Source organism: Takifugu flavidus, chromosome 12, assembly GCF_003711565.1.
Source record: "Takifugu flavidus isolate HTHZ2018 chromosome 12, ASM371156v2, whole genome shotgun sequence".
Taxonomy (NCBI): domain Eukaryota; kingdom Metazoa; phylum Chordata; class Actinopteri; order Tetraodontiformes; family Tetraodontidae; genus Takifugu; species Takifugu flavidus.
Window position 1 is genome coordinate 10,369,312 of NC_079531.1, and position 128,294 is coordinate 10,497,605.

A 128,294-nucleotide genomic window follows, 5' to 3' on the forward strand; every position below is an offset into this window, starting at 1 on the left:
GTATCCATCGGTCCACACTAATCAATCATGCACACACACACACACACACACACACACCACACACACACACACACACACACACACCAAGATTATCAGTCCAGAAAACATCATGCGATGTCCCTGTAGCTGATGCTCAGCAGGAATCCAGATGATTCCCTCTGAGCGAAGACAAAATGAGAGAAAGTAAAATGGAGAGAAGGAAAAAGAAGATGGTGACAGGGAATTGGAGAAAATCGAGGACAAGGGAATAACAAAAGGAAACACAATTAAAGAAGAGAATAGATGGAAAGACAAGGACACAAATCAAGTGCAGGGACATAAAAAAATGTTCTGTGAATGAGTGTACAAGATATGATGTAAATCATATGCAGTGTCATGTTTCAAGAAATGGAAAAGGAAAAAAAACAGTGAGACAAACAGGCACGTTGGCAGACAGACAAGTGGCAGATGGGCATGCAATTTCAGCATTTTTTGAATTTTTTACATTTGTAATTTAATAATAATAATTTAATCATTTAAGACAATTGTTAAAACTCTTCCTCCACTCAGCATCCATGTGAGACACTTCTTGGGAGTCGGATTGGGTGCTGCATCATATGATAACGGTCGGACAAGTGTGAAAAACAGTACATTCTTTCATTGGATTATAGTCATTTGACTGCTGAAGTCCAGCCATCTCATCACTGGAAGAGCCAGGTCAGTGCAGCTAGAGATGAATGAATAATTGTATCTCTTAGAAAACCAGTTAATAATGATGTTTCCTGTTTTATTTTCCATTTGCTTCCTGTGTTTTTTATTGATGTCAGATGCCCTCATGAGCTCCACCCTTCTTTACATGCCAGGTGTTATTCCCCTTTATTTTTTTGTGTGCTGTCTGGGACTGCAAGAAGCCATTCCTTAGGCTAATGTTTGCCACACAGAAACAACTTGTCTGATTGTTGAATTTATGAATGATACAAGTTCTCCAATTATTTTTGTGAAATTTTTATTTTTATACATTTCTCTGTGTGGTACTCTGGGCATTGTTCTCTTCACTCCTATACAGTAGAAACACCACCCAATCAAATGCCATCATTATAGGTTTTGTTTGACGCTGAACACAACGCAGAACATAAGTTCTGAAGATATTTTTGAAAACCAAAGATGTTTGTGGCTGTGTTCCTTTCTCACAGCGGAGTTTGATCAGTGTTCTTGGTAGAACAGTGGGGAAGTGTACAAACACTTTAACTGCTGTGATTATTCATGGATCTCCCACAGATTCCACATATTACTGAACATTAACACTCAACAGGACATGGCTACCAGTTTAGAGAAAATATTCCCTGTGGAACACAAACGCTGAGTGAACTTCTCTCACAGTTAACCTCCAATCGAGTCGACAAGAAACCTAAAGAATATCTGAGCTTGAATTTGTCTGTGATTGGTTCAGATCAACACTGGTCAACTGATGTCTGCTCTCTTGAAGCAATTTTCATTGTTTTAAATGCAAATCTAAAAACTAACCCTGAAGATGGGTGGGAAATACAGCAAGCAATACCCTAACCCAGATTGATGATTATATCAGAAATGAACTAGGACCAGGGTCCAGGTTCAGGACTACAAACATCATGTGGGTTAGGGTCAGAGGTTCGAAAAAGACAATGGATTGTTAGCCATTTAGACACATCAACTCCACATCTGTGTGTACGAGTGTGTGTGTGTGTGGTGTGTGTGTGTGTGTGCGAGAGGGAGTGAGAGAGAGAGCGAGTATGTTTGTGTCTTCATATTTACTACATATTAAGTACTCCCAAAGGATTGTTGGAGGGTTAGGACACGGTTGAGGTTGGAATTGAATTCAGGTCAGGGTTAGTGTCAGCGTCAGTGTCAGGGTCAGGATCAGTGTTTGAGTTATGTTTAAGCTGCTGGTTAGAACAGAAAGGAATAAGGGTAAGGAGCTGAGTAATGTATTATATCTATGTCCTCAAAAAGACAGAAATGTGAAAGTGTGTGTGTGTGTGTGCGTGTGTGTGTGTGTTTTTGTGTGTGTGCACGTGCCAACACCTTTGTCTTGCCTTGGTTACAGTTAGTGACATGGAGTGTGTGGTTACATGCTTAAGGGCTGGTCTTGAGTAGTTCTTGTGCTTCTTCTGTCTCAGGCATCATCAACCTGAAAGTTTTCATTGTTTTCTGAGATTTTGTTGTTGTTTACAGCTTTATAGCAGCAGTGTTTCATTCCCACAATGCATTGTTTTGCAGCTCAACTATGAATCAATTATTAGTCTTTTAAATTATATTATGTACTTGTGTTGTACTTAAAAGTTAACTGCAATGTTTCAATGTTTGGTTCAACTCTCATTTTATTTAATAAATAATGCAGAAAGTTACTGATAACTAATGTCATTATCAACTATTGATCATTCCTGGATCCTGTGAGCACAGTTTGAACACATGCAAGTGTGCGTCATCTTGCAGAGGAACTTTATGAAGCAGCGGGAAGTAAAGAGAACGGGTCATTAGACTGAAGCAGCAAACATCATCATCATCATCATCATCATCATCATCATCATCATCTCTTTCTTTTTTCCCCTCTCTAACAGACTCACTAACATTCACATGCACACACAGCATGACGTCAGCGGAATGGGGGCTATATATGAGATGAGCTCAGATGGAAAAGAGCCACAAGATCTGCAGAGCCAGTGACAGAAACACTTAGTTGATGAAGATGTTTTCCTCCAACTCCATGTGCCTCCTGATGCTCCTCCTCTCCCTCAGCGCCTCCTTCAGCTGCTCCTCTGCTGCACACAGAGACTTCAAACTCCCTCTGCTACTGCAGTCCAACGCACTAATGGGCAACAAACAGGTCTGTCTGTCCATCCATCCATCCATCCATCCATCCATCCATCCATCCATCCATCCATCCATCCATCCATCTATCCATCCATCCATCCATCCATCCATCCGTCCGTCTGCTCACCGATTGTCTCTGTCTGTCTGTCTGCCTGCCTGCCTGCCTGCCTGCCTGCCTGTCTGTCTGTCTGTCTGTCTGTCATTTTAAATTTATAGATATTTGTAGACATGAGATACCATGTTTTTAGTCTATTGACAATATGACATGGCTGTGGTAAAATGTCTGTTTTAATGTTTATTTTAATTAATGACCATGGTTGTTGTTGAAATGGTCAGGTTTATTGACTTTTGCTCATTGTAAATTCATAAAAATATGATTAGCTCTATTATTGTCACTAACTCTAATCAATCAAAAATTTGCTGTCATTGGGCAGTTCTGTCCTGCTGAAGATCTTCATCATGATGAAGATAAAGTGACCTTTCATTTAATGACTTTCTGTAGTGCAGACATAATAAATGCTGGTGGTTTGGCATGATGGTTCATGTCTTTTCCTTTTTCAGGAAATGACCCGGTCCTCCCTGGCAAACTTGCTCCTGTCAGACCTCCTGCAGGTGGGGAATGAGGCTCTGGAAGAGAACCTTGCTCTGGCTGAAGGAGAACCTGAAGAGGTCCACATTGACATGGAACGAGCTGCTGCTGCCGGGATCGGACCTTTCCTCACTCCCCGAGAGAGAAAGGCCGGTTGCAAGAACTTCTTCTGGAAGACCTTTACCTCTTGCTGAGGTCTTAATCAGAACCTGACAGAACTTTTTTCATCCGATTGCCATGTTTCTTTTCATATGCTTTATGAATGCAACAGTAATTAAAATATTTTTAACAATGAATAAATTTTGCTTTGAGAAAAAATGTATGGATGTCAATATCAATCAATCAATCAATCAATCAATCAATCAATCAATCAATCAATCAATCAATCAATCACATATATTAATGAATGTATGTGATGTCCATGGAACATGAAGATTGATTTTACACAGGAGGGCATGTGTGTGTGTGTGTGTGTGTGTGCGTGTGTGTGTGTGTGTGTGTGTGTGAGAGAGAGAGAGAGAGTGTGTTGATATGAAAGATGTGAAGACTGTGACATATGATCAAATTAAACAGAAAGTGAGGAATTTATTTGGATTATATCTTCTAATGAACGATGTCCATTTTAATAATTTGTTAATCAAAAAAATGATTGACTTTGTTCCTCAAGATATATTCTACCTTCTAGATAATATCTGAAGCTTCTCTGAAAGTTCTTCTCTTCAGTTTCATGAGTTCAGATTAGTTTGAAAGTTAAACTAATCTGAATTTATGAAACTGAATGGAAGAACTTTCAGAGAAGCTTACTTTTGACCTTCAGTATAGCAGGCATCCTTAAGATTCTAAAACTGCAGATGTCTCAGATAGAAAAGGGTGATGTCACACACCTCTTCAGTGCCATCATGAGAGTCGAACGATCATTTCTTAATTAAACAGGAAGTAGCAGCTGCAGAAACACACAGAGCCTCAATCACCAATTCACCTGCCGGCCAATCAGGAGTCCGCATTTCAAGCAGCCTCAATGAACCTTAATGAGCGTTAATTCCAGCTGAAAGCCTCCCTGGAACACAACACACAACATTGCAGATGTGTGATGTGTGTGTTTGACCTTTATCAGATGATTCATTTGAAACAATAAAAAAATTAAATAACACACTTGTTAGCTGTTCAGTGGTCAGAGGTCAAGCTTTCACCAGGTGGTCTGGACCAGTCACAGGGCAACTGATAAAGTTGAAATGACATGAGTTGCTATGGTAACCTTATCAGCAGTTTCCAGATTTGGAAGCATTTTGAATAGTGTGAGCTCATTGCTTGGTGAGTGAACATGTGTGTCAAGAGAGTCGTTTATCATAAATGTGATCAATCTTTGAATGCCATCTTCTGGTAGGAACTGACGCTCAGGTTATGCGTGAACTAAAATAAAATGAATTTTATATGATGCTAATCTGGTGTTTTCTTTTTTTTAAAAGAAAAGAACAGTCAACAGTTAACTGCTAGCTTTGTTATCTGAGATGACTTTTTAAAAATTAGACCTAGTCTTGTAAAATTTAGGGCAAACATCGTTTTTGGAGGTTTTAGTAGAGGTGTGTTGATAATGATGAATATACAGCCAACTGCAAAATTTAAGCTTTCAGTGACACAAATGGTGACAGACAGCATGGAGATCAAAAACATAGCAGAAATTGAGTGTGTGCTTATTAGGTACATGTTTGCCAATCTGTGGCATCACCATGTACACTTTCTCCATTCAAATGTATGTTATTCAAAGTAAGTTACTGCAAAACAAGAGTTTAGCATGCAAAGTTCCCAAACAGAAAAATAAGCAGTCTCTGAGGTGTTCATGTTCTTATACCGTTGTGCTCACAGAAGCTGTCATTCAGAGTAAATCAGAGTAATGACTCATATTGGCTTTCTACCAGTTCACGGCAGCACAAATTTTAGTGTGGAGATATGGGATGTCTGAATTAAGAGCAGACCACTGATCCTACTGTGACAGGTGGTGAGGACAGCAGGACTCAGGCCAGGGCCCTCATTTGTTCTGGCTGATTAGATTAGAATTAGAATTGATGGGCCAGAGGGAGCCACAGAGAATTTGTCTGTATCTTAACCTACAGACACTGACAGTGAATCACTGCGAAAAGACAGATAGAACATTTGGAGTAAAAAATTAGTGCAAAGAAGAGGAAATAGATTCTGGTTTTGAACATTTTTGCTCTTAAAAGAGTACTGTGATAACCTGTGTTAAGCATGTATTACTGTTGATGCAATGTTTTGTTTGTGTTTCATTGACCAATCATGTACCTTATGGGGAAACCAGATTGAATATAGGTGTGCTTGTTAGGCACTGCAGACACAAACCAAGACCCCAAATGCAGACACATACGACTGGGTGAGGTTGAAAATCTGATTTACTGAAAACCTGGTTCAGAGCAAAACCAAATGGTGCTGGAAGCAGACAAACACGGTCAAGCTGGAGCAGGCTGGGAAGCGCGAACAGGCATCCAAAAGGCAATCTGCAGGAGAGACGAATGATCAGTTTCAAAGTGGAAACAGGAACGAGGAGACAATCTTGCATATGGAGTTTTAGGAGCCAGGCTGTACTGCGGGGGGTTAACAACAAATTGCCGATGATTGGAAAGTGGACCAGGCTTTTCAAGTCAATGGCAGGTGTGGATGATTGGCTGGAGATCAGTCTCAGGTGTATGTCGATCGCCTGACGGGGAGTCTGGAAGCCACTCCGCCCAGCCTGAGAATAGACAAGGGAAACACAGACAAGACACAGATGGGGAGGGGGAAAACACTTGGGACTCCTAACAGTGCTGGTAATTGGGAGAGGACACATGTGCCAGAAGAGGACAGAGAGTTTGTGAGATGTCAGGCTGTGAGTTTCAGAGCAGTGAAAGTTGTGGCTGCGACAACAACTTGTGGTTCTGTCTGTTTGGTTGATTAAGCCTGAAAACTGTGAATCTGCACTCTATTTCAGGTGTTAATAACTGCTGGGCTATTACAGTACAGACCTTTATGCTTTAGAGAAAATGAGAGCAATTTTGTTTTTATTTCCTGTTTAATTTCTGTATGCTTTGCACCAAAATATATGGCTTAGGGAGAGAGATCTATGTGATATGTGGTTTAAAAGTCGTGGCTATTACGGTCACAAAGAAATTCATGAGAAACACCCAAAACATGGCTTTTTAAAAATTTGTGAGTGCGCACATGCAGATATGGGGGTTTTCACGGCCGAAAAAAAAAAAAAAAAATCCCTTAATAGGAGAGGCCTCACAGGTCACAAAAAAACAAAACAACCCCACGGCAAACAGCTCTGCCATACTTTGACGTAGAAACACCTTTCAAACAGAGCCAAAATGGTCTACACAGGGGACATTTGAGGTCTGGAATTTCCCTCCCAACTCTTAATTGGGATGTATGGGAGAGCCTAGAACAGGAGGCCATGTGACCTAGGGTGTAGCAGGCTTAAAGCATAGTTTAAAACTTTGCCGTTTTTAACTTTCACTATTCAAGATAATGACCAAGTTCCACACGAATATATTTGAAAGTCAGTTCTACTGAGCTGACATGCGCTGTGTAGTGTCATGTGACAGGTGCGATTAGGACCCAAAAGCAGCACCCTGGAAAACTGGACCGTGGTAACGACTTTTATTAGCACACAGGCAAACAGGAACTCAGGCAGACAAGGAAACAGTCCGTTCTTCAGGCTCAGGGCCCACACAAAGTCTATGGGTTGCAGGCTCGGGGAGTGGGTCGAACAGAGCCGGAATGCGGAACCAAGGGGGAAGGACGTAAATCCTCAGAACCGTGCAGTTCCACTGACAGTGAGCAGAAGTGACAGAAAGGGTCTTACAGGAGATGAGGCTGACGATGTAGCGGAGCAGACTGGGGACGAGCAGCAGCGAAGTCGGGGCCAGGTGGAGAAGTCAAAACCAGGTGAGCAGACAGAAATCAGAAACGCTGAGGCAGAAGTCGTAGTCAGGGGCAGAAAGCAGGTAGGTTGTCCAGGGAACAGGCAAGGCAGGCAGGGTCGATAACAGGGAATCTGGCAGGGAAACAACGCTGAAAAGTCTTGCATGAAAGCAGAAGAACAATCTGGCAAAGACTGAGAGTGCAGGGGAGGCTTATAAGCAGGGCTGATTGGGAATGAGCTGCAGCTGTGCTTGCAGGTGAGTGGAGTTGAGCTGACAGGGTGGGAGTGGCTGGCAGGTAGAGTGGAGCAGAGGCAGGGAGAGTGGAAAATTACTGGGGCAGAGGGACAGGAGGGAACTGGGGAAATGGGGCTGTGACAATTCATTTCTGTGTCTGCTACAATTTAAACTGATTTTTCTCCAACGTCGTTTAACTTACAGTAAGCTCACTAAAATTTAAATGCCCAGTCATTGCTAAGTGGTTCAAATCGGCCAATGAAATCATGTGTTTGATGATTATTAATTTGTGTGTGTGTGGTGTTACGTTGTCTCCCCCTAGGGGATGACCCAAGTAATAACTGTTTTCTTTTCTCCCTGTGACCAGGTGTTCCAGGTGAGGCTAATTGGCCATTGCCCTACGTAAGGCCACAGATGCGGCATGTTCATGCTCTCTCTCTCGCTTCCCTGCCACAGCTGCTCCTGTGATCACCCGCCTGATTGCTCATTCGTGGATCCCCACACGCCCGCTGGCAGAGCTTCCTCGGCCTTGTTTGGTGATAGGGTTTAGTGGTTTTGGGTTAGGGTTAGAAGGTCGGCTCCCTATCCGATGGTCCCTCTTTGGGCTGGTAGAGGTGGCCGCCCTTTCTGTTATCCCTGTTTTGTTCTCTGCCAGACGGGATTTTTTTGTTTGTTTGAGTACTATATTGTTGAGTGACTCTACTTCATAAAGTTCCCCGTGAAAGTCTACCCGCTCTGTGGTTTGGTTTATGTGCATCCCATTACCTTTCGGGTTACAAACAAGGTAGGGTCGTAACAGTGGGCAGTACTACTGAACATATAGGCATTCAGACAGGCTGATTGGGACATGATGAGGGTGTGTATTGAATTGGGTTGGGGGCATCAGGCATGAGGGCAGGGACAGACCAGAGCAGGAAGCACACAGTCACAATTTCTGTGGAATTGTCTAGTGAAATTAATGAATTTAATAACACATTATTAGGAATGAAGTTCTGCTTAATCTGCAGTGAACCTACACAATGGGACATTTCTGATCACATTGCAAAAATCTCCATCTTCAATTTGTATTCATGCATTTTTGCTGGTGTTCAAATCAAATCAATCTTTATTTATATAGCGTCTTTTACAATCAAAAATTGTTTCAAGGTGCTTTCCAGAATCCCAGGGCCTAACCCCAGACAAGCAACAGTGGCAAGGAAAAACTCCGCTTTAACAGGAAAAAACCTTGAGCAGGACCAGGCTCATGTAGGGGGACGCACTCTGATCCAACTACCTAAGGTGCAGGAAGAAGACTGACTGACTGAATTAATGAATGAGAGCACCCTTAATTTGTGTGTTCATACTGAACAGGAACCTGATTTCTTCCATCATTTCATTCCTCAACAACGGACTGTGAATATAAAAAGTGTAGTAATGAGAGGGCCACAAGGTGACGCCGTGGGTGCAAGTAAACTTGTAGAAGAGGAGACGTCGATGGGAGATTATATATTTCCATGAGGTGTGTCATTGTGCAATTTACCCGTATTCTCCAGTAAAGATGAGGTAAAACCATCTTTCAGAATACAAGTACTTTCTGTGTAAATTCTTACATAAATGGAAATGAGGATGATATCCAAGGTGGTTTTCTCTGTCAACTGGACTGGGTTTCTTCTCTTGAAGACGTTTCGCCTTCTATCCAGAAGGCTTCTTCAGTTCAGAACTGAAGAAGCCTTCTGGGTTTCAGAACTGAAGAAGCCTTCTGGGTTTCAGAACTGAAGAAGCCTTCTGGATAGAAGGCGAAACGTCTTCAAGAGAAGAAACCCAGTCCAGTTGACAGAGAAAACCACCTTGGATACAATGACCTGGATGACTGAGAATTTACACAAATGAGGATGATGTTTTCTTTTCAGCAGATTGCCACAGAAGAATATCCACAACTGCATAAAATGGACTGCTAAATGGCTTCAACAGAAATAAAGTTTATGCATAAAATGGCAGCGGCTATGGTTTTTCTTTTCTATTATTTGCTGTTTTGTAGTATTAAATTCATCTTCTGTATACATGCATATGTATGTAGGCAATGAATGTGTGCTAATTTGCTCCTCAAGTTATGGCCCAGCATTTGAAAAGACACTTTAAGGCTTAGTAGTGTTTGCCATTGTTCTTATTTATATTTTTATGAAGGTCTTTTTCGCTTGGCTTATGATGTTCATGTTTTCGCTTGGGATAGGGCTCTTGACGTTTAGACTCGCTGTTTCTTCATCTTTGCATCTGAAGTTGAATTGTAGCTGGTTTTTCATTGAGTGCATGCCAGTAGGTAAAACGAACATCTTAAGTATACCTCACCAGTCTGAAAAAAGAAACTCCAGTAATATTTGAAATAAAGAAGACAGAATTAAGGTATGGATGGATGGAGAATTAAGGTAATTGAAGAGTGTACCTGCTCCACACATGCTCCCTTAATCCACATTGGCTTTGAATTCTCTCTTCCTTGGGTCCAGGATTTCTTTGTTTTTCTGGTGTTTATTTCCAGGTTATTTATCTTGCACCACCTTGACAGTCTCCAGACCTTGTCTCTTGAATTGGACTAGTCTCACCTTTTTATGAGCCAAATCACAACCCTAACCCTGTAATACAGTCATGGGTCTATAGTAAGTAGAGATGTTGAGTATAGATGCAAGATCCATGTGAAGGGACTTGTCATTCAAAATGTCTGGGGGATGGTTTTGAAGGCAACTCTGTAGTCAGTGATCAGCATCTTCATGTATTTGTCCCATTGCTCAAGATGACTCAGCAATGCATGAGTTGCCATGGAAAATGCCTCCTCTGTAGACGTGTTTTTTTGATAAGCAAATTCATTGGGGTCGAAGGTGGTTGGAAGACAAGACTTGATACCATCAGAGACCATTCCCTCAAAGCATTTCATAATGATTGATGTTTAAAACATCTAAATGAGTTGTCTTCCTGATGCACAGAGACAATGATGAGGTGAAGGGAGGGGTTGGGCCGGGGGGTATGATACTTTATACCGTTTTTGTCACATTTCCACTATGAAGTAGTACCATAGTTAGCCCCACCTTATTGTATCTGATCCTCATAGTGGCTTTGCACAAACCAACATGTAATTGCCCTGACGTCATATTCAATGTGACACTCATTCTGTTACATACCTCTACTTACGAACTTAGTTGGTTCCTGAAGTTGTTTCGTAAAAAATTACGTAGGTAGAGACGCGTTTTCCATGTAAATGCCCTAATCCGCTCCAAGCCCCCAAAAATTCGGACATAATTTTTTTGTATAAATCATAAAAATGCATCAAAACATGTAACAAATACATGTTACAATTAGATTACTGCACAATAAATGTAGGAATTCAGTGCAAGGCTTCTCCAGGAACAAGGTAGGTAGCCAGAAAAACACTGCTGAAGAGTTTAGTCTCATGCTTCATGAATTGTTTCACAAAACAACCTGGCACCTGTAGGTCCCACAAACTAAGTATTTTCCATAGTGGCACCAATCTAGGGTGGAGAAGAGTAGGTACTGGCAGTGTAAATGTACAATAAGTGTCTCTAAAGAGTTGTCAGGACTGCAGAACACTGCACTAGACTGGTCCTGCCATCTCTGCAACACATCTACACCAGCACCACCACGAGCAGGCCCCTCTCACTCCAGCAACTGCCTGTTCCAGCTGCTGACATCAGAGAAGTGGATTGGGTTGCATGTTACTTGTATATTTCATTTTATTGGATTGTAAATCCATGCTTAAGTTTCTGTATTAGGCCAGAGCAACCAGGACACATCTCACGGTGTGTTACTCTGTGACAAATAAAGCAATCTTGAATTTTCCTGAGTTTTCAAAGGAAAGGAACTGGTCTGTTCTGGTATGGCGGTACAATCTGAAAATGGTCTGCTCTGATCTGGCTGTTCTAAAGTGTTCAAGAAGAACCTATTTGATGACGACAGGATGTTTGCCTGATGTCATCAGTGGAACGTGTTGGGCGTGTTTGTTTAAGAGGAAGAGTCTGCTTGATGTTGGGCGGAGTTAGAGAGAGAAAAGGCTTCATATTGTCCTGCTGCTCAGACAAAAGGGAGAGAAAACTGCCATCTGGGTGATACTTTGACGCGCACGCAGAAATAGACAGACGGACAGACAGACGACCGGTCGGTCGGTTCGCAGGACGATGGGTGACCACAGCGGCCGTCGGTAGCGCTTTGTTTTCGTAGACGGACCTCCAGGATGAGCGTAGCGCTGCAGGACCTCCGGAACACAGTGAGCAGCCATACACGCGCACGCACTCTCGTATCTCCGTATGATGCGTTTGTGACTGGAAATCTATCGTTTCTCATCGTGATGAATGCATCGCGAATGTTTTACGGTCAGGGACAAAAGGATTCTGGTAATAAGTTTAGAGTTCTGAAGTTTGCAGTCTTCTACAGATGTAACATCACATAACTCGAGTATGTCGTAATAATTTTATTTAATAATGCTTTCATTTATAGTTTCCGCTCAGTAGGTAAAAAGCAACGTGACTGTTTTTTTTTATTCTGTGTTTTGTGTAACATAAAATATTGACGTGTAAATTTTGGAATATTTAGATTACTATCCTCGTCAGCAATTACGTCATGACGTTAAGTCACACACTTAAAGGTGAAGTAGATAACGAATAAGTTGAAAGCCATCAAACTGGACCTTTCATGAACCAGGGAACATAACGTTAATGGTAATTATTATTATGTCAACAACAACAACAGCAATAATAATAATATCGGATGGAAGTAATTTTGAGCATCTCCTGAAGCTGTCTGTCAGAATGTGGATCAGCTACTCCACTTCAGAACTCACCAAACTAGATTGAACACTACTCTGATTGTTCATATATCTTTAACGGCAAAGCTAATGTGAACTATGCTAATTCTGCACAGTGGAACAAAAATGCAACTGTTATACAGTCACATGCTTACAGACAGTGACTGATTAAAGATTTACATCTCCAGGATTTATTCACAGCTTATTGTGCCCTGATATGTACTTAATCAGAAAGCACAAATACATGCAGCCAGTGCTCGATAGAGATTTTAGTCACAGAGAAAAAAAACCAAACCTAAGTTAGCTGTTAAGGTCTCGGCTGAAAAAAAGCACTACAATAAGGCAGTTGGTGTCATCAAGCAGTAGTTATTTACCTCTGAATGCAATTTTTTATGGTCGAGGCAGGTAGCAATGGTTCTGCAAAAATCAAAGGAATTTTTTCCTCAGAGCCCTCGTTTGGGAGATCTTGGAGCTTTTTTCTATTCGCATCATCCAAGCAGAACCTTTTTTGCTTGTGCAATGTCTGTATTGTCTTTTCTGTTGGTGTGAAGATTGTACAGCAGCAATGGTTTTGTTTCCTGTCTACATTTTTGTGACTTCCTGTCTTGAGAATCCAGTTTCCATCTCACCAACAAAACAAAGTCCTCAACACCAAAACTTAATTTCATTTCAATCAGTGTCACTAGTTCTTGTATCAAACTGGTCTAATTTGTTGTGTTGCGGTGGCGTGGTGGTGATGTTTGAGCTGAGAGGTCAAATGAAGATTGCAGTGGCTGTTATGGAGACGGCTAAATGATAAAGTAAATCCACAGTGGCACCTGTGTCAGTTCTGACTCTCCCAGTGTGATTTTTCTCATCATTCATATTTAAAAAAAATCATTTGATCTCTGTTGTTTTCTTTCATCTGATCAAATTAATACCAATAGTCCAATCTATGACTATTGGTATTGGGACCAATTTGGATATCATCTATATTGGACTGATAATGCAGCTGTGGGCTGCATGTTAAATGGGCAGTAAACATGTCAGGAAACACCCTGGAAGCATAATTCAAGTGAAATCAATTTCCGGAATAGTTAAACAATGTGTGAAACTGTGTTTATCCTTTTGATGTTACTTTGTCGGGCCACCTTCAATTGCTGCTTGTTTGTGAGTCTTTCTGACAACAGGCAGTTTAAAAACCTGAAAGAGCAGAATCATCTGAAAGCATCCTCTGAAAAAACTGAGCAGACCATAACACCACACATCTTTTCTATAGTAGTAACCACCTTCTCCTCTCTTGACTTTCTTCTCCTTAATCTACTCACCTCATCTCTCCTCTCTTGGTTATGTCCCCCTTCACTCCCTCTCTACTGCTGCAACTGTAGTTTTTAGTTATACTTGTACTTGGTAGTTTAGGACTATATGGTAGTATTTCGTTTCACATTGGGCTCAATTGCATAGTGGCTTGATTTTTCCACTCAAAAAGTTGCTTTAGACAAAACGTTCTTCTAAATGACTAAAATATACTGTGAATGTAACCTTCTCTCAGAAAGGATTCAAGGGACCTTTCAGGAACCCTAATAATAACCCTAACCCTGTGTAATTAAATGGAATTTAAAACGTAAATAAAACATGATCGATGCTGTGAGCCAGTTGTCGTCTGTGTTAATGTGTATACAATATATTTAAGCACGTGTATGTACATATTTGCAGGTGTATATAGTATAACAATAATAGGAATCATAATATAAGAATCAACTTTATTTAGGGGTGCCTTTCGAGGCTCGCTCTCTCTCTCTGTCTCACACACACACACACACACACATATATACATGTGTAGTACACATGCAGTACATGTATGCACACATAACTATATATCAACAATACTGATCTTTTAAAAAAGAAGGGTAAAGAAATGGAGAAAGAACCAGAGAAAGATGGGGAAAGAGAGAAACACATGGAGAAACAAACAGAGAGAAGGCAAGTAGAGAGGAATAATGACAAACATGGGGAAAGACAGACACAAAATGAGAAGGAGACAGACAGAAATGGGGGGAAGAACCAGAGAGAAACACAGGGAGAAAAACAGGATGGATGGGGGGGGGGGGGGCTTATGTAAGATGCTGTGAACTCCATTTGTTGAAAGGAGATGATTCACCCATATTATCTAATTACTCACTCACTCTCTCTCACTTACTCACTAACTGTTATCCCCTAGGAACCTTGCTTGTCCATTTTTTCCCTCTTCTGCATCATCAATTAATGAGAACAGAGATGGTGAGAGACACCGACATTTATTTAGACAGGTACGAGTGCATATGCAGGTTCATGTTCAGGACTGATCTTAAAAAATTTCAGCTTAATAAAGAATGAAAGAGTTTTAACAATAAAAGCTATATCTTAACAAAGAAAGAAAAATCATGAACACTGACAGTGTCTTCACTCGTCTGTCTCTAGCAAGGCTGTAATGCTAACCTTGAGCAGGCTAACACAGCACACTATCGACTGCATTACCGCAGTGGTTTCCATGGTGACTGAACACAGTGCACGGTTGTCATGGTGAAGTTGCAGCTGATCCTGATAAGGTTTGAGAAAGTCGGACAGACAGGGAGAGTCCGATTGTGTTCTGATATTTCGGTGTCAGATCGACCCTTTAAATTTGTTGGATTAGATGCTTGGATTTTGCCAGAACAAATGTTTCTCTAAATAATTTACAAGTAGGAATAAAGTGATCCAGCAGCATTCACAATAGCATTTGTCAGCAGCACCATCAGGTTTCAATTATATCACAATAATAACCATGGTGATGCTAAGATAGACAATAAATGTGAACTGCATTCTTCTAACATCTAACTAACATCACTAGGAATTGACTTCTTCTGTTGCAGATGTCTAACTATAAGCGAGCTACTCTGGAGGAGGAAGATGTTTCTGAAGTTCCAGGTGACACAGCATCATCCCCTGACAGAGTGGAGGTCTGTAAATGTGCACAGACTGTGACAGACTGCATGTTTTCAGCAGTTTGAATGTCTTTGTGTGTCTCAGGTAGGTTTCAGGAAAGGTGGTATAGATGTTCTGGGCAGGAGGACTCGGCTGGAGGTTTTACTATTAGTCCTTCTACTGGTTACCCTACTGGCTCTGTTGGCCTGTCTATTGGTTCTGGGACTGAGATTCCATTCAGGTAACAACAGGAAGTCTCTTGCCTGACATCAGTAGATGTTAGAATTGTCTTGTGTCTTCTGTAGAGAGTGGCCGTGGAATATGTCTTTCTGAGGCATGTATCACAGTGGCTAGTCAGATGGTGGAGGCAATGGACCGCAGTGCTGACCCATGTCACGACTTCTACCAATTTGCCTGTGGAGGCTGGATGAGGAAAAACCCTCTTCCTGATGGTCGGTCCCACTGGTCTACATTCAACAGCATCGGGGAGCAAAACCAGGCACTGCTCAAGCATCTGCTAGGTAAGACAATTGTTTGACAGATGAAGCTTTCTGTGACCATGGGCAACAAAGGTTGTGATGTTCCATCTATGCCCAGCTGACACAGCTATAAAAGGTTCTGCAGCAAAAGATGTCTTTGAAAATTCAGTTCTTCTGCATCTGTTTCCTTTTTTAGAGAATGGAACTTTTAACAGTAGCAGTGAAGCAGAAAAGAAGGCTCAGTTCTACTACTTGTCCTGTCTGAACACACAGAAAATTGAGGAGCTTGGAGCTAAACCTCTTACTGAACTAATCGCCAAGGTAATGTGTTAGTCAAAGCAACGTTACCAAAAAAAACTATAACTGTAGCTCTACTGTCAACAGACATGTCAAGTTACACATCAGTTAACAACAATATTGTGTTGTTTCTAAAAGAATCTGTTTTCGAAAAGATTTTAAATCCTTATCTGTTCTAAAATAATATTAAAGAAAAAAAAATCCTGAATGTCCAGCAGCTAATCACTTGAATTGTTTTTTTTTTTTACCATATGCTGATGTCAATATCAAATTATGAATCATTAATTATGAGGATTCCATTATCCTAAATGAAGGATTAATGTGATCAGGTTGAACGTATGTATGATGTAATCAGTTAATGTGATTAGGGCTGTGGTCATCATCTGAACTCTGGACCTGCAGATCGGGGGCTGGAGCATTACGGATCCGTGGGACAAGGACAACTTCATGGAGGTTCTGAAAGTGGTTTCTGGTCCGTACAGAGCTCAGCCTTTCTTTAGTGTCGGAGTCAGTGCTGATCCAAAAAACTCCAACAGCAACATCATCCAGGTAAATCAGAGCTTTGAAGAACCACAAATATGCAGAAGTCCAACACCCAAAGTAAACGTGACCAATAGGTATCTGAGCGATTTAAGACACCTTTGAGGATGCTCAAGGTCGCCAATCAAACAAAACCAAATTCGAAACTATAAAAAATGGTATACCGGTAATACAGTAAAGGAATAACAAAGAAGAAAATGCATATAATGAAATGGAAACATTTAAGAGAACAAGAAGACAAGGGCATATTGAGAAAGGAGGGAGAGAGGGAGCAGTGCAGCCGAATGCCCCCCACATCTTGTGCTCAGGTGTGAGGTGGGGACTGACTAGCTGGGGATGATCATAGTGAGCAGGAGGGGTTGTGCATCTATGGAGGGGTTGGGTGTTCTGTATGAGATTAAAGAGGTCGGAGATGGAGGGGGTGTACTGTGTTGGTGGAAGGGGTGTGTTTGTAATCCATGTGATCTGATGATTGATGGTTGACGCATCCTTTCTTCTGTGCTGTGGGCTCTAGAAGTTTCTGTTTTGAATTTTTAGTATTACAGCTTTGATTTACTACCTTCATTTTTCAACATGCATATCAATCCCTCAAATCTTTTTCAGTGCTGTAATGATTACATTTTGTTCCGCATCACAATTTTTTAACTCACAATATATTAAAAAGTATTTTTTTTATTTCAAAATACAACAAAGATCAAGAAGGAAGATGAAATGATTATGTCTTGTTTCCATTTGAACATAGTTTACCCTTTGAGTCTAATTGATCCAAAACCTGTTCCATTCATTGTCATTCTCCATTGACAGGTGGACCAATCAGGGCTTTTCCTTCCATCCAGAGATTATTACTTGAACAAGACAGCAGATGACAAGGTGAGACTGTGATCTACCATTTTGGCGATGACTAGGAAGTAAATTGATTGGCTGCTGACTAATGAAAACATTTCAGGTGCTGGTGGCATACCTGGACTACATGGTGGAGCTGGGAACACTGCTTGGGGGAGAGAAAGGCTCAACTCATCTTCAGATGCAGCAGATTTTGGATTTTGAGAAGGCTCTCGCTAACATAACTGTGCCACAAGACCAAAGGCGAGATGAGGAGAAGATCTATCACAAAGTCTCTGTTGCAGAATTGCAAGTGAGGCTCCACAGCTGCTTGTGCATAAAGACCTACCTTTAGATAAAAGATCTCATAATTTAGGACTATTAGCTGTTTGATTATTAAAAGTGATTATTTTAAAGCTCTTGTGGTAGAGAACTCAACAAAACGTGAAGTGCTTTTCATTCACATTTTCATGTATGAGGAAATTGGTGGGGGTGCAGGTATGTGCATATCCAGATAGAAATATAAATTTAATGACCATTGAAGTTAGCACAGCCATCTTAGCAATGATAGTGCAGCACAGATCTACTTTTGATTTTGATGTGCATTCATGACAGTAACAGAAATACTGAGGGAGAAGAGCGAGCTTGATATGTGTTGTATTTAATTTGAACGTCAGTGGAAGTGTTGTCATGCAAGATCGCATAGTGCATCTTTAACACCAAAAACCATTGTCAACCTAGTTGTATAGCTAATGTGTCTTCTCTGGTGCCACCTTCAGTGTATCTTGTAAAACTAAAAGAAATTTAGTAAAATGTACAAGGCTGAAAGCAGATTTCACTCTTCTGCGGTTTTTCAGCTGCTGGCTCCAGCAGTCGACTGGTTGGAGTACCTGTCGTCCTCTCTTTCACCTCTGGATCTGAATGACACAGAACCTGTTGTCCTGTATGCCCGAGAGTATCTGCAACAGGTGTCTGACCTTATCAATAAGACAGACCGCAGGTCAGAAACAACCATCCCACTCATATGGTCCATCTGTCTCGCTACAGAATTCAGTCCAGTAGTCACATGATGCCTAATCCCCCTCGGCCCACTTGTTTGTCTCTCCAGTCTTCTAAATAATTACATGATTTGGACTCTGGTTCAGAAGACTGTGGCCAGTTTGGATCAACGCTTCGAGAATGCTCAGGACAAACTCCTGGAAAGTCTCATTGGGACCAAAAAGGTATTTTCTCCCAGTTTTCACAGGATGTAGTGGGAGATTCAATGGGTGGTCCTTTAGAAGCATCATGTAACATTTTGAGAGCAGATCCAGTTCAAGTAGAATCAGTTCGAACAAACGTCACTATTGGATAAATACTTGGAAGATTTTTGCTACCAACTGGTTTTACATAGAGATGCCAGATTGGGAAGAACTGAGTTGTTTTTAATTCTTCTGGTGCCACTATAACTAATGAGTTTGGTGTGGTTGATCAAGCCAGTTGTCCCTGTTTTTGGTTTGTTGCAGTCTTGCACCCCACGCTGGCAGACTTGTATTGAAAACACTGATGACACCCTGGGCTTTGCTCTTGGTGCGCTCTTCGTCAAGGCAACATTTGACAAAAAAAGCAAAGATATTGTGAGCAATATTCTCACCTAAAGAAAATCATTAAAGTGGAGTCTTGGGCACGATCCCTGTCTATTGTGCCAATTTTTTCAACTGTCCTTGTGTTTTTGGTAGGCTGAGGAAATGATCGATGAGATCCGATCAGCGTTTAAAGAAGCTCTGGATCGACTTGGATGGATGGACGGGACCACAAGACAGGCAGCTAAAGAAAAGGTAGATAATAGAGTTGGACAGATGGCAAAACCAGTTGTACAAACAAATTTCTAGTGTGTGATAGGTATAAGTGTTGCTGTCTCTCCAAAGGCAGATGCAATCTATGACATGATTGGTTTCCCAGAATTCATTCTGGATCCTAAAGAGCTAGATGATGTTTATGATGGGGTAAGTGAGTGACACGGGTGGAGGATGGATTAATATTCTTGCTTTTGTTAAAATCATGTGCTGATGTTACGCATGTTTTCTGATTCGGTTTCAGTATGAAGTGTCGGATGAGAGCTTCTTCCAGAACATGTTAAACTTCTATAACTTCTCCTCCCGGGTGATGGCTGACCAGCTGAGGAAGCCTCCCAACAAAGATCAGTATGTATGACCAAAACATTACCAACCTGATCCAATTAATCTCTTAAAACCATTAAAAGACCATTATTGAGACTTGGGAAGCAGAGAGAGCAGCTCGCTATCAAATAATATATAACACATAATAAAATAGAATAATAATAAAACTAATCTATAAAGATTACCAAACAACAACTAAGATTTTTTATTGCAACAATTTGGGTTCCACAAGTTCTCACTATAAAACAGCCTCCATCTCCAGTGGAAAGTGATTTTGCATTATCCAAAACATTTTGAATATGTTTTGAGTGTGCAATAAGTCACGGGCATGTTTTACGTGATAGGCAATGATGAATATATAAAATCTAAACCATGTGAAAATGTAAGCCTTCCCATATAGGATATGAAAACAGCGTCTTTGAATAACGACATTTGCATGAGACTGCAGTTAATGTACCTTCCTCTAAAAATATCAATTACTTTGACCACCAAACTTGGGTAGTCTTCATTTAAAAATGATGTCAAAGTTTGCTTTCACAATCTCCTACTAAAATCACATAAAAACATTTGTTTTTCTCTGAGAGACTTGGACTCAGAATGTGTCCTCCTGCTACATCACCATAAATCGGTTCATTGACTATGGAGGGCTATAGAGGGTCTAGCATGTCTGCATCATATTAATGAAAGATTCTTACGGTTGGGATGAGCCTAGAATCGCAAAGTTAAGTCAGTTTTTTACCAGCCACCACTGGCTGAAGTTTATCCTGTATTCCTGGTTAACAGCTTTCACATTTCCATGTTATCGCTGCTACTGGTGCAGTGATTTCACTTTAGCACACCTATTTGACATGGGGGTTGCATGTTCACCCTGCGTCTATGTGGGTTCTGTAAGTACATAATATAGATACATAAAGTATCTCTAAAGCTAAGTCATAGGTAGGTAACTTTGTGATGGCCATTGTCTACCCTGTTTTACCTGGTAGGATAGAAAACCCTGCTGGAATAGCTTTGAACCCTGTGCTATAAGTTGATTTTAGGTTCGAATGGGAGTGTGGAGTATGTACTGTATATCAGCCCTGCAATGAGCTCGTGAATTGTCTCGTATGTTTGCCCCCAGCTTCTGATCCCCTGTGCAATAAAGCAGTAGGTGATAATTGCTGCTAAAATAAGCAGCAATTATGAGCTATTGTCTCATTTGGATCATCTGAGCCTTGGATGTTGGATTGATCACCCCCACAATCAATCAGTCTAGTCACTGATCAATCTGCATGTGATTTTTTTTATTTGACATTTTTTTAAAAGTTAAAACTAAATGAGCTAATCAGCTGTTTATTGGAGACTGAAATGACCTTCCTCTCTGCTTTTCCACCGACAGATGGAGTATGACTCCTCCCACTGTAAATGCCTACTATATGCCTACCAAGAACGGAATTGTTTTTCCAGCAGGAATCCTACAAGCTCCTTTCTATGCCCATGACCACCCAAAGTTTGTCTACTTTATCCTGTCTACCTGTCTATTTGGTTTTGTTTATTGCAGTTTAGCTTGGCTTCAATGACAGTAATTATTGAGCAACATAGGTTGGGACTTGGGATTAGGGTTAACCCTACCCTGCTTTCAATGAGAAATATTAACCTACACCTTTGTTGGCAGGGCACTGAATTTTGGTGGGATTGGAGTTGTGATGGGTCATGAGCTCACACATGCTTTTGATGATCAAGGTGAGCTGTCCACTAGACGTTCTGTCACATGTTTTAGGTCCTCTAACAGGTAGTGATCTGTTCACAGCCTTACAATGAGGAAATAAATATGTGAGACTATGAAAACATTTGGTGGATTAATTTCAAGTTGAATTCTAAGAATTCTAATTATTAAAAATGAATAGAGCAATTAGAATCCAAATGGAGCCACTTCAAACAATTTACCACAAAAAAAATATTCAAGCAGTACTTTGATAGATGATCATGTATCATTCAATTTAATTCATCTTTATTTATATAGCGTCTGTTACAGTCAAAATTGGCTCTTGGCGCTTTACAGAGACCCAGGGCCTGATCCCCGCCCCCCCCCTTCCAAACAAGCAACAGGGTAGGAAAAGCTCCCGTGTAACAGGAAGAAACCTGCAGCAGGACCAGGCTCATATGGAGGGACCCTCCTGCTGATGGCCGGCTGGGTAAAGAAGGAGCAGACCCGATAAGGATAGATAAAAGAGAGAATAGGCATAGATCATCCAAATACATTAATTTCACTAAGCTATCAATACTAGGCCTGAGGAGTTCAAAGGGGTCAGAGGTCAGCAGGTCAGTACATAGCTATGGTGTTGGTGATACCTGTAGACGGGGAGAGGAGAGGAGAGGAGAGGAGAGGAGAGGAGAGGAGAGGAGAGGAGAGGAGAGGAGGAAGGGTGACAGAGGCCTGTCAGGTGATCATGTTTCTGGACCTTGGCAGCCATATTTAATGATAATTTAATTATTTAATGGGCAGCCAATGAAGAGAAGCCAGCACAGGAGTTATGTGATCGCTTTGGTTAATACCTGTCAGGATTCTAGTTGCAGCATTTTGGATTAGCTGGAGGCTTCTCAGGTAGACGTTTTAGCATCAAGCTGGATCAATAATTTCTTAATCTTATCAATGTTTCTAAAATGAAAAAGGTGCTTCGAGAGACCATTTTTAAATGTGAATTAAAAGTTGTATCTTGGGCAAAACTTACTTCAGGAAGGCAATTTATTGTCATCCAAGATTTTATGTCTTTAAGACAGGTCTGAAGCTTCACTAACTGCTCTGTCTCCTCTGGTTTCATGGATAAGTGTCATCAGCATAGCAATGAAAAATTATTCCACGCTGCTGAATAATATTTCTGATGGGAAGAATTTGCAGAGTTTAAAGGATTGTTCCAACTACAGAGCCATGTGGAACTCCATTATCTATCTGATAAAGATGATCAAACCCTGTCTAGTGCTATCCCTCTGTGAATTTTAATCAGGGGCAGAAATTACCTCTATAGTGCTTAATGTTGGTGGATAACAGTTCTGCAACGTCAGAAAAATACAACTCTGACCTGGCCTGAACCCTGCTTTGCCAGATCACTTTTGGCAAAAATACTTGAAATAAGAAAAACACCGTTCAGGGTGGGATACCATCTCTCCTAATCCTATCAAGCTCCCTGATAAAACTGTTCCAACTGTCTTCAAATGACACCTGGTAAAAGGATTCAATTCCTGCAGCCTGATGTGAAAAAGAGTACAGGAATTGAATACTTTTACTCAACTTCCTCACTATTATGGCTGAAGTGGAATCTGAAAAGTTTCTAGTTCATTCAGTAACAAACTACAAATTGCTTTGAAAAGTTTGTTAATGTCTTGCCAAAATACAGAACCATCAAATACTAATTCAATGTTAAAAATGGGTTGTTATTCCTGTAGCCTAAAGGTTGACCTATGAGAAAATGTCTTTTCCTGTTGCCAGGTCGCGAGTACGATAAAGAAGGAAATTTGAGGCCATGGTGGCAGAACTCATCAGTGGAAGCATTTCGAGAGAGAACAGAGTGTATGGTGGATCAGTACAGTCAATATCTTGTTAATACAGAACACGTCAATGGAAAACAAACGCTAGGAGAAAACATTGCAGACAACGGAGGACTAAAAGCTGCCTATCATGTTAGTATGAAAATGTAGTGAAATGAATATAGAGATGCTGGAGCTGTCAGTGCGTGGCCATGTTTTATTTTATGTCTTCAATTTTTTTATTTTGTTACCGATGCTGTTTATACTGAAGTCATTTATAGGCCCTGTACTTAATGATGAACTATCATTTACAAAACATAAATCTATTTTCTACCTCTTTTCCATTTGTCCACAAATGGACAGTTCATGGCAAGGCCAACATACAGTCATCTGCCCCTTCACACTGACATTCACACCTAAGGTCTGGTCACCAGTTCACCCCAAATAAGTGTCTGTGGACTATGGGAAGAGCTGGATAACTAGGAAACAACATGCAAACTCCACCTAGAAAAGATCCATATCGAAGGTTTGAATGTGGTACCTTCTTGTGAGGCCACAGTGCTAACCTTGGCACCACCAAGTCACCCTGAATCATGTAAACAACACACAACTATGAGGTGCGGTAACCTGCTGCATATCCATGAGCTACCATCTTTAAATTGAATTCAAATTTGTTGACTATGCCTCCAAATTCCCTAAATTTCAATCCAGTTCAGCTTCTATGGGATGTGCTGGACAAATATCTGATCCAATGACAGCCCATCTCACTAACTTAAAGGATTTAAAGGATTGATTTAGCTGCAAAATGTGACCAAGATAATTTTAAGCATGTGTCATAACATTATCCCTTATTGGTTATTGTAACTGTTTTTTACATAGTTACTTTATCATTATGTGAAGGCTTGTAAATTACTTGTGAGTAAAGGGTATTCAACAGTGTTACCTGTTTTGGTTATTAGCGTCAGGTTTTCAGCAGAATGTTTAAAACAACAGAAGCATGCTCATCTGAAATACACACATCTGTGTTCAGGCCTACCAGTCATGGGTTTGGAAGAATGGTGAGGAAAAGAGGCTTCCAGCTATCAACCTAACCAATGATCAACTTTTTTTTGTTGGATTTGCTCAGGTGAGAATTCTTTTCTCAGATGACTTGTCTTTTTTGTCATATACATAAAGGACTGTCCAGCTAGATATATAGAGATATATTATTTAGACACCTCATCAGAACATTATTGATCACAGTCACATCCATGGACCAGAACTCATCCATCCATCCATCCATCCATCTGCTTTTCCCTTATGGGTCATGGGGTAAATACAAATTTGATATATCAGAATTACTTTCTTTGTTTCATTCTTTCTTTTGTAGGTGTGGTGCTCAGTTCGTACACCAGAGAGCGCTCATGAAGGACTGGTGACTGATGCCCACAGCCCTCCACGATACAGAGTTATTGGCACACTTGCCAACTTTCCAGAATTCAGCCAACATTTCCACTGCCCTGTTGGAACACCCATGAACACAGGGAAGCGCTGTGAGGTCTGGTAAATAGATAATTCGGAGGAGGACGACTTTATTAGGTCAGGATGTTTATTAGCAGGTGGTCCTATACATTGTTCAACAGACAATTTTAGAAATGTAATTGTTGTCTGAAGTAGACATGACGAACACAATGAAGGTTATCAAGTGGACTTCTTGTGAAGAATCAAAACCAAACTCAGCGAGACATGATAGATGATAAATAGTGATAAAAGGAAAAAAAACATGTCTGATTTCTACATTATTATTGTTATTATTTTAAGTGTGTGTTACTTCACTGTGATGATTATATTATTTAAGTCAGAGCCTGACAGGAAGCTGTTGTTGAATGTTTAGAACAAGGAAACCTGATTTTCAAAATTGAAGGTTAATTAATCAATAGTTATCAGTTGTGTTTGGGGATTTAATGACTTGTTTTTGTGCAATCATGCCTTAAGTCAATATGATGGACATTTGATATGGATAATTTGGATTGAATAAATTTTAATTAAAATCTGTTCAATATGTTCTCAAGATAGATAAATGATCTTTATTTTGTATCATATATCCAATCTGTTTAATGTATTCATGTGAGATTCTTGAGGTTATTAAAAGAGTCCCAATGCTATAGGACAGTATGTAAACTTAAAAGTAGCTTCCCAAAATGTTGTATTTTATTGACCATATTAAAATGCTTGGTTTAATTAATAAAACTGTAAAATTAATTAGGCTCCAGTTGGCTATATAGCAGATTTGATTAGAATGATTGGCTAATGTTTTTGATCAGAAATTTACATTAAAATGTTTTCAGCATTAAATGTAAAATGTTGTTTTGTACAAATTGAAAACATATTGAGTAAATTGAAAAGTATTTTAACTCGAGTTTTAACATCTATCATATGAGAGATGAACAAGCACTTTAAGATTTATGTCACATCACACCACATAGGCAAACTGTCTTAAAAGCTTACAATCTCATAAAGTTGTCTTTAAAAAAGCATTGGCTATGTGTTCAGTCACAGGATGATTTTTTTCTGATCACCTTTTCACAATATGACACTATCCAGGAATTAGAAAAAGGTTCTGACTGGATCCTAAATATCTCGAAATCCTTAAATTCTTCAAACTGTGATTACAATCAAGTCTGCTAAACAAAGTTAGTAGTGTAATACGGGAACTGACTGAAACCAAACTTGGGTTTTAGAAGAAAAATTATAGTACCACTATTGCCCAGAATCCATTAAGACAAGAATCTCTCTAGCGCAACCTTTTTGAAACCAAGATATACGTCATGGGTACCGAGTCGTGTGAAGGGCTACCGCTGGACACACTCCTCTAAAATAACAAATTGTGTGTGTGTGTGTGTGTGTGTGTGTGTGTGTGTATCAATAACTTAGTAACTTAGAGTGGGTAACAGAAAAGATCAATATTCAACACTTTATTATTATTAATCTCAGCAATTCAGATGATCACTTCTACATTTGATCAGAAAAAAAAGGTCGAGTTTTCACCAGACCCTTTCAACCGTGAGAAACTAAGTCATTTTAACAATTCATAAACTATGAACCATGTTTTAAAAGGTTATGCAACATTTAAAAAAACAAAAACTTTCATATTGAATAAATCTTAACTGAACAAATCTACTGCAATTCTGCTCAAAATCTGTTAGATTTTATGAACACACTTTTTAGCTCATGGGCCTTCTCTGACTGTAGAATGATTCCCGGTGGGTAGTTAGCATTGTAGCTTTCATGACGCGTAGTGAAGCGTCGCTCCACATTGTGCTGCTTCGCCGTCATCACAGTCGCCCCACAAATGCAACATACCTTTCTTTCACAGTAGTAAAAAATTACTCTTCCTCCCATTCACTTTGAAAATGATAAATTTACTGTCTTCTTTTTGCCATGTTTTTGGGGTAGAAAATTGCACTCCATCCACCATCTTCACTGCCCGCTAGTTTATTCTCCACAAGCGCAAAGGTTCTTTCATGCGCACAATACTGACATTTGAACTAGGTCAGAGTTCACCTTCACTTTATATATATATATATATTTATTTAATTTTTTTTACATTGTCATTTTAAAATCCATGTAAATGCAGGTGTGATTTAAAAAAGTAGAAAAAAATTCTTAGACGCACGTCACTTGCGAGTTTTGCTATTTTTAGAACAGGCTTTTTTAGAACAGGGCGACTCATGTGGTCATTGCGGGCGATTTGGTGCCCACGGGCACTGTGTTGGTGACCCCTGCTCTAGCAGCAGGTGGATGTGTTGGCTACAGTAGATGGTGTGTGTGTGTGTGTGTGTGTGTGTGCGTGCGATGCTTACAATATGAGTCCTCACAAATATAAGGTTGTTAATTTATCTAACAATATATTGTCAGTAAGGGCGCATTTTTAATTAAACAATAAAGTTTGTGTCCAGAAAGGGTTGGAGCCTCTGACTCATCCAATCTCAGGGGACATTTTTGAAGATGTCTGAGCAGATGGATAAGATTTACTACTAAGTCACATTCAATCAATCATATTGATTATGTTTATATATATAATATCAGAAACAGTTGTTTCATGTACTATTTAAGGTGAGGATATTGATTTGAGGATATTATCATTTAAATGAAACCAAATCTGTTGCTTGTGTCCTTTGACCGTGCGCACTCCTTCACAGTTAACTTCAAAAGCTGATAACTGTAACACATACAACTGTCAAAACTTGTCACCCTTTGCTACCTAGAGTGGAACTGACAAGTGAAATTTTGACTTGTGGCCAATGGTCTCAGATGGTGTCTTCCTGTTAAATGATGAAGACAATAATGTTCCACAGCAGCATTATCATTATTTTCAATCTAGTGATGCCAAATTGACACTTGTTTATACTGTCTTCACTAAAACCTGATGCTAATGGGGAGAACTACTTTGGCAAGTTCAGACAACACAAAGCTTTCATCTAGTCATTTCTGAGAGTAATTAAAAATGCTGTGTTTCAGTGCAGTTCAGATTTGATTTAGTCTAATCTTAATATAATTTTTAACAAGGTTAGTTGAATCAAATATTTACATTTGTGTATAGTATAGTGGGAAACTTTCTAAACACCTGCCTTGCTCTAATCAGGATCACTTCAAACATTGTGATGGAGAGGATAGGGGAGATGGAACATCCCACTGCGATTGCCACTTTCATCTGCTGCGTGGTGGTGAAGTCTGGCAGCATAAGGCACATATGCAGGTCATGGATGTAGCTTGCCATCGTCCTGAAGTTCTGGGTGATGTAGAAGTCGTCCAGTTGGTGTAGCTCTGACCAGTTGGCATTAGTTAATTCTCGCCACACCATGCATGTTTTTCTTGTCCCTTGTTGCCCCCTCGATCTGATCATGTTCCATACATTCTGGTAAAACTGGGATCCCAGCCCCCTGGCACCTGGTAACAATGTTCTTCATCAAATTGAAAGTCATACTACGTGCCATCACTGAGAAGGAAATTGTGCTCTTGACATTCAGCAGGACTATTCTCCTGAACTGGGTGATGGTCTGTTCTGCTCTTTGGGGATTAGACTACCATTGCCATCCAAGGAAAGTTTTCTGTGTCAACTGGACTTCTTGAAGCCTTCTGGATAGAAGATGAAATGTCTTCAAGAGAAGAAAAACAGTCTAGTTGACACAGAAAACCTTCATTGGATAACTATGACCTGAATGATTGAGAATCTACACAGATGACCATAGCCCTGTGCCACTATGATGGAATGCTCTGCTTGACCCAAGCCGTTTTCATCAGAGTCCATAAGAGGTTCAGCCTTCAGACAGTTCTTGTCGAGGTTGTATAGAATCTATTTGGCCCTGTGCTGTTGATGCCCTCGCCCATCGGACTACCAGGCTGACCTCACAGAGTCCAGGTGGAGCAGCATTGAAGAGCATTGAAGTTTCTGCTCGCTTTGGTAAATAGCCTGGTGATCCCAGACCCTTGAACCTTTTCTGTATCACTGTAACTTTCGTGGTCATACAAAGATGACCTTAGAGTACATATAAAGGGAGATGCACCTGAATAGTGACTTAGAACAAAACACACAATCAGATGAATGAGTGATCAATCCATTGCAGGACACACACCAGTGGCTCACTCTATCAGGACACATTTGCCTCTAATGAAACTGAAGTTCAAGTTTTTGGACAGTGGGAATAAACTAGGCAATAGCCTCACAGACACCAGCATGGCCTGGAAACCCCACATATTAAGACTATTTATATGAAATAAATGAATGTTGGTTATGCTAATTACATTAGAATACATATGGTTAAAGTGTATTTAGTAAAAGGTGAAATGACTTCTGACAGAAGGAAGAAAAGATAACACAAGTTCAGTTGCCCTGGATTGAAATCAAAGGTATTTGAGTGTAGCAATGAATCTCGTTATATTTTTGTTACCTCTGGCCAAAATTACATCACTAGACTGCGTAAAATTGTATCTACAGAATAATATATATATATGTACAAACTTTATCTTAAAAATGTCTGTTCAGAGAACTTTCAACCAAAAATGTAATATATTTCCAAGAAGAGTTTCCATTAATAAAGGTGGCTGGTCAAGCTATGTGCTAGTAATACTTCACAAGAATATAATATCTGTTTGTTTAAGAATTTGTAAGTCAGTACTTAATGTGCTTTATTGATTTATCTATAGATTTTTCTTTTATTTCATAAATTTTATATTTTATTATTTTAATGAAATGTAGATCGCTGGTAATCATATTTGTGTGTCTTTTTGATTAAATACTTGATTAAACAAACAAACAATCAAAAAAAAGTCGCATTTCTCGATCAGGCGATACGCGGCCGACTCATCTGGCTCGCTGAGTGACGTGTAGGACCACCTCCTTCGACACACACATCAGCAGTAATGGCGGACTTCGACTACTACGACGATCGAGATCGGGCCTATGGAAGCTTCGGCGGCAGCAGAGGGTGAGATGTCCATTGTAACTGACAACTGAGCCATATTTCCTCCAAAAAATGGATCCATTTGACTATAGCTAAATTGGGGTTATGTTCGATGTTAATATCCTCTGCACAAGGGCCAGGCCCCGTTGCTCGGTCTTCACTGTACCCCGAGCTGGCATTCGGGGTAACGGGAAACCGCGTAGAACCTAGCGACACTGGAGCTAACAGGCTAATCATTTGGGCCTTTCTAGTTAACGGAAATGAGCCCACGTTGCGTTAATCCCCCGACTCTCTGCAGAAAACACTTAATAGCTATATTCCACGGGGTTTTGGCTTGTAGAGACTTCCTTGTTCGTTTCGGAACAGGAGGCTCCAGTCTTACGAACTAGTGGCGGAGGTGCAGCTGCAGATTGCCCGCATGGCTGCATCGCATGGTCACACACCTTTCTAAACTGTTTTTCTAAAATTGTGCTAGTTACATGGATAATTGATCTACGTTGTAATGCAAAACATATTTGAAAAGTTGCAACATTTGGTAGGGGTCTTGATAACCAATAAATTCAGATGATTCATCGTTCATGTTAGAATGAATCCTTCATCACCATTAAAACAATCCCGTAATAAATGTCACATTCTCTGATCGCCGATGCTGCTGCAAATGAAGCGAGCCCTTTAGTTGCAATTAAATTTTGTACAGATTGTGTGTGACGCCATTTACTGAAACGACATCTTCGGTAGAAAAACCTCAGATATCTGTTCTAAACAAAGGCCGTTTAAGGGTTCTGCTAAACAGCTTCACATTTGTAGATTGTTAGGAAAAAAAAGTGTTGTTGCAATTTCTGCCCTCATTTTTTGGTCTCGTTTGTTCACATACTTGGACTATTGCCTCAACAGTTTCACGCACTTTTTCGTTCTTTCTCTCAGCTGCAACCTTGATCTGCAACAAATCTCAATTCATTCACCTTCATTCCATTAGTATCGACCCAGCAACCAAGCATACTGGTTTCACCTGAACACCTGCATTTATGTCTCACATGTGAGACCTCATCTCACTTTTAACTAATTTTACCCTTTTCTGATTACAAAGGGAATTTTGTTCATTAAAGCATATTTAGTTTGATTTTGTAAAGAATGATAGCATTGCTCTATAGAGGGAAAAGGCAGCAGGTGTCAATATTATCAGTTATTATCATTATGATGAACTGTGTATTGAAATATACAGTAGCTGCCCTGTTTTGGGGGTGTTTTTTTCATGAACAGTATTATTAATGTTGTTGTTTATATACGAAATCCTATGACAATTAAGCGATATATCACTAGGGCATTACATTACATCTGCATTTATATATACATGCAATGAAACACACTCAAATTTTATGATTTATAACTCTAACTCTATTGTTTGGAATTCTTAGCTGGACACAGATTCCTAATAAAAAGACACATTATTTTTGCTCTCTTTATGTTTTTCTTCCCCATAAGCCCCCGCCCTGGAGCTGCTACCTCTGGAGGTCCCAGGAAGCAGAAGGAGCTGCCGTCAGAGCCGCCATTCACTGCTTATGTAGGAAACCTGCCTTTTAAAACGGTGCAGGGGGACATTGACCAAATCTTCAAAGAACTCAACATCCGCAGCATCCGATTGGTCAGAGACAAAGAAACAGACAGGTTCAAAGGTGCGTTCATTAAGAACAAAGCATTCATAACCTAGAGCCACTCACCCATTTAAGGGCCAAGTCAAAATATTACACACTGTGGGCTGGATTTCCTGCCCAGCCAGATCTGTTCAGTAGACTGCAGACAGGAATAAAGTTCTGAAAGTTTTAAAGTGTGTGTGTGTATGTGTATATATATATATATATAAAATATATATACACACACACAAGCACACACACACATATATATGTATGTATATGTATATATATGTATATATATGTATATATGTATATATATATGTATATATATGTGTATATACATATGTATATATATATATATATATATGTATATATATATATATTATATATATATATATCAGGAAATTATAGTTTTTTTTATAATATTATTCTCATGCACATCTGATGGCTTATACATTAGTATTTTGTTTAAATTGTTGGTATTTCTAAATACAGTGGAATATTATTGTAATCTGGGCAGAATTCTGAGTCCATTAAATGTCATCACATTAACTTTCTTTCCCTGCCTGGGTCTTTTTCAGGTTTTTATGTATGTATGTATGTATGTATGTATGTATGAATGAATGAATGAATGAATGAAATAAAAAAAAATAAAGTTCTATTGGCTCTGGCCAAATGGAATGAAAATGTGAAACCAGTAAGGTCAGACTTCACGTTTAGTATTCTGCTTAGATTTCAACTTTTTTTATTTATTGGTGTACCGGCAATCATGGCACAACACATGTGGTGAGCTCCATATCTGATTATATCAACTGAGCCAGTGGAGCTCACCACATGTGTTGTGTCATGATTGCCGGTACACCAATAAATAAAAAAAGTTGAAATCTAAGCAGAATACTAAACGTGAAGTCTGACCTTACTGGTTTCACATTTTCATTCCATTTGTCCAGAGCCAATAGAACTTTATTTTTGTACTTGTAAAGGAAATTATAGTTTTTTTTATAATATTATTCTCATGCACATCTGATGGCTTATACATTAGTATTTTGTTTAAATTGTTGGTATTTCTAAATACAGTGGAATATTATTGTAATCTGGGCAGAATTCTGAGTCCATTAAATGTCATCACATTAACTTTCTTTCCCTGCCTGGGTCTTTTTCAGGTTTTTGTTATGTTGAATTCGAAGATCTGGAGTCTCTAAAAGAAGCATTGACATATGATGGTGCAGTAAGTGAAGCGTGGGGGGTGACTTCTTTGTGAACAACAGAACACCATGCAAATTCAATGTAGACATGTTTGAGACTCTAGTACAAAAAATGAATAAAATCCTGGATGATTTTAAAATTCCAGGCACATTTCTAAGTTTGAAAAAAAGAGTTGTTCAGGCCAAAAAGGAGAGCTGGTCACCCTAGACATTACCATAATTGTGATTAAACTTTAAATATTCAATCACTAGCTGGGAAAATCAGGTCAGATTACAAGTTGTTAGTGGATAATAACGTGCCATTTTTCACTGTTGGTAAAAACGTAACAAACACATTTCGCATGTAGATAATCCTGATGCATGTTAAGAAAAGTAAAAGTAATTATGTGACCCGTCACCTATTCAGTCGACTGTGTCAAAGTTGCCCCGCCCCTAAACCTGTTTATGTGCTTTCCTGTTGACAATGTATGGAATGAGCTGGAGTGAATTATCTGTATAATTTGATTAAAATATTGTAGTGATTCATTTGGCTCTTCCATCTGCCAACACTGGTAGAGGCAATGTTGTTTTCTATAGGGAATCTAATATATTCTGTTTCTCTTGAATGATTGAGTTGTCTTTCTGTTGTTTAAAATCACTAGCAAGGTCTTCCTTGAGTTGCTTCTATGTGTTTTCCAAATGGGTTATTAATTTCCTTCACACAAAAAACACTTCTGACTGTACTGAAGACATAATCTGGAAACACTTTGATGATATATTTAAATTAGTTTTGCTCATTAGTCATTGTATTTGTGTGCAGCTCCTAGAAGACAGGTCGCTGAGGGTTGACATTGCAGAGGGACGAAGACAGGAACGAGGAGGTGGTGGCAGTGGCGGATTTGGATATAGGAAAGATGATGCAAAAGGTACGAATATGGAATACACCACCTGGTATGTATAGATCTAAATTTTGTATTTCTATGGACCAAAAATGTAAGGCTTTTTTAAAACCTAGATAGGTGAACTCATTGTTTTTGGATAAGTATCCTTCAGGTCAGGATATCAGTGAAACATACATACATATAGGCATATATGCACGCATACACATACATACAAGTGTACATACAACATTCTACTCGTTTGGACAACTTTTCCACAATTTAAAACATGCTCTTACTAAAATCAACAAAACTAATCCAAAATAACAAATCAAAGCCAATAATAGAAAAAATTTCACATTGATCCTAAATATTATTTCAGTGTTTGGAAAAACACAACATCCCATTGATCGGTATAAAACCAAAACCATGATGACAATACTGCACTGCCCTCATGTGGCTATTTTTCAATTGTTCTAGACAGGGTTTCAAATTCTATATATGAAATTTTTGAATCATGGCACATGTGCATTTGATTTCTCCTACCTGAAGTTTTTATCATAACAGACAGGTATCTGTAGGTGTACTTGTGAAACTGAACAAATTATTCTGGGCAACATTGTGGTTCTGCTAAAGCCTGGGCACTAAACTGAGAAGTGGAGGATTTCCTATTCAAGTTCCTGTGCATCCAAATCATGGAAGGTGTTCTGGTAGTAAGGGGAGGTGCCAGAACAGAGCCCTCAGAGCAACACTGATGTACCCTTGAGCAGGCAACAAATCCCCAAATGTTCACATAGGGCCCTGAATTGAGCTTGCAACTCATCCAAGGCCTGTCATCACCCATATGCAGCTGAGAGGCTCCAGCACTGTCACCATGACCTGGAACGGGATTTAGCGGTCACCTTAAAGAAAGAGCACTCTTTGTCTGTCAGTCCTTGTCATCATCCTCATATGTCAGTTCTCACCTGAATGTTTAATCACAACTGTAAAATATTGTACAGTACAGGACACAATACAGGCCAAAAGTTTGGATACACCTTCTCATTCAATATGTTTTCTTCATTTTCATGACTATTTTCATTGTAGTTTCTCCAAAGTAGTTTTCTGTTTCAACTGGACTGTTTTTCACTGAAGGCATGAAAATGATGAACACATGTGGGATTATGTACTTAACAAAAAAGTGTTAGATAGCTGAAAACATGTCTTATATTCTAGTTTCTTCAAAGTAGCCAACCTTTGCTTTTCTCATAGTGCTGCAAACCCTTGGTCTCTCAATGAGCTGGTTTTCACATCACAGGTGTGCCTTGTCAGGTTTACTTAGTGGAATTTCTTGCCTTATTAATGGGGTTGGCCATATTGGACAACTGTTAGAATTCGTATTATGGCAAAAACCATTAGCTAAATAAAGAGAAATCAGTGGCCAACATTACTTTAAGTACTTAAGGTCAATCAGTCCGGATAAAGCATTGACTGAGAAGCTCAGTCAAAGAGAAGATTTCTGTCTGCAGGTGGGGCCCTGCCATGTTTCTGAAATTTTCTTCTTCACTGCCTCTAACATCCATCCTCTTGATTGGTTATTGGACACCTACACTCTGCTTCTTCCTGATCCTTAAAGGAGATCTGGGCTTCTTGCAGTTTCCTATCCTATCCTTGATAGTTTCCTATCCAGTCACCTGCCAGCACCTCCTCTCCGTGTTAAAGTCCCACTGTCCTCTGCAGGAAAAGGAGGTAGTCGAGGATCTGCCAAAGGAGCAGGAGGAGGAGGACGTGACAACCGTGAGGACTTCGACCAGCCAGGAGGAGGTGGGGTTAGAAAGATGAGAAGGAGATTGCGGCTGATCAATCATACTGGGCATTCATTTCTGTGCTAGTGTTAACCACACAGATGTGTTGATTTGAACTTTAATTCAGGTAACCTGAAGAATACTGTGTGTTCTGATATTTTAACTTCTTGCTTATATATGGCTGGCACATGTGTTGAAGCATTAGCTCAAGGCTCTCAGTATGAACTAATCACACTTTGCATCCTGTGGTGGAGATCTTGTAGTGTTCCTCCTTTAAGCAACATAATAGATTTCAATGCTGCAGTTATGGACTTGTCACTCTAATGTGCTGTGGTTGGGTTGTATTTTCAGACAGTTTTGAGTGACCAAAGACAGTTTAGGTTTACTGTTTTTGGATAAATTATTAAAAATATTAGTTGGGTTCATTGAAAGTTTTCCTGTCTGTCGTTTAGGTGGCCAAACAGCCACCGCCTGTTGTCGGGGACTCTCTGTCCAGAGGTGATGGATGTGGGCGGAGCCAAATTCAATGGTGATTCTGATGACTTAAGAATTCTGGCAATATTCTTGCTTTCAGAGAGGCTCAGTAATATATTTTCCAGAAACATGGCACATGAGAGCCACTGCCATATGCTCAAAGTACAATGGCAGATAGATTAGAGTGACTAGATATAATGGGCAACACTCTAATTCAAATGATGATGTAGCTGTCGTGTGATGAATTATTGATACATCAGTGCAGTAATTCAGAGATATAGAAAACAAATTACAATTAAATTTAGATATGTCAATTATCACTGACCATACTGACTGCTTAGTAAATATTCATAACTGAGCAGTCTCACCATGAAGTCACTGACCAAATCCATTCTTACAAACTGCTTTTTTACATTCCAGGATGTAATACGATAAGTTTCATTGCACATGTTGTTGTGGTTGGCATGTTTGCCTCTCGGCCAGAAGGTTGTAGGTTTGATTCTCATCTACATTTATCCTTTGACTTAGTATGCTGTCCCTCTGTCTGTGTGGGTTTTCTTCCGGGTTCTCTGGTTTTCAGCAGGTCAGGCCTAACCCTATAACAATAGATATCTTCCTTGTATGTAGTTAGGACCCTAACCCTTAAATATAAATTAATGAGTCTCCATTAACATATCATTAGCTGCTGTGGATAAAAGTCCACATAACAGGCAACTCCCAAGTTAATAGCTGAAAGATGATGTTGATTTTCAGTGTGCTTATATTTTTGGCCTTCTAGTAGAGATGCACAGTCCCATAGAAGCTGTCAGCAGCATTCTGATCTACTGTCTTATTTGTTTCAGGTCCTCATCTGACCTATCTAAAACCTTATCCCTTTTTCTCAGTTCTAATCTAAATTTCAAAGGTAAAAGGATACATTGTCTCAACACTAATGATTCTATCTCCTTTGTTCAGGTTATCATACCTGATGGACATCTGCAGAATATGAATGTCAATGAGCATTTATCTGAGTTTTCAAGGCACTTCACTATGTGGGTTGCGTGGTTTTTCTGTGGCTGAAGTCTTTGTGTCCTCTTTACCATCTCAATTTATGTTCAGCTTTGATGTATATGAAGGGAATATGTCAAATCTCCTGATAGTTACTGTTGTGGTCTTGCAAGAGGTTTCTGTTTGAAATGTTGAATTGGCAGGTGACATTATAAAGACATTGACAAAAGCATTCTTATATGCTTATAACGTTCTAATCTTATTTGTATTTATTTATTCTGTTTCTATACTTTGTATAGGTTGCTACTACAATTCAATTTCCCTACGGGGATGAATAAAGTACATCTTAATAGTTCTATTAGTAATTACAATAATAAGACTTTATTAATTCCATGGAGTGTGAGTGATTGTTTATACACTTTGGTTGTTACACACAAGTATACATGAACATATATGAACAAATGTTTTTTAGGAAGATGTGTCAGCTGGCATCGACGGGCACTCTGAGCATTTGGGGGTTTAAGACTTGCTCAAGGGTAACCTTGGCAGTGCTTAAAAAATATCCTGGCACTTCTGCAACTGGGCTTGAACTGAAAACCCTCCCACACCCAGACCAGTACCTTACAGGCTGATCTACCGCCTCATTATCCGTATAGTGTTAGCTGTTGCTAGCCTATTGTGGATACTGATAAACTCAATGGTAACAACAATAATTTAAAAAATAGCTGTTCAAGCTATGTGCAAGGAACTTGTGAAACTAACCTCAGTTCGTCTGTGAATGAAGTGGGGTTTGTAAAAATACCAAACTTTCCAGCAACCTCGAATTATTCGGCTCTTCAGAACTGCTTTCCACTGAATGCTAAGATAAACTGCTAAATAGCATGTCCTTTGGAAACTGCTAGGTTCTTCCTTGTCTTATTTCCATATTAGTCTTTTTAACCCATCAGTTCTTCAGTGCCAAGACTTTCATTACTCTCCTGTTCATTATTGACTTGTTTTAGGCTCGAAGTCTCTTGAAGGTGACAGTACTAACAGTCCATGTTTCTGCACCTATAGGTTATAGAGATGATGATTATATGGGAGGGCGAAGTCGAGGTGGCGGCACAGGTGCTGGTCGTCCCAGTGACAGGAGGGGTGCAGGTCCAGGTCGTTACAGAGAAGGACCCCCACGTGGGGGAACAGACTTCAGGGAACCCTCTGAAGGTGACATCACTTCTTCTTTTTTAAAGTGATATTGAAGCAAAAAGCTATTAAAATGTAAAGTTGATACTGCACACGTGTTTTCTGCAGGGTGTGTCAACTCAAACACAATAAAAAGGAATACAATGAAAATGTCGACCTATCCCACAGCAATGCTAAGCTTGACTATAACTCAGCCCACACGTGTCTTTTCACTTATCTGGAGCCGGATTGGGAAGGCAGTAACCTAAGCAGAGAGGTCCAGTCTTCCTCTCCCCGGCCGCTTTGTTCCGTTCTTCCAGTGGGGATCCCCAGGTCCCAAACCAGCTGAGAGGCTCTCTCTGGGGAGACAGAATTTCAGGATGTGTCCTGGGTGCAAAAGGGTCTGTGTTGGTGGTCAGGATTGAGCATTTTGTGGTTGTCTTGACTCATCAGGTCACACTCTTCAATCCCTACTGAATCGGGGCCATTATGTACAGTTGGAGTGCCCTCTCCAGTTCCTGGATCCTGCCCCAAGTGGAGAAAATCAAATATATCGGGATCAGAAAGCTCAACTTTTTCTTCAAGTGGCAGAGAATAATCCTCTTTAGGGTATTTGGGCTCTCCCTTAGAGTGAAGGTGAAAAGGTCAGTCATCTAGAAGGGTCTCTGAGCTAATGCACCTTCTTGATGAGGTTTTTAGGTCACATGTCAACAGGAGGTCACTTTAATACACACAACTCTTCCCACTACATGAAGATAAATGGTTGTATTCACACTCTCACTGTTATTGAAGAATGTAGGGATATTGGGCTGGTACCAAAATGTACTCTGATGCACCTTGGAGGCCTGTACTGGCACCCCATTAGCAGGTGGGGTAAGATATTTATTAAGTGGGTGTATGGAGTCATGTTCTGTAGCAATTAAAAGTGCTTAATGGCTTTGTCTTTGCATTCACTGAGAGTGGTTGTGGAAAGATGAGACCAGTGTTGGTCAATTTTTTTGAGAGAATGACTTACACCAGTAACAAATAGGAACATGATTTTTTTTCTGATGAAGGAGCTGGTAATCCATTTAAAACCTTAAAAACAAGCAATGGAAATCATAACATTAATTTTAATGACTTAAATATTTAAGTCATGTCTAAACTGAACTGGCAGTGAGTTTGAGGAATTAGTGTCTTGTCTAGAATAACAATAAGTCATTGAGAAATAGTGATTTGTTTTTTGAGCTTTTAAATTGAATTTGACTGACTGTACGACACATATAATGTAATGACTTTATTTCTTATAGAGGAGCGTGCGCAGCGACCTCGACTGCAGCTGAAGCCTCGAACTGTGGCTGAGCCGCTTAACCAGGTGGCCAACCCAAATTCGAAAATCTTTGGTGGAGCCAAGCCACGGGAGGAGATCATCAAGGATAAAGAATAAGACTGTGGGCCGTGAGGCTAGGGAGGAAGGGTTTGGGACGGTCAGCAGTGAACAGATGGAGAACTTTAACAAGGAAACAAAGAAATGCCACAGTTAGCATTCCTTCCTGACAGCCAACGATTGAGTGGACACCACCCTCTTCTTCGTCTTCTACTTCCTGTTTGAGTTCCTTTCAGCAGAATATTTATTCGTAGTCAAAATATACACAACACACTGGTGACTACCTTTAAACACAAATGAGCAGCTTGTTGATGCATGCCTGAGATTTTCCCCGCCCCATTTTACCATAGCTTATTGTGATGTCACCCCTGCATTGTCCCATGACCCTTTCTCTATATTCCTTTTTCACCCACCACATTGTCCCCTGGGAAGAAGCCAGAGGAAGTAATTCAGCCGCTGCTATACTCCACTTCCGGTTGGTTCATTGCAGGGTTTTTTTGTCATTGAATCTGACAGTGCCACACTTTCACCAGTCATGGTGCATCTTTGTTTTAATCATTTTCTTATCTGGTCGGTTTATGCTTGTCAAATTTGTGGCTCACAAGAAGCTCCACCCCTCAGTCACAGGTAGCCAGTAAAACACCCGTGTGCTGCCATGAGTGTTGGATCTGTCATGTTAATCCGCTGGGGATGTCATTGTATCTCTGTTGCTGGCTTGTGAACAGAAAAGGGGAGATTATTTTTAAAATTATTTCTCCATTTTGAAAGTAGAATAACCTGTGTACTCAGTAGACAAACCACATGCCCAAATGGTTGGTTGGGTAAAAGAAAATAGGGGTTTAGCTTTGTTTAATTTGTCCAGCAAATGTCAAATCAGATTTAAAAATTAATTCTGGCTGTATTCAGTTTCAAAACAAAAACATCAAAGGTTTACAAAGGTGATAAAGGTGGTAAATCTATTTTTAATTTTTCTACTCCATGTTTTCTGTCCTTTGGGAATAATGGCAGAGAAATGGACTGGTGATAAATCTTGTTTTATCCTTTAAATTGTACCCATTTTTACTTGGATCTCTGTCTTTTCACACCTTTGACTGCAACCTGAGCTAATTCCAAACCATGTGGTGGCGCTAACATCACAATAGAATTTGATGCTTTATTGTAGTTTTTTGTGCTCTTGGTGTTGAAGCCAACTGCCATGTTTATGAAATTGTTTAGAAAAGGAATTTCTGCATGAATCTGTTTCAGACTTGAATGTGTGGGCTAATCTGGTTTCAGGTGATAATGATCCATTGGTTTTTCAGAAAGTCTGCAGCTGACAAACTCTTTGATTTGATCTTTTTTGTACTCCAAAATAAATGTTTTAACATTTTTCCCTTTTCTTTGGTTTTTCACTGTTTATGGCAATAAAATGATCACCAGACATCATTAACATGTCTATTGAGCTTTTTTTAAACAAAAAAAAAAAGTAACATAAATGCTCTGGTAGATTTCATCTTGAATTTATAGTTTAGTACTTCATCTTTTTTTTTAGCTTCAGCACCAGCACACCTTTCCATTCTTGAAGAATCCTCTAACTCTGTAAGATCTTATTGATCAGCCTAGTCCAAAACTTCATAGCAACCTCCCCCAAGTGCTTCCATACCATACCAGGTATATCATGACTGCCTGACTTCCTACTCTTTGTCTTCTTCAATGTCCTCCTAACTTCACCCTTGAAAAGGTGACTTGATAATCCACAATTTTACTGGCTACAGCTGGAGAGATGGCCCTCTCTTTCCTGTCCACATTGTACCTGCAGTTTCTGGACAATTAGCTTGGGGGCTCCTTATAGAAGGGTCTGGTTCTTTTCCTCTTTTGCTCCGTGGCTTTGAGGCACATCCAATTTGTGGCAGTCTTACTCCTGTGTGTGTATTACCCACCTGTTGGAGGTTAGTGCAGTGGCTGAAGTGTTAGCGCTTCACTTTGTATTTGGTATGCTAGATGGTCTTATTGATGTTTATAGGCTCACAGCTGACTCTATAGGGTAACCATGTGATTAGAAGATGTGCTCTGTATGTTCCTCAGATGCAGCCAAAAAATCCTGATGGTACAGTATGTAAACTCTGTAAACTGACCTCCTTTTCTCCTCCCTCATGTCTTACGGAGGCTCTCTACTGCTTTGCCTGATAATATCAACTGTTTAAACCACTTGGCTGTCTGCCAAAGCTAGCTGAATCCCAGCATCCTAGGTTCACCATTAAGATGCTATCTTGGTTCACACCCTGGTCATTTCTTGCCTTGATTACTGTAAGTTTGTTGTTTTTGGTTTACTTGACAAATACTGTACACCCATTAACTTTACCTGGTTTAAAATTCTGCCGTTATTATCAAAACCCCTTCCACTTGCTACATCACACTCGTCCTTCTAGTGTGTGACATGAATTAAAGTTAAAACTTCAAACAACACAAAAATGAAGATATAGATAGAAAAAACAAATTGGATAATCACAATAGAATCCATTCAATAAGGGAACACAAGTAGAATGAGAAAGCCAAAATGAAAACACAAATTGGTTAAAGCAAAGGAAGACACCCACAAAGATGGGAAAGAACCAAAAAGAAAGTATAGGTAAATCAGTTCAATGCAAATACAAATTTTATAAAAGGGGAAATGAAAAAGCAAAAGGGACAAATAGTGTGTTATAGGTCCAAACAGGCACACATACTCGTTTTGACCAGCTTGCCCAAGGAAGGCCAGTGAAGGTTGAAACATAGCACTGTGCTGACGGTTAGAGTTAGGATTAAGAGCCTTTTTGAACCCCCACCTTTTTAGGGTGGTAGACAACTATTGTTATGACTATGGGATTAAGCCTCTCTAAGAGGACCGTGTATTGCTTTCCCCAGGGCTAACTGTGACCCAAAACCTCTAAACTCAACCTCAAAACCATCTAACCCTCAAACAGTCCTTTGATGTAAGAACCGGGCAATATGTCTTCACTTTGTTAGAAGTATTTTGTACTCATTATTAAGCAAGTACAAGAATGCACACTAGTTGCACTTAAAGGATAGGACAGTCATGAATAATAACAGAATAATTGTAGTACAAAATAACAGCCAGACCACATCTATAAATGCAAACATGACTTTTTTTTCATGCCACTTATCATGTCAGGCCCAGAAAAACACATTTTGTCCATCTTCCAAAGGAATCCAGCTTTTTTGCCACATTTTTATTCTTATTTGTAAATGCTGGACAACCTGACACTGACAGAAGATAAGAAAATATAAAATGCAATTCAATTGATCTGACAGTGAGGAAAATACACTGTTAAATCAGCTTCAAACCAACATTTTAAGAAAGATTATGCTGGTAAACATTTATATAAAACCCAAACATAAATCACAAAAAGAATCGTTGCAGAGTTGGTTCAACAGATGGTTCTACAGTGTAAAATGGAATTGAGAAGACTGGACGGTACATGGCTAGGACATCAGCAAACAATCCAACTGTGTGATATGAAAAGGTGGAGTGTTGGCTCAGTGACATAATTTTATAAGCCCTATCCTCTCTTCCACCTGTCCCACCTTCTCGTCCCTTCGTCGCCTCCCTCTCTGCCCAACTGGCCATCAGCAGGAGGGTCCTCCCATATCAGACTGGACCGGCTCAAGGTTTCTTCCTGTTATGGGGGTTTTTCCTTGCCACTGTTGCTTGTTGGGATTGAGGCCCTGTGATTCAAAATGTACAATCAATTTATAGTTTGATAAAAATATATGTATTGAGAACAAATTATTAATTTATTAATAACAAACAAAATAAGGTACAATTAGTAAAAAAGAAATTGCATAGATTTAACATTTAACTATGAGATTCAGACTGGCCAAACAAGCTGCATATCATTGTCACAGAAGGATATTTTCACAATTGATCTTTCACTGATCAAAGGTCAAAGAAACTTTGATTCAAACTTTGAAAATATACTAGTCTGTTGTATGATAGCTGTTGTCTATATTGGTGTTATCAACTAACTTCAGCCAGTCATACAAAAAAGAAATACAAGATGCAACAAGGTAAGGTTCAGGCCAGCATATGTAACGATATTTTTCTGGATACTGAACTTCACCCGGAGCATGAGCTTCAGTGAGAATGAAACACTATTGCAGATACCAAATGCGGAACAAACTCTGTTCCAGGCCACTAGAGTAAAAATACATTATTTTATATTTATCATAATATAGTATTAGTAAATAAGTATTGATCAGAATTCAAAAAGCAGCATTTGAGTCAGAACAGAGTACCTTTTTAAATTAATCTTTCTTTTTGGACTCTGTATTCAGGGCAAGATTGTACAATTTTCAGGACAGACTAGGCCATAATATGACTTTTACTCATTTCAATCAGTTGTCTTCAATAAAGGTCTTCTATAGTTATGCAGAATTTCTCACAAAGGACATAAACACTGCAACATTAATTTCAAGTGTTATTGTCATATAAAATATTGAAAATAACATTTCTTCTGAACACTTGAATTTATGCATACTATAAAGAGCTCATTTTATTAGTGCTGTCAGTTTAGCCTAAATTACAAATCTGTTATATTTGGCTTTTATGATTATAATGACAAACATTTCCTGATAATTTAATTGTGCCTTAATTGTACCTTTTACCTAATATCAAAAATGCACAATTTCAAGCCCAAACCATGTCATTTGGTATTTAAATCTATTTAAACAGTATATCGCAACTTTGATGTACATTAAAAAAAATTAAAGTACACATGACCCTGCATTGATCTGGACACTCATTCAGGGGTACCTTCACCCATAAAAAATGTGGACAGGTTCCAGCACCCTCCCCGTCACTCCAGAGGGCTATAGCGGTCAAGAAAAAACACAGAAACCTGATTTTTTTTGTCTTTAAATGAAGTGGAGAATTATATATATTTATTATTTTTTATTTTCTTTTGTATCAATTCTTGTCTCCCATTTATCAATTTTCTTCCATTAATTTTTGCACGTTTATTTCTTCATGTGCTAGGGTTAGGTTTATAAATGTATGTCTTTCAATATGTCTCCGAAACCACCCCCTATACCCTACATCAGGGGTGTCCAAACATTTTGCAAAGAGGGCCAGATTTGATAACGTAAAGATGCCCGGGGGCCAGTAGATCCTTCTGATGTTTTTTTAACCAGAAAAGTTACATGCAAATGTACACTATTATAAAACAATTTTCATTGTCACAATTCTCTTTATTTTTCAAATGGCAGTGTAACCAAATATAAGCCACTCAGGCAGAGGTGAACAACTCTAAAAACACATTTCTGCCTTTAATTCATATCTGGAGAGTCAGATAACATTGAACACTGAACTGTATGGAATACTTTAAATTTCCATGAGTTTGATAAATGTAATGCAAAGTTGTCTGTTATCATTCAAGTTTAAAACAAGTAAATTTTGCTCTTGTCTTTTACAAGATCTACAAGAAAGGAGGAATTACATTTTAGTGATTTATTTATTCTGTTAGTGCCAGCAGGCCATAAATAATACATTGTAAGACTGAAGTTGCGGGCCGTATGAAATCTTACCGCGGGCCGTGATTGGCCCCCGGGCCGGACTTTGGACATGCCTGCCCTACATAGTGCACTCAATAGTGTGGACGCCATTTTGAAATAGTGTCCGAATTCTTAGTGAGCATCGCTGGACCCTATGTAGTGCACTCAATGTATCCCACAATACACTGCGAAAAGTAGTGTACAGTACAACCGATGCACCCGAACTCGGTAATATATCCCATCAGCCTTTACGGTCTGTCAATGGCGGGTAAACGAGGAGAGATGACGTACAAATGTATGTATTATTATGTTATTATTATTATATGCTATTTGTTTAACATATCTTACTAGAGCATAAAATTCTTTCACTTTAGCGGAACATTGCTGCCTTCATTTTAAATATGTTTTTGCCTTTATTTATTTATGCATTCCTTTGACGTAAATGAACGCGGAGGGGGAAAAAAGACACGTCGTGAAAACAACCGCGCATGCGTAAATGTCTGCACGTGCGCAGAAGTGATAGCGACCAGCTCGGGTTCCGTACGCAGATCAGGCGCTGACATATCTGTTTTTTTGGCCAGGAAAACTTTATTTATTTTTTGACACTTCCATCTTCCTGGTTGTTTTTTGTGACGTCATTGCTGTTCTTTAAGTTCGATTCTTCAGTTGAGGAAAGAACGACTCATCATGTTGCTATTTAACAGTTTATTTTAAACAGAATTTTATAAATATTGATTATAAGCGTCTCGTCTGTTATTTAAGCTAACGGCTAACTTACAGTCGCTTGTCACTAAAAGGTAAGAAACTCGTGAAGTTAAGATCGGTTTAGTTTGTTAAATTTACTGGTTATACAAATGATAGCATCGTTTTTTTGTTTGTTTCTTGTTGGATTTTATTTTTTGATCTTCAAAATTGTACTAAGTTAACTCGTTATGTGCCAACTCAGATTTGCTTGCTAAGCAGGTCTCTTCGGACCACTTTCATATATTGTCAGTTACAATCGAGTTAACTCTGTTTTATTCGTCCTAACGCATAGTTTATTATTTTGTGCGTGATATCAGGCTATCAACTCTTGTTTTCTAAAATACAAAAAATAGTCTTCATTTTAATTCGGTTCAGTTAGAGTTACATTTGGTTGTGTCAAGTTTTGTCACCCTGTATTGACGTTAGAAAATTCCGTATTTTGGAAGTTTTCTTGGAATAAAAAAGGTTAATGGAGACACACTTTTAAGCTTACCTATGTACAAACTAAAGAAGACGATGTTAACAGTAATTGATTATAACATTTCAAGGCAACTTATATAGGTTGTTTCAGACCGAAGGAAATTAAATGAGCTTTACATAGAAACAGTAAAAGCAAAATTAAGAAAGACAGGCTGTATGTATGTGTGTGTGCGCGCGCGCACATATGTATATCTATATTTATACACGTGTGTGTGTGTGTATACATACAATAGATACGGTATGTATCTATATGTATACACATACACACATATATGTATACACACATATGTTATATGTATACACACATATATATGTTACATGTATACACAAACATATGTGTGTGTGTGTGTGTGTGTATATATCAGAAGACAGTGGTGGTGATAGATGTAGCAATCCCAAGTGATAGCAACATCAGAAAGAAGGAACACGAGAATCTGGAGAAGTACCAAGGGCTGAAGGAGGAGATAGAGAGAATGTGGGGCATGAAGGCAACAGTGGTCCCAGTAGTGATTGGGACACAAGGGGCAGTAACACCCAACCTGAGTAGATGGCTCCAACAGATACCAGGAACCACATCAGAGATCTCTGTCCAGAAGAGCGCAGTCCTAGGAACAGCTAAGATACTGCGCAGAACCCTCAGACTTCCAGGCCTCTGGTAGAGGACCCGAGTCTGAAGGCAGGCGGCACCGCCCAGGAGGGCGAGGAAGAGATTTTTTTTTTTTTTTTTTATACACACTGCTCAAAAACGTTAGAGGAACACTTTTTAATCAGAATATAGCAACCTATCAGTCAAATTTCTGGGATATTGATCTGGTTAGTTAAGTAGCAGAGGGGGTTGTTAATCAGTTTCTGCTGCTTTGTTGTTAATAAAATCAACAACAGGTGCATCGGGCAACAATGAGACGGCCCCCAAAACAGGAATGGCTTTCCAGGTCGAGGCCACTGATACTGTTTTTTCTTCCTCATCTCTTTTGGCTGATTTTTTTTTTTTTATACACACTGCTCAAAAACATTAGAGGAACACTTTTTAATCAGAATATAGCAACCTATCAGTCAAATTTCTGGGATATTGATCTGGTTAGTTAAGTAGCAGAGGGGGTTGTTAATCAGTTTCTGCTGCTTTGTTGTTAATAAAATCAACAACAGGTGCATCGGGCAACAATGAGACGGCCCCCAAAACAGGAATGGCTTTCCAGGTTGAGGCCACTGATACTGTTTTTTCTTCCTCATCTCTTTTGGCTGATTTTTTTTTTTTACTTACTGACTTTCTACTGCTGTAGTTATTTATTTGGCTTGGATCAACATCTCTGTTGATAGCATGGTGCGGTACCTGGATGCTACAGAGTTTGCACAAGTAGTCCAACTCCTCCAGGAGTAACTGTCTGTCTCCTGGAATCTCCTCCATGCTCTTGAGACTGTGCTGAGAGACACAGCAAACCTTGCAACGGCACGTATTGATGTGCCATCCTGGAGGAGTTGGACTACTTGTGCAACCTCTGTAGCGTCCAGGTACCGCACCATGCTATCAACAGAGATGTTGATCCAAGCCAAATGAACAACTACAGCAGTAGAAAGTCAGTAAGTAAAAAATCAGCCAAAAGAGATGAGAAGGAAAAAAAGTATTTGTGGCCTCAACCTGGAAAGCCATTCCTGTTTTGGGGGCCGTCTCATTGTTGCCCCTCTGATGCACCTGTTGTTGATTTCATCAACAACAAAGCAGCAGAAACTGATTAACAACCCCCTCTGCTACTTAACTGACCAGATCAATATCCTAGAAGTTTGACTGATAGTTTGCTATACTCTGATTAAAAAGTGTTCCTCTAATGTTTTTGAGCAGTGTATATACACACATAAACATACACACAAACATACACTCCAAGCCAAAAGAAACACTAATATTGGGATTTGTTCTCAAAATATTCTCTGCTTGTGTGTTTATCTTCAGCATGTTTGCATCTTGCTGTAACTGGATGTGTCCTGATTCATCTGATGATGGTTCTGGTGAAAGTGAAGGTCACCATAATTCCTACACTAACTCAGCCTTCAGCATTCCACCGTCCCCCCAACAAGAACTTGCATGTAAGGCCTGTGGGATCTGTTTCAGCGCACATACCAAAAAGGTAAATGCTGCAGTCTGATTCTATAGATAACTTTATTATGTCAGAGGGATTCCGTTAACAGTCCAGAGAATGTGATATTTAATTTCCTTAAGACTAAAAAAAATGCAATGGCTTTCATAAAATAGGTGATGTGATACCCCTAGAAAAAACACTAGTAAAACAATAGTACTAATGACACAAACCCATAAATAAACCCAAAAATACGGTACCTGTTTTATGATCAAAGGATCCACTTTTTTCACCTTCAGTCTGACCCCAATAACTGAGTTTGGATTGCTACTGATCGTGATAGTATTCCGATAAAAGAGCTCTTTGTGCTGTAATATTGTAAATTTTATGAGACTATTAACTATTTATCTCTACAGGCAAGTATGTGCGAGTATTTATGCCCACATGTCCCTAAAGGCAGTTTGAGGTAAATTGTGAGGTCACAAAAGGAAATAAGAAAACCAAGAAATCTTGTTAACAGGAAAAATCAAATCTTAAACACAAATCCAGAATTTTTTTTCCCCAGAAGCAGTTACTGATGGCTTTTTGGTCTTTCTGCGCTTGGCTAGATGCATTGTCATGTGGTCCTTTTTCAAATATTTGATTACATTAATGTATTGAATGCATTAGAATAATGCAAAAATTGCACGTTGGTGGCCCTGATGCGTGAAAAGCCCCAGTGCTGTTCAATGCTAGCCTGCTAGCTGCCAGGCTGCAAACTGTGGAATGGTTTCTTTCTCTTTTTCTAACGACACCCCTCCATTCAGAAAATCTGTTCTAAAGTTAGCGGCCAGCATCTAGTAGACTAGCTGTCAGGAATCACTTGTGGAGTAATTTCGGTAGAGAACATTAAACTATAGATTTAACTCATGGTTTGGACATTCCTGCAGGATGGATCAGAAATTTCTTATCCATGAATTATGTTGATGCTGGAACCTGATAACAATACCTGATTGGATTGGTCCCATCCCTAACAACATCACTTATGGCAGAGAGAATATGTTACACATCAGACACTCTGGAGGGTTTTCCAATCTTCTGCACAAACCCAGAAAGTTGTTTTGGGAACTTTTATTCTGAGATGTGGCAGCTGTTTTAGACTATTTTTTCTACTACGCAAACCCAATAGTGACAAAACCAGATGAAAGCAAATTACTTGTATCTGCAAAGGTACTTGTCCAATAAAGCATATTCTGAATGTGGTTTAGATTATTGTGTAGGCATGTATCTCTGTAGCCAAATCATGTCCAAATCAAATACAGCACAGATGAACTTGAATCCAGGTGTGGAAACAACACAAAACTGGCAACATCAGAAATTGATTGTCCCCCAAGAATTCAAGTATCAGAGTAAATACCTTTGTCACTGTACACTGTTTTTAATTAGAAAAAAAAAATCTAAATTCTGTTTTCCCTAAATGAAGCATAAAACCACAGCATAGTGAAGCGTGTCAATAATGAAAGAGCCTGGAAAAACCCAAGTCCAGCATGATGTATATTTGTGTTCACTGAGCATTATATAGACCAGGTGCTGTCTGTCTTGTCTGTCAGCATGTTTGTGTGGACTGTAAGAAGAACTATTGCAACCAATGCTCTGCTCAGCTGGAGTCCGGCCCTCTTCTCTGTCATACCTGTCAGCATTTCTATGGCAATCTGCTGGTTCGTTCAGAGCTCATGAAGTTAAAAGTGAGAGAACTGAGGGAGTATTTGCACCTGCATGGAATTTCTACTCACTTGTGCAGAGAAAAGGTATTTTTAACCAGTTGATGTATTATTTGTTTAGCCTTAAACCTGCTTTTCAACAATTGTTTTTGTTCTTTTAAGGAAGAACTGGTAGAGCTGGTTCTTTGTCAGCAGTATTCGCTGCCCAATTCTGCTGCTGATTCCCCAACTGCTGTCAACCTTGGTGAGACTACCATACATCATGACCTCAATTGTCAAATCACTAGTGATGTCCCAGACCTCTCCACCCCATCCCTGATCTCAGAGGATGGCTCCGCTCCACCTGACTCCCCCACCCCTCCCACTCATGTCACCAATTTAGAACCTGATTTTCAGGCGAGAGACCAGGTAAATTCATTCTTGAAAAGGGATATGGGTATCCTTGTGTAATAAATGGGTTGTGTTTGTGTACAATGTGCTTAGTTTTGATCTTAATGTTTCTTTTACTTCACGTTTGCATTCATCTGCTTACACTTTTACGTAGTGATAGCACTGATGACCTCACAGGGTGTCTCTGGGCTAGATGACTAATTTCACTCATTCATACAATGAACACTTAGCTTTGGGTGCAATTTGGGGTTCAATAACAACTGAAGAAATTATCTTCATATTGTGGTCACAATAATCCCAATTGTGGTCTGATTTATTCTCCTTTGTTTGCCTTTCTTTCAAAACTGGAAGTCAGATGAGGCTATAGTTACCATTCGCAGGGCCTCTCTGTCAGACCTCAGCTGTTTGGATGATGTTGATCTTCTCAGTGTCCGACAGTTGAAAGAAATCCTTGCAAGAAATTTTGTCAACTTCACTGGCTGCTGTGAAAAATGGGAGCTAATGGAAAGAGTCAGACGGCTATACCTGGAGCAGCAAAGACTTCAGGGTGAGAATAAGAATGTCATGAAGAGGTACACAACAAAGGAGGCATCAAGTCATTCTTACTTTCAAGAACTGTGTATTAAATAACTATGGAACATAATTCTTCTGATATTTGTTTAAATCTGCTTTGAATAACTATTAAAAAAAAGTCTGATTCTTGTTTTTCAGCTGAGAATGCTGCTGAAATTCCAGGTGAGTTCTTGTTTCATGACTCATATATTGACATGTAAGAGTGTAATGATCATTTTCTAAATTTCACACATTAGAATCTGGCACTGAAGGTGTTATTCCTAATTTGGAGGAGAATCTTTGTAAGATCTGCATGGACTGTCCCATTGACTGTGTTCTGCTGGAGTGTGGACACATGGTCACCTGCACTAAATGTGGCAAAAGGATGAATGAGTGCCCTGTCTGTCGCCAGTATGTTGTCAGAGCCGTTCATGTGTTCAGGTCATGAACTCCCAGGTAGATCTCATTTGTCAAACTTGTAGTTCTACAGCTAAATATGTTAGGATTACTCCCTATGATGAAAACTTATAGACATTATTTACCTCTGCAGGATCAATCATCTTTTAAGCAATAATCGGAAAATCCTTCAGAGGGCGGGACTTCGTTGTGATTCAGGACTTTTTTTATATATTGATTTCTATGTTATTGTAAATTAGGTCTGTCTCTTGTCTACATAAATAAATATCAAGTTGGCCTTAATGGCTTCTTTAATATGTGGCCCCCAAAACATGTGTTTTAAGTTTGTGCAAGAAAATGCCCCTCATCTTAGGCATATAGCCTAGCCCTGAAACCTTCTTCAGCCCTACTCAGGACAGTTTATTTAGTGTCCGTAGCATTTATGCAAATGAGCTGCTGCCCTCTGCAGCCCCTCCCAAATGAAACACCTCATTACACCATGCTAACCACTCAGAGAAAGTTCAATGTGGCTGACACATTAGCTTTGTGGCCAGACTTATCTTCACCAGTAATAGTCAGATGGCCTAGGCTATCAGGGGGGTTGTCCAGGTCCTCTCTGTTACTACAGGACCTAAATTTAAATGGCTTGTGTAGGGTCTCATTCACTGATATGCAGCTCAATAGAAATACTGAGAGTACTGGCATACAATTCAAGTTGTCACCACACACAGACTGGTGACTAATAATTATGTGTGACAATTCAGCAAAACATGCATTCAGCGTAATATGGGAACCTAACCCTGTTTTGAACAAATGTGTAATAGATCACATATGTGGAGCCTCAATCTTTGACTTTATGAATGAGCCTCTTTGTCTTCTGAAACTTGTCATCATGACTAAGTTTATATTTTTTGTGCAAAAAAGCTCGTTTCAAAATGAAACAATAAATTCAACAAAAATGTTTTTACATGTTGACTCTTTTCTGGCTGTCACTTCTTAATATGCTGAGAAGATTTGGGGTTGAGGGTTGCTGTCTCCCTGAAGTAAAAATGGCAGACCGGATGCAGGTAGAAATGGTCAAAATCTTCTACAGGTGTTTATACATTTCCTTCGCACCGTAAGAGCTATGCAGTAAACAGACATTCATTTCACACACATACATTTAAACAAACTTAACATTCAGAATGAATTATTTGGTGACAAATTACTTTTTTTCTCTCCAACCAAGGCACTATAAACACTGAAAAATCAATCACCTAGCATTCTCTGTTTCTTTGCACCATGCATACACATACGCATCAGCTATGACAACAAAAAAAGGGAAGGAAACTGCGATTCAGGATACCCGTTTGCAAATTCAAAATAAAAGTTAAATTTTCAAAATAAAGTTTCTATCATCCTTAAAGTCAAGGGATGAAAACTATAAATATTTGTACAAAGAAACAAGAAAATGACCAACCCTTGTTGCCTAAAGTATGATCACCCATGCGCAGTCGGACCCTTCTGACGAGTCCATCCCTCCCAACAGGTATTGCTAACTGCCACTCATTCCGAGGATGTTCATCGCCCTTTTCTAATACAATATCCCCAACCTTCAAATTTCTTTTTGGATCATGCCAGCGGGTCATTTAAATTCTCAACAATCAATAGATGGCCATTCACTATTACCATTGCTGCATAAAGGAATGTTCTCAACGAAGCGTCTAGTCTTCCTGATGAAAGGGAAAGAGTGGCTGGGAATGCTTCTGACTGTATGAATTTGTCTTTCCCATACTCCACCTGCATGACTTGCATGTGGGACATTCATAGTGATATCACATTGCTTTTCAGCAATTGTTTTGTGAAAAATGGCCCAAAGCAGTCCATACCGGTGTACATGGTGGCGGTGATGAAGGCTCTGTCTGCTCTGGTGGAAGAGCAGCCATTTTCTGTTTCTCCACCGGCCTTCTTAGCTTCCTGCATGTTACACATTACGAAATAAGAGATGTCACTGCTCTATACATCCCTGGAATCTAGTAACCATTTGATCATATTTCATTGATGGTAAGTCCCTTGCCTTGGTGCTTAACCTTCACATGACAATGTGCAATTATCAGCTTGGTAAGGTGATGGTCCTTTGGAATTATTGCTCTATGTTTACATGACTGGGGAAGAGATGAATGATCCAGCCTTCCTCCCACCCTGAGCACCCCTTCCTCTTCTATAAAGGCATTAAGTTTGCACAGTTGTTTGTGAGTTTGCAATTCAATTCCCTTGCTTAATAACTTCAGGTCATCCTTATAGGCATGGCTCTGTAGAGACTTGACTATAAAACATTCAGCCCCCTCTCAGTCCTGTACTGTGAAGTGCCCATTCACCTTGCCATTTTTAATCCATCTCATGCATGCAATGGCTCCAACTGCACTAGTCCAGGAAGAGAATTTCAATAGTTGGTCCGCGATACTTGTTTGCTCCTCAGTTTCTGTGTTAAGCGTTTGAATCTTTCTCACTTCCAGAGCTCCAACTGATAGCTCTGGAATAGTGTCTGATGGAGGAACAATTTCACCTTTCCACAATAACTGGGAGTGCAGAATTATTAGGCAAGTTGTATTTTTGAGGATTAATTTTATTATTGAACAACAACCATGTTCTTAATGAACCCAAAAGACTCAATATCAAAGCTGAATATTTTTGAGAGTTGGAGAGGGGCTTATTTAGTTTTAGCTATTTTAGTTTTAGCTATTTTGGTTTTCACCAGGAAAACCAATATAACAGCTCAACATTCACAAATATACATTTCTGACATTCAAAAACAAATCAGTGACCAATATAGCCACCTTTCTTTGCAAGGACACTCAAAAGCCTGCCATCCATGGATTCTGTCAGTGTTTTGATCTGTTCACTATCAACGTTGCATGCAGCAGCAACCACAGCCTCCCAGACACTGTTCAGAGAGGTGTACTGTTTTCCCTCCTTGTAAATCTCACATTTGATGAAGGACCACAGGTTCTCTATGGGGTTCAGATCAGGTGAACAAGGAGCCATGTCATTAGTTTTTCTTCTTTTAGGCCCTTTCTTGCCAGCCACGCTGTGGAGTACTTGGATGCGTGTGATGGAGCATTGTCCTGCATGAAAATCATGTTTTTCTTAAAGGATGCGGACTTCTTCCTGTACCACTGCTTGAAGAAGGTGTCTTCCAGAAACTGGCAGTAGGACTGGGAGTTGAGCTTGACTCCATCCTCAACCCGAAAAGGCCTCACAAGCTCATCTTTAAAGATACCAGCCCATACCAGTACCCCACCTCCACCTTGCTGGAATCTGAATCAGACTGGAGCTCTCTGCCCTTTACCGATCCAGCCACGGGCCCATCCATCTGACCCATCAAGACTCACTCTCATTTCATCAGTCCATAAAACCTTAGAAAAATCAGTCTTGAGATATTTCTTGGCCCAGTCTTGACATTTCAGCTTGTGTGTCTTGTTCAGTGGTGGTCGTTTTTCAGCCTTTCTTACCTTGGCCATGTCTCTGAGTATTGCACACCTTGTGCTTTTGGGCACTCCAGTGATGTTGCAGCTCTAAAATATGGCAAAACTGGTGGCAAGTGGCATCTTGGCAGCTGCACGCTTGACTTTTTTCAGTTCATGGGCAGTTGTTTTGCGCCTTGGTTTTTCCACACGCTTCTTGCGACTATGTTGACTATTTTGAATGAAACGCTTGATTGTTCGATGATCACGCTTCAGAAGCTTAGCAATTTTAAGAGTGCTGCATCCCTTATGCACATCTGATATAGGGTGTTGATGTCATTAGACTACACCCTGAAGAGAATTATTTTATCTTGTTAGCATTTTTTAACCTTTTAGCATGTGTTATATGTTTTTGTTTTCTGTTACAGTTAGTTTAGAAGTTAGGGATAGTATATAATCTTTAGTAGGAATACACATAAGCAAGTCAGTTGACCCTTCCTTGACCTGAATACTGTTCAGACAGTTGGAGCCAGGCAGACAGGAAATAGTAGACCCCTATCGTAAAACATGACAGCATAGTTTACTGGTGTTGATAAGTTCCTTGGCAGGAATATGACCTCGGACCTGGCCATCTGGGGAAGATAATGGAGAAGAAGGACCGCACCAACACCAAAGGAGGCTGGAAGAAGAAGATGGGGTCATCCAAGAAGAAGGATTGGACTGAATTAGCATCAATAATTTACATATATCTTTCTATAAAAGACTGGGTCAAGGGATAGTTAGGTCGTCAGACTTCATGCCCTGACAATTGATTCTGTTGTTGCTAGGGTTATGAACTGGCCCAGAGCTCTGTAATATTTGTATCTTGAATTGATTCTATGTGCTAAATACATTTTGAAATTGGCATTTGTTTACTTGAAGTCTTCATTTAAAGAACACGTGGATTGGCAGTGACACACGAGAGGTATTGCAATCCAACAATTTGGTGACTCCGACGTGATGAAGACAGAGAAGTCATCTGAGGCAAAGAATTCAACAACGGTCACTTTGGAGGACAACTGACGACAAAGGGATCCCTAATAAAAGGTAAGCAGACACCTGTTTAATCAAAAGCTCTGCACATTGGCAATTTCCAAATTTGGAAGTACTGTTGAAAAAACAGGGAAATATGGTTAGAGTCCGGAAGTACTGTTGAAGAAACAGGGAATTACGGTTAGAGTCCGGAAGTACTGTTGAAAAAACAGGGAAATACGGTTAGAGTCCGGAAGTACTGTTGAAAAAACAGGGAATAGACGGTTAGAGTAAACCGGAACTAGTACAGTGCTGTATTGCTGTATACACAGCACTGTATATGAAAAAGATTTGGGTTGGGACTCGGAGCGCAGTTGACGGGACGGACACTCCCGACGCCTGAGATTTGTGTTTTTGTGTGGGTTGGAAAAGTGCCAGAGTGAACGTGAATTAAAAGGCTCTTTGTCCTTGGGAATTAACCCCCAGAGTGGAACCGGATCAAAGATGTTTGGTCTAGAAGCTTGTTTCACTGAGGCATTGAGTTGACCGTTGGAGTCATTCACATTCAATCTCACTTGGGAGCATAGTTAAAGATGGAACTAGAATGTGGCAAATCGTGTTGGGATCAGGGAGAATGTTCTCCCTATCCTCGGTCTGTGGAAGAACAGTGGAAGTGGACTCTTGATCAGGTGGTGAGTGGCATGAAAGAACAGAACAGGGAAAGAGAATTGGATGCAATAAAAAAGTTGTGGAAGGAAGCTCAGAAGCAGAAGATACTTCCCCCTCCAGAGGTGAAGGTTAATTTAGCTGAAGCATTGTGTAAGTGGGAGTCAGAAACTCACACCATATTACAGGATCATCTTGATAATCCAAAATTAGGTTTTATAGCAGGAGAATCGTGGCAAAAACAGGGTAAGGAGTTAGAAGATAAGCGTCGAAGGATACATGTTGTGGCTGTGGCATGTGCAGCGGTGCACTATTTCAGATCTGGGGGGTTACACAAGTGCCCAATGAAGAGAAGCCTCCATTAGAAGATCCAAACCAGACACTGACACTTAACACCACTCTTTACCCATCATTACCTACTACTACTTCCCCACCCCCGTATCAATTGCCAGTTTTGACTATTAACAGTGGTCACTTAGATGTGGATAGAGATGAAGAAATAGAGGATTTATGTGAGACAGTGGGTGAACTTCGGAGACAGGTTAGAAGAATCAAACAGGGACAGGAAGAGGTTGCAGATAAGTTAGGAAAAAATGAATTTAGAGAGGAAGCTCAGGTGGTTCGCCCTAAAATCTCCCAACAAACTACATTTAAAAAACAGGACAGTCAGAAATCTGCATTAAATGTCTTTAAAACACTTAGCAATCAAACAAAATAAGTGAAAAGAGCTGATCCCTCAGGAGGATTTGCTAGGGCTGAGCAGAGGGAGGAGCAGGCAAGATTGATTTATGGCAGTGATAAAGAGGAGAGCGAGAATAAGACAGATACCTTCAAAGTTCCGGCTACATTTATTGGAGAATTGGAGCTTCAGGAGCCTGTTGAATCTCAGGCAGAATTACATGAAAAGGATCCGGGTTCAAGTATGGGAAATTATGAATTAGAACCATGGGAAGAGAGTGAGTGTGAGTATAGAGCTTTACCGCTGACAAGGGCCATAAATAATGAGGAGGTGGGTCAAACAGGAATACACACAAGGAGTAAGGGGCCCGTTTCAGAAAGACCGCAGCTACAGGCCCCTCTGATACAGAAAAGAGGAGGACAGAAACCAGTATATGTTCCATTTGCTATCACAGATATTAATTGTTTAGTGGATAAGATGCCCCCACCCGCAGAGGGAGGCGGCAAGTGGATGTCCACCCTTTTTAGTTCAACACAGAGCATGCAGTTGGCGATGGGAGACTTTAGAGGAATGGATGTGTGCCACAGGGTGCCATCCTGGCTCAGATAATTTACACACCACTTTGTTCCGTCAGGCAATAATTTTAGGACTTCCACAATTAGTGAAAGAAGCCATGGAAGGAAATCCTGACCTTCTAGGCAGTACGGCAGATGTCTGGGAGAGACATCTTTCACACCACATCAACACATTTAAAGTTAAACAACAGGGAAAGAAAGAGGAGGTGATGACACCTCAGGAACAGCTCCTAAAAATGCAGTTAGATGAGGCATGGAAAAAGCTTAATGATAAACGAAAGGAAGAGAAACAGATGGTTCAGCAGTTTTCTCGGCAGGTGCAGCCAGATCCGTTAGGTCCGCAGCAAGATTTTGCTCCGATAAACCCGTATTGGGTCAGTCCAAGGGGAGGCATGTGTGGGAGACACGGCGGGCAGGGATACGGCTTGATAGGCGGGTACTTAGGCCGAGATCAGTGCCACGCCTGCAAAGGGTATGGTCATTGGCAAAGGGACTGTCCATATCACAACTAGCCGGAAGCCCGGAGAGACTGCCGTTTTCTGGGCCATTATTGACTCATTTTGCCGGACAGACTGTGTTGCACCCTTTTTTGATTTCACCACATTGCCCTATCAACCTGTTGGGAAGAGATCTCCTTGTGAGGACAGGAGCAGCAATTCTGTGTGGAGACAAAGGTCTGGTGGTGCAATTTCCTAATGGACTGAAACTGAACTGCTGTATTCCACACCAAGGTGTGAAGGGACAAATGCTGATGAGTCCGACACCCTCTCCAGAACAGGGGGTGTGGGCAGATATTTATTGGGGAGAACTTGAGCCTGAGACCTCACCTGGTGTCGGTGTTGTGGCATTGTTTCAGAGCTGGGGGCCCTGGTTGTCGATGCTAAGTCCTTTTGCCCCGCCAGTTGATCCCTATCATGTCACCCTATTTTACGACCATGGGAATAATGAGGTGTATCAGGATGTGTTTAGAGAAAAGTTATAGGGAAGTGTCTGGATGATTACATCACCGTGTTTGTGTGTTGGGCCTGAAGGTGTGGCTGCACAGGTCGACTTTGCTGAACAAAATGAGTGGTATGAGAGACTGTAAAGGAAATGTTTTCATTTCTGGGTCTCACGAGCTATAGTAGACATTTTATTCCTACATATTCGGAAAAGACTAAGCCCCTACGTGTAATGGTGGATGAACAGGGAATGCGTGATTTGGCAGCCCGGCTAACATGGATAACTGAGAGAGAGAAAGCGTTCATTGCTCTTAAACAGGTACTCAATACAGCTGCAAATTTGGCAGTTCCGGAATATAAAGATACTTTCTTTTTGGATGTTTCTGAAGGAGAACATACAGTAAATGGTGTTCTCTTTCAGAAAAAATGGGGTGAAAGGAAAGTATTAATGTATGCAAGTATAATGCTGGACCTCATTGAAAACAGGCAGCCACCGTGTGTAAGGCATGTAGCAGGGGTAGCAAAACTTTTACAAAAAACAGCACATTTAGTGATGGGTTACGCTCTGACAGTTCTTACAACACATAGTGTGGTATCACTGGTCAGCTCAGCAGCATTCACCATGACCTCACTTAGGCAGACCAGGATGGACAAGATTTTAACGGCACCACACATAACATACACACATGAAGGAATCAATATGGCAGATGGTATGGGAGAGGGTGAACCACATAGATGTGAGGAGAAAGTGAAGAAAGATGAAAAAATTAGAGTAGATCTTAAGACGGAGCCGTTAAAGGATCCAGATGAAATACTATTCACAGACGGCTGTTGTTTCAGACACACATAGGAGAGGCTGAAAGCTGCCTAAGCAATAGTTAGAAAATCGAAGTGGAAACAGGAAAGATAACAGGTAAAGAACCAGCACGACTTGCAGAATTGAGGGCAGTTATTAGAGCATTAGAAATATCAAAGGGAAAGAAATTGACCATCTATACAGATTCAGCGTATGTAGTGAACTTTGTCAACTTGAACTTTGGTTGCGGGCAGGTTTTAACACAGCATCAGGCTCTCCTATAAAACATGAGGCAGAGATGAGGCAACGGACACAGGCGCTCATGGAACCAGCGGAGGTCGCAGTCATAAAATGCAAAGGTCATAGTAAAGAGAACTTTCTGGAGGGAAGAGGTAATGCTGCTGCAGATCAGGCAGCAAAGAAGGCTGCAGGTTATAAACCAAGTTACAATTTGTTGATGGTAGAGAAAACAGTTCATGAAATGCTTCCAAGATACGACAGGGAAAGACTTAGTTGTGATCAAGAAGAAGCATCTCCGCATGAAAAAACAGTTTGGAAGGAAAAGGGGGGCTGTGAAAGTTGAAGGAATTTGGCGGGTCCCAGACGGCAGACCTGTTCTCCCGCCCGGTCTGGTAGATGCCGTTCTGGAAGAGGGCCATGGCCTGACACACTGCGGGAAACCATGAATAATGCAGAGAATGTTCAATATGCACACGATTTAATGTAAAATCAACAATTCGACCACATGAGGGAAAGTTTCCAGTTGCCCCTGTTGTGAATCTTCTCCTGGTGGTAGCCGAGATGTGTTGATGAGGAAGGAATCTTCGCAGACACCGACTTGGTTATCAAAGATGTTTATTGGAGAGAACAGTCAGGTATCAATCGAACACTGCAGATTGTCCGAGGGAGGTTTCGCGGTTCCGATGGTGAAGAACTCCAAGGTGTCTTCATCGTCACCTCCTTCTTATACAGTCAAGTAAACACATTCTTTACTGATGACCTCACGCTGTACAATATGGCCAACCCAATGGTATAGCGTTCAGTTATTACCAAAAAAGGGAATACTTGAAGATGCTTCATGCTACACATCCTCATATGGAGAACAACCAGGGGCCCACAGGCTCCAGTGTCATCTTTTAGGAGCTCCTTTTACATAAAGGAGGAAGACACCGGACACACATGTGGAGCATGTCCTAATATGGTGCTTAGGCTGAGTGCTAAACACATTACGGCCTTACAGATGTAAAGCCTGCATAGAACGGGTCAGATACTACATATTTCCCCCCTTCGAGACTACATAGAGTCTCGAAAAATAAAGAATAACCAAGTTTTAATAAAAGTGACGGTGACTAATTAAGTGGTATAATTTGAAAAAGATTGATTAATTAGACATGAACAATATGTGAAATTTAGTGGAGTGCGAGAGTGAAAAACCCATCCGACAGACCTCTTTCAGTCTACAACCATCAAAACACTTTAGACGGGAAAATTCTCTCACGGTCCCTCTGTCGACGGCGACCACCTATGGTACTCCAATCCAATTTGCAAAAAGGTTATATTAGGGAAGAGTTTGGCAAACACATACAAATACTCAGAAAAAAAATCAAAAAATGTCCACGATCAGGCTGGTCGTCCCATCGGACCTTACCTTGGACCTTTCCCTGCCTAAGGACCCCTTTCCATCCATCCATCCATTCTCTGCCGCTTATCCGGGGTCAGGTCGCGGGGGCAGCAGCCTAAGGAGAGAAGCCCAGACTTCCCTCTCCCCAGCTACCTCCTCCAGCTCATCCGGAGGGATCCCCAGGCGTTCCCAGGCCAGTCGAGAGACATAGTCTCTCCAACGTGTCCTGGGTCTCCCCGGGGGTCTCCTACCGGAGGGACATGCCCTGAACACCTCACCAGGGAGGCGTCCAGGGGGCATCCTGACTAGATGCCCAAGCCACCCCATCTGGCTCCTCTCAACGCGGAGGAGCAGCGACTCTACTCCGAGCTCCTCCCGGATGGCAGAGCTTCTCACCCTATCTCTAAGGGAGAGCCCAGCCACCCTACGGAGGAAGCTCATTTCAGCCGCTTGTACCCGTGATCTTGTTCTTTCGGTCATTACCCAAAGCTCATGACCATAGGTGAGGGTAGGAACGAAGATCGACCGGTAAATCGAGAGCTTCGCCTTTCGGCTCAGCTCTCTCTTCACCACAACGGACCGGTGCAGAGTCCGCATTACTGTGGACGCCGCACCGATCCGCCTGTCGATCTCCCGCTCCATTCTTCCCTCACTCGTGAACAAGACCCCGAGGTACTTAAACTCCTCCACTTGGGGCAGGATCTCCTCCTTTACCCGGAGAAGGCACTCCACCTTTTTCCGGTTGAGAACCATGGCCTCGGATTTGGAGGTGCTGATTCTCATCCCAGCCGCTTCACAGGCGGCGGCGAACCGATCCAGTGATCGTTGGAGGTCACGGGCCGATGACGCCAACAGGACCACATCATCTGCAAATAGCAGAGACCCGATCCTGAGGTCACCACACCGGATCCCCTCAACACCATGACTGCACCTAGAAATTCTGTCCATAAAAATTATGAACAGAATCGGTGACAAAGGGCAGCCCTGGCGGAGGCCAACCCTCACCGGAAACGAGTTCGACTTACTGCCAGCAATTCGGACCAAACTCTGGCACCGATCGTACAGGGAGCGGACAGCCCGTATCAGCGGGCCCGACACCCCATACTCTCGGAGGACCCCCCACAGGACCCCCCGAGGGACACGGTCGAATGCCTTCTCCAAGTCCACAAAACACATGTGGACTGGTTGGGCAAACTCCCATGCACCCTCGAAGACCCTGCTGAGGGTGTAGAGCTGGTCCACTGTTCCACGCCCAGGACGAAAACCACATTGCTCCTCCTGAATCCGAGGTCGACTATCCGGCGGACCCTCCTCTCCAGTACCCCTGAATAGACCTTACCAGGGAGGCTGAGGAGTGTGATCCCCCTATAGTTGGAACACACCCTCCGGTCCCCCTTCTTAAAAAGAGGGACTACCACCCCGGTCTGCCAATCCAGCGGCACTGCCCCCGATGTCCACGCGATGTTGCAGAGTCGAGTCAACCACGACAGCCCTACAACATCCAGAGCCTTAAGGGACTCTGGGCGGATCTCATCCACCCCCGGGGCCTTGCCACCGAGGAGTTTTTTAACTACCTCGGCAACTTCAGCCCCGGAGATACGAGAGCCCATCTCCAGGTCCCCGGGCTCTACTTCCTCACTGGAAGGCGTGTTGGTGGGATTGAGGAGGTCCTCGAAGTATTCCTTCCACCGATCCACAACATCCCGAGTTGAGGTCAGCAGCACACCATCACCACTATACACAGTGTTGACAGTGCACTGCTTCCCCCCCCTCAGACGCCGGATGGTGGTCCAGAACCTTTTTGAGGCCGTCCGAAAGTCGTTCTCCATGGCCTCACCGAACTCTTCCCATGCCCGAGTCTTTGCCTCGGCAGCCGCCGTAGCTGCACTCCGCTTGGCACGCCGGTACCCATCTGCTGCCTCAGGAGTCCCACAGGCCAGTAAGGCCCGATACGACTCCTTCTTCAGCTTGACGGCATCCCTCACCGCTGGTGTCCACCAGCGGGTTCGGGCATTGCCGCCACGACAGGCACCAACCACCTTGCGGCCACAGCACCGGTCAGCTGCCTCAACAATGGAGGCACGGAACATGGTCCACTCGGACTCAATGTCCCCCGCCTCCCCCGGGACATGGTCAAAGCTCTCCCGGAGGCGTGAGTTGAAGCTCCTTCTGACAGGGGACTCTGCCAGGCGTTCCCAGCAGACCCTCACAACACGTTTGGGCCTGCCAGGTCTGTCCGGCATCCTTCCCCACCATCGGAGCCAACTCACCACCAGGTGGTGATCAGTTGACAGCTCCGCCCCTCTCTTCACCCGAGTGTCCAGAACATGCGGCCGCAAATCCGATGACACAACCACAAAGTCGATCATCGATCTGCGGCCTAAGGCGTCCTGGTGCCAAGTGCACATGTGGACGCCTTTATGTCTGAACAAGGTGTTCGTTATGGACAATCTGAGACGAGCACAGAAGTCCAATAACAAAACACCACTCGGGTTCAGATCAGGGGGGCCGTTCTTCCCAATCACACCTCTCCAGGTCACACTGTCATTGCCAACGTGAGCATTGAAGTCACCCAGGAGGACGAGGGAGCCCCCAGAAGGGGCACTCTCCAGCACTCCCTCTAAGGACTCCAAAAAGGGTGGATACGCTGAACTGCTGTTTGGACCATAGGCACAAACAACAGTCAGGATCCGTCCCCCCACCCGAAGGCGAAGGGAGGCTACCCTCTCATCCACCGGGGTAAACTCCAATACACAGGCACTGAGCCGGGGAGCAACCAGAATTGCCACCCCTGCTCGTCGCCTCTCACCATCGGCAACTCCAGAGTGGTAGAGAGTCCAACCCCTCTCAAGAAGACTGGTTCCAGAGCCCTTGCCGTGCGTCGAGGTGAGGCCAACTATATCTAGTCGGAACTTCTCAACCTCGCGCACCAACTCAGGCTCCTTTCCCACCAGAGAGGTGACATTCCATGTCCCTAGAGCCAGTTTGTGCAGCCGGGAATCAGACCGCCAAGGTCCCTGCCTCCGGCTGCTACCCAAAACACAATGCACCCGACCCCGTTGGCCCCTCCTGCAGGTGGTGAGCCCACGGGAAGGGGGTCCCATGTTGCCTCTTCGGGCTGCGCCCGGCCGGACTCCATGGGCAGAGGTCCGGCCACCAGGCGCTCGCCAACGTGCCCCACCCCCAGGCCTGGCTCCAGGAGGGGGCCCCGGTGACCCGCATCCGGGCAAGGGAAACTTGGCACCAATGTTGTTCAGCATCATTAGGGGGTCCTGGGCTACGCTTTGTCTGGTCCCTCACCTAGGACCTGTTTGCCATGGGTGGCCCTACCAGGGGCATATAGCCCCAGACAACGGAGCTCCTGGGATCATTGGGACACGCAAACCCCTCCACCACGATAAGGTGGCAGCCCAGGGAGGGGACCCCTTTCCCTATACCAAAACAAGGAAAAAACTGAGTTCTCATAGCATCTGCCTACTGATGAAATTTCCCTAGTAAATTTATTAACACAAACTTCAGATATATGCATTAAACACGTCAACAGTAATTTTCGAATTTGTAGTTCACAGTCCCCTGATGAAGGATCTTCAGTTGTTCCCCATCTTCATTCAGGGTCCTCCAGCATCTTTCACAGTTCATTTTGAATTTCTGAGTCCATTCCAACATAGTTGTCACCCCAACGTAGCTCCCCAACTACTGTCCTGGAAACAGAAAACAGAGGTGCCAGTATCTTTGCAAAAAAAACATTGGTTTCATTAGAGAGAATACAATACAAACATATCAAAACATGATTATCACGATTAAGTAAATTATGTAACCATTTCCCCCCTTTGTCACCGGAACTACAACGGAGGAAAGGAAAACATAAACACCGTTAAATGCAAAGAGTAACATAAGGATATGACTCGAAGGTCACACTAGATACTGAATTATTGATTATACTGGATATTTATCAACCATCTCATCAGAAATGTCCTCCTCATCTGAATCAGCCAAAGCTTTGTCACTTAAGAGTGGCATCTGGACCTGGTCGCTAGGCATCACCACACCAATCCAACGCAATATCATCGCCTTGGCACAAGTTAATGACAAAGTACAAAAACAAAACATCACACTTAGTGACACTACGACGGCACTGAGAACCTGTACCAACATAGCTCCCATTGGACCAAATTTATCCTGAAGCCAAGCCGTCGCTGATGTTCCTGCGCTTTCAGAAGGTCCAAACGCATCTCTTATCTTCTTCAAAGCGTCAATCACACTTGTTATATTATCACCATTGTCTGGAATCAAAGTGTAACAAGCATCTCCTGTCAAGTTCAAAGATACACACAAACCTCCTTTGGCCAAGATGTAATCTAGCGCCATGTCATGTTTCAACAACGGAAGTCTGTGACTCCTCTGAGTGTTGGAAAGATGTTCAAAGCCTTTTATGGTTTCATTAGCAAAACCCTGCAGAGTGTAAGTAATATTGCTGAGGTACTGGTGGAACAGATGTCACCTATGGAAATTGATACGATTGGCATGATGTTTGGTTTGATTGCATTTGTGATGTCTGATCAGGTTGGCTTTCCAGCACTACTGCTTGCTTTTTCTCTTTGCGTTTATTATCCACCAGCTGCAGTTGAGTAAGTTTTCTGAGAGTTTCATGATCTTGTTTTTCAGCTCTTGCTCTTTTCTACGATATAGTTCAACTTGGTGAGCAATGTGATCAATGTAAACACTCTTAATCATGTTCCCAAGACCAACCACCTCTGCTATTTTACTACGCACCGGCAGTGGCAATCCCTTCTGAATTTTAGCTCGAATGATAGACTGCTCCATTTGATTAGCGTCGGGATCATTGCCTGTGACATTACGCCAAGTTTGTAGAGCTCTTGAAACGTAGGCTCTCGGATTTTCTTGTTCACCCAATGGTTCAATGAGGATATTATCAGGATGTATGTTGGTTGGAAACGCGTCTTTCAGCGCCCCCCAAAACTGACCTCTGTGAGCAGAAAACAGTTCAGCATCATTTACTGCAGTTGCCATGAACCGAGGCATGCCAGCCTTCTGCAAAAGGTCTTCCATGGCAGACACGCCAATGAGATTAGCTAGGAGCCTTTTAATGTCTCCAACAGCAGGTTGTGTTCCAATCAAAAGTTCCTCCAGTTTTGAAATCCAGGGGTGTGCCCCTTCCTGAAGGATAGGTAGCTTCTCTAATATATCTGACATGTCGGAATTCTGCCAACGTATACTCAAGATTTTGACCACGAACAACAACAGGGAACATTTTGTTAGCAGAGCTGTCTTTCTTTGAACGCAAGGCGTAGTCAGAAGTGATCAGCCTTGAAAGCCTTCCCTTCTTTAACGACTTACGCCGTTTTTCCATATCTTCCAATTTTCTTTCTAGCATTTTGAGCTTCTGGAGTTCCCGTCAAGCTAATGTCTAAACGACACTGTTCGATACCCCTTTCGAGATTTCTCAAAGAACGTTGTCTTTCCTCAGAGGAAGAACAATTGCCGTCTGAGTCTTCATCAGTGTCTGACCCTGAGCTGTCATCGGTCAGATCTTGACCAGACTTAACTTTCTTTTTAGATTTGTTACCCCTCTTTTCAGCTTTAGCCAACACACGCTTAATGGCGGGATCATAACCACCTATGGCTTCATCCGTACCGCTCTCATCATCATCCTCCAGAAGCAGTGTGTTGTAAACATCATCTCGTGTTTTTCTTGATTTAGATTTTGGAGTTGTCGGATAAATGTGTATGACTGTTTTTGCCTTTCCCTTTTCAACAGTTTGGTTGTGATCATCTTTAATGTTGTACTTGCCTTTCTGGCTGAGTACGGGAAGTTGTGGATAGATGTCAGTGTATTCAGTTTCTGTCTCATACGGTGGAGAGGTTGTTACAGGAGCCGTATGAGAGAAAGGAGTGTTAATCTTTTCCACAAGCGCCGCTGTTTGTTTTGCGGTTCTTTCAATAATTTCTTTAGCTGTTCTGTTTTTCTTTTTTGCAGCCAATCTCAACTTCTGTCCCTCCTGTTCAAAAAGTTGCAACATTGCGAGTTCAGTCTGTCTTTTTTCTGCACGAGACTTCCCCCTTTTTCCTTTTTTCTCATTTGCCTTGTAGGCGGTAACAAGTGTACAGATTGTTTGAATCACATCAGGGTTGAGGGTACCTTCAACCGGCCAAGGTTGTTCAATATCTGGCCAACGCTTGTTCCATTTCTTTGAGGCCTCTGGTAGGCCTTTAATAAGGGGATTGTTTTTCTGCACCACCTCAATTGGGGTCATGTGTTTAACCGCTTTACTCTCCACTTTTGACATTTTGCTGTAGCAGTTGTCTTAGGAAAGTACGGTATATAAATTTCAAACCTTAATATGTAAATGCTTTGTTTATTTCACTTTAATGTTTAATTTAAATGCAAAACTATTAATTGTTTAACTGATAAATACAAAAAGAAAATAAATTCAATTAATATAGAAATCTAGAAATATAAAAATATGAAAGGAAGCAGCAAAGCAGAATTATAGTAAAGAATTAATAAAGTGTGTAGAGTGTGTAAATAAAATTAAAAAGGTTGAGAAGAATTTATAAATTCCTTATAACTTTCAAACAAATCTGATCTGACTCTAAACCTGTCCAAATGATCTGCAAAACAATCGCTGTAGATGGTTGTCCAAACAATTATGGTGTGTTTATATATAAAATTTCACTGGCCTTAGTGCAAGACCGTTATGTCGCCACCAGCAGATCAATTCCTCCTCTCGTCTGTCCCTACTGGAGTCAAGTTCAGGTGCATCAAAAGTGTAAAAAGGAAACAGAAAAAATTCAATAATTCATGAACTGTCAAACTCCTTCAACAAAATAAAAAGTGCACAATTCTTGAACACTATCATAAATTATCAACAAACTTCTAATTAGTATGTTATTATCATTGTTTTTATCAAATTATTGTTATTTTAATGTTATTGTTATGATAAACAATCATCAACAGTAAACAATCATTTAACAATCATTCATAAACAATAATCAGCCAAGTAGATAAACCTGTTGCATTTATGCCCCAGCATATCTCTTCTTAAATTCCAACACACATCAAACGATTGAACGCTGATCAATAAAGGAGAGAGAAAATGTGCGCTCCATTTCTTCTCCTGATGAAAGCTGTCACTTCAGAAAGTGAGAGAGGGTTGAGTGGGGAGGGACTCTCCGCATCACCCCTAGGGGGAGCCAACTAGCTCCACCCCTTGAAGTCGAGAACCACTTCCTGTTCACTTCCGATAGTCGGAGAGTGAACATCCGTTCTCGCCAGCTCCAAGCTAGCCACTGGTTGCAGGCCCAACACACAGCTGCAGACTGTGAGCCACACCCTGAGATCCAAAGGATCCAAATCAACCAACAATGAATATGAATAATTTTTCAAAATCAATATAATAAATTCTTCAAAGATATTACATAAACATAGAAATCCGCAAGAACAAACTTCTATATTTCTCAACTTTTCTTTGTTCACCACTACTTCAGCATATATGTATATGTGAGTGTGTGTGTGTGTATGTGTGTGTGTATGTATATGTGGACCTTGCGGTCCTGCTGGATCACACCCAGTTTCCTTGTCTCAGCACAGAATTAAATGATATTCTTCACTACCAGGACCACCCTTAGGTCCTCATCAAGCTTCAGATAAAATCTCAATCAATCTATCTGAGGTACAAAAAGATTTTTCCTTCATTTCTTAGAGTTTCAATCAATTATCCAATTTTTGATATCAACTTATGGTAACATCCCCCAAAAGTCACTTTAAACAAAGAGGGAGAGAAAGAGAGAGAGACGAACAGAACACAGAATCAAATCACGCACACACAGGCCCCACACACACATACAATCTGTCCATGCAGATTTATCCTATTTAGACGTCCCGGCGCCGCTGCCGTAAACCACAGTTTGTTTCTCGCGACTGTCCGCACTAAATTTACCACCCTGAAAAGTGGGCCCCTGACCGTAAAAGAGTGTCTTCAAACGCACTCGTCAGCCACGTCAGAGAGGACACCCCCGACCCGGAGATAACCCCAGTTTTCCAATCACTCAAGAGAGAGAGACCGGCCTGTGTGCTCCCAAAGGAAACACAGGACTTAGGGCAAATTGTCCTGAACCCGCGGCTTTTTAACACTTTAACATCATTTCCTGGCCGTAACCCGACACATTCCTAGTGTCCACACGCTCAGTCGCCAATCCTGTACATAACACAGTGTACAGACCGAATAAAATAAATTCAGAATCAGCTGAAATGAGCCGTGTAATAAACCTCATGGCCTGTCTCTCCTCCAGAGCCACTACTTCAGTCTTTCACAAAACATAAAACAAAAGGTCAAATTGAAAAATTTAGAAGAAGTATTCCCCAACATCAACACAAAAATGTACATCCACACTAATTATCTTTACGGTGTGTCTAAATTACTCCCCAAAAGCTTAATTGAACTAACTAGCACCCCAATATGTGAAAAATGTTCACTTTACTTGCCGGCTTGGAGCGGGAGTTGGTCCGAGGAAGCAGATGGAGAAGACCACAACCGATCCTGTTCGTGACGCCAATTTTGTTGTGAATCTTCTCCTGGTGGTAGCCGAGATGTGTTGATGAGGAAGGAATCTTCGCAGACACCGACTTGGTTATCAAAGATGTTTATTGGAGAGAACAGTCAGGTATCAATCGAACACTGCAGATTGTCCGAGGGAGGTTTCGCGGTTCCGATGGTGAAGAACTCCGAGGTGTCTTCATCGTCACCTCCTTATACAGTCAAGTAAACACATTCTTTACTGATGACCTCACGCTGTACAATATGGCCAACCCAATGGTATAGCGTTCAGTTATTACCAAAAAAGGGAATACTTGAAGATGCTTCATGCTACACATCCTCATATGGAGAACAACCAGGGGCCCACAGGCTCCAGTGTCATCTTTTAGGAGCTCCTTTTACATAAAGGAGGAAGACACCGGACACACGTGTGGAGCATGTCCTAATATGGTGCTTAGGCTGGGTGCTAAACACATTACGGCCTTACAGATGTAAAGCCTGCATAGAACGGGTCAGATACTACACCCCCATGACAGGGCCAGAAAATTATAGATTTCACTGACATGATAGACTGAGTCAATGGGTTCCGATACCTCTTGGTGGCAGTGGATGCATACACTGGCTGCCCAGAGGCGGTTCCCGTAAAAGAAGATGCAAAAAGAAGCAGAAGATGCAAAAAGTGTTATTACATTTTTGATTAATCAATATATTCCAACACATGGTTTCCCCAAACGAATTAGGTTTGATAATGGGACTCATTTTAAAAATAAAGATTTACAAGAAGTAGAAAAACCATTAGGCCTTAAACATGCATTTGGCACCGTCTATCACCCATATTCACAAGGGAAGGTAGAAAGAATGAATCAAACACTGAAGAGCAAAATTGGCAAGATATGTGCTCACAGTGAAATGAAATGGACACAGGCGCTTCCAATAGCCTTGATGTCAGTAAGAAGCTCTGTTAGCTCCCGAACAGGATTCACCCCCTTTGAGCTCGAGCGGGGTGTTCCCTTTCTGGGACCAGGAGCAGAAAATCCATAGGCCAGCCCAGCACTTGTATGAAATATAAATTGTTCAACTAAAAACAACTCTCTCAGTTTTCTCCCAACAGGCAACTTCAGCAACCACATCCAGTAAGGATCCAGGAACTCAACACACAGCTGAGTGGGTTCTTCTGAGAGTCATCAAGTGAAAGTGGTCAGAGCACAGGTGGACTGGTCCCTTTGAAGTTGTAGAGTGAACATCACATGTTAACCCTAACATCCTAACATACTAACACCCTAACAAATTAACCCTAACTCTGGTATCACTGGAATCAATGTACCCCAGCAGGTAATTCACAGAGAACGCTTGGACAGATTCGGAAACACCTACAGGAGACGGCACAATGATTACAGTTCTACTTTTGTGTGCGTTGTGGGGAGGATCTCAAGGCAACGTGGGAGAGATCTGCCTGGGTTACACAGGGGTGATTCTTGATTACATCAAAGGGAGTGATACAACATTTCAGTTTGATTTATGTGAGGTTATAGGTGGCTGTAGAGACCCTGGAAATTGGAGGAACATGGATGTTTACTTATGTATGTACAGAAATGTCCATCAGATTTGCCAAAATGGTTATGGGCCACGTTTTGGGGCAATGTGTCCAGGTTGGGATTATGTTAACTGGTGGACAGGGCAGGCTTGGAGTGCCTCTCCTCCACATGGCTGGTCAAAAGAAAACTGGGAAAAAATTACATTCACTAGAGGACTTTTAGCAGGGCGGAATCATAAGGGGTTGAATCCTTTATTATTCTCTATTAAAAGTATGCATTATTTTCCGGAGATAATAAATAATAAAGGTGATGATAGGTTATTCATAGTGTTAGGTGTACATGTTGGAGGTCAAGATCCTAAAGGTATAATTCAAATTAATTTTAGGAATAATTCAATCCCTGTACTAACTTTGGCAACTCCAGTGGCCGATCCTAAGGTAGTAGCAGTAGATTTTAGTAAATTTACTGCGGAAGATGTGGTGAAGATTGCTACAGGTTATGGGGACGCAAATATTTGGTTGGAATGGATCCAGGCTACAGCAAAGGATCAAAAAATGACAAACTGTGTTGCCTGCTCCGCTGCTAGACCTAAGTTATATACAGCTCCGGCCCCGTTGCTTGTAGAAGCAGACCCTCAGGGATTTCATTGTATGTTAAGTTTACACATGTATGATAATCCTGTGAATTGTTCCACTTTGTCAGATCTTTTTCCAGTGGTCTCGAATAAGACAGCTCCTCCTACATTTGTTTCAGTCAGATCCAATTTTACCTGCTTGTCACGAACGGGAAGAAGGTTGGTAGGTGACTTGCCTCCAACATGGTGTAAGTACATGGTAAATGTCACTACATGGAGTAACGCTTCACACTTTCCAGTTCATCGAGCTGATTTGTTTTGGCACTGTGATCCACACACTCTGATGCCAGTAATCCCACCCGATTGGTCAGGAACATGTACTCTGGTTCGTCTCCTACTCCCTATCACTTTATTAAGTCCAAAGGGGGAGCAGGTGCTACCTTCAATTAGACATAGGAGGGGAACATCATTTGATCTCACACAGGGATCCCCAACATATATTGATTCAATTGGAATTCCAAGGGGAGTCCCTGATGAATATAAATTAGTGGACCAGGTATCAGCTGGATTTGAAAATTTACCTTTAATCTCTGTACTGTTTCCTATAACCCCAAATAAGAATGTGGATAGAATCAATTATGTTCATTATTATGTGCAGCGATTGGCGAATCTCACCAGAGATGCAGTGGCTGGGTTGTCAGAACAGGTTGCAGCCACTTCTTTGATGACTGTGCAAAATAGAATGGCACTTGATATGCTTTTAGCAGAAAAAGGAGGGGTTTGCGCTATGTTTGGAGATCAATGTTGTACATTCATTCCTAATAATACAGCTCCAGATGGTTCTGTGACCCGGGCACTGGAAGGTTTGCGGACACTGTCAGACGAAATGAAGGAGCATTCTGGTGTAACTAATCCACTAGAGAAATGGATGGATAGAATGTTTGGTAAATGGAAAGTGATCATTGTATCTGTTTTGATGTCATTAATTTCTGCAACCGCCGGCTTAATTTTGTGTGGTTGTTGTTGTATTCTTGTATTTGTTCTCTATGTAATCGTATAATCGTAACTGCAATTGAAGGAAAGCAACCTCCTCCTTACCAGATGGCTCAAATTCGAAGGGAAACCATTCCCTTGATGGGAGTAAGTGATGGAGAGATGTAAAGGAATTGACAATAATTTGGTAGTATTGGCCTAATTTAGGCTAGGCCAAAAGGAGGATTGAAGAGAATTATTTTATCTTGTTAGCATCTTTTATCTTATTAGCATGTGTTATACTATATGTTTTTGTTTTCTGTTACAGTTAGTTTAGAAGTTAGGGATAGTATATAATCTTTAGTAGGAATACACATAAGCAAGTCAGTTGACCCTTCCTTGACCTGAATACTGTTCAGACAGTTGGAGCCAGGCAGGCAGGAAATAGTAGACCCCTATCGTAAAACATGACAGCATAGTTTACTGGTGTTGATAAGTTCCTTGGCAGGAATATGACCTCGGACCTGGCCATCTGGGGAAGATAATGGAGAAGAAGGACCGCACCAACACCAAAGGAGGCTGGAAGAAGAAGATGGGGTCATCCAAGAAGAAGGACTGGATTGGACTGAATTAGCATCAATAATTTACATATATCTTTCTATAAAAGACTGGGTCAAGGGATAGTTAGGTCATCAGACTTCATGCCCTGACAATTGATTCTGTTGTTTGTAGGGTTATGAACTGGCCCAGAGCTCTGTAATATTTGTATCTTGAATTGATTCTATGTGCTAAATACATTTTGAAATTGGCATTTGTTTACTTGAAGTCTTCATTTAAAGAACACGTGGATTGGCAGTGACACACGAGAGGTATTGCAATCCAACAACCCCTTCTCATTACAGAGATGCACATCACTTGATATGCTTAATTGGTAGTGGGCCTATACAGCTTGGAGTAACACAACGTGCATAAAGAGGATGATGTGGTCAAAATACTCATTTGCCTAATAATTCTGCACTCCCTGTAATGTGGGTCCAGTGAGCCAATTAGATGACAGCAATTCACTTGCTGTTACACTTCTTGATGTGAGGTCTGCAGTGTTTTCATCAGTTGGGAGATATCTCCATTGATTGGGAGATGTGTGAAGATGGATTCTCTGAACCCTGTTAGCAACAAATGTGTCAAATCGCCTTTCTTGGTTGTTGATGTATCCTAAAACAACCATGGAGTCGGTCCAAAAGAGCTCCTCAATTTCTGAACTTCCAAGCTCCTCCTTTAGCATCTTGCTTACTGCCACTGAGACAACAGCTGTGGTCAGTTACAATCTAGGGATGGATGTGACCTTAGCAGGTAACACATGAGACTTTCCCATCATTGAATACCAAGATACTTTCTGATGGTGAATCAAGAAAGGCAAGGTTGAGGTCTTTGAACTTAGATGCATGTTCTAAAGGAAGGATACTCTCCAAGCTCATCATCTCCATAACAGCCTTGCTGTTGGACATAAACTTGTGCAGACGAAGACCATTCTTGGCACAGGGCTCACATGCTTCCTGAGCAAGTTGAATGGCGTTTGTTATATTGTCAATGCTTTTGAATCCATCATCTACATAGAAGTTTCGCAATATGAATTGCGACCCCAATGGGTAAATGTGCTGATACTCCTTAGCCAGATGCTGCAATGCGTAATTTGCACATCCTGGTGAGGATGTAGCACCAAAGAGATGCACATTCATGTGGTACTCCTATAAATGTGCACTAATGTCTCCATTCTTCCACCACAGAAAAAGAAGGTAGTCTCAGCCTTTTTCATGCACCTGGAGAGGAGAGCGATGCACTGTCTCTCGTTCCAATGGGTCTTTAACCCTTGTGTGGTGTTTGGGTCTTTTTATTAAAAGAAAAATGATAAAATTAATTAATTTTATCATTTTTCTTTTAATAAAAAGTGAAAACGGGTCCCACAGACCCGAACACCACACAAAGGGTTAAGGCTGGAGATGAGGTTCAGGAGACCCCTGCTCAACACGGTCACGCTGATTGTATATGCTTGTTATGATTCTGTCCTGGAGATTGACTCAAGTGTGTTGGTGGATTATTATTGAAGAAATGAACAACCACCAGCAGGAGAGGCTAAGAGTTCTAGGCGATGTGTTCTGCGAGGTGTGGTCCTGTGACCAGCTTTCGATATTGTCACAATCACTTCCTCGGCCTTCCCTTTTGATCGACACATATGCGTCACACCAGCAGGGAAAACACTGGTTAGCCATAACTCTTGAAAGAGATGGTAGTGGAACTTTTTTCGAATCTTACGGTCTACCGCCCAATTTCAACTACTATCCACGGAGAATCATGCAGTTCTTGGAGCAGCATGCGATAAAAATATTCGACCACAATAGATAGCTTCAATACCCCTTTTTCGCCACATGTGGGCATCACTGTGTTTAATTTCTGTATCACCGTGCCTGCAGTTTGTCGTTTCAAGAAGTGCTTTCATTGTACGGTAAAGTTACGGTAAAAAATGAGTGGGAAGCAATAGCTTTGGTCAACAGATTTCCACGATGCCCCAAATGAGAAAATGAAACATTTTGCTATCACGGTGTCTGTTTCTTGGAATTCTTTATGAATCAGGGATGAAATTAAAAAATAAAAATGCTGTGTACACACTCTCTCTCTGGTATGAATAAAAAATTTTATTAAGAATTTGTGTTTTATGTTTTTCCTTCATGGAAGAGGTAACCATTTCAGGGATAATTTAATTTTTTATTTTCGATTTCCTCTTCTTCTTTTCCTCTCCTGATGTCTCTCTTTTTTCTTCATCTTCTTCCCACAGATGTCACCACCTTGCGGGGGTGGTCTGGTGAGGGTGTTTTTATGACCCCTTTCATGTCTGTATTGCTCTTTAGCTTAAGGGTTGTGAATAGCGGAAACAAGAATATTTAACTCCGTCAAAGTATGTAAAAAAATGTTCCATCCAGTTGGCGGCTGTGATTTTCTAGACCACTGCGTCAGGTGTCTCAATAAGTCAATCATATGCGATCCCTTCACCAGCACTCCGCGGTGGATAAATTCCCCTCTGGAGGACAATTTCTCCTCGTTCTCTGATATCTTTTTCATGATTTACTCTGCATTTTCACAATCTCGCACCGGGAGGCTTTTCAGCGTCTTGAGCATTGTAGCGTCTTCGCTCTTGCTACTTGACCTCTCCCCATCATTCTCCATAGCAGAATCAATCAATCAATCTTTATTTATATAGCGTCTTATACAATCAAAATTGTTTCAAGGCGCTTTCCAGAATCCCAGGGCCTGACCCCAGACAAGCAACAGTGGCAAGGAAAAACTCCCCTTTAACAGGAAGAAACCTTGAGCAGGACCAGGCTCATGTAGGGGGACCCTCCTGCTGATGGCCGGCTGGGTAAAGAGAGAGGAGAAGGGGGAGGACAGGTAGAGGATAGGATAGGTAGGAGAGGAGAGGGGTAGAGGAGAGGAGAAGTAGAGTGAAGGGGAGGTAGAGGAGAGGAGAAGGAGGAGGAGGGGAAAGAGGAGAGGAAAGAAGAGGAGAGGAGAGGAAAGGAGAAGGAGAAGGAGGGGGAGAGGAGAGGAGAGGAGAGGAGGAGAGGAGAGGAGAGGAGAGGAGAGGAGAGGAGAGGGAGAGGAGAGGCACAGAGCACAGAAACACACACAAAAAATATGATGCACAATCACTTCAGCGGGGCCGGAGGTCATTATGCAGCTCCGAGGGCGGCGATACCTGTAAATAAATAGGGGGTGGGGGGGGAGAAGCAGAAAAACTACACAAGAATTAGCATAACTAGTCTGCTTGATGAGGAGAGGAAAGGAGAGGAAAGGAGAGGAGAGGAGAGGAAACCATGACCCAGTGGAGTGACAGAGGCCTGTCAGGTGATCATGTTTCCGGACCCCGGCAGCCTTGGCCTATAACAGCATAACTAAGATGTGACCTAACGATTAGACGACCCCCTAAGTATGATAATTTGTCTGTCTATGATAGTAACTGGAACTACTGAATTAGTAACAATAAGCTTTTTCAAAGAGGTAGGTTTTGAGTCTGATCTTAAAAGTAGTGATGGAGTCAGCCTCCCGTACCTGGACAGGGAGCTGGTTCCATAGCAGGGGGGCCTGGTAGCTAAATGCTCGGCCCCCCATTCTACTCCTGGAAACTCTGGGAACCACAAGTAGACCAGCATTCTGAGAGCGGAGCGGTCTATTGGGCTGGTAAGGTATCACTAGCTCCTCCAGGTAGGATGGAGCTAGACCTCTGAGGACCTTGTAGGTCAAAAGAAGGGTTTTAAAAATTATTCTAAATTTAACGGGCAGCCAATGAAGCGACGCCAGTACAGGAGTAATGTGATCTCTTTTGTCAATACCTGTCAGAACTCTGGCTGCAGCATTTTGGATCAACTGGAGGCTTCTTAAAGAGTTGTTTGGACACCCTGATAATAAAGAGTTACAGTAGTCCAGCCTGGAAGTAACAAATGCATGGACTAACTTTTCAGCATCATGCCGCGTCAGCAGTTTCCTGATCTTTGTGATGTTCCTCAAGTGAAAAAAGGCACTTCTAGAGACTAATTTAATGTGTGAGTTGAAGGAGAGATTTTGATCAAAAGTTACTCCGAGATTCCTCACAGAGAGACTAGATGTTAATGAGATACCATCTACAGTGATCATGTGATTTAATCTATCCCTGAGAGGTTCAGGACCAAACACCATGACCTCAGTTTTTCCTGGGTTAAGGAGGAGGAAATTTGAAGACATCCAGGACTTTATGTCTTTAAGACAGGTCTGGAGCTTCACTAACTTCTCTGTCTCCTCGGGTTTCATGGATAAATAGAGCTGAGTGTCATCAGCATAACAATGAAAATTTATCCCATGCTGCCGAATAACGTTCCCTAAGGGAAGCATGTACAATGTGAAGAGGATTTGTCCGAGTACAGAACCTTGAGGAACTCCATGGCTAACCCTACTGTATGAGGAGGGAACACCATGGACATGGGCAAACTGGTATCTATCAGATAAGTATGATCTAAACCAGTCTAGTGCTGTCCCTTTAATCCCAATCACATGTTCCAGTCTCTGTAACAGGATGCTGTGATCAACTGTATCAAAAGCAGCACTGAGGTCCAGCAGAACCAGCATAGAGACCAGTCCATGATCGGAAGCTATAAGAAGTGCTGTTTCTGTGCTGTGGTGAGCTCTAAAGCCTGACTGAAACATCTCAAACAGGCTGTTCTTCTGCAGGTGCTCCAGTAACTGAGTCACCACAACCTTCTCTAGAACTTTAGAGATAAAAGGAAGGTTGGATATTGGCCTATAATTTGCTAAGACATCAGGATCCAGTGATGGTTTTTTAAGCAACGGCTTAATCACTGCCACCTTGTAGGACCGGGGTACATAACCTGACACTAAAGAACCATTGATCTGGTCCAGGATAGAACTGCCTATCAATGGTAAAACATCCTTCAACAGGTGTGTTGGGATGGGATCTAAAAGACACGTGGTGGTCTTGGATTTCTGAATTAGCGATGACGCCTCAGAAAAATATATAGGGCTGAAGGAGCTTAAGGGCTCGTTGGAGACCCTGTATGTTCCCACAGTCGGCACATCTGGTGATGGTCCAGTTGTTGGGATGGCCTGGTTAGCTTTCTCTCTGATAGCTAGAACTTTATCAGTGAAGAAGCTCATGAAGTCTTCACCACTCAGGGAAGAAGGGATACGTGGATCTAAAACACTGTGACTCTTAGTTAATTTGGCCACAGTGCTGAAAAGAAACCTGGGGTTGCTCTTATTTTCCTCAATCAAAGAAGAAAAATAAGCTGTTCTAGCCTTGCGAAGGGCCTTTTTGTAAACTAATAGACAGTCTTTCCAGGCTACATGGTAGCTGTCTATTTTACAAGAATGCCACTTCCTTTCCAGTCTTCGCACTTTCTGCTTGAGGGTCCTGATATGTGAATTATACCAGGGGGCACACCTCCTCTGATTTACTATTTTCTTTTTCAGGGGGGCAACAGAATCAAGCGTGATTCTCAGTGAGGTTGCTGCACCTTCAGCAATAGAGTCAACCTCAGCAGGGCTAAGATTATAATGACTGATCCCTGGGGAAACACACGGTGGTCCGGGGATCAGCACAGGGATTACTTCCTTAAACTTAGCTACAGCATTATCTGAAAGACATCTGCTATAGTAAGACTTTGTTCTGAGCATAGAAGAATCCTTAATCATAAATGTAAAAGTGATCAAAGAATGGTCTGACAGGACTGGGTTCTGAGGGAACACTGACACATGTTCTACCTCAACACCATAAGTCAGGACTAGATCTAAGGTGTGGTTAAAGCTGTGAGTTGGTTGGTTTATCTGCTGGAGGAAACCAACTGACTCAAGTAATGAAATGAAGCCATTTCTAAAGCTGTCATTTATAACGTCCATATGGATATTAAAGTCTCCAATGATAATGACTTTGTCCATTCTAAGGACTAAGTCAGATAAGAAATCAGAGAACTCAGAAAGCAACTCTGAATGTGGCCCAGCAGGGGGCCCATATACAACTACAAACAGAAGTGGCTTTTCTGTCCTCCAGTTCAGATGGGTGATGTCAAGAGTCAGGCTTTCAAATGAACTGAAGCTATGTTTTGGTCTGGGATTAATTAATAACTTGGAGTGATAGATTGCTGCCACTCCCCCTCCTCGACCAGTAGCACGTGAAATATGATAATTAAGATGGGTAGGAGGAGTAGATTCATTTAAGCTCACATACTCCTCCTCCTGAAGCCAGGTCTCAGTAAGACAAAATAAATCAATGTGATGATCCGCTATCAGGTCGTGCACCAACAGGGATTTACACAAAAGAGATCTAATATTTAACAGTCCACACTTACCGTAATTGTGATATTAGTTTCTCCAACTTGTGCTTTGGTATTAATTTTAATAAGATTATGGTGATTGACCGCTCCCCTGCTCTGTGCTTGGTGAACTTTTAACCGTGGAACTCAGACTACCTCTATAGTTTTAAATATGTTATTGTTGGTGGATGAGGGTTCTATGGAAGCAGCAGAGAGGTGTGTAAGACTACAACTCTGCATCCTGGTCTGGACCCTGGCTTGTCAGGTCACTTTGGGTCTAATAAAATTAGCCAAGTTACTAGAAATGAGAGAGGCACCATCCCGTGTGGGATGGACACCGTCTCTCCTGATCAGACCAGGTTTTCCCCAAAAAGTGCTCCAATTGTCTACAAAGGCCACCAGGTTTACGGGGCACCAGAGAATGCTATGGAGTCCAACATCATTTTTGCGTAGTTGCACACCAACTCTATGTTAATTTTGGTGACCTCCGACTGACGAAGCCGGGTGTCATTTGCTGTGACGTGAATAATAACTTAGTCGTAAATACAACTAAGCCGTAATTAAGTTAAGAAAATAGGAAATTGTGTTTGTGAATGGAGGACAAAGCCATTGAAAGAGTTGATAGAAGAACTCTGCTAGTCCTGTGTTTTATTGTTTTGCTCGAAGAAAACGAAGTACTGGTGATTAGAGGACAAAAGGACGGGTTCCGTCCCTGAAAACTGGCACCGCTGTGTGAGTAGCGCACATTAGAAGGGCGTGTCAGTGTCCTTCCTCTGATTTGTGTACCAGAGAAGTTTTCTGAGAGACCCAGTCGTGAAAAGTTAAAATGCCACTGTTTAAGAAAAAGGATTTTGAGCTTGAAGGAGATGAAAAGTTTATGGAGGGGTGTGTGACAGGGTCAGGAACAGTAAGTTGAGGAAGGTGGAGAAGGAAGTTTAATTTTTCAGGAAAATTTTGCACTGTAGACATACTGGAGTTACAGGCACACCTGAAACTCGAGTTGTTAAGTGTAGACAAAAAGAAGAAGGAGAAGCATGACAAGCGCAAGTCAGAGTATAAATTGTCACCCGTCAAACCCATTCCCAGATGTTTATCCCATGGTAGAAGCAGCACACCCAAATACAGGAGCTAATGCGCAAACTCCTCGTACTATGTTAGTGTACAGACCATGGACGAAAGAAGAGAGACAGAAAGCTCTGCAAGACATTCCTTCCATAGAGGAGGGACCTGAGGAGTTCATAAGAGCCTTAGAAGGGACCAGATTAAGCCAACACCCGAAATTAGGTTTTGGAAGCTGACACCCAACCCCTGGAACAAGCCTTACGACCACTGTATGAGAGAATCAGAGAGAATTTTGCCCAACGAGCAGACTATGGCAAAATTTCCCAAACGTGTCAGAAAGATGATGAAAGCCCATCAGAATACCTTGACTGCCTGAAACCCATTTTTAGACAGAATTCAGTAATCCCTTGTAATAATGTTGAAGCTGGACCCTACCAGCAACAGCTGAAGCGGGCCTTTGTAAACTTCCCCAATCAAAAAATATGTAGACAAACATATCCTTCAGGATATCACCATCACTCTCCCCCTGACTGTCTTTTTTCTAGTGGGAAAACACCAGAATTGCAGTGAAAATATAACATTAACAAGGTTTATTCATTTAATTTTTCAAGTTTGGCGGGCCGGATTAAAACGTTTAACGGGCCGCGTGTGGCCCCTGGACCGTAGTTTGCCCATGCCTGGTTTAGGGCAATACACCACTTTGCAAAAATATGGCATAACGGAGGGTTCCAGACATCACAAGGTCAAACCCTTACACACGCAGCACTTCTGCAGCGACTGCTTAATACAGTCCAGCTTCCTTCTGCAATAGCAGTTTGCAAATGCCATGCACACCAGAAAGATGACTCAGACACCACAAAAGGAAACAACTTTGCAGACCAAACCGCAAAGAAGGCTGCAAAAGGACCTAAACAAGTGTGGGGCGCAGAAGTGTTTCTAGTAGACTTAGACATTTTGAATGACTCACAAGGTTCAGTGTCACATGCAGAACTGAAACAGTGGATGAATAGAGGTGCTCAGAAAAGTGATGGCCTCTATAAAATTAACGGCAAACCGATCCTTCCAAAAAGCATGCACAAAACAGCAGCATTAGTAAGCCATGGACTGACTCAAGTGTGATTTTTCATCTTCTGTACATATAGTCAACCAACACTTCTACACCATAAATTTTTCAGATTTTGCATAAAACTATTGCAGATCATGCATAATCTGTTGCAAACACAATGCACAAGGAAACATAAGACCAAAGAAAGGCCAGTTTCTTGCACCACAATATCCATTCAAGGAAATATACATGAATTTTATTGAACTATCATTATCGCAAGGATGCAAGTATTGCCTAGTGATGATAGATACACTTTCCAAATGGGTAGAAATCTATCCTGCAAAACGCAATGATGCAATCACAGTAGCGAAAAGCCTTTGCAAACATTACATTCCTATCTTTGGCATACCACAGACTGTAAGATCAGACAACGGAAGCCATTTTGTGAATGAAGTGAACAGACTGAAGAAAACCATGGAAGAAACAGGAAGAGCATGGTCAGACTGTCTGTCTCTACACAATCAGGACTAACACCGTTCGAGAGTGCATGGCAGACCTTTCCCTCTTCCTGCAGAGAGACAAAATATCAAAAGCAAACCATGAGACCACCCTAGCAGAATGGATGAGAAAACTGCTAAATAGCAAAGAAGCTCAAATTTCTAGTGGTCTGCTGATAACCTCTGCTTCTGTCCCACAGACAAACCTCAAGCCTGGTGACTGGGTCCTGATCAAGGTCTTGCTAAGGAAGAACTGGAGCTTTCCGCGCTGAGAGGGGCCCTACCAGGTTCTCCTGACCACTCCGACTGCAGTAAAGATAGCTGAGAGACCATTTTGGATCCACAAAAGTCATTGCAAGGCCATCGAACCCCTACCAGACCTCAACCGACGGAGTAGCAGTGGAAGTCCGATACAAAGGGGCTGGTAATCAATAGGGTGCCAGCCCGGTGAAGAAATCAGCAGAACCGCTCTCGATCTTTAGTATGGGTCTGGTTCAGGTGGTCCTGGGAGCAATCCTGCTGCTTTTGGGAGTAGCCCCATTCACAGAGCTCTCACCAATGTTGGATTGCAATACCTCTCGTGTGTCACTGCCAATCCGCGTGTTCTTTAAATGAAGACTTCAAGTAAACAAATGCCAATTTCAAAATGTATTTAGCAAATAGAATCAATTCAAGATACAAATATTACAGAGCCCTGGGCCAGTTCATAACCCTACAAACAACAGAGTCAATTGCCAGGGCATGAAGTCTGACAACCTAACTATCCCTTGACCCAGTCTTTTATAGAAAGACATATGTAAATTATTGATGCTAATTCAGTCCAATCCAGTCCTTCTTCTTGGATGACCTCATCTTCTTCTCCCAGCCTCATTTGGTGTTGGTGCAGTCCTTCTTCTCCATTATCTTCCCAGATGGCCAGGTCAGAGGTCATATTCCTGCCGAGGAATGTATCAATCACCAGTAAACTCTGCTGTCATGTTTTACGATGGGGGTCTACCACTTCCTGTCTGAGTATCTCATCTTGGCTCCAACTGTCTAAACAGCATTCATGTCAAGGAAGGGTCAACTAACTTGCTTATGTTTATTCCTACTTACTAAACATTCTACCATTCCTAACTTCTAAAGTGCTTCTAACAGAAAACAGAAACATATGGTACAACACATGATAATAAAATAAAGACAATTCTCTTCAATCCCCCTTTTGGCCTAGCCTAAGCTAGGCCAATACTAACAATTCATTGACCGCTCCCTTTGATGTAATCAAGAATAATAGAAGTTTAATCATGGTGCCATCTTCTTTAGATGTTCCTGGATCTGTCCAAGCGTTTTCTGTGAATTACCTGCTGGGGTACATTGATTCCAGTGATACCAGAGTTAGGGTTAATGTGTTAGGGTGTTAGTATGTTAGGATGTTAGGATTAGGGTTAACATGTGATGTTCACTCTGCAACTTCAAAGGGACCAGTCCACCTGTGCTCTGACCACTTTCACTTGATGACTCTCAGAAGAACCCACTCAGCTGTGTGTTGAATTCCTGGATCCTCACTGACTGTTGTTACAGAGGTTGCCTGTTGGGAGAAAACAGAGAGTCGTTTTTAGTTGAACAAAATAAGATTTATATTTCATAAAAGTGCTGGGCTGGCCTATGGATTTTCTGCTCCTGGTCCCGGAAAGAGAACACCCCACTCGAGCTCAAAGGGGGTGAATCCTGTTCGGGAGCTAACAGAGCTTCTTACTGACATCAAGGCTATTGGAAGCGCCTGTGTCCATTTCATTCCACTGTGAGCATCTATGTTGCCAATTTTGCTCTTCAGTGTTTGATTCATTCTTTCTACCTTCGCCTAACGCCTTCTCTACTTCTTGTAAATCTTTATTCTTAAAATGAGTTCCATTATCAGACCTAATTTGTTTGGGGAAACCATGTGTCGGATTAATCAAAAATTTAATAACACTTTTTGCATGTTCTGCTTTTACGGGAACCGCCTCTGGCCAGCCAGTGTATGCATCCACTGCCACCAAGAGGTATCGGAACCCATTAATTAACCCATAATAAAATAAAGACAATTCTCTTCACCAACCAGCGAGGGACGAGGAGAGGAGGGGACCCCACCGACAGCCCAACGAGAAAGATGCAACACCAGAGGAGTAACAGATCGTACTCAGTGCAGCAATGGCACAGCTCACTCCTCCGTGCTACGGATACGTGTACCTTCAAACAGCAAGACCACAGTTGTTTTCTCATGGACAGCACTGCGGGGGGGGACGGAGTACCATACGGGAACGATTATCTTTGGTACCCGACCAATGATCAGCTGGACACCAGCTGGGGAACACTGAGAGCGGACCCATCAGGACAAGACTGGTCCTCCTACTCAACGACCAAGGCTGCCAGACACCAATGACCACTATTCTACGCAAGGGAGACATCTGCGGGCCTTATGGCTGAGGTTGACTTAAGCCAGAATAAAACCCTAAATCCCAGCGGTCTAGTAGGAGGGTGCTGGGGTTTCTTGGCCTGGGCATGGTCCGCTGAGAAAGATCCTCACTTCGAATTCCAGTTATGTCAACTGCCAAGCGTTAACGACAAAGTAAGCAAAGCTCAGATGTCCACCATAACAAAGTTAAAGGGAGCTATAATTTTGGAAAAAGACACAACAACTGTAAAGCCAAACCCCTTGTTGCTTGCTCGATACTTTAGTGGTTCCTGGTGGTGGGTAAGTGCAATTGCAAGTAGGATAGGGTAAAGATTTTGTAACGTCACCATGCAGAGGCGTGCTTTCCACACCTGCAAGGTATTTCCAATTATCCTCACTCCCAAGCCAGAAAGCAACGAAACCATACTCGAGGTGTTTGCTCGCAAGATCTGGAGGGACAGTTGGTTTTTCACCTAGTGGCCACTGGGCTGCCTGCTACTGTGATCTTGGGCTGTCTATCTGTAAACTAAGAAGTTACCCTGATGGAAAAATTATAATAAAAAAGGAAAAAAAAGAGAAAAGAGAAACCCAAACTGCTGCCTCTGAGTGAAATCCTATCCAACCTTCAATCTTGCAATTCCTTTTCAAGTTGGGAAAAGAAGGCTAAAGAAGTATTTCCAGTCCCACAGTCCAATTCAAGTTGACAGGTGGTTCCACTTCGTGGATAGTCAAACCGTCCTTGGGGCCATTCAGCGAGAATGCTATGGGTTTCAAACATTCTTGTCCAACCGGATTGGTGATATCCAAACCGACTCCAGAGCTGAGGACTGGTGGTGGGTCCCCGGCCCACAAAATGTCGCTGACATGATCACTAGGGGTGCGAGTCCTGAGAGTCTGACAGAACATTCCATCTGGCAGAGAGGGCCCGATTTCCTGAAAGATCCAATAGACACTTGGCCAGTCAAGTCTGCCAAAGACATAGCAACCACCGCCAGAGAAAACATAAGTAAACTACAAAGAAAAGCTTTTGTAGTTGCCATCACCAAGTCCATGGCAAATGACCCAAAGCAAAAGATGGTGACGTCTCCAGCGGAACCAAGAAGACCATCGGCAGGGTCTGAAATCAAACACTTTGTTGATGCCAAGCGATTCAGCACTCTCACAAAACTCATCAAGCGCTAGTCTGGAGGGCTGCTAAGAACTTCTTGAGGTTTTTAAACGACTTTGAAAACAAATACCCCAGTATGTCAAAGTGGGAGGCAGTTTCTTCCAATGGACCCATTTCTGTTAAAGAGAGAGAGGACGCCCTGAGGGACATCTTTCTTGCCACGCAGCAAGGTGTAAAATTTCAGGACTCCACTCGAAATCGTCTGGTGGTCTATAAAGATCCAAGCACTGGACTGCTAGTCGCTGGTGGGCGTGTTCAGAGCTTTAGAAATGAAAACAGGGGAGTTCCTCTGTTACCTTAGGATGCCTGGGTGTCCACGTTGCTGGCTCGTGAGGCTCACGGTTGGAGTCATGATGGAGTGGGTGGCAGGAACATTGCTTAAGATGAGGTGCAAAGCGTGAGTCATCAAAGGCAGAAGGGTTGCTCAAAGGGTCGTTGACGGCTGTGTGTTGTGTACGAAGATACGGGCAAGACGTTGCCAGCAGGTGATGGCTGACCTACCCCCTGAAAGGACACAGCCTGCAGCACCATTTCAGTTTACCACTGTGGATCTCTTTGAAGAAGAAGAAGAAGAAGATTTTTGATTTTTACAAAACCATTTTTATTTACAAATCACACAGGGACGCAGAAAGCCCTGTCTAGAGACACATAGAATAACAATAAATAAATAAATAAATAAATATTAAAGGAGCAGCAAGTACAATTTATCCCACAAGGGGTTGTGCAAAAACCAAGCGGTTGTCAATGACAGTGCATAAAACATTCTCGTGGCACCATATTTCCTGGAATTTGTCGAGGTCATTTATCATTCTGTAGAAGTCAAACTCCCACCTCAGCCTAGACCGTACGTTACAGCGCCACACAGAGGCGGCCTCCCAGTCTCCAGATTTGGCCATTTTGTTCTTCCTTGATATGTAAATGGCCATCTTGGCCTCACCACAAATAAAATTTAAGAGCTGCCACTTGTTCCGAGCAGCCTTTTTGTACCCCGCACCGAAAATAAAAAGTCTAGATGAAAAAGTTTCATTAAAACCATTAAAAACACCTTTCATCACCTTAAAAAGCACAGTGAGTCTCTCACACTCACTGTAAGTATGGAAAACGGTTTCCCGCCCGGGACAAAACGGGCACCGGTCCGACACAGCATTGTTCATTTTTGAGAGGAGAGCGTTCAGGGCGACGGCTCCATGCAGGATTCTCCACTGGAGGTCCCCGGTCCTCTTCTTCAGGGGGGGTTTGTAGAGCACCCTCCAGCAGGGGCGGGCACCATCCCCTCCCAGTCGATCAGCCCACACGCTGGTGTTCCTGTTCGACAGTCCTCTCCTGTTTAGTACCCTCACGCAGTTGTTGTATATGGTCTTCTTATCGATTGCTGCCAGGGAGAAGGCCTTTGCTGGTCTGAGGAGAGGACCGTCTAGATTCCCGAGGTGGGCCACCAGCCTGATCTCCGGGAAGGGGTCCTCGCTGTTGGGTTCGGCCCCCTGGCCGTAGTCCTCCAGAATACGCCTCTCTCTCGTGCTGAGTCTGTTCCTCCATAACCGGAGCACCCCCTCAGCTGCCTGGGTAGAGCGGATGCCTAGCAGGGAACCCACTGCCTCCGCACCCGTTAGGTCTGGCCCTGCCACGGCCACAACGTGCTGGAGGAGTAGGGTCCGGGTCCGCCACAGTGCAGCCGTCAGCCTCGGCGGGGCTTCGGCCGAGACGTCCAGCCTGGCTCCGTGCACCGTGGGTTCCCTTAGCAGCCAATACAGAGATTCAGAGCTGGTTCTTTTCTCAACTTTAAAAAGGGCCCATGCCTTAACAACACTTTGATAAAATGGAGGCAGCCCATTTAACTTTGCAAATTTAAAGTCAGTTAAAAACAGAGCATCATCCAGCCCCAAGTTACTCACCCGTCTGAAGACACATCTGGCCACATCTCTCCACATTAGGTCCGCCGGCCCTGTTAAAAACCTCTGTACAAACTGTATTCTAAAAGCGGCGGTCCTGCTGGCCAGGTGGATGAGGCCCTGTCCTCCCTCCTCTCTGGGCAAGTACAACACCCCCTGCTGGACCCAATGCATGCCGTCCCAAAAGAAGGCCAGAACTCTTGTCTGCAGTTGTGCTAGTAGCCCCGAGGGTGGCTCCATGCAGCTGAGCCGGTGCCAGAGCACAGAGGCCACCAGGTTATTGAGGACAAGAGTTCTGCCTCTGTACGACATGCGGGGGAGGAGCCATTTCCATTTTTGAATTTTTCCGTCTACCTTTTCTAACGTGTCGAGCCAATTTTTCTTTTCAGTTTCTTCATCCCCAATAAAAATACCGAGGTACTTTAGGCCGTCCCTCCGCCAGGCAAGGTCCTGGGGAAGGACCGGCAGGCCATTTGTCCACCTGCCAACGGCCAGGGCCTCACTCTTCTGCCAGTTGACCCTGGCCGCGGACAGGCGGTTGAATAAAACTGTTAAATTAGATAAAACATCTACGTCCCTCTGGCTGCGCACCACTACTATTAGATCGTCTGCGTAGGCAGATAAAACAATTTTTCTGTAAAAGGACGGTAAAAACAGGCCATCCACGTTTGCACGGACCCTAGAGAGAAGGGGTTCGAGGGAGAGAGCGTAGAGCATTCCAGAGAGGGCACAGCCCTGCCGGACGCCTCTACGCACTCTGAAGGGAGCACAGAGACTGCCATTAAACTTCAGCATACTCGCAATGTCACAGTACAGGACGCGGATCATCGCTATAAAGCCAGGGCTGAACCCGAACCTCTCCATCACCTTCCAGAGGAACTGGTGTTCAACCCGGTCAAAAGCCTTTTCTTGGTCTAACGAAATGAGACCAGTATCAACGTCCAGTGATCTGGAGACTTCCAAAACATCTCGAATTAGGTGGACATTATCTCCTATGGACCTGCCGGGCACACAGTAAGTCTGGTCCCGGTGGATGACCTGCTCCATAGCCTCTCTGAGCCTGGAGGCTAAGGCCTTGGACAGAATCCTATAATCCAGACACAGCAGAGACACAGGGCGCCAGTTCTTAATCTCCTGCAGGTTGCCCTTTTTTGGCAGGAGGGTGACCACCGCTCTCCTGCAGGACAACGGCAGGGAACCCGCGGCCAGGCTTTCGTTAAAGACCTCCAGCATGTCGCGGGCCACAATGTCCCAGAAGGTTCTAAAGAACTCTACCGTGAGCCCGTCGACACCTGGAGCTTTCTTTCCCTTCATCCCGAGCAGTGCGGCGTGGAGCTCGTCGAGCTGCAGCGGCCTGTCCAGCAGCGAGTTTGTCTCCTCAGAGACCCGAGGGAGGCCCCCGCAGAACTCGTCGAACAGGCCATCGTCGCCGCAGTACTCGGTCTCGTAGAGCGAGGAAAAGAATTCCACTGCTCGCCGTCTTATCTGGCCCGGCTCCACGAGTTCCTGCCCTGTGCTCGAAAACAGTGAATGGATCATTTGGTTCTGCCCGCGCCTCCTCTCCAGGCCAAAAAAGAAGCTAGAGGGAGCATCCATCTCCGTGATGTCCTGTATCCGGGACCTGACCAGTGCACCCTGTACCTGATTGTCCAGCAGGCTGGCCAAGGCCATTTTTTTTGATTGGAGGGTTTCAATACACCCTCGATCTCCCGTGGAGCTGCCAATCGCCTCTAGCTCCACTATCTCCATCTCCAGATCTTTGATCGACCTGCGTGTGTCCTGCGTGGCATTGAGAGTATACTGCTGGCACAGGAGCTGTATCTCTACTTTTCCCCGGTCCCACCACTGTCTTAAGCACGTAAAATCGGATTTTCTCTCTCGAAACCTCAACCAGAAATGCCGTAAAACATCTCTAAAACCATTATCTTGGGCTAAACTGGAATTAAAATGCCAGTATGCACTCTTGGGTAAAATGTTCTTCATGGCGACTTCGCCTAAAACCAACGAGTGATCTGTAAAACCGACTGGCGTGATGCTACAGCCCCTATAAATACTAAAATGATGTCTAAAACAATAAAATCGGTCAAGTCTGGCCGAGGAGATTCTACCTTCACTCGAGCGGGACCATGTGTATTGCCTGCTGTCCGTGTGCATCCTCCTCCACACATCCACCAGGCCATGAGAATAGGCCAGCTGTTTCAGACACTGTTGTGAGGCTGGATGGGGCTCTGCATGGTCCCGGTCTAAAAACGACTCGGTGCAATTAAAATCCCCACCAAAGAATAATAGATCGTCCCCACAACCATTTAAAACAGTGCCGACTTTTTCTAAAAAGCTCTTCCTCTCTGTACCGTTGGTGGGAGCATAAATATTAATAAAAACAAAGGAGTGGTTTTGGAGGCGTGCTTTTACCATCAAACACCGTCCCCTCACCACATGCTCCACCTCCAGGGACGATGGAGCGAAGCTCTTCGAGAAAAGGAGGCCCACTCCACCGCTGAGGGAGGTGTTGTGGCTCAGCAACGCCTGCCCTTCCCACTCCTTCTCCCAGTCTGCTTCATTGTTCCGGTCGCTGTGGGTCTCCTGGAGGAACATGACATCAACTCGTTTTCTTTTTGCTGTGTCGAACACTAGCGCCCGTTTCTTTGCGTCCCTGGCGCCGTTTACATTCAACGTTCCCACTCTGAAAGTGTGCATATTGAGGTGAGGTTTAAAATCAAAGACAGTAAAAAAAAACAGCCAAGGAAACATCGCAAGTCTTTTCCTTATATGTTGAGCTGTTTCCTCGCTTTGCCCATATGCTTCTTAAGCCTGAAGATTTCAGGGTTGGTGAGGTCTGACGTGGCCCTATGTTTGATCAAGTGACTTGCCGACTGGACGAAGAGGAGCATGTCGGGAAAATGTTTTTCCAGAATAAGGCCCTTCATGCCCTTGGTCTGTCTCAGGAAGTTACTTAGCATGCTGGGAGGGTACAAATTGCTTTCATGCCCGTCTGGCATTGTATCGGATAGCGAACTGCAGTCCGACATAGACTCGCAGTCGCTGGTGTCCGTGCCAGCGATTGCATCCTCCAGCCGCCCGGTTTTACTATCTCCCTTATCTTTCATCGCGCATTTTCGCTTGTTGCGCCGCTTCGCGGGAACAAGCCACCACTCAGACACACCACTAGCGCTCTCACCTGCGCTCACTACTCCCTCACCTGCGCTCACTGCTCCCTCCCCTGTGCTCACTGCTCCCTCCCCTGTGCTCACTGCTCCCTCCCCTGTGCTCACTGCTCCCTCCCCTGTGCTCACTGCTCCCTCCCCTGTGCTCCCTGCTCCCTCCCCTGTGCTCCTGTCCCTCCCCTGTGCTCCCTGCTCCCTCACCTGTGCTCACTGCTCCCTCACCTGTGCTCACTGTTCTCTCACCTCGCTCCCCTGTGCTCACTGCTTCCTCTCCCACCTCACCTGTGCTCACTGCTTCCTCTCCCAACTCACCAGCCGCTATCCCTGGCACCCCAAGTTCACCCATCACTTGACTCACTCCACCTAGCTTACCTGTTTGGATCGTGTCCCCAGTCTCTCCTGCTTCACCCATTTTTCCTGTTTCACTCATCACCTCACCATTTTTTTCCAGTTCATTCAAATCACACACACCATCAGTCATCACGCCACTCAAATCACTCACCACCCCAGTTAAGTCCACCTTCCCCCTTGATTCACCACTCTCACCACTCATTTCCACCACCATTTCAACACTCTCGCTCCCTCCACTCACCTCACTCTCACACGCACACTCGTCCCGCTTCTCCGCTACCGCCCCGTCCGGGGCAGCGGAGCTCTCCTCCGCACTGAGCCACCGACGCCTTGCCGCCGGAACGGGCCGCGGGGCCGGCGGTGCCGCGGGCGCGGGGGCGGCGGGCCCCGCCGCCGGCGCGTCCGGGGCCACACGGTTCGGACAAGCCCTCGCCAGATGACCCTCCTCTCTGCAATTGAAACATTTGAGGGCGGAGGAGGTTGCAAAAAGGGTGTAATCGAAGTCATCTACCCTGACGATGAACCGATAGTTGAACTCCTCCGCCTTATTATTGAGGATCATATGGACTTGCCTGCGGTGAGACACTACGTGTCTCAGCAGTGGTGACTTACACCCTGATAACATTTTGCGGATGGGAGAGACCACCTTCCCATGCCGCGACAGCTCCCGTATCAGGAACTCGTCACTAATAAACGGCGGCACGTTGGATAGGGTGATCCGTGCCGCCGGCAGTGTTAGCGGAGTAACCTGTACGAACTGTCCGCCCACCGTGATCCCCGTCTCCACTAACATATTAACCTGTTCCACTTTGCTTAGGAACAGCACTACTGCCCTATTCATACGGGCGGCAGATTTAATTGAATTGTGGCCAATTTTCTGGCCCACAGCCAGAGCCACCTCCTCCACACTAAGCACGGAGCCTGCACCCACCTTGACTCCGTGCTTCCTGCTCAAGCCGGTCAACCCGGTGTTGGCCGCCATGACGGCCGCACGCGGTCGGCCGCCACACAAAACTCTCACACACCCTCCTTAAAACAATATAAACTCGAAACTCACCACAATAAATCAAACTATATATCCAGCATTCACACACATACAAGAAAAGAATAGGAAAAACAGCGCTTTCGCTTCGTTTTTTTTTTTCTCTCTCTCTCTTCCGCTCACACTCCTCTCACACGAAGAAGAAGAAGAAGAAGAAGAAGCAGATTTATTGCCATTGTTCATGTAATACACAGTATTACAACAAACTAGGAATTGTCATGGTGTGACGCTGCGACATTCAACATAAAGAAGACCACACTAGAATAAGATAAATAAAATAAAATAAGACATATATACAGTATATACATAAATAGTAAGTGGTAAGAGGTAAGTGGTAAGAAATAGTGCAGGTCAATGCAGGAGTAATGTGATGTATTGTTCGTGAGTCTGACTGGCTGCTGTTCATGGTGCTTAAGTGATAAGTCACTTGGTGTTCAGCAGCCTGATGGCAGAGGGGAAGAAGCTGTTCGTGTAGCGGGAGGTTTTGGTCCGAATGGACCGTAGTCTCCTGCCTGAGGGGAGGGGGGAAAACAGTCCGTGACCAGGTGGGAAGGGTCGGCCGTGATCCGACCTGCACACCTCTGGGTCCTGGAGATATACAGGTCCTGGATTGATGGAAGCCTGCAGCCGATCACCTTCTCGGCAGCGCGCACGACTCGCTGCAGCCTTAGTCTGTCCCTGACAGTGGCGCCAGCATACCACACGGTGATGGAGGAGGTGAGGATGGACTCGATGATGGCCGTATAAAACTGCGCCAACATCCTGGGAGGCAGTTTGAGCTTCCTTAGCTTCCGTAAGAAGAACATCCTTTGCTGGGCCTTCTTGATGAGGGAGCTGATGGTTGGCTCCCACTTAAGGTCCCGGGTGATGGTGGTGCCCAGGAAGCGGAAGGAGTCCGCGATGGTGATGGGGGAGTCCATGAGGGCAAGGGGGGGCAAAGGGGCTGTGACTTTCCTGAAGTCCACAATCATCTCCACTGTCTTCTGAGCATTCAGCTGCAGGTTGTTGTGTCCGCACCAGGACACCAGTCGAGCCACCTCCCTCCTGTAGGCAGTCTCATCGCCATTGGAGATGAGCCCGATGAGGGTGGTGTCATCCGCAAACTTGATCAGCTTGACAGACTGGTGGCTTGAGGTGCAGCAGTTTGTATACAGGGAGAAGAGGAGGGGGGAAAGTACACAGCCCTGGGGTGATCCAGTGCTGATGGTGACGGAGTCCGAGACAGTCTTCCCCAGCCGCACATACTGCCTCCGATCCGTCAGGAAGTGAGTGATCCACCTGCAGAGGGAGTCAGGCACACTAAGCTGGGACAGCTTGTCCTGTAGCAGAGCGGGGCGGATGGTGTTGAATGCAAAGCTGAAGTCCACGAACAGGATCCTTACATAGGTTCCCGGGGAGTCCAGATGCTGCAGGATGGAGTGAAGGGCCAGGTTGACCGCGTCGTCCACAGATCTGTTAGCTCTGTTGGCGAACTGCAGTGGATCCAGGAGGGGGCTGGTGATGGACTTGAGGTGTGGCAGGATCAGGCGCTCTAAGGACTTCATGACTACAGAGGTGAGCGCCACAGGTCTGTAGTCGTTAAGCCCAGTGATCCATGGCTTCTTGGGGACAGGGACGATGATTGAGGTTTTGAGGCAGGCTGGCACCTGGCACGACTCCAGGGAGGAGTTGAAGATGTCTGTGAAGACAGGAGTCAGCTCCTCTGCGCAGTGCCTCAGGGTGGAAGGAGAACATGTCTGGTGAGATGTAAACAGAGGCCAGAATGAATGAAGCGAACTCACACGGAGAATAGAAGGGTCTGCAGTTGATGAAGAGGTATTCCAAAGCAGGAGAACAGTGCTGAGAGATCACAGTCACATCAGTGCACCAGTCGCTGTTGATGTAGAAGCAGACTCCACCGCCTGCTCTCTTGCCAGAGAGCGCCAGGTCGCGGTCGGCACGGAACAGCTGGAATCCCTCGAGGAGGAGCGCGCTGTCCGGTGTCTCTTTCCTGAACCAGGTTTCAGTGAAGCAGAGAACACACGAGGTGGAGAAATCTTTGATCCGCATCAGCAACTTCAGCTCGTCCAATTTGTTACAAAGTGAGTTGGCGTTGGACAGAAAGATCCCAGGCAGCGCCGTGCGCGAGCCTCTCCTGCGTAGTCTCGTCAGGGCACCGGCCCGTCTTCCTCTCTTCCGCCGTCTCACCTTTTGGGCCAAAAAGTGAACCAGGTCGGCTGCAGGAGCCAAAAAAACTGGAAGTAAGAGTCCTGATGTTTAATAGCTCTTCACGGGTGTAAGAGCAGGCAGACACACAATTAACAAACAAAAATAGACAAACAAGAACGCAGCGAGACGCCAAGGCGACCGCTCTGGGCACCATTTTAGATGGCCTAAATGGTCCTTACCTTGTGAAGGACGACGTCAAGAGAAAGGTGACACTGAAAACCTGGGGTGTCGTGTTTTCCTGCATGGCTTGTAGAGCAATCCATCTAGACCTAGTGAACTCTGTGTCAAGTGAAAGCTTCTTGATGGCATATCAACGATTCACAGCCATAAGAGGGCACCCCAGTAAGCTTTGGTCAGATCCTGGTACTAATTTCATTGGAGCAAAGCCGGTACTACAAGACCTATACCAGTTTCTGGAATCCCAGAATAAAGAAGCCTTGGTGGAGTATGCAGTGAGTAGAGGCACTGAGTGGAGGTGGCAGATCCATCCAGCTGACTCGCCACACCGGAATGGCGCTGCGGAGGCTGCTGTCCGTGTTGCTGAAAGAGCTCTCCAAGCCGTTGACAAGAACACCATATTGAGCTACAGTGAGTTCCAGACGGTCCTTTTCACAGCCGCAAACTTGGCTAATGAAAGACCAATTGAAGCCAGAGTGCAGAGCAAGGAGGACTGCATCCGGTATGTCTCACCAAATTCTCTCCTGCTTGGCCGCGCTTCTAACAGCGCAGACTTTAACACCTTCGACTTCAAGAGTTACTCTTACAAAAGACTCCAGGTGATCCAATGTGAGGTAAACAACTTCTGGAAAAGCTGGAGTCAACTAGTCGGCCCAAACCTATTCATTCGAAACAAGTGGCACACCCTGCATCGAAATGTCTCAGAAGGGGACATTGTTTGGGTGTGTGACCAGAATTCTTTGCGGGGACAGTACAAACTGGGCAAAGTGGTCAAGGCCAATCCTGATGCAAGAGGCATTGTCAGAGATGTTGATGTAAAAGTGTTCCAAAGTCATTGCATTCCAATGTTTAAAAATGTAAATGATTCTGTTAAATGTAAAACAGCTAAAGATGACAAGTCACATTCCACAGTTCTCCATAGAGCTGTGAGGCGTTTGGTAGTTCTATTGCCTGTTGAGGAGCAATGGTAAGGGTAAGATCTCTATAACAGTAAATATTTAGTTTGTCTTTTGTACATGGGGATCATCACAACAGTAGTTTGTGTGATTGAGTGGGAGGTGTAAAGCCAAACCCCTTCTTACTTGCTCGGCACTTTAGTGGTTCCTGGTGGTGGGTAAGCGTAATTGCAAGTAGGATAGGGTAAAGGTTTTGTAACGTCACCATGCAGAGGCGTGCTTTCCACACCTGCAAGGTATTTCCAATTATCCTCACTCCCAAGCCAGAAAGCAACGAAACCATACTCGAGGTGTTTGCTCGCAAGATCTGGAGGGACAGTTACCTAGTGGCGACTGGGCTGCCTGCTATTGTGATCTTGGGCTGTCTATCTGTAAACTAAGAAGTTACCCTGATGGAAAAATTATAATACAAAAGGGGAAAAAAAGAGAAAACAGAAACCCAAACTGCTGCCTCTGAGTGAAATCCTATTCAACCTTCAATCTTGCAATTCCTTTTCAAGTTGGGAAAATAAGGGCAAATAAACCTGAGAGAAAAAGAAAACCCTCACCTCAAAAAAAAGATTTGACAACAACAGATGATTTGTTCCAAGTTCTTACTGGAATTTCTGCAGATATGAACAATTGGCTTTTAATGGCAGAACAAGCAGCAAAATTGACTGTGTAGTGTGTTTAGCCCCCAGACCAATTCTCAGAATTACACCAAGCACGGTGCCTCCAGATTGTATTATTGCGCTAATGACAAAAATTAATCCTAATGATGCCTGTAGCAACTGGGATCAGGTTTTTCCACTAACTACTGCAGTGAAAAGAAAAACAATCTTTTCTAACAAGGTTGCAATTGGTAACTTCTCCTGCATAAAACTTACAGGTAAAGGGGACAGAATAGGCCAGTTAGAGGACTCCTAGTGTGCGACCACAATGGATTTGGACGGCACAAAACATCGTGTAGTGGTGCGCAGCGACATCTGGTGGTGGTGCACGGATGAAAGGCTGTTTGACACCCTACGTAAAGGACGCATGGGCTTATGCGCCTTAGTCACTTCACTAATGCCTGTTTCTGTATTTCCCATGTCTACCTCCGAGCTGGCAATCCAGTTCAGTCCAACTGCAGCTAGCCATTTGCACAGAGGCAAGAGATTCACATGGAAATCTGAGAACGATCCCACCTACATAGATGCTATTGGTATTCCAAGAGGTGTCCCTGATGAGTATAAATTAGCTAATCAGGTAGCAGCAGGGTTCGAAAATTTCCCATTGATTTCAGCACTATTTCCAGTAACCCCAATTAAGAATGTGGATAGGATCAACTATATCCACTACAGTGTGCAACGATTAGGTAACTGGACACAAAGTGGGTTTGAAGCTGTTCATAGCCAGCTCTCTGCTACTTCCCTGTTAGCATTTCAGAATAGGATTGTGGTCGACATGCTGTTGGCTGAAAAGGGAGGAGTGTGCGCAATGTTTGGAGAACATTGCTGCACCTTCATTCCTAACAACACCGCCTCAGATGGAAGCCTCACCCAAGCCATAGAGGGCCTCCGGATCCTGAACGGAAAGATGAAAGATCACTCTGGAATTGACACCTCCATATGGGATAATTAAATGAATGTTTTTGGACAATACAAGATGTTGGTAACATCAGTGTTAACCTCCTTAGCATTTTTTTCTGCAATATTGACACTGTGTGGTTGCTGTTGTATCCCCTGCCTACGTTCTCTTGTTAATCGTTTAATCACCACAGCTATCTCACCAGTAACCACACAAATGGCCCAACTCTATCCTCTGCTCGACAAGGATGGTGATGAGAAAGAAGAGGAAGATGCTGAATACCACTGGCCAGATCTTTTCCCATACCCAATTGAATGTGATTTTGATTGCTGAAGACTAAATTGAATGTGATTTTGATTGCTGAAGACTAAATTGAATGTGATTTTAATTGCTAAAGTCTGACGATTTATTCCAATCTGCAAATGTTTTCAAACAGTAAAAAACCGGTTCTCGACAGGAGTAGCGCAATTCTGATGCTTGATGAAGTACTGTGCAGAAAATGCTTGTCAAAATGTATACTATGGATGCTCAGTTCGTGATAAAGAGGAGGGAATGTTAGGTTCAAACTGCTCATATAACAATGCTGTAACTACTTATTATCACTCCTGACCAGAACCCTGTGACCTACTTTAGCTGATGTTCTATCACCTCAGGATAGCAGGAGACAACCTGACCATCCATCCCCCATTTTCTCATATGTTCCTTTTGTATACAGTGATCCCTCGCTATATCGCGTTTCATCTTTCACGGCTTCGCTGCTTCACGGATTTTTTTTGCGAGTCGTTCATTGCAGTTCTCAAATATAATCGAAAGTTGGCATATCCGTTTATAAAAATCTTCTTGCTCAGAAATAGAAAGAGCGCCAACAACTACCCATAACAATGTTCTTCTCTCGGAGAAAGACTCCTGCGCCTTCAGTAGAAACAGACGCTACAGCGGAGCGGAGTCAGGACGAAGAGGCACAGCTGGGACTGTGAAATACGCGAGTGACAATGTTTCCAACCTTGTATTACTATATTAAAATTATTGTTTTAAACAAATTTTGGGCTTTAAAACAGGTTTTGATTTTTGGTTTCATTCTATAGTACAGTATTGCATTGTAAAATAATAAAAAAAATAAAGCTGACTACTTCACGGATTTCACTTTTCGCGTGTTATTTTTGGAACGCAACTCCCGCGATAAACGAGGGATCACTGTATATCATGCTTGTTTTATCCTGTGACGCTTATGCTTTATCATATGACGCTTACACTTACACTTATTGTAATCTTACATGTTCGTGTGCTAGTATAAAAATAAACTTCACCAGGGCCCACACTTGTAGACCACACTGCAGACGTGTGGTTGCCCTTGCAGCAAGTAAACTGAAGCTTCGGTCTCATTCCTGTACTGGCGTCTCTTCATTGGCTGCCCGTTAAATTTAGAATAATTTTTAAAACCTTTCTTCTGACCTACAAGGTCCTCAGAGGCCTAGCTCCATCCTAACTGGAGGAGCTAGTGACACCTTACCAGCCCAATAGACCGCTCCGCTCTCAGAATGCTGATCAACACGTGGTTACCAGAGTCTCTAGGAGTAGAATGAGGGGCTGAGCATTTAGCTACCAGGCCCCCCTGCTATGGAACCAGCTCCCTGTCCAGGTACAGGAGGCTGACTCCATCTCTACTTTTAAGATCAGACTTAAAACCTACCTCTTTGAAAAAGCTTATTGTTACTAATGTTACGCTCGAGAGGACTGGCGGTCAAGTGTGGCGGAACCCCAAAGAAGGCAGACAGACACGGGAATTAAAAGTAAACTCAAAAGGTTTAATGAAGCCAAAAAAAACAGGAGGGAAGAAACTAAATGAGAGAGGCCGAGACAAACTATAGGTGCGTGATGCGGCAGACGAACCAAGTTCGAGATCCAGGGGCGAGAGTCTGTGGGGGGTCCAAGTGTCCAGAGGATAGGAGAAATCCGTCCGAGGAAGGGAAGAGGAGAGGTCAGAGGAAGGGGGGCTAGGAAGGTTGTAGAGGAGTCGCTGGAAGACGCAGGGAGACGCAGGGAGTCGCTGGGGAGCCTGGAGAGATGCTGGGTCCACGGGACGTGTTGCCAAAAACATCAGTAAGATCAAGCACTGGCCTGAGTGCATAGGGGCCTTTTATGGGTGCAGAGTCGTTTGGGTGGATTGGGTGCAGCTGCAGGAGAGGGCCCAGGTGGTGGTGGTTGAGCTGATTGCCCAGGAGGAGGTGGGGCCAGAGTAGGAGTCACAACAGTACCCCCCCCCTTACGGGAGGCACCGGACGACCGCCCAGGAGCATCCGGGTGCTCTCGGTAGAAGTCTTCGAGGAGGGAGGGGTCAGCGAGATAGGATGGGGGCACCCAGCTCCGGTCTTCGGGGCCGTAACCCACCCAATCCACCAGGTACTGGAAGCCCCTTCCCCGTCGGCGGACCGCCAGCAGCTTGTTAACGCTCCACACCGGCTCTCCGTCCGACAGGACCTGTGGGGGAGGTGGAGTCGGAGCAGGAGGGGACAGGGGGCTGGTGGAGAAGGGTTTAATGAGCGAGACGTGGAAGACCGGGTGAACCTTGAGGGCGGCAGGGAGATCCAAACGGACTGCAGAGGGGTTGACGATGCTGCAGATGGTGTGGAGACCGATGTAGCGGGGGTTCAGCTTTCTGGAGGAAGTCTGCGAGGTCTGGAGGGGCAGGTCCCGGGCCAACAGCCAGACCTTCTGGCCAGGCCGGTAAGCAGGGGCCGGCCTCCTTCGCCGGTTGGCCGAACGCCGGGACTGCTCAGTGGCCCGCAAGATGGCTTTGCGGGCAGTCTTCCAGATGCGCCTACATCGGCGGAGATGGGCCCTGGTAGACGGCACTGCGATCTCCAGCTCCTGCTGGGGGAACAGAGGGGGTTGGTAGCCCAGGAAACATTGAAAGGGGGACATACCAGTAGCAGAGCTCTCCATGGCGTTGAGGGAGTATTCCACCCACGGCAGGAACTTGGACCAGGGGGCAGGATTGCTGGTGGTCACGCAGCGCAGGGCCGCCTCCAAAGCCTGGTTGGCCCGTTCGGCTTGTCCGTTGGACTGGGGGTGGTACCCAGAGGACAGGCTGACCGTGGCCCCAATCCCCTTGCAGAAGGCCTGCCACACCCTAGAAGTGAATTGGGGGCCACGGTCAGAGACCACGTCAAGGGGGATCCCATGGAGACGTACAACGTGGGAGACCAGGAGTTCAGCTGTTTCTGCAGCAGAAGGGAGTTTGGGGAGGGCGACAAAGTGGACCCCCTTGGAGAAGCGGTCCACAATGGTCAGGATGGTGTCGTTCCCCTGCGAGACGGGGAGGCCCGTCACAAAATCCAGGGCTACGTGAGACCAGGGTCGACTGGGGACGGGAAGGGGGTGCAGAAGGCCTGCTGGCGAGCGATGGGAGGCCTTGCTGCGGGCACAGACCGTGCAGGCGCCCACAAACTCCCGAACATCCTCTTGGAGGTTGGGCCACCAGAAGCGCCGCTGCACAAACTCCGCCGTCCGACGCACGCCAGGCTGGAGTCAACTAGTCGGCCCAAACCTATTCATTCGAAACAAGTGGCACACCCTGCATCGAAATGTCTCAGAAGGGGACATTGTTTGGGTGTGTGACCAGAATTCTTTGCGGGGACAGTACAAACTGGGCAAAGTGGTCAAGGCCAATCCTGATGCAAGAGGCATTGTCAGAGATGTTGATGTAAAAGTGTTCCAAAGTCATTGCATTCCAATGTTTAAAAATGTAAATGATTCTGTTAAATGTAAAACAGCTAAAGATGACAAGTCACATTCCACAGTTCTCCATAGAGCTGTGAGGCGTTTGGTAGTTCTATTGCCTGTTGAGGAGCAATGGTAAGGGTAAGATCTCTATAACAGTAAATATTTAGTTTGTCTTTTGTACATGGGGATCATCACAACAGTAGTTTGTGTGATCGAGTGGGAGGTGTAAAGCCAAACCCCTTGTTACTTGCTCGGCACTTTAGTGGTTCCTGGTGGTGGGTAAGCGTAATTGCAAGTAGGATAGGGTAAAGGTTTTGTAACGTCACCATGCAGAGGCGTGCTTTCCACACCTGCAAGGTATTTCCAATTATCCTCACTCCCAAGCCAGAAAGCAACGAAACCATACTCGAGGTGTTTGCTCGCAAGATCTGGAGGGACAGTTGGTTTTTCACCTAGTGGCGACTGGGCTGCCTGCTATTGTGATCTTGGGCTGTCTATCTGTAAACTAAGAAGTTACCCTGATGGAAAAATTATAATAAAAAAGGGGAAAAAAAGAGAAAACAGAAACCCAAACTGCTGCCTCTGAGTGAAATCCTATTCAACCTTCAATCTTGCAATTCCTTTTCAAGTTGGGAAAATAAGGGCAAATAAACCTGAGAGAAAAAGAAAAACCCTCACCTCAAAAAAAAGATTTGACAACAACAGATGATTTGTTCCAAGTTCTTACTGGAATTTCTGCAGATATGAACAATTGGCTTTTAATGGCAGAACAAGCAGCAAAATTGACTGTGTAGTGTGTTTAGCCCCCAGACCAATTCTCAGAATTACACCAAGCACGGTGCCTCCAGATTGTATTATTGCGCTAATGACAAAAATTAATCCTAATGATGCCTGTAGCAACTGGGATCAGGTTTTTCCACTAACTACTGCAGTGAAAAGAAAAACAATCTTTTCTAACAAGGTTGCAATTGGTAACTTCTCCTGCATAAAACCTACAGGTAAAGGGGACAGAATAGGCCAGTTAGAGGACTCCTAGTGTGCGACCACAATGGATTTGGACGGCACAAAACATCGTGTAGTGGTGCGCAGCGACATCTGGTGGTGGTGCACGGATGAAAGGCTGTTTGACACCCTACGTAAAGGACGCATGGGCTTATGCGCCTTAGTCACTTCACTAATGCCTGTTTCTGTATTTCCCATGTCTACCTCCGAGCTGGCAATCCAGTTCAGTCCAACTGCAGCAAGCCATTTGCACAGAGGCAAGAGATTCACATGGAAATCTGAGAACGATCCCACCTACATAGATGCTATTGGTATTCCAAGAGGTGTCCCTGATGAGTATAAATTAGCTAATCAGGTAGCAGCAGGGTTCGAAAATTTCCCATTGATTTCAGCACTATTTCCAGTAACCCCAATTAAGAATGTGGATAGGATCAACTATATCCACTACAAGTGCAACGATTAGGTAACTGGACACAAAGTGGGTTTGAAGCTGTTCATAGCCAGCTCTCTGCTACTTCCCTGTTAGCATTTCAGAATAGGATTGTGGTCGACATGCTGTTGGCTGAAAAGGGAGGAGTGTGCGCAATGTTTGGAGAACATTGCTGCACCTTCATTCCTAACAACACCGCCTCAGATGGAAGCCTCACCCAAGCCATAGAGGGCCTCCGGATCCTGAACGGAAAGATGAAAGATCACTCTGGAATTGACACCTCCATATGGGATAATTAAATGAATGTTTTTGGACAATACAAGATGTTGGTAACATCAGTGTTAACCTCCTTAGCATTTTTTTCTGCAATATTGACACTGTGTGGTTGCTGTTGTATCCCCTGCCTACGTTCTCTTGTTAATCGTTTAATCACCACAGCTATCTCACCAGTAACCACACAAATGGCCCAACTCTATCCTCTGCTCGACAAGGATGGTGATGAGAAAGAAGAGGAAGATGCTGAATACCACTGGCCAGATCTTTTCCCATACCCAATTGAATGTGATTTTGATTGCTGAAGACTAAATTGAATGTGATTTTGATTGCTGAAGACTAAATTGAATGTGATTTTAATTGCTAAAGTCTGACGATTTATTCCAATCTGCAAATGTTTTCAAACAGTAAAAAACCGGTTCTCGACAGGAGTAGCGAATTCTGATGCTTGATGAAGTACTGTGCAGAAAATGCTTGTCAAAATGTATACTATGGATGCTCAGTTCGTGATAAAGAGGAGGGAATGTTAGGTTCAAACTGCTCATATAACAATGCTGTAACTACTTATTATCACTCCTGACCAGAACCCTGTGACCTACTTTAGCTGATGTTCTATCACCTCAGGATAGCAGGAGACAACCTGACCATCCATCCCCCATTTTCTCATATGTTCCTTTTGTATACAGTGATCCCTCGCTATATCGCGTTTCATCTTTCACGGCTTCGCTGCTTCACGGATTTTTTTTGCGAGTCGTTCATTGCAGTTCTCAAATATAATCGAAAGTTGGCATATCCGTTTATAAAATCTTCTTGCTCAGAAAAAGAAAGAGCGCCAACAACTACCCATAACAATGTTCTTCTCTCGGAGAAAGACTCCTGCGCCTTCAGTAGAAACAGACGCTACAGCGGAGCGGAGTCAGGACGAAGAGGCACAGCTGGGACTGTGAAATACGCGAGTGACAATGTTTCCAACCTTGTATTACTATATTAAAATTATTGTTTTAAACAAATTTTGGGCTTTAAAACAGGTTTTGATTTTTGGTTTCATTCTATAGTACAGTATTGCATTGTAAAATAATAAAAAAAATAAAGCTGACTACTTCACGGATTTCACTTTTCGCGTGTTATTTTTGGAACGCAACTCCCGCGATAAACGAGGGATCACTGTATATCATGCTTGTTTTATCCTGTGACACTTATGCTTTATCATATGACGCTTACACTTACACTTATTGTAATCTTACATGTTCGTGTGCTAGTATAAAAATAAACTTCACCAGGGCCCACACTTGTAGACCACACTGCAGATGTGTGGTTGCCCTTGCAGCAAGTAAACTGAAGCTTCGGTCTCATTCCTGTACTGGCGTCTCTTCATTGGCTGCCCGTTAAATTTAGAATAATTTTTAAAACCTTTCTTCTGACCTACAAGGTCCTCAGAGGCCTAGCTCCATCCTAACTGGAGGAGCTAGTGACACCTTACCAGCCCAATAGACCGCTCCACTCTCAGAATGCTGATCAACACGTGGTTACCAGAGTCTCTAGGAGTAGAATGAGGGGCTGAGCATTTAGCTACCAGGCCCCCCTGCTATGGAACCAGCTCCCTGTCCAGGTACAGGAGGCTGACTCCATCTCTACTTTTAAGATCAGACTTAAAACCTACCTCTTTGAAAAAGCTTATTGTTACTAATCCTGCAGTTCCAGTTACTATCATAGACAGACAAACTATTATACTTAGGGGGCCATCTAATCATTAGGTTAACATCTTAGCTATGCTGTTATAGGCAAAGGCTGCCGGGGTACAGAAACATGATCACCTGACAGGCCTCTGTCACCCCACTGGGTCATGGTTTCCTCTCCTCTCCTCTCCTCTCCTCTCCTCTCCTCTCCTCTCCTCTCCTCCTCTCCTCTCCTCATCAAGTAGACTAGTTATGCTGATTCTTGTGTAGTTTTTCTGCCCCCCCCTTCTGTATTCATTTACAGGCATCGCCGCCTTCGGAGCTGTGTGATGACCTCCGGCCCCGCTGACCCACTCGGCCGGCGGCTTGCATAAATAGTGTATTTTTGTATATGTTTCTGTGCTTTGTGCCTCTCCTCTCCTCTCCTCTCCTCTCCTCTCCTCTCCTCTCTCTCCTCTCCTCTCCTCTCATCTCCTCTCCTCTCCTCTCTCTACCCAGCCGGCCATCAGCAGGAGGGTCTCCCTACATGAGCCTGGTCCTGCTCAAGGTTCTTCCTGTTAAAGGGGAGTTTTTCCTTGCCACTGTTGCTTGTCTGGGGTTAGGCCCTGGGATTCTGGAAAGCGCCTTGAAACAATTTTGATTGTAAAAGATGCTATATAAATAAAGATTGATTGATTGATTCCTCTGATTGCAACAGCATGGAAGAAAACTGATCACTTTCTCCCCAACACTCAGAGCAAAACCCCAAGAGACTTCAAACAGAACTATTTCCTGCTGATGTGTTTTCTGTCTGTACCTTCTGTTCTCAGTTAGTGCTGAGACGGAACCATATTTACTCAATAGATTTAAAAGGGTGTTTTTTAATTCCAATTTCAAAATGTATTTAGCAAATAGAACCAATTCAAGATACAAATATTACAGAGCTCTGAGCCAGTTCAAAACCCTAGAATAACAAAGTCAATTGTCAGGGTATGAAGTCTGACAACTTAACTATCCCTTGACCCAGTCTTTTATAGAAACACATAAGCAAAATATTGATGCTAATGTGGCAGCATGGAGTTCATGCACTGCCGATCACCTTAATTGTTCGGGCAGTTGCAGCTGTGGCGTTCCCCTTAAAAGGAGACTGTGCTGCACTGGCTGCTCTTGTTGTCGAGCTTTTGGGTGCCACGCCACAGTTTACTTGGTCCTCCTCATCTGATTGCTGTGCGGTCAGGCTGTGCTATCCCATGCGCACCTGGGTCTGCTGTCATCAGAGCTGGGGAGCCGTGGGTGTCTTTGGTTCGTCGGCTGTTTGGCCCTGCTAGCGGGAACGCTGTGGTGGCTCGGTGTGCGTCTCCATTTTAGAGATTTCTTTCCCTTACCTGACGGTACATAGCGGCTGCTTTTAGCCTCACCATATGGGGAATTGTCAGCAACCTAAAATTGCTTTCTCTCTTAACAGAAATTGTTACAGGTGCCGGCTCTAGTGCGCTTTCCTCCCGTTGCTGTTGGCCGGCTGCTGTTTTGCCCTCCGCATCGCGTTTATCGCGTATGCTCCCAGTTTTAAAGATAATTGATAAATCTTGAATATCAATTAATATCTGCACGTTGAGTGTGTGTGAATGGGTGTGTGAGAGTATTTTAGCAATTGTTGTTAGCGGATATCCGGAAATAAAGGTATTAATTTTGCACATTGGACCAGTCTCTTATCCTCATTAGAAAACACTTGTGCGGCCTTGATGATAATTCTCCAGGTGGAATTCCTGGGGTGGCGTTGTCGACTTAGAAAGGAGATATACCGAGCCCCATCTGGGCCCCGCCACACTAATCCAGTCTGATGTTGTCTTCTGATTGGATGACCTTGTCTTCTTCCAGTTCCAATGGATGCTGGCACAGTCCTTGTTCTCTGTTGTTTCCCAGATAGCCAGGTCAAAGTTCACATTCTTCTTGCAAAGGAACTTATCAACACCACTAAACTATGCTGTCCAGTTTTACGATGAGTGTTTAACACTTCCAGTCTGACTGTCTCCCCTGATTACAATTATCTAAACAACAGTCATGTCAAGGGAGGGTCAACTGACTACTTATCTTTACTTGCTAGAAGGGGTCAACTGATTGCTCATCGTTTTTACTCTTGCTAATGATTATATTATCCCTAACTTCTTAAAAGATACATCTCCTGGATGCACTGGGACACATCATCAGTGATGTATCCTGGGTTCATAGGGTGTTTTGGGTCTCACAACATCATACACCCTCGCCCAGGCGACCCAGCCGGGGTGATCAAGACCCGGCTTGTGTCCCAGTAGCAACCCACGGATCTGCCCTTTTCAGCCACAGCCACCTCGTGGCTTTCTCTGCAGCTTCACTTGCAGATTTAATGGCCCTCTTTTTGGCTGTCCCTGTAACTCCCAATCGGTCAGGGAGCGTCCTGCAAAGCCTAATCAGCCAACTTTTATGGGCTCTGCCCCTGCACTCCTCCACCAGCTCCTGATACTTGGCACGTTTCCTTTTGTTGGCTTCCTCAATCTGCTCTTCCCAGGGCACTGTAAGATCCAGCATGATCAGGTATTTCGAAGCCTCTGAGATGATGATCATGTCTGGCCGTAGAGATGTTGTTACGATGTGCTGGGGGAATATCAGTTGTTTTCCCAGGTCAACGTGCAGTTGCCAGTCAGGAGCTGTGTGGAGGAGTCCCGTTGTTATCTGTGGACCTGCACGAGGTCTCTCTCCAGCTTTTATGAAGGAGATTGCCTTCTTCAGAGCATGATGGTGTTTGGTGGTGCTAATGGCCAAGGCTATGCTCTCAGCCACTGCTTTGAGTACATGGTCGTGGCGCCAGCGATAGCGACCATCGGCCAGGGACTTTGGGCATCTGCTAAGGAGATGTTCCAGGGAGCCTCTTCCGGAGCAAAGGGAACAGGTGGGTGTCTCACACTTTCCCCACGCATGGAGGTTTGCTGGGCTGGGGAGGGCATTGTAGACTGCCGCCACAAGGAACCGGACGTGGTGGAAGTCTGCCTGCATGATGTTTGACCAGGTAACTTTGCGCTGTAACGCGCTCTCCCACCTTGTCCATGCCCCTTGCTGCGGGAGTCCCACTGCCCTACCCACTCGCTCTTCCTCCACGCCTGCTCGGACCTCCTCCTGAAGTAGGTGGTGTCTCTCTTTGCCCCGGGCAAGGCTGACTTGGGTCTTTGGGAAGTAACCCAAGCCTGTTCTTCCTGTTGCCACAGCCCCAACTAGTGCCTTTTGCCTTAGGCGTGCCACATCCACTGTCTTTTCTGCCTTCCACTTCCTTCCTAAACTAACTGTAACAGAAAACAGAAACATATACAAACAAGCAAACACAATTCTCTTCAATTCCCCCTTTTGGCCCAGCCTAAGCTAGGCCAATACTACAATTCACTGTCAGCTCCCTTTGATGTAATCAAGAATCCCCCCTGTGTAACCTAGGCAGATCTCTCCCACGTTGCCTTGAGATCCTTTTCCTTTCAGGTGGACAGCATGTGAGGTCCGCTCTGCAACTTTAAAGGGACCAGTCCACCTGGGCTCTGACCACTTTTGCTTGATGACTCTCAGGAGGACCCACTCAGCTGTGTGTGGAATTCCTGGATCCTCCCTGGATGTGGTTGCAGAATTGGCCTCTTGGGAGAAAACTGAGAGAGTTGCTTTTAGTTGATCAAAATAAGGTTTATATTTCAGAAAAGGTGCTGGGCTAGCCAATGGATTTTCTGCTCTTGGTCCCGGAAAGGGCACACCCCGCTCGAGCTCAAAGGGAGTGAATCCAGTTCAGTAACTAACAGGAGTTTACTGACATCAAGACTATTGGAAGCGCCTGTGTCCATTTCATTCCACTGTGAGCACAAATCTTGCCAATTTTGCTCAGTGTTTGATTCATTCTTTCTACCTTCCCTTGTGACTGTGGATGATAGACAGTACCAAATATATGTTTAAGGCCCAATGCCTTTTTTACTTCTTGTAAATCTTTAATTTTAAAATGAGTTCCATTATCAGACCTAATTCGTTTGGGGAAACCATGTGTCAATATAAGTAGATTGAACCAAAATTTAATAACACTTTTTGCATCTTCTGCTTTTACCGGAACTGCCTCTGGCCAGCCAGTGTATGCATCCACTGCCACCAAGAGGCATCAGAACCCAATGACTCTGTCTATCATGTCAGTAAAATCTATAATTATTTCTTGCCCTGCCATGGAAACTTGCCCTCATGTGGTCGAATTGTTGATTTTACATTAAAGTGTGTGCATATTGAACATTCTCTGATATAATTCTCTACAATGGCTGGCGAAAATGGATGCCACCAATGTGTTAAATACAGTGCCTTGCAAAAGTATTCGGCCCCCTTGAACCTTGCAACCTTTCGCCACATTTCAGGCTTCAAACATAAAGATATAAAATTTTAATTTTTTGTCAAGAAACAAAAACAAGTGGGACACAATCGTGAAGTGGAACGAAATTTATTGAATAATTTAAACTTTTTTAACAAATAAAAAACTGAAAAGTGGGGCGTGCAATATTATTCGGCCCCCTTGCGTTAATACTTTGTAGCGCCACCTTTGCTCCAATTACAGCTGCAAGTCGCTTGGGGTATGTTTCTATCAGTTTTGCACATCGAGAGACTGAAATTCTTGCCCATTCTTCCTTGCAAAACAGCTCGAGCTCAGTGAGGTTGGATGGAGAGCGTTTGTGAACAGCAGTCTTCAGCTCTTTCCACAGATTCTCGATTGGATTCAGGTCTGGACTTTGACTTGGCCATTCTAACACCTGGATACGTTTATTTGTGAACCACTCCATTGTAGATTTGGCTTTATGTTTTGGATCATTGTCCTGTTGGAAGATAAATCTCCGTCCCAGTCTCAGGTCTTGTGCAGACTCCAACAGGTTTTCTTCCAGAATGGTCCTGTTTTTGGCTCCATCCATCTTCCCATCAATTTTAACCATCTTCCCTGTCCCTGCTGAAGAAAAGCAGGCCCAAACCATGATGCTGCCACCACCATGTTTGACAGTGGGGATGGTGTGTTCAGGGTGATGAGCTGTGTTGCTTTTACGCCAAACATATCGTTTTGCATTGTGGCCAAAAAGCTCGATTTTGGTTTCATCTGACCAGAGCACCTTCTTCCACATGTTTGGTGTGTCTCCCAGATGGCTTGTGGCAAACTTTAAACGAGACTTTTTATGGATATCTTTGAGAAATGGCTTTCTTGCCACTCTTCCATAAAGGCCAGATTTGTGCAGTGTACGACTGATTGTTGTCCTATGGACAGACTCTCCCACCTCAGCTGTAGATCTCTGCATTTCATCCAGAGTGATCATGGGCCTCTTGGCTGCATCTCTGATCAGTTTTCTCCTTGTTCGAGATGAAAGTTTGGAGGGACGGCCGGGTCTTGGTAGATTTGCATTCCATTCCATTTCAATATGATTGCTTGCTAAGTGCTCCTTGAGATGTTTAAAGCTTGGGAAATCTTTTTGTATCCAAATCTGGCTTTAAATTTCTCCACAACAGTATCTCGGACCTGCCTGGTGTGTTCCTTGGTCTTCATGATGCTCTCTGCGCTTTAAACAGAACCCTGAGACTATCACAGAGCAGGTGGATTCTTTTTATCATCATCAGTCATTTAGGACAACATTGGATCATTCAGAGATCCTCACTGAACTTCTGGAGTGAGTTTGCTGCACTGAAAGTAAAGGGGCCGAATAATATTGCACGCCCCACTTTTCAGTTTTTTATTTGTTAAAAAAGTTTAAATTATTCAATAAATTTCGTTCCACTTCACGATTGTGTCCCACTTGTTGATGTTTCTTGACAAAAAATTTAAATTTTATATCTTTATGTTTGAAGCCTGAAATGTGGCGAAAGGTTGCAAGGTTCAAGGGGGCCGAATACTTTCGCAAGGCACTGTACCGTATCATTTGTGGTTTCCCGCAGTGTGCCAGGCCATGGGCCTCTTCCAGAACGGCATCTACCAGACCGGGAGGGAGAACAGATCTTCTGTCTGGGCCCTGCCATATTCCTTCAACTTTCACTGCTCCCCTTTCCTTCCAAACAGTTTTTTCATGTGGAGAAGCTTCTTCTTGATCACAACTAAGTCTTTCCCTGTCGTATCCTGGAAGAATTTCATGAACTGTTTTCTCTGCCAACAACAAATTGTAAATTGGTTTATTTCCTGCAGCCTTCTTTACTGCCTGACCTGCAGCCTCATTACCTTTTCCCTCTAAAGAGTTTTTTTTGCTATGACTTTTACACTTTATGACTGCGACCTCTGCTGGTTCAATGAGTGCCTCTGCCAAATGCCTAATCTCTGCCTCATGTTTTATAGGAGAGCCTGATGCTGTGTTAAAACCTGCCCGCAACCATTGACAAAGTTCTAACTGGATAGCTCCCACTACATATGTTGAATCTGTATAGATGGTCACTTTCTTTCCCTTTAATATTTCTAATGCTCTAATAACTGCCTTCAATTCTGCAAGTTGTGCTGACTCTTTACCTATAATCTTTCCTAGTTCCACTTCCTCAAAACCTTCTTCTGAATTTCTAACTAATGCATAGGCAGCTTTCAGCCCCTCTTGTGGGTGTCTGAAACAACAGCCGTCTGTAAATAGTATTTCATCCAGGTCCTTTAACGGCTCCACCTTAAGATCTACTCTGATTTTTTCATCTTTCTTCACTTTCTCCTCACATCTATGTGTGTTCTGTCCCTCAGTTTTGTGTTGTTTGTTCCTTTTCCGGAGGTTTGTTTGTTAGATGTAAGTTGTCAATTTACAGTTGATCCTGTCGCGCTGCCATTTAGTGGAGTAGGGTGGAGACAGGAAGTACGTCGAGCGCCAGATAAAAGTGCTGCGGAACACGGAAAACGGGTTGCTCTTGGATCCAATCCGGTTACTTCTTTTACTTTTGCACTTCTCAAAGGCATAATCTGTAAGTAATATCTTTTACGATTGTAGCCACTACTCAAAATGTACGTTTTTACATTGAAACTGAAAGTTAAGTATTGTGATCTTTTTCTTGCAGTTTTACAAAAATAAAGTGGATCGGTAAAAACCACAGAACGCTTCACGAGTGGTTACTGAAGCCATATGTTTAGCTCGCTGCCGATGCTAAAGCTCTTAGCCGAGGGCAGAAGAGTAAAAAGATTGTCTACACGTCGAGTGCATCGTCGAAGTGCGGAGACTCTTCACGCGAGTGAAAGCGGACATGTCTAAACACGGAGACACTCCACCGCTCTCCCAGCTAGAAGTCAGATCAAAGTGCAGCTCGGCTTCATCACGCCGATCATCAGTCAGCATGGCGGCAGCAAAAGCCCGAGCCGACGCCGAAGCCGCCAGCACCAGAGCGGGGTACGCAAATAGACATGGAAGTCGAAAGGGCTCGCATCGAGATGGAAAAAACTCGGCTAGCAGCCATGATCAACGCCCTGATGCAAGAGGGAGAGGCTAAAGCAGCGCTCGCAGCAGCAGGGTCCTCGAGGCTGCAGTTTTGGACCAAACAGAGTCGGACGAGTCACCTGAGGTTCCCGCTACAATCGCCACGGCTGCCAGCTGCACTCAAGAATATGTAAACACTCACTTTCATAACGAGACCAACATGGAAGATGAGACAAAGCCTGATAAAGAGCAAAAGTGGGACATAAACGATACCATCAAGGTCGACCCAAGCGGGCCAACAGCTATGTCAAATGCATGTGAGTACACCCCCAGCTATCAACCTATCAGGCACCCCAAGCCATCGCCATTTCATTTTCCCAGCTACAACGGAGCATGTAATGTCTCATCTCCGTCTTTGCGACAATAAACTGATGTATCAGACCTCGCTGTGCTCCTCTCACGTCGTGACCTCCTGACAGCAGGACTCACAGTGTTTGACAACAGGCCAGAGACTTATGTAGCGTGGAAATCCATGTTTCACAACGCCACTGCAGATTTGAACCTAAAATGCTGCGAGGAGCTTGATCTACTTACCAAATGGCTGAGCGGTGAGTCCCTCCAACACGCTCTGAGAGCCGTCCATGTTAGCAACCCGCAGCAGGTCTGGAACGTCTGTGGCAAAGGCTCGACAGAAATTATGGCTCACCAGAAGCCATCGAGGCTTCACTGTTTGGTCGTTTGGAAAGATTTCCCAGAGTTGGCCATAAAGACAGTCACCTCCTGCAAGAGCTTGCAGACCTCCTCCGAGAGCTCGAGGCGGCGAAAGATGAAGGGTATCTACCAGGCCTCAGCTTTCTCGACACTTCAAGAGGAATAAACCCGATTGTGGAAAAGCTCCCTGGCGGCCTGCAAGAAGCATGGGTCAAAGAAGGATCAAGATATAAAAGAGATCACAAAGCTCACTACCCACCTTTCTCCTATTTCGTCCAGTTTGTCAACAACTACGCTGAAATGAGAACAGACCCCAGTTTCATCCTGCAAAACTGCGGCTCTACACACATGAGAGCAGAAAGGACACTAGTGAGACAAACGCGGTTCAAAGTTCCCGTCACAACAAATAAAACACAAGTTGGTCCAGCTAACAATGAACCAAAAACTTCTTCTCTCGACCCTAATAAGCAGTGTCCAATACACAAGAAACCACATTCTTGTGTAGAGGATTCAGAATGAAGACATTGGACGAGAGGAGAAGTCTGCTTAAGGAGCTGTTTATCTGCTACAAGTGTCTCTCATCGACAGAACACGGGGCTAAAAACTGTAAGGCTGTTATTCACTGTGTGGAGTGCAACAGTGATTCACACCCTTCCGCCATGCACCCTGGGCCACCCCCATGGACAGATGCAGGCCCTAACGCCCCACCATTGGCCCATGGCGGGGAGTCAGATACCCCAAGCCCCACAGTGACCACATCCAGCTGCACCGAGGTATGTGGACAAGGACTACAGGGAAAGTCATGTTCCAAAATTTGCCTGGTGAACGTATATCCCCGCTCAGCCCCAAATGAGAGAAGGAAAATGTATGCAATCTTAGATGATCAAAGTAACGTATCATTAGCTCGGTCCTCCTTTTTTGACATGTTCAACCTGCATGGCGAGGTCCTCCCATACACAATGAAAACGTGCTCAGGAACCGTGCACACTCGAGGGCACAGGGCTCATGGCTTTGCCATAGAAGGCATAAACAGAAACGTGTCAATAGAACTACCCGTACTCACTGAATGCAACCAGATCCCAAACAACAGAGGTGAGATACCCACCCTTGAAGCGGCAGCCGCACATCCTCACCTCTCTCACATAGCCACACAAATACCACCACTTGATCCATCAGCTGACATTCTTCTCCTGCTGGGCAGAGATGTGATTCAGGCTCACAAGGTCCGCCGACAGATCAATGGCTCAAACAAGGCTCCTTACGCCCAACAGCTTGATCTCGGGTGGGTAATTGTTGGAGATGTCTGCCTTTCAGGAGCCCACAGACCCACAGTGAACTCCTACAAGACTAACATACTTGAAAATGGCCGCCCCAGTTTTCTCTCCCTGTGAAAACAGAATCCTCATAAAGAGAAAGTTCGCAGAAGACAATTCCCATTTTGAGAGCATGCAACCCAAAGATAAGCTGAGCAAACACATCTTTAAACGAACAGCAGATGACGACAAACTAGCACTCTCTGCAGAAGAAGTTTCGTTCTTGAATGTTATGCACCATGGGTTTATTAAAGATGAGGCAAATAACTGGGTGGCTCCCCTCCCCTTTCGTCATCCCCGACTGCGCTTGCCGAACAATCGAGAGCAGGCACTTACCCGCCTCATGTCTCTACGCAAGACACTAAAGAGAAAGCCGGAAATGAAAGAGCATTTTGTGGAGTTTATGAAAAAGACATTTGGCAAAGGACACGCAGAAAAGGCCCCTTCTCTCAAACCCCACCAAGATGTTGGTATCTCCCAAGCTTTGGCATTTACCACCCACAGAAGCCAGGTAAAATCAGAATTGTCTTTGATTCAAGTGCTCAGTGCGGAAATGTGTCTCTGAATCAAGTGCTGCTTAAAGGCCCAGATCTTAACAACAGTCTTGTAGGTGTTCTTCTCCGGTTCAGAGGCGAACCATATGCTGTGATGGCCGATGTGGAGCAGATGTTTCACAACTTTATGGTCAGTGAGGACCATCGCGATTACTTGCGCTTTCTCTGGTTCCGAGATCATGACCTGGATGGAGAAGTGGAAGAGTTTCGAATGACAGTGCACGTGTTTGGAAACTGTCCATCTCCCTCAGTTGCCATTTATGGACTCAAGAGAACCGCTGTGGAGGGAGAGAGTGAGTATGGCAGCGATGTGAGGAAATTCATTGAGCAACATTTTTATGTAGATGACGGGCTGAAGTCATTCGCCTCTGAGGACGAGGCAATCAATGTCCTCATCAGAGCACAAAGAATGCTGGCTCAGTCTAACATCCGTCTCCACAAGATATCGTCCAACAGCTCCGCAGTCACTAGTGCCTTCCCGGGTGAAGATCTCGCCACAGGTTTGCAGGGACTTGAGCTCGGACAGCATGTGCCGCCCTTGCAGCACAGCCTCGGCCTGGGCTGGGACTTGTCCACAGATCAGTTCTCATTTCGAGTGGAGATCAATGACCAGCCCTTCACCAAGCGTGGCGTGTTATCAGTCATCAACAGTTTGTACGACCCGCTGGGGTTCGCCACACCAGTCAGCATCGAAGGGCGGTCCATTTTGAGAGAAATTTCTAAAGACATCAATGAATGGGATTCTCCACTGCCTAAGGAGCAGCAGGACAAGTGGCAGAAATGGAGAGACTCTCTAAAGCACCTGGGACAGCTCAAGAACCCTCGTATGTACGCATCCATCTCACTGTCCGAAGCAAAGAGAAAGGAAATGCATGTGTTTTGTGACGCATCCACAAAAGCAGTCGGGGCTGTCGCCTACCTGAAACTCACTGCTGCTGATGGACACAGCGATGGGGGTTTTCTCCTCGGCAAAGCCAGGCTAGCTCCAAAACCAGACATCACCATTCCCAGGTTAGAGCTGTGTGCCGCAGTACTGGCTGTCGAAGTAGCAGACATGGTCCAAGAAGAGCTTGACTTTACACTTGATGAAGTAAGCTTCTACATGGATTCCAAAGTAGTACTGGGCTACATTTTCAATGACAAGAGACGCTTTTATGTGTATGTTCAAAACCGTGTAGAACGTATCAGGCGCTCCACTCAGGCTCATCAATGGCATTATGTGCCTACACATTTAAATCCAGCTGACCACACCACACGTGGACTACCTGCTGAGCATCTTTCCCACTCTACATGGCTCAGTGGACCTTCCTTCCTAACTGATCCAAGCCAAGGTCCAACACAGGGAGTGCCCTTTGACCTCATTTACCCTGAACACGACACTGAACTGCGTCCAGAGGTAGTATCCTGTGCTACCTCTCTGTCAAAAGGCATGCTTGGAGCAGCAAGGTTTGAAAGATTCTCCAGCTGGAGTCGTCTGTTAAAGACCATCGCCAGGCTGCTCCACATCGTCACATGTTTCAAGGCTGCTACGGAGAGCAGATGTCATGGATGGCATACGTGTGATAAGAACGTCACTGAGGAACAGCTCCAGCAGGCCAAAGCCATCATTGTTCGTGCAGTGCAAAATGAGGTGTATGCAGATGACATCAGACACGTGGAAAGTCGTGAGCCTGTTCCCAAGCAAAGCCCACTTAGCAAACTGAATCCAGTCATGGACACAAGCAGGGTCCTCCGAGTTGGAGGTCGGTTGACAAAGGGTCCACTCACAGCAAGACGAAACACACCCCATACTCCTCCCCAGTAAACACCATGTCACTCAGCTCATAATCAGACACTTTCATTCACAAGTACGCCACCAGGGCAGACACTTCACTGAAGGTGCCATCAGAGCTGCAGGTTTCTGGTTAGTGGGCGGGAAAAGGGCTGTCAGTAGTGTCATCTTTAGCTGTGTTACATGTCGCAGATTGAGAGGCAAACAACAAGAACAGATAATGTCGGACCTGCCAAAAGACAGAATGTGCATGGACCCTCCTTTTACATGTGTTGGCCTAGATGTTTTTGGCCCTTGGCTGTCTGTCAGGAAACACGTGCAGGTCAGGCGGAAGCTAAGAGATGGGCAGTAATCTTCACCTGCATGAGCACTCGGGCCATCCACATTAAAGTAATAGAGTCAATGGATACTTACTTCATTCTTTTTTAATGCACTGCGTCGTTTTTTCGCAATCAGAGGCCCTGCCAAGCTGCTCAGATCAGACTGTGGCACAAACTTTGTAAGTGCTTGCAGAGAACTTCACATTGACAAGAAGGGCTGTCACGACAAAATCAACACCTACCTTGGAAACGGTGGCTGTGAGTGGCATTTTAATCCCCCACACGCCTCTCACATGGCTGGATCATGGGAACGCATGATCGGTGTCAGTCGGCGAATTCTAGATGCGATGCTGTTGGGGCACGGAAAGGCCACGCTCACACATGAAGTGTTGTTGACGTTCATGTCGGAAGTGACCGCTATCGTTAATGCAAGGCCACTTACAACAGTTTCCACTGACCCAGAGCATCCTGAGATTCTCACTCCTGCCATGCTGCTCACACAGAAGGCAGCCCCAGTCATCCCAGGCCACTTCGACGACCGCGACCTGTTCAGAGCACAATGGAGACGGGTACAGACGATGGAAGAAGGAATTCCTAAGTGGACTACAACCTCGTCGCAAATGGAGAACACCTAAACCCAACCTACAAGTGGGGGATGTCGTCCTGCTAAAAGATGGGCAAGAGCATAGGAACGACTGGCCTCTTGCTATTGTTATGAAGACATTTCCTAGCCAGGATGAAAGGGTGCGGAAGATCCAGGTACAGATAACTCGCAAGGGTGAACGGAGGGTAGGTTGTACTTAAGACCTATTAGTGAAGTCATCCTGCTGGTTCCGAGCATCCACACCCGATAGCCTCCTTAAATCCTTTGGAAACAGTGGGTGTGGGTTAGTATGACATTCTGATAATGTCAGACGGGGAGTGTTCTGTCCCTCAGTTTTGTGTTGTTTGTTCCTTTTCCGGAGGTTGTTTGTTAGATGTAAGTTGTCAATTTACAGTCGATCCTGTCGCACTGCCATTTAGTGGAGTAGGGTGGAGACAGGAAGTACGTCGAGCGCCAGATAAAAGTGCTGCGGAACACGGAAAACGGGTTGCTCTTGGATCCAATCCGGTTACTTCTTTTACTTTTGCACTTCTCAAAGGCATAATCTGTAAGTAATATCTTTTACGATTGTAGCCGCTACTCAAAATGTACGTTTTTACATTGAAACCGAAAGTTAAGTATTGTGATTTTTCTTGCAGTTTTACAAAAATAAAGTGGATCGGTAAAAACCACAGAACGCTTCACGAGTGGTTACTGAAGCCATATGTTTAGCTCGCTGCCGATGCTAAAGCGCTTAGCCGAGGGCAGAAGAATGTGGTTCACCCTCTCCCATATTGATCCCTTCATACGTGTATGTTATGTGTGGTGCAGATAAAATCTCTCCTGGTCTGTCTAAGTGAGGTCATAGTGAATGCTGCAGTGATACCTCACTATATGTTGTAAGAACTATCAGAGCGTGACCCATCACTAAATGTGCTGTGTTTTTGGAAAAGTTTTGCTACCCCTGCTATATATATCTTACACATGGTGGCTGCCTGTTTTCAATGGGTTCCAGTGTTATTGTTACGCTCGAGAGGACTGGCGGTCAAGTGTGGCGGAACCCCAAGAAGGCAGACAGACACGGGAATTATTAAAGTAAACTCAGAAGGTTTAATGAAGCAAAAAAAAACCAAGTGGGAAGAAACTAAATGAGAGAGGCCGAGACAAACTATAGGTGCGTGATGCGGCAGACGAACCAAGTTCGAGATCCAGGGGCGAGAGTCCGTGGGGGGGTCCAAGTGTCCAGAGGACAGGAGAAATCCGTCCGAGGAAGGGGAAGAGGAAGAGGTCAGAGGAAGAGGGGCTAGGAAGGTTGCAGAGGAGCCGGGGGAGACGCTGGAAGTTGCAGGGAGTCGCTGGAAGACGCAGGGAGACGCAGGGAGACGCAGGGAGACGCTGGGGAGCCTGGAGAGATGCTGGGTCAACGGGAAGTGTTGCCAAAAACATCAGTAAGATCAAGCAATGGCCTGAGTGCTTAGGGGCCTTTTATGGGTGCAGAGTCGTTTGGGCGGATTGGGTGCAGCTGAAGGAGAGGGCCCAGGTGGTGGTGGTTGAGCTGATTGCCCAGGAGGAGGTGGGGCCAGAGTAGGAGTCACAACAGTTATACTTGCATACATTAATATTTTCCTTTCACCCTTTTTTCTGAAAGAGAACACCATTTACTGTATGTTCTCCTTCAGAAACATCCAAAAAGAAAGGATCTTTAGAGTGCCTGTTTAAGGGCAATGAATGCTTCTCTCCCTCAATTGTCCATGTCAACTGAGCTGTCAAATTACGCATTCCCTGTTCATTCACCATTGCACGTAGGGGTGTAGTCTTTTCTGAATATGCAGGAATAAAATGTGTACTATAGCCCGAGAGACCCAGAAATTACAACATTTCAGGTGATCATGTTGAATTTACCTCTGTTTTGAGAAACTTGTATATCCTGACCAAAAGTGATGGTTTCCCCACGAGAAAACGTCAAAAACGTCATAATGTGACCGCAGCATTAGTTTTCAGATGATCATGTTGCATTCACCTCTGTTTTGAGAAACTTGTGTCTCCTGACCAAAAGTGATGGTTTCACCACGAGATGTCAAAAACGTCATAATGTGACCGCAGCATGAGTTTTCAGATGATCATGTTGCATTCACCTCTGTTTTGAGAAAAATATTTCTCCTGACCAAACGTGATGGTTTCCCCACGAGCAGACGTCAAAAACGTCATAATGTGACCGCAGCATGAGTTTTCAGATGATCATGTTGCATTCACCTCTGTTTTGAGAAACTTGTGTCTCCTGACCAAAAGTGATGGTTTCCCCACGAGCAGACGTCAAAAACGTCATAATGTGACCGCAGCATGAGTTTTCAGATGATCATGTTGCATTCACCTCTGTTTTGAGAAACTTGTGTCTCCTGACCAAAAGTGATGGTTTCCCCACGAGAAGACGTCAAAATCGTCATAATGTGACCGCAGCATGAGTTCTCAGATGATCATGTTGCATTCACCTCTGTTTTGAGAAACTTGTGTCTCCTGACCAAAAGTGATGGTTTCCCCACGAGAAGACGTCAAAATCGTCATAATGTGACCGCAGCATGGGTTTTCAGATGATCATGTTGCATTCACCTCTGTTTTGAGAAACTTGTGTCTCCTGACCAAAAGTGATGGTTTCACACGAGATGTCAAAAACGTCATAATGTGACCGCAGCATGAGTTTTCAGATGATCATGTTGCATTCACCTCTGTTTTGAGAAAAATATTTTCCTGACCAAACGTGATGGTTTTCCCACGAGAAGACGTCAAAAACGTCATAATGTGACCGCAGCATGAGTTTTCAGATAAACATGTTGCATTCACCTCTGTTTTGAGAAACTTGTGTCTCCTGACCAAAAGTGATGGTTTCCCCACGAGAAGACGTCAAAAACGTCATAATGTGACCGCAGCATGAGTTTTCAGATGATCATGTTGCATTCACCTCTGTTTTGAGAAAAATATTTCTCCTGACCAAAAGTGATGGTTTCACCACGAGATGTCAAAAACGTCATAATGTGACCGCAGCATGAGTTTTCAGATGATCATGTTGCATTCATCTCTGTTTTGAGAAAAATATTTCTCCTGACCAAACGTGATGGTTTCCCCACGAGAAAACGTCAAAAACGTCATAATGTGACCGCAGCATGAGTTCTCAGATGATCATGTTGCATTCACCTCTGTTTTGAGAAACTTGTGTCTCCTGACCAAAAGTGATGGTTTCCCCACGAGAAGACGTCAAAATCGTCATAATGTGACCGCAGCATGGGTTTTCAGATGATCATGTTGCATTCACCTCTGTTTTGAGAAACTTGTGTCTCCTGACCAAAAGTGATGGTTTCACCACGAGATGTCAAAAACGTCATAATGTGACCGCAGCATGAGTTTTCAGATGATCATGTTGCATTCACCTCTGTTTTGAGAAAAATATTTCTCCTGACCAAACGTGATGGTTTCCCACGAGAAGACGTCAAAAACGTCATAATGTGACCGCAGCATGAGTTTTCAGATAAACATGTTGCATTCACCTCTGTTTTGAGAAACTTGTGTCTCCTGACCAAAAGTGATGGTTTCCCCACGAGAAGACGTCAAAAACGTCATAATGTGACCGCAGCATGAGTTTTCAGATGATCATGTTGCATTCACCTCTGTTTTGAGAAAAATATTTCTCCTGACCAAAAGTGATGGTTTCACCACGAGATGTCAAAAACGTCATAATGTGACCGCAGCATGAGTTTTCAGATGATCATGTTGCATTCATCTCTGTTTTGAGAAAAATATTTCTCCTGACCAAACGTGATGGTTTCCCGAGAAAACGTCAAAAACGTCATAATGTGACCGCAGCATGAGTTTTCAGATGATCATGTTGCATTCACCTCTGTTTTGAGAAAAATATTTCTCCTGACCAAACGTGATGGTTTCCCACGAGCAGACGTCAAAAACGTCATAATGTGACCGCAGCATGAGTTTTCAGATGATCATGTTGCATTCACCTCTGTTTTGAGAAAAATATTTCTCCTGACCAAAAGTGATGGTTTCACCACGAGAAGACGTCAAAAACGTCATAATGTGAGCGCAGCATGAGTTTTCAGATGATCATGTTGCATTCACCTCTGTTTTGAGAAAAATATTTCTCCTGACCAAAAGTGATGGTTTCACCACGAGAAGACGTCAAAAACGTCATAATGTGAGCGCAGCATGAGTTTTCAGGTGATCATGTTGAATTACCTCTGTTTTGAGAAACTTGTATCTCCTGACCAAAAGTGATGGTTTCCCCACGAGAAAACGTCAGAAACGTCAAAATGTGACCGCAGCATGAGTTTTCAGGTGATCATGTTGCATTCACCTCTGTTTTCAAATAATTGTATCTCCTGACCAAAGTGATGGTTTCCCCACGAGCAGACGTCAAAAACGTCATAATGTGACCGCAGCATGAGTTTTCAGATGATCATGTTGCATTCACCTCTGTTTTGAGAAAATATTTCTCCTGACCAAAAGTGATGGTTTCACCACGAGAAGACGTCAAAAACGTCATAATGTGAGCGCAGCATGAGTTTTCAGATGATCATGTTGCATTCACCTCTGTTTTGAGAAAATATTTCTCCTGACCAAAAGTGATGGTTTCACCACGAGAAAACGTCAAAAATGTCATAATGTGACCGCAGCATGAGTTTTCAGATGATCATGTTGCATTCACCTCTGTTTTGAGAAAAATATTTCTCCTGACCAAACGTGATGGTTTCCCCACGAGAAAACGTCAAAAACGTCATAATGTGACCGCAGCATGAGTTTTCAGATGATCATGTGCATTCACCTCTGTTTTGAGAAACTTGTGTCTCCTGACCAAAAGTGATGGTTTCCCCACGAGAAAATGTCAAAAACGTCATAATGTGACCGCAGCATGAGTTTTCAGATGATCATGTTGCATTCACCTCTGTTTTGAGAAAAAGATTTCTCCTGACCAAACGTGATGGTTTCCCCACGAGCAGACGTCAAAAACGTCATAATGTGACCGCAGCATGAGTTTTCAGATGATCATGTTGCATTCACCTCTGTTTTGAGAAAAATATTTCTCCTGACCAAAAGTGATGGTTTCACCACGAGAAGACGTCAAAAACGTCATAATGTGAGCGCAGCATGAGTTTTCAGATGATCATGTTGCATTCACCTCTGTTTTGAGAAACTTGTATCTCCTGACCAAAAGTGATGGTTTCCCCACGAGAAAATGTCAAAAACGTCATAATGTGACCGCAGCATGAGTTTTCAGATGATCATGTTGCATTCACCTCTGTTTTGAGAAAAAGATTTCTCCTGACCAAACGTGATGGTTTCCCCACGAGCAGACGTCAAAAACGTCATAATGTGACCGCAGCATGAGTTTTCAGATGATCATGTTGCATTCACCTCTGTTTTGAGAAAAATATTTCTCCTGACCAAAAGTGATGGTTTCACCACGAGAAGACGTCAAAAACGTCATAATGTGAGCGCAGCATGAGTTTTCAGGTGATCATGTTGAATTTACCTCTGTTTTGAGAAACTTGTATCTCCTGACCAAAAGTGATGGTTTCCCCACGAGAAAACGTCAGAAACGTCATAATGTGACCGCAGCATGAGTTTTCAGGTGATCATGTTGCATTCACCTCTGTTTTCAAATAATTGTATCTCCTGACCAAACGTGATGGTTTCCCCACGAGCAGACGTCAAAAACGTCATAATGTGACCGCAGCATGAGTTTTCAGATGATCATGTTGCATTCACCTCTGTTTTGAGAAAAATATTTCTCTGACCAAAAGTGATGGTTTCACCACGAGAAGACGTCAAAAACGTCATAATGTGAGCGCAGCATGAGTTTTCAGATGATCATGTTGCATTCACCTCTGTTTTGAGAAAAATATTTCTCCTGACCAAAAGTGATGGTTTCACCACGAGAAGACGTCAAAAACGTCATAATGTGACCGCAGCATGAGTTTTCAGATGATCATGTTGCATTCACCTCTGTTTTGAGAAAAATATTTCTCCTGACCAAAAGTGATGGTTTCACCACGAGAAGACGTCAAAAACGTCATAATGTGACCGCAGCATGAGTTTTCAGATGATCATGTTGCATTCACCTCTGTTTTGAGAAATTGTGTCTCCTGACCAAAAGTGATGGTTTCCCCACGAGAAAATGTCAAAAACGTCATAATGTGACCGCAGCATGAGTTTTCAGATGATCATGTTGCATTCACCTCTGTTTTGAGAAAAAGATTTCTCCTGACCAAACGTGATGGTTTCCCCACGAGCAGACGTCAAAAACGTCATAATGTGACCGCAGCATGAGTTTTCAGATGATCATGTTGCATTCACCTCTGTTTTGAGAAAAATATTTCTCCTGACCAAAAGTGATGGTTTCACCACGAGAAGACGTCAAAAACGTCATAATGTGAGCGCAGCATGAGTTTTCAGATGATCATGTTGCATTCACCTCTGTTTTGAGAAAAATTTCTCCTGACCAAAAGTGATGGTTTCACCACGAGAAGACGTCAAAAACGTCATAATGTGAGCGCAGCATGAGTTTTCAGGTGATCATGTTGAATTTACCTCTGTTTTGAGAAACTTGTATCTCCTGACCAAAAGTGATGGTTTCCCCACGAGAAAACGTCAGAAACGTCAAAATGTGACCGCAGCATGAGTTTTCAGGTGATCATGTTGCATTCACCTCTGTTTTCAAATAATTGTATCTCCTGACCAAACGTGATGGTTTCCCCACGAGCAGAAGTCAAAAACGTCATAATGTGACCGCAGCATGAGTTTTCAGATGATCATGTTGCATTCACCTCTGTTTTGAGAAAAATATTTCTCCTGACCAAAAGTGATGGTTTCACCACGAGAAGACGTCAAAAACGTCATAATGTGAGCGCAGCATGAGTTTTCAGATGATCATGTTGCATTCACCTCTGTTTTGAGAAAAATATTTCTCCTGACCAAAAGTGATGGTTTCACCACGAGAAGACGTCAAAAACGTCATAATGTGACCGCAGCATGAGTTTTCAGATGATCATGTTGCATTCACCTCTGTTTTGAGAAAAATATTTCTCCTGACCAAACGTGATGGTTTCCCCACGAGAAAACGTCAAAAACGTCATATGTGACCGCAGCATGAGTTTTCAGATGATCATGTTGCATTCACCTCTGTTTGAGAAACTTGTGTCTCCTGACCAAAAGTGATGGTTTCCCCACGAGAAAATGTCAAAAACGTCATAATGTGACCGCAGCATGAGTTTTCAGATGATCATGTTGCATTCACCTCTGTTTTGAGAAAAAATATTTCCTGACCAAACGTGATGGTTTCCCCACGAGCAGACGTCAAAAACGTCATAATGTGACCGCAGCATGAGTTTTCAGATGATCATGTTGCATTCACCTCTGTTTTGAGAAAAATATTTCTCCTGACCAAAAGTGATGGTTTCACCACGAGAAGACGTCAAAAACGTCATAATGTGAGCGCAGCATGAGTTTTCAGGTGATCATGTTGAATTTACCTCTGTTTTGAGAAACTTGTATATCCTGACCAAAAGTGATGGTTTCCCCACGAGAAAACGTCAGAAACGTCAAAATGTGACCGCAGCATGAGTTTTCAGGTGATCATGTTGCATTCACCTCTGTTTTCAAATAATTGTATCTCCTGACCAAACGTGATGGTTTCCCACGAGCAGACGTCAAAAACGTCATAATGTGACCGCAGCATGAGTTTTCAGATGATCATGTTGCATTCACCTCTGTTTTGAGAAAAATATTTCTCCTGACCAAAGTGATGGTTTCACCACGAGAAGACGTCAAAAACGTCATAATGTGACCGCAGCATGAGTTTTCAGATGATCATGTTGCATTCACCTCTGTTTTGAGAAAATATTTCTCCTGACCAAACGTGATGGTTTCCCACGAGAAAACGTCAAAAACGTCATAATGTGACCGCAGCATGAGTTTTCAGATGATCATGTTGCATTCACCTCTGTTTTGAGAAACTTGTGTCTCCTGACCAAAAGTGATGGTTTCCCCACGAGAAAATGTCAAAAACGTCATAATGTGACCGCAGCATGAGTTTTCAGATGATCATGTTGCATTCACCTCTGTTTGAGAAAAAGATTTCTCCTGACCAAACGTGATGGTTTCCCCACGAGCAGACGTCAAAAACGTCATAATGTGACCGCAGCATGAGTTTTCAGATGATCATGTTGCATTCACCTCTGTTTTGAGAAAAATATTTCTCCTGACCAAAAGTGATGGTTTCACCACGAGAAGACGTCAAAAACGTCATAATGTGAGCGCAGCATCATGAGTTTTCAGGTGATCATGTTGAATTTACCTCTGTTTTGAGAAACTTGTATCTCCTGACCAAAGTGATGGTTTCCCACGAGAAAACGTCAGAAACGTCATAATGTGAGCGCAGCATGAGTTTTCAGGTGATCATGTTGCATTCACCTCTGTTTTCAAATAATTGTATCTCCTGACCAAACGTGATGGTTTCCCCACGAGCAGACGTCAAAAACGTCATAATGTGACCGCAGCATGAGTTTTCAGATGATCATGTTGCATTCACTCTGTTTTGAGAAAAATATTTCTCCTGACCAAAAGTGATGGTTTCACCACGAGAAGACGTCAAAAACGTCATAATGTGAGCGCAGCATGAGTTTTCAGATGATCATGTTGCATTCACCTCTGTTTTGAGAAAAATATTTCTCCTGACCAAAAGTGATGGTTTCACCACGAGAAGACGTCAAAAACGTCATAATGTGACCGCAGCATGAGTTTTCAGATGATCATGTTGCATTCACCTCTGTTTTGAGAAAAAATATTTCTCCTGACCAAAAGTGATGGTTTCACCACGAGAAGACGTCAAAAACGTCATAATGTGACCGCAGCATGAGTTTTCAGATGATCATGTTGCATTCATCTCTTTTGAGAAACTTGTGTCTCCTGACCAAAAGTGATGGTTTCCCCACGAGAAGACGTCAAAAACGTCATAATGTGACCGCAGCATGAGTTTTCAGATGATCATGTTGCATTCACCTCTGTTTTGAGAAACTTGTGTCTCTGACCAAAAGTGATGGTTTCCCACGAGAAGACGTCAAAAACGTCATAATGTGAGCGCAGCATGAGTTTTCAGATGATCATGTTGCATTCACCTCTGTTTTGAGAAAAATATTTCTCCTGACCAAAAGTGATGGTTTCACCACGAGATGTCAAAAACGTCATAATGTGACCGCAGCATGAGTTTTCAGATGATCATGTTGCATTCACCTCTGTTTTGAGAAAAAAATTTCTCCTGACCAAACGTGATGGTTCCCCACGAGAAAACGTCAAAAACGTCATAATGTGAGCACGATATGAGTTTTCAGGTGATCATGTTGCATTTACATCTGTTTTGAAATAAATGTATCTCCTGACCAAAAGTGATGGTTTCCCCACGAGAAAACGTCAAAAACGTCATAATGTGAGCGCAGCATGAGTTTTCAGGTGATCATGTTGAATTTACCTCTTTTTGAGAAACTTGTATATCCTGACCAAAAGTGATGGTTTCCCCACGAGAAAACGTCAGAAACGTCATAATGTGAGCGCAGCATGAGTTTTCAGGTGATCATGTTGCATTCACCTCTGTTTTGAAATAAATGTATCTCCTTACCAAAAGTGATGGTTTCCCCACGAGAAAACGTCAAAAACGTCATAATGTGAGCGCAGCATGAGTTTTCAGGTGATCATGTTGCATTCACCTCTGTTTTGAAATAAATGTATCTCCTGACCAAAAGTGATGGTTTCCCCACGAGAAAACGTCAAAAACGTCATAATGTGAGCGCAGCATGAGTTTTCAGGTGATCATGTTGCATTATATCTTTTTGAGAAACTTGTATATCCTGACCAAAAGTGATGGTTTCCCCACGAGAAAACGTCAGAAACGTCATAATGTGAGCGCAGCATGAGTTTTCAGGTGATCATGTTGCATTCACCTCTGTTTTGAAATAAATGTATCTCCTGACCAAAAGTGATGGTTTCCCCACGAGAAAACGTCAAAAACGTCATAATGTGAGCGCAGCATGAGTTTTCAGGTGATCTGTTGAATTTACCTCTGTTTTGAAATAAATGTATCTCCTGACCAAAAGTGATGGTTTCCCCATGAGAAAACGTCAGAAACGTCATAATGTGACCGCAGCATGAGTTTTCAGGTGATCATGTTGCATTCACCTCATTTTTGAAATAAATGTATCTCCTGACCAAAAGTGATGGTTTCCCCACGAGAGAAACGTCAAAAACGTCATAATGTGAGCGCAGCATGAGTTTTCAGGTGATCATGTTGAATTTACCTCTTTTTTGAGAAACTTGTATATCCTGACCAAAAGTGATGGTTTCCCCACGAGAAAACGTCAAAAACGTCATAATGTGACCGCAGCATGATTTTTCAGGTGATCATGTTGAATTTACCTCTGTTTTGAGAAACTTGTAATCCTGACCAAAAGTGATGGTTTCCCCACGAGAAAACGTCAAAAACGTCATAATGTGAGCGCAGCATGAGTTTTCAGGTGATCATGTTGCATTTACATCTGTTTTGAGAAACTTGTATCTCCTGACCAAAAGTGATGGTTTCCCCACGAGAAAACGTCAAAACGTCATAATGTGAGCGCAGCATGAGTTTTCAGGTGATCATTTTGCATTTACCTCTGTTTTGAAATAAATGTATCTCCTGACCAAAAGTGATGGTTTCCCCACGAGAAAACGTCAAAAACGTCATAATGTGAGCGCACATGAGTTTTCAGGTGATCATGTTGCATTCACTCTGTTTTGAAATAAATGTATCTCCTGACCAAAAGAGATGGTTTCCCCACGAGAAAACGCAAAAACGTCAGAATGTGAGCGCAGCATGAGTTTTCAGTGATCATGTTGCATTTACCTCTGTTTTGAGAAACTTGTATCTCCTGACCAAAAGTGATGGTTTCCCCACGAGAAAACGTCAAAACGTCATAATGTGAGCGCAGCATGAGTTTTCAGGTGATCATGTTGAATTTACCTCTGTTTTGAGAAACTTGTATATCCTGACCAAAAGTGATGGTTTCCCCACGAGACAACGTCAGAAACGTCATAATGTGAGCGCAGCATGAGTTTTCAGGTGATCATTGTGCATTCACCTCTGTTTTGAAATAAATGTTCTCCTGACCAAAAGTGATGGTTTACCCACGAGAAAACGTCAAAAACGTCATAATTTGAGCGCAGCATGAGTTTTCAGGTGATCATGTTGAATTTACCTCTGTTTTGAGAAACTTGTATCCCTGACCAAAAGTGATGGTTTTCCCACGAGAAAACGTCAAAACGTCATAATGTGAGCGCAGCATGAGTTTTCAGGTGATCATGTTGCATTGCCTCTGTTTTGAGAACTTGTATCTCCTGACCAAAAGTGATGGTTTCCCCACGAGAAAACGTCAGAAACGTCATAATGTGAGCGCAGCATGAGTTTTCAGGTGATCATGTTGCATTCACCTCTGTTTTGAAATATATGTATCTCCTGACCAAAAGTGATGGTTTCCCCACGAGAAAACGAGTCTTTGCTCATAATGTGAGCGCAGCATGAGTTTTCAGTGATCATGTTGCATTTACATCTGTTTTGAGAAACTTGTATCTCCTGACCAAAAGTGATGGTTTCCCCACGAGAAAACGTCAAAAACGTCATAATGTGAGCACAGTATGAGTTTTCAGTGATCATGTTGCATTTACTCTGTTTTGAAATAAATGTATCTCCTGACCAAAAGTGATGGTTTCCCCACGAGAAAACGTCAGAAACGTCATAATGTGAGCGCAGCATGAGTTTTCAGGTGATCATGTTGCATTGCCTCTGTTTTGAGAAACTTGTATCTCCTGACCAAAAGTGATGGTTTCCCCACGAGAAAACGTCAAAAACGTCATAATGTGAGCGCAGCATGAGTTTTCAGGTGATCATGTTGAATTTACC

The 128,294-nt window shown here is 43.2% G+C and overlaps 5 protein-coding genes and 5 long non-coding RNA genes across 20 annotated transcripts; 7 read left to right on the forward strand and 3 right to left on the reverse strand.

Annotated features, from left to right (window-relative positions):
• Positions 1-2,649: 2,649 nt before the first annotated feature.
• sst1.1 (somatostatin 1, tandem duplicate 1) lies at positions 2,650-3,738 on the forward strand. The gene is made up of 2 exons (XM_057050242.1): positions 2,650-2,842; positions 3,391-3,738. Exons 1-2 carry the CDS (start codon positions 2,699-2,701, stop codon positions 3,610-3,612), a joined length of 366 nt encoding a protein of 121 aa, XP_056906222.1. The 5' UTR covers positions 2,650-2,698; the 3' UTR covers positions 3,613-3,738.
• A 2,067-nt stretch (positions 3,739-5,805) lies between these two features.
• Positions 5,806-6,661, reverse strand: LOC130535275 (uncharacterized). The gene is made up of 2 exons (XR_008953082.1): positions 6,017-6,661; positions 5,806-5,928 (listed from the first exon to the last, which is right to left on the reverse strand). It is a non-coding gene; the product is annotated as an uncharacterized LOC130535275 (long non-coding RNA).
• An 841-nt stretch (positions 6,662-7,502) lies between these two features.
• On the forward strand, positions 7,503-9,542 carry LOC130535273 (uncharacterized). 3 transcript variants are annotated; one of them, XR_008953080.1, is made up of 4 exons: positions 7,503-7,772; positions 7,937-8,847; positions 8,920-9,067; positions 9,462-9,542. It is a non-coding gene; the product is annotated as an uncharacterized LOC130535273 (long non-coding RNA). The 3 variants fall into 3 exon arrangements; XR_008953079.1 differs by having other exon boundaries at positions 7,937-9,111; XR_008953078.1 differs by having other exon boundaries at positions 7,937-9,067.
• Positions 9,543-11,538: 1,996 nt separating this feature from the next.
• ece2b (endothelin converting enzyme 2b) lies at positions 11,539-25,316 on the forward strand. Of its 4 annotated transcripts, none has more exons than XM_057050231.1 (19): positions 11,539-11,818; positions 15,226-15,312; positions 15,383-15,518; positions 15,583-15,798; positions 15,953-16,077; positions 16,456-16,602; positions 17,398-17,463; positions 17,540-17,728; positions 18,273-18,415; positions 18,524-18,638; positions 18,921-19,031; positions 19,134-19,232; positions 19,323-19,400; positions 19,495-19,598; positions 20,950-21,060; positions 21,226-21,293; positions 23,038-23,228; positions 24,106-24,201; positions 24,445-25,316. In XM_057050231.1, exons 1-19 carry the CDS (start codon positions 11,786-11,788, stop codon positions 24,619-24,621), a joined length of 2,292 nt encoding a protein of 763 aa, XP_056906211.1. In that variant the 5' UTR covers positions 11,539-11,785; the 3' UTR covers positions 24,622-25,316. The 4 variants fall into 4 exon arrangements, 3 of the variants coding, with proteins under 3 accessions (XP_056906211.1, XP_056906212.1, XP_056906213.1); XM_057050232.1 differs by having other exon boundaries at positions 11,579-11,818; positions 15,204-15,312; XR_008953075.1 differs by lacking the exon at positions 23,038-23,228.
• Positions 25,317-29,393: 4,077 nt separating this feature from the next.
• On the forward strand, positions 29,394-40,412 carry eif4h (eukaryotic translation initiation factor 4h). Of its 2 annotated transcripts, XM_057050240.1 has the most exons (7): positions 29,394-29,542; positions 31,001-31,191; positions 32,313-32,377; positions 33,154-33,259; positions 34,931-35,014; positions 37,513-37,659; positions 38,907-40,412. In XM_057050240.1, the coding sequence occupies exons 1-7, from the start codon at positions 29,478-29,480 to the stop codon at positions 39,041-39,043; spliced, it is 795 nt and encodes a 264-aa protein (XP_056906220.1). In that variant the 5' UTR covers positions 29,394-29,477; the 3' UTR covers positions 39,044-40,412. The 2 variants fall into 2 exon arrangements, with proteins under 2 accessions (XP_056906220.1, XP_056906221.1); XM_057050241.1 differs by lacking the exon at positions 34,931-35,014.
• On the forward strand, positions 37,666-38,554 carry LOC130535271 (uncharacterized). Its single transcript, XR_008953076.1, has 2 exons — positions 37,666-38,108; positions 38,153-38,554. It is a non-coding gene; the product is annotated as an uncharacterized LOC130535271 (long non-coding RNA).
• Positions 40,413-42,090: 1,678 nt separating the features above from the next.
• LOC130535272 (uncharacterized) lies at positions 42,091-44,687 on the reverse strand. The gene is made up of 2 exons (XR_008953077.1): positions 44,546-44,687; positions 42,091-42,688 (listed from the first exon to the last, which is right to left on the reverse strand). It is a non-coding gene; the product is annotated as an uncharacterized LOC130535272 (long non-coding RNA).
• Positions 44,657-51,810, forward strand: rffl (ring finger and FYVE-like domain containing E3 ubiquitin protein ligase). 5 transcript variants are annotated; one of them, XM_057050238.1, is made up of 9 exons: positions 45,037-45,309; positions 47,682-47,856; positions 49,395-49,592; positions 49,668-49,749; positions 49,831-49,913; positions 50,247-50,442; positions 50,607-50,630; positions 50,705-50,903; positions 50,998-51,810. In XM_057050238.1, the coding sequence occupies exons 2-8, from the start codon at positions 47,683-47,685 to the stop codon at positions 50,893-50,895; spliced, it is 948 nt and encodes a 315-aa protein (XP_056906218.1). In that variant the 5' UTR covers positions 45,037-45,309; position 47,682; the 3' UTR covers positions 50,896-50,903; positions 50,998-51,810. The 5 variants fall into 5 exon arrangements, with proteins under 5 accessions (XP_056906216.1, XP_056906218.1, XP_056906219.1 ...); XM_057050236.1 differs by lacking the exon at positions 45,037-45,309 and adding an exon at positions 44,657-44,807 and having other exon boundaries at positions 49,668-49,913; XM_057050239.1 differs by having other exon boundaries at positions 49,482-49,592; positions 49,668-49,913.
• Positions 51,811-102,696: 50,886 nt separating this feature from the next.
• Positions 102,697-103,126, forward strand: LOC130535274 (uncharacterized). Its single transcript, XR_008953081.1, has 2 exons — positions 102,697-103,041; positions 103,074-103,126. It is a non-coding gene; the product is annotated as an uncharacterized LOC130535274 (long non-coding RNA).
• A 2,735-nt stretch (positions 103,127-105,861) lies between these two features.
• LOC130535346 (uncharacterized) lies at positions 105,862-107,519 on the reverse strand. The gene is made up of 2 exons (XM_057050333.1): positions 107,476-107,519; positions 105,862-106,969 (listed from the first exon to the last, which is right to left on the reverse strand). Exons 1-2 carry the CDS (start codon positions 107,517-107,519, stop codon positions 105,955-105,957), a joined length of 1,059 nt encoding a protein of 352 aa, XP_056906313.1. The 3' UTR covers positions 105,862-105,954.
• Between the last annotated feature and the right edge of the window lie 20,775 nt (positions 107,520-128,294).

Coding starts and splice junctions, on each gene's coding strand:
- sst1.1 (XM_057050242.1), top strand. CDS start 2,699: ATGAAGATGTTTTCCTCCAACTCCATGTGCCTCCTGATGCTCCTCCTC. Junction 2,843..3,390: donor CACTAATGGGCAACAAACAG/GTCTGTCTGTCC, acceptor TTCCTTTTTCAG/GAAATGACCCGGTCCTCCCT.
- ece2b (XM_057050231.1), top strand. CDS start 11,786: ATGAGCGTAGCGCTGCAGGACCTCCGGAACACA. Junction 18,639..18,920: donor GTCTCATTGGGACCAAAAAG/GTATTTTCTCCC, acceptor GGTTTGTTGCAG/TCTTGCACCCCACGCTGGCA. Junction 19,032..19,133: donor ACAAAAAAAGCAAAGATATT/GTGAGCAATATT, acceptor TGTTTTTGGTAG/GCTGAGGAAATGATCGATGA.
- eif4h (XM_057050240.1), top strand. CDS start 29,478: ATGGCGGACTTCGACTACTACGACGATCGAGATCGGGCCTATGGAAGC. Junction 32,378..33,153: donor CATTGACATATGATGGTGCA/GTAAGTGAAGCG, acceptor ATTTGTGTGCAG/CTCCTAGAAGACAGGTCGCT. Junction 37,660..38,906: donor CTTCAGGGAACCCTCTGAAG/GTGACATCACTT, acceptor TATTTCTTATAG/AGGAGCGTGCGCAGCGACCT.
- rffl (XM_057050236.1), top strand. CDS start 47,683: ATGTTTGCATCTTGCTGTAACTGGATGTGTCCTGATTCATCTGATGAT. Junction 47,857..49,394: donor TCAGCGCACATACCAAAAAG/GTAAATGCTGCA, acceptor CTTGTCTGTCAG/CATGTTTGTGTGGACTGTAA. Junction 49,914..50,246: donor ATTTTCAGGCGAGAGACCAG/GTAAATTCATTC, acceptor CAAAACTGGAAG/TCAGATGAGGCTATAGTTAC.
- LOC130535346 (XM_057050333.1), bottom strand. CDS start 107,519: ATGGACACAGGCGCTTCCAATAGTCTTGATGTCAGTAAACTCCT. Junction 106,970..107,475: donor CTTGATGTCAGTAAACTCCT/GTTAGTTACTGA, acceptor TAGTTTAGGAAG/GAAGTGGAAGGCAGAAAAGA.